At 37.4% G+C, this 106,201-nt stretch overlaps 10 protein-coding genes across 18 annotated transcripts; 4 read left to right on the top strand and 6 right to left on the bottom strand.

The window, feature by feature from the left end:
* The first annotated feature begins 7,092 nt into the window (after window positions 1-7,092).
* Window positions 7,093-12,703, top strand: LOC127795241 (uncharacterized protein YGR127W). Its single transcript, XM_052326799.1, has 5 exons — window positions 7,093-7,260; window positions 7,404-7,587; window positions 8,697-8,903; window positions 11,930-12,121; window positions 12,232-12,703. Exons 1-5 carry the CDS (start codon window positions 7,178-7,180, stop codon window positions 12,364-12,366), a joined length of 801 nt encoding a protein of 266 aa, XP_052182759.1. The 5' UTR covers window positions 7,093-7,177; the 3' UTR covers window positions 12,367-12,703.
* Window positions 12,704-13,739: 1,036 nt separating this feature from the next.
* LOC127791191 (uncharacterized) lies at window positions 13,740-21,357 on the top strand. 5 transcript variants are annotated; one of them, XM_052321039.1, is made up of 8 exons: window positions 13,740-13,908; window positions 14,056-14,194; window positions 14,759-15,010; window positions 15,402-15,545; window positions 17,316-18,065; window positions 19,644-19,875; window positions 19,999-20,086; window positions 20,849-21,352. In XM_052321039.1, the coding sequence occupies exons 2-6, from the start codon at window positions 14,078-14,080 to the stop codon at window positions 19,836-19,838; spliced, it is 1,458 nt and encodes a 485-aa protein (XP_052176999.1). In that variant the 5' UTR covers window positions 13,740-13,908; window positions 14,056-14,077; the 3' UTR covers window positions 19,839-19,875; window positions 19,999-20,086; window positions 20,849-21,352. The 5 variants fall into 5 exon arrangements, with proteins under 5 accessions (XP_052176999.1, XP_052177008.1, XP_052176990.1 ...); XM_052321048.1 differs by lacking the exon at window positions 19,999-20,086 and having other exon boundaries at window positions 20,849-21,351; XM_052321030.1 differs by having other exon boundaries at window positions 19,644-20,086; window positions 20,849-21,351.
* A 780-nt stretch (window positions 21,358-22,137) lies between these two features.
* Window positions 22,138-23,273, bottom strand: LOC127791219 (uncharacterized). The gene is made up of 2 exons (XM_052321075.1): window positions 22,951-23,273; window positions 22,138-22,791 (listed from the first exon to the last, which is right to left on the bottom strand). The coding sequence occupies exon 2, from the start codon at window positions 22,760-22,762 to the stop codon at window positions 22,301-22,303; it is 462 nt and encodes a 153-aa protein (XP_052177035.1). The 5' UTR covers window positions 22,763-22,791; window positions 22,951-23,273; the 3' UTR covers window positions 22,138-22,300.
* Window positions 23,274-24,916: 1,643 nt separating this feature from the next.
* Window positions 24,917-57,088, bottom strand: LOC127802787 (probable protein phosphatase 2C 60). 3 transcript variants are annotated; one of them, XM_052338822.1, is made up of 6 exons: window positions 56,796-57,088; window positions 56,481-56,653; window positions 55,864-56,279; window positions 55,083-55,450; window positions 26,039-26,275; window positions 24,917-25,437 (listed from the first exon to the last, which is right to left on the bottom strand). In XM_052338822.1, the coding sequence occupies exons 3-6, from the start codon at window positions 56,180-56,182 to the stop codon at window positions 25,183-25,185; spliced, it is 1,179 nt and encodes a 392-aa protein (XP_052194782.1). In that variant the 5' UTR covers window positions 56,183-56,279; window positions 56,481-56,653; window positions 56,796-57,088; the 3' UTR covers window positions 24,917-25,182. The 3 variants fall into 3 exon arrangements, with proteins under 3 accessions (XP_052194782.1, XP_052194775.1, XP_052194790.1); XM_052338815.1 differs by having other exon boundaries at window positions 56,481-56,649; XM_052338830.1 differs by lacking the exon at window positions 56,481-56,653.
* Window positions 57,089-59,765: 2,677 nt separating this feature from the next.
* LOC127795343 (aquaporin PIP2-7) lies at window positions 59,766-61,049 on the bottom strand. The gene is made up of 3 exons (XM_052326962.1): window positions 60,409-61,049; window positions 60,193-60,333; window positions 59,766-60,081 (listed from the first exon to the last, which is right to left on the bottom strand). Exons 1-3 carry the CDS (start codon window positions 60,991-60,993, stop codon window positions 59,962-59,964), a joined length of 846 nt encoding a protein of 281 aa, XP_052182922.1. The 5' UTR covers window positions 60,994-61,049; the 3' UTR covers window positions 59,766-59,961.
* A 1,652-nt stretch (window positions 61,050-62,701) lies between these two features.
* Window positions 62,702-66,338, bottom strand: LOC127794075 (glycerate dehydrogenase). The gene is made up of 13 exons (XM_052324969.1): window positions 66,028-66,338; window positions 65,844-65,927; window positions 65,619-65,759; window positions 65,050-65,171; window positions 64,856-64,937; window positions 64,447-64,519; window positions 64,286-64,377; window positions 64,111-64,185; window positions 63,904-64,011; window positions 63,729-63,806; window positions 63,560-63,604; window positions 62,989-63,103; window positions 62,702-62,897 (listed from the first exon to the last, which is right to left on the bottom strand). The coding sequence occupies exons 1-13, from the start codon at window positions 66,148-66,150 to the stop codon at window positions 62,875-62,877; spliced, it is 1,161 nt and encodes a 386-aa protein (XP_052180929.1). The 5' UTR covers window positions 66,151-66,338; the 3' UTR covers window positions 62,702-62,874.
* A 47-nt stretch (window positions 66,339-66,385) lies between these two features.
* On the top strand, window positions 66,386-72,847 carry LOC127793690 (chloroplast protein FOR GROWTH AND FERTILITY 2-like). The gene is made up of 4 exons (XM_052324392.1): window positions 66,386-66,419; window positions 67,981-68,239; window positions 68,644-68,698; window positions 71,736-72,847. The coding sequence occupies exons 1-4, from the start codon at window positions 66,386-66,388 to the stop codon at window positions 72,570-72,572; spliced, it is 1,185 nt and encodes a 394-aa protein (XP_052180352.1). The 3' UTR covers window positions 72,573-72,847.
* Window positions 72,848-86,258: 13,411 nt separating this feature from the next.
* Window positions 86,259-89,744, top strand: LOC127809307 (chloroplast protein FOR GROWTH AND FERTILITY 2-like). Its single transcript, XM_052348074.1, has 2 exons — window positions 86,259-86,754; window positions 88,639-89,744. The coding sequence occupies exons 1-2, from the start codon at window positions 86,455-86,457 to the stop codon at window positions 89,470-89,472; spliced, it is 1,134 nt and encodes a 377-aa protein (XP_052204034.1). The 5' UTR covers window positions 86,259-86,454; the 3' UTR covers window positions 89,473-89,744.
* Window positions 89,745-90,369: 625 nt separating this feature from the next.
* Window positions 90,370-96,420, bottom strand: LOC127789072 (CDP-diacylglycerol--inositol 3-phosphatidyltransferase 1-like). 3 transcript variants are annotated; one of them, XR_008020486.1, is made up of 12 exons: window positions 96,219-96,418; window positions 96,046-96,127; window positions 95,611-95,695; window positions 95,456-95,505; window positions 94,380-94,419; window positions 94,169-94,213; window positions 94,009-94,074; window positions 93,751-93,865; window positions 93,610-93,666; window positions 93,416-93,514; window positions 91,597-91,706; window positions 90,370-90,950 (listed from the first exon to the last, which is right to left on the bottom strand). XR_008020486.1 is itself a non-coding variant. In XM_052317835.1 (12 exons), the coding sequence occupies exons 2-11, from the start codon at window positions 96,098-96,100 to the stop codon at window positions 91,598-91,600; spliced, it is 705 nt and encodes a 234-aa protein (XP_052173795.1). In that variant the 5' UTR covers window positions 96,101-96,127; window positions 96,219-96,420; the 3' UTR covers window positions 90,370-90,950; window position 91,597. The 3 variants fall into 3 exon arrangements, 2 of the variants coding, with proteins under 2 accessions (XP_052173795.1, XP_052173803.1); XM_052317835.1 differs by having other exon boundaries at window positions 91,597-91,690; window positions 96,219-96,420; XM_052317843.1 differs by lacking the exon at window positions 91,597-91,706 and having other exon boundaries at window positions 96,219-96,405.
* A 2,825-nt stretch (window positions 96,421-99,245) lies between these two features.
* LOC127809996 (probable BOI-related E3 ubiquitin-protein ligase 2) lies at window positions 99,246-100,501 on the bottom strand. Its single transcript, XM_052349213.1, has 2 exons — window positions 100,074-100,501; window positions 99,246-99,970 (listed from the first exon to the last, which is right to left on the bottom strand). Exons 1-2 carry the CDS (start codon window positions 100,215-100,217, stop codon window positions 99,452-99,454), a joined length of 663 nt encoding a protein of 220 aa, XP_052205173.1. The 5' UTR covers window positions 100,218-100,501; the 3' UTR covers window positions 99,246-99,451.
* Window positions 100,502-106,201: the final 5,700 nt, after the last annotated feature.

The raw sequence follows: 106,201 nt of genomic DNA, 5'->3' as shown, positions 1-106,201 counted from the left end.
TACAGTAAAAATGAGACATGCAGTGTAAACATTAGAAAATTGCAATAAGAAACAACACCATTTTCTTACATGAGGAATGACTTTTTTTCAAGGTTTCAAATAGTGGGTCTTCTTCTAATTGTTTGATTGACAATGTAACTCTTGACTTTTCCCTGCAATTAGTTATCAATTTATGGTATTTAATTTTAAAATGGAGAAAACCCTCGTTACATTCCATAAAGAAAAGACTAAAGCTTAGAAGAGGTATTTGTTTGATCAATGCGAGCTACTTGTTCAGAGGTATACATACACATATGTTTGATCAAATCTTAGTTTAAAAGTTCAAAGTACTTTTAACTAATTAATGTTCCATCTTAATCAGTTATAAAGAAAGTATTGTATAGAAATATATACACAAAAATATAAAGCAAGCATTGTACAGAAATATATACAATGATAAGTCTTGCTGGCGTACATACATACATACACAGAAATATAAACATACACACACACAAAATACATTACATATATACCTTTGAGCTGGAGGCGGAGCTTTAGGTTGCGTTAGCGGGAGGCAGCGACGGTGGTCGGGTGGGGGCGACGACGATGGATAGTAAGGGCAATGACAGAGGGGGAGGATGGGATGGAGAGGGGTTGGCGGGGGGCGACAACAACGGGCGGCAGGGGCAGGGTTGTCTTTTCAAAAATCGTTCTGTTTTATTATATAGATTATTAACAGATATAATACGTTTATAATTTGTGGAATGCAAAATAATATACCAAAATACATTAATATTTTTGTAATTTATTTTAAAATTTTAAGAAAAAAAAGGATCGTTAATGTATGAATTCGATCTAATGAATTAGTTCAATTTAATTAAGGAATGTCAATTAAATAATGTTACATAAAATGATGGTATTTACTATTTATATATTAAAAATTTATATACTAAAATAGTTCAAATTGTAGAAATGAGCATATGTTTTAAAACACAATATGAAAATATGTATCGTAAATTGTGAGCATAGTTTTAGCTACTTCAAATTGTAAAATATATTTGTATTAATATTATTAACAAATATAATACGTTTGTATTAAATTAAAATTAAAACTAATTATATTTGTATTAACCCGTGCCTAAAGTCGCTTATATTACGTATTCTGTCCCATTAACATATTAAATTGGGGATTTCAATTCATTTCATGAGAAAGGCAATGTCTAATGCTAACAGGTTTAATTAAAATTAGAATCCTTAATTTTTTTTTAAAACTAATTCAACAATCAAGATTTGATGCTAAACATGAGTAAGCATATGTGGAATTACCCTAAAACGATGAACAACTTTATGTGGAATCACCCTAAAATAAAGGGTAATATAGGAAAGTAACTCGTTTAAAATGCCTAAAATAAAAACTTCCCTCAATTGGTCTTAATTGAAAACACAATTAGTACATGAATTGTTTATATATATGTATGTGTTTCATGAATTGTTTTTTTTTGCACAGCCACTTTCTCCCGCCCATTTTTTTTGCACAGCCATGTATACATGTATATACATACCCATATTCACACTAGAGCCATATATATATATATATATATAGATATATACACACACATATAGACATAAACACACACATATACATCTATATAATTATGCGCGCGCACACACAGTTAGTACATAAACACACACACACACAACATACACATATACATATATATACACACAACCTTATGAATATCCCAACTTGAAAGTTCAAGAACCTAGAAAAACACATGACAAAAATTTTGTTCATAGCAAAAATCAACAACCAAAAATAGAAAATACACAAAAAATCAGTTGAGAGCAACAAACCACAACAAAGATCATCAAATCATAGCATTACAAATTTCTATTTACAACAACTAGAAACAACAAAAGAAACAACAAATCCAATAACAAAAATACACAGTAAAATGCAGCAACAAAATACAGTGAGAGAGAGAAAGAGAGAGGGAAAGAGAGAGAGAAATGTGAGGGAAATACCTGGCTATAGCAATGGCAGTGGCTTTGGCTGCGGCTGGCCATCGTACCTCCGAGGCCACCACCGCAGCCTACTTCTCCGCCCAGCATCGCTGCAAAAATGGTAGCTGATGTAGCCGTCTCTTGCCTCCGTTTCAGCCGCAAACGGCCACCTTTGCTATGGCCATCATCAACCACGTCCAGCCACCGTCGACGTTCGAATTGCTGCCTTCCTCGTCACTGTCGTTCATCGCTTTCGACGGCCATCGCTCCAGGTTCGTTCTTCTTCTCCGTCAGGCCCTCCTGCAACTCTCCTGTTGGTTGCCACTCACCCGTTCTCGCCGTCGTTCTTCTCTTGCTTGCTATCGCTTCGCCATCGCCGACAGCCTACTCGACTTCCTCTCTGTTTTTCGCTGACTGTTGTTGCCAACGACCTCATCTAACCTAATCCTTCGCCGACTGAACGATTGCTTCCAGTGGTTGTTTTCATCTTTTGTCATTGAAGTAAGCTTCACAGCAAACCCAGATCTCAAATTGGGAGAGGCAATATGGCCAATAAAGGGTGACGACGATTGAGCGACTGCCGGTGGGGTGCGACAGGAGGGGCGGCGATGGCATGGGTGGGTGACTGTGAGAGAGAGAAAGAGAGAGGCAATGAGTGGGTGTGTTAACGGGTTGGGCGTGTGTGCGTGTGTTAGTGGGTTGGGTAGAATGTGTGCATGAGGTGAGGGGGGATGGGATGGTTTGGGGAGGGGGGGGGGAAAGAATTATTCTCAGGCATTCATCTCAACTATTCATTGATCTCAACCATCCAAAAAATGTCCCTCTCATATTTGTCTCTAAATTTTAAAAATCATTTTATTTTATTATATAGACTAGGGATAACCCGTGCCTAAAGGCACGGTGCAACTAAAACAAATCAAATATTGAATTTGAATGCGAAATAATCAAGCATTGAACTCAGATTCACACCCCTCCACCGCAGAGAGCACTGTCGTCTGTTGTTGCCCCCCTCACCCCACCACCATTGCTCTCGATTCGCACCCTTCCCACTAGTCGCCCCCACCCGTCGACCCCCCGCCTCCTGTCGCCCTCCACCGTCGCACCACCGGACCAAATTTGCCATCGCCCATGTCTCTTCATCTCCTCCACCATCCCCCATTATCTCTCTCTTTCTCTCTCTCTCTCTCTAAAACAACTCATCGCCCAAAGAGCACCATTCGTCGACCGTCGCTCACCTCGCCCTGCCATCGCTGCGAGCATCATCCGTCATCGACCCCCCGCCGCGAGCACTGGCCCGTCGCCCCTCCCTCTGTGCTCGCACCTCTCATCTTTCTAAGTTTCTCAGCCCACTGTTCCTCCCTTCTCACATTACTCTCTCTTCCTCTTGCCTATTTTTCCCCACTCCTTCCTTGCTCTCACGAACATCCCCCATTTATCTCATTAATTAAACATATATAATTAAGTTTGGGATAAAAACAAATGTTAAGTTTTCAGTTGGGAGTAAAAAAAATGTTGATGAAAACTTAAAATTTATTTTTTTCAAATATATAATTTGTTTGTTCTAAAATAATAAAATAAAACATAGCATCAAATGAAGATTGATCTATTCTTCAAAATATCTTTAGTTCGTTTTTTAAGGGCTTTCTTTAACAAAAAAGAGACATCCTTGTTTTTCAAATAAAAATGAGATTTTCACTCTAATTAAAATCAAAACTAATTATATTTGTATTAATATTATTACCAAATATAATGTCACTTTTTCTTTAGCATGTAATGTTTTCTACTTTTCTTTTTATTTTTCTTGTTATTTTTTTTAAGAATTTATAAAAAAATATAAATTAAAAAAATTGTATCATGTAGTTTCCTTTTCATCACATATTCGTTTTCTTCTCTTAAAATTTTATATCACATATTCGTTTTCTTCTCTTATATTTTTATATATTATTATACTATGCTGTAAATGCAACATGTGTTTTTCTCTTATTCTTTTTCTTCTCTTTTTAATGTTTACTTTAATGTGCTTCATATTAATGCTTACTTTAACATGTTTAAGAAAAATAAAATTCAGATTAATTATTTGAAAAAAAAAATTATTTTAAAAATATACATAAAAAAGAGTATATGACACTAAATTCTTAAAAGAAATTTTTAAAAATTGTTGAAAAATCATGCCACGGGATAGGCATTTTTTTATAGCCTTTTCTTTTTTCTTTGCCTTTGCCTATAATAATAAAAAATAAGTAGACTATATTTATAAAAATAAGTAAACCAATGTTGAAGTGAATTTTAAGCTTATCTCACGAATGCGAATAATATTAAGGTCATACTCATCGCGAATAATAACATTAACATTTATTTCTTAAAGAAATTAAATCTATATATGTAAACACTTTAGAGTGATAAATAAAACTTAATATACATAAATAAAAAAATTAGTAAACGGAGTCGATATTACGATTCGGTGTAAGTCTCCATCCACCTGTAAAGTATGAGGAAAAAAATATTTTATTAGAAGAAAATTAGCTATGATAAGTATTTTTTTAAAAAAATAAAATAGGCCTTACATTAAATTTATATGAAGAAAAAAAAAAACTTATTTGACCAAAAATAGTAATATTGTCCATAACTATTGCACTTCAACCTAAAAAACAAATTAGTTGCTATCAAATCAAATAATAAAATTTAATATTTTATTTAAATAAATAACTGACATGGATAGAATAGATGATGAGAAGACGAAAAAAAATATAAACCAAAATGATAAAAGGCCAACCCAATGTTTAGAATAGATGTATTTTAACTATCACATTAAAATGATAAAATTAAAATCGAAGTATAATTTTTCTAGTGAGACTTAAATAAGTTATAATTTTTCAATTTGAAAGGGAACCTATATAAACACATAAAATTAAGAAATAAAATTGTATAAACACAAAATTTTTACACATAAAATTTTGTAAGATTACATAAACACATATAATTGTATATAAACACATAATTTTATAAGAGTGGAAACTACATAAAAACATATGAAAAAAATAAAAAATAAAATTATAACTCATTTTTGTCCCATAAAATTTAAAAAAAATAAAATTGTATATTTGGGTCCAACTTAATTGTACCCAATGTTAGAAATTGAATAAAATTTTTAAGAAAATGTTTGAAACGGTGGGTCCAACTTATAATTTTTTTTTTCTTTTGTTATATTTTTTGGTACTTCCAATATTAAATGTAAAAAATCTATATACATACACACACATACACTGTTTGCAATGAATATATACATAAAATCGGTAAGACCAGTAACTTAGTGAAGGAATGAATCATTCACATCATATATACATATATTCACTGTAGAATATATTCATTACAAATACATATATTCATACACATGCACACACACTATTTCGAATACATATATTCACTGCAAATACTTCACATCATTACACACGCACGTACTGTGGGCTATCTCATTTTTACTGTGTGTATGTATCATTCATTGCTACAACTTCACTTAAGATCGGTAATGATGTGAAGTTGCAAACGTCTATTCTGATTACATAACTTCACTAGAAAACCCCATAGCAGAAACCCATATCAGAAAATTGGGCAAAATCGAAAGCGAGAAAGGATCCAAAAGTAGAGGTTTGAGACCATTTCACCATAAACACCCAATTTCACCAAAGAAAACCCCAACCAACTAAACCCACAACCTTGTTAAGCATTAAAAACAAAAACCCAGAAGCTCAAGGAGCTATATACTTGCTATCAGAACTGGAAAACAAAGCAAAATACATACACGCACAGATACATACATGCACGCACACTTCTGTCCCTATCTTCAACAAACAGATCATGGACACACACAAAATACATATAAAATGACTACAACACACACACAAAATACACACATATACATACACATGCTCACACACAAAATGTAGAAAATACAGTTACACGCATGCACACACATATACATACACACGCACACATATGGCGATGCAACTGGAGGCGGCGCGGCAGCGATGAGGCAACTATGGAGCTTGAGGGGATGGCAGTGATGAAGAGCTTCATGCAGGCCGACTGCGATGGAGAGTTGCCTGCTGCCTGATGGAGAATTGCCCGTGGGTGGGTGGGAAGGGAGAGAAAGGCAGTGAGTGAGAGATGGGTGAGTGGGAGAAAGAGATAGGGAGAGTGGAATAGAAAGAGAGAAACAAAGGGGAAGTGATTGGGCGAGAGAGGGAGAGAGAGGGGGAAGTGACTGGGCTGGAAAACAATTCATTTGAGTCATTCATCTGCCAAAAATCAATCTGAACCATTAAAATATATATATTTTCAAAAATCATTGAGTTTTATTATATAGATATTATCTAATTATAAAATAATATATTTATAAAATTATAAATAAATTTATTAATATATTTATAGACTATTTATAAATGAACATGTTTTCATGAACTAATCGCGAATTTTTGATTAGGCCTGTTTGTGAGCATCTAATTAAGTTAGCTTGTGAGTTAACGACTTGAGATTTATTGAGTTTAAACTTGACTCGTTTACAAATTAAATTTTAAAATTAGACACAAACTTGATTCATTTACCGTAACGAATGAAATCAAACGAGTTTTTATCATGTCAAATACCGAGCCACTCACAACCGACTTCACTCATTTGTGACCTTATAAATTTTATAATATATTCAAATAAATATAAATAAAAGTTATATCATACATGAATTATAATTTATTATTTAAAAATAAAAATAAATCATAATTTTAAAATAAGAAAGTAATCAAAGATAATATAATTTATAAATTATAATTCTCTTTTTCTTCCTAATAAATTGTATGCAATTTATATAAATTATTTATAAATTTCATCTTTGATCTCTTTATGGATCTAAATACATTTTTAAATAAAACGTGTTTTTAATATTTTTTTAATATTATAAAATAATTTAAAAATATTTTTATAATTATAAAAATGATTTAAAAATATTTTTTGAACATTTTAATAAAATATATATTTTAAAAACACCTCAAAACTAGCACCGCCGCCGCCGCCACAACAACAACAGTTGCGTGACAGGAAAACAAAAGTTACAGCGAGGCTGCACGCTCCGCAAAAGAGAGAGAGAAAGAAAGAAGAGAGGTGGTCTCTAATTACGTGACAGAACAGGAGGAAGAAGCTAACTATGTGCATAGCGGTGTTTATATGGAAAGCTCACCCACTGTACCCATTACTTTTGTTGCTCAATCGAGACGAATATCACAATCGGTGAGTTGATCGCGAATCCCCCCCCTTTTTTTTATTGAATAATAAAATCAGCATCTGCTTTGTGATCTAATCAATCTGAGATGGAATAATACGGATTTGAGATAGCTATTTGTTCTTTCTTATTCGTTTCTTCTCACTGAAAGGGCTACGAAGCCGTTGGCGTGGTGGGAAGGCGATCAAATTCTGGCCGGCAGAGATGAAGTCGCCGGAGGAACGTGGTTAGGTTGCACCCGAAGCGGAAGGGTCGCTTTCCTGACTAATGTTCGGGAGCTTCATTCACCCCCTCAGTCCATTAGCAGAGGCCGCCTGCCCCTTCGTTTTTTGGAGGTTAGTTTTGGGCCTCTCATACTTCATCTCATTAAGTTTTTTTTTTCCTCACTTTCACTCGCTAGAAAGGAAACAAGCTGATAACGTAATTGCAGCCCAAAAAATTTGTATGTTTGGAATATGTATGGGAAATTCTAACCTCAGGTCTCACAAACCACAAACCTGAATCATGCAGATCGTAATCTATGGAAGCCTTACAAGATGAACTTAAAAATGATATAAATTTCATGCTGATAAACTCGATATAGAAAGAGAATTAAATTACTAGAGTTTTAGCTTTGTAAATAAAGGCTGGTAATTTTATCTCTTGCTCACAAAAAAAAAAACAGAGAAAAAAATGATTGAGATGAAAATTGAAAATTCTCAGGAAAGTTCTATACGTTAAAGCTACATCCTTCTGAAAATTCAGGTTAATGAGAAGTTATATGGTTGATATGCCGTTAAGGCCCTGAAAATGATAATTTACAATATGTGTCAAAAGCTAAGGTCAATGGATATACAGCATGGAAACACAACCTCTAGAAGGATTATTACGAACAACCAACCCCCATAAATCTACAAGAAAAGAGCCAAGTTAGAATGCTGTCAGGTCATCTCAGCAGAATAGGAAAAGAGTCTTATTTGGAGAGATATTTTCCATTAATAAAATCTTTAGAGAATTGGGTTTATATAGACAAACCATCAATAGAGTGTCACTTTACTTCTGTTCACAGTTGGGATATTAGTATTCTAAAAATGGGTCATAAGTCATAAGTAAAAAATTGTTGGCATCTCTAACAGGTCATGCCTGATTCATATTCTAACATTTCTTAATTCAGATGTAACCTGCAAACATGAGGTGCATTGGCATCCTCCTGAGTAACTTGTCATTGTTTGCAGTTGCTACTCTACATGGAAATTAAACATGGTTTTCACTGTTTTAACTCAAGTTCTACTCCCTAAACATGTCAGTCAAGCAACATTTGTAATATTTTGTTATTCTAGGCATTAGATGAGATTATTTACCTTCAGATTTTGTTCATTGCTTTATTTGTCATGACTGGATAAGTTGGTTCCCAGATCCCAATATATGTAGCTCTATATGATTCTTGTTGTTCATGTGGTTGCAGAGCAATGAAAATCCTCACGATTTTGCTAAGGAACTTGTAAAAGAGGCAGATCAGTATAGCGGCTTTAACCTCATAATAGCTGATCTTCCTTCGACAACAATGGTTTACGTGACTAACAGACCAAAAGAAGATAACATTTCGATTATAGATGTGTCGCCTGGCATCCATGTTTTATCTAATGCAAGACTGGACTCACCTTGGCCTAAGGTAGGAAGGTCCACTACCTGTTGATCTAGCAATTGCAAGTGCAAGTAGTCAGTTTTCTGCTACCAAGTAAGTGTAGAATAAATGGCCAAAATGTTGTAAAACTATGTCAACTCACAAGGAAATATCATTCCTACTGGGTTATTGTTAAGTATATTTTGTTGTTTCGATCAGAGAAGTCCTTTATGAGGTTTTCTATTGCTTCATATCTTTTTAGTGTTGGCTACAGGTAGACGGATCCTAATGTTATAAACAAGAAGTGTTAAGAAGTTTATTAGAAGTGATTGGCTACAAGAAGTGTTGGCTACAATGTTTTATCATGTCTAACTAGTAGTGATCCATGTTAAGAACATCAGATGCCCTTCAAGTGGATTCATTTTGTAATAGTTGATTGTAGCATCAGAAGTTACCATAATTCATGTTCCTTGCCACCCTATGGCATGTCTGGTTGGATAATATAATAGTTGTGGCACTCCTGGGAATAGAATGTTGAATTAGGTGACTCTGAGATTTTGTGATATAGGCTAGTTAGGAGTCTTTTAGTTGAGCCCCACTATGAATTCATTTATGGCTTTCTGCAGCCCTGCCTGGAATCCAGCTTTCTGGGCTTTCCTAAAGCCAGATATAAGAGGTAGACAACGTAGACTAGTCCTCTAGTTGTCTGTTGCTCTACCCATGAATAATAATTTGGGTAATGGTGATCTCTGTTTCTGGTTCTGTGGTGTGGATTCTTGCATACTCACTTTAAAACTTTTGTAATACTTATGGCCCGAATCTATATGCATGTGCATTTCCAGCGATTTCTCATAGTTCACATGTTTTACATTTTTTTTCTTTTTATCTATTTTCTCCTACGAGAGTACAGGGCGAGCCTTGGTAGTATTAGTAAAATTGCTCCTTTGTGACTGAAATGGTCAAAGGTCCAAGTTGTGAAAACAGCCCCTTTGCAAGCAAAGGTAAGGCTGCTACAGAAATCCTCCCTGAACCCTCAAAGAATGAGGAGGCTTTTGCTCATGCATTTGGATGTCCTTTCTTCTGCAAGAGTTATTGACTTTATCTTTAAGCAATTATGATAAAGCTCTTCATGTGTTATGACTAAGACATGTTGTGTTGAAACTATATTTCTTTAGGACATATACTAATGCCATTATTTCTATTATGACATATACTAATGATGTTAGTTTCCAATAATCACAGGAAAGTGGGTTATCATCCAATGTGTTTGGTCGTGAAAAAATGACACTCAGCCAAGGCAAAAGCTAGAGTTACAAAAATTGACACTCAGCTAAGACAAAAGCTAGAAAGCTCTACGTCTATCTCTAAAACAACTCAATAACTTGCTAAAAAATACTATCAAGAAATTGCATGTTGTGTGATGAGCTTATCAAATAAAGGAGTCAAGTAGCAACTGGTGAAGTGTGTAAGGGGGTTGCAGGATAGAATGAAGGAGGCAAGAATATCTGATACAAAATTGAATATGCTTAGTATATATAAATATATAGTTTTATTTAGCCATGTTGGCATTTTTAATCTAAGATGGCAGTTAGCTAATCTAGCTTTGCATGCCATGTTAGCATTTAATGGTTTTTATTAACAAAAGAAAAAGGCTGTCCAAAATTGAAACAAAATTAAAGTTGGATGCTACTATTGATAAAATTAAAAGGTTGGTCTAAAATTAAACAAAACTAAATTGGATGCTACTGTTGATAAAATAAAAGTTGTGTTCTTTTTTTATGGTTTACCTTTTTGTTTGTCTTCCTCTCCCTATTTGTTATAAATTTCCTCCATTTCATCTATTCACCAAACAGGAGCTTCTAGGCTCAGGTTAGATCTGGAATATTGAAACTTTGACAAGAAAATCTATGTGATGAGTAGGAGAGGAATTTCAAAGTGCTTCCTTCCCTCTGGAGTTGTTGGGGCCTTGTGGTAAGAGAATAGAGGCTTGCCACAAGTGTGGTCTCCCACTCCTAAAGGACTCATCCACGACCAGTTTGAGAGAGAGGGTATCCATGTAAGAACCAGCTCTGTCACACAGCATTCAGGAACCTGCCTCTACCTGCAACTGAATTTCATAAGATGCCTCTGACTGTATCAAATTTTGTGGGATGACTTATCAGCCCGCTGCAGATTTCTTGGGGAGGTCGTTATGACCCCTCCATTAGCAATAAATAGGTAGATGGATCAACAGAGGGGTCACTTATCTTCTTTAACTAGTTGGCACTCTACTAGAACTCTATCTAACCTCCTCCATATTGCTTTAATCTCTCTCCGCCCCTTTAACCTTGGTGGCTCTGACCCACTGACCAGCGGTATCGCACTCTCCTATTCCAACTCTGTGAACTTACCCCAGTAGGCAATAGTCATCAATATTGACCTTTTTGAAAGAGAGGCGGAAAAAAGATGTCTTATGACTTCTAGCAAATGAGAATATTAGACTTCAACAAGGATCTCCACCAAACAACAGTTTATTGTCAAGAAGAGTGTGTGCCAAATGATAGGCTGATCATATTCCTATACTTGTTGTGTTGGCATTATTTTGGAAAGGGATCCAGTATTTTTCTAGTCATTTCTTACTTTGTTGTTTTCCTTAGGCTATTGATCCATTACTCAATTTAAAGAAATTACCACAAAGCTAAAAAAGAAGAATCACTTCTCATTCTCTAGGATGAAAAGAGATTCTTAATGATGAAAAGCTTCTTGTAATCCAAGGTTCAATAAAGTTAGTTTAATTCATTAGAAACCTGATTTGACAAATGTATGACTACCTTATTAACACTTCCTCACGTACTTCATAGTCCCTAGTTTCTTACTCCATTATATTTGTTATTTTTTTATTGTCATGGTCTTTTTATTTTTCCTTTATTGTTTTGTTGGTGGAGGAGGAATATCTCGAGGGCTGTTAGTTCATCATCATCATTGCATAAAAGATTTAGATCCATATGGCATCTTTTCTTATTATATACTAGTAACTAGTAAATTTCGATGTGATACTTGGCATTCAAATCATCCGTAATCCATTGTCTTTGCAGGCTGAAAGGTTGAGAGATAGCTTCAGGGACCTACTGGAGGTCTACGGTGAACGAGAAGCTCCTCCAGAAGAGATGGTTGAGACTCTAATGAGAAACGCAGTTAAAGATGATGAAAGCATGCTACCTCACCTTTATCCTGTTGAGAAGGAATACCATTTAAGCTCCATTTTTGTTGACTACGAGACTCCTTTGGTAAATCTGTGGACTCTACTTGGCACTTGCTCACTTCACTTGCATATTTCTGCCATTTGCTTGTTTTCCTACCCAAGTGAATATCATGAAGTTTTCCTCCTACTTCTTAGGGGCGTTATGGAACTAGAAGCACTTCCGTATTGCGTGTCAAAGCTTGCGGGGAGGTAAGCTTTCATGAACAATACCTCGAGAATGGATTCTGGAAAGAGCAAACTGTAACCTACCCCATCGAGGCGATGACATAAACATATACCGTTTTGACCATCGAACTTTGAGAAAAATGAGCATCCGGCCATCTCTGGTAGGTAATTCCACCTGTAATATTACAGCTCGAGATGGTTTCAATGTAGCTAAGTAAATGTCCACGTCGTCTCTGCTTGCATTGCAGACTCCAGTTATATAACCACGAAGAAACTAGCTTTGCTTCCTTCTGTGCTTGTTTTTTCATCTTTTTTGTTTGTGATACCTACAAACATCATAAACTTACCCAAAATAAACTAGTTCTGTTCTCTTGTATCACAATTGAACCGACTGCCCAAGAATAAAATGTAGTTGACATTGGCATGTAACCATTCATGCTCATATTGTCCATTATTATGTGATGGTGATTCTCTTTTTTATTCATGATATGCCAATTGGTTCTCTTGTAAATAGTTTTGTTATACAAGTGTATAGTGGCTAAAAAAATAAAAAATAAATAAGGTTGTTAGCTAAAATTGAAAATTATATTTTATTCATTTAGTTTAATGAGAAATTGAAAAAAAAAAAAGATTTTGTTTTGCTAATATTCGGGAAAATCATACCAAAAGTTACAAAATTTTTGTATTTTTTTTAATTTGGTCACTAAACTTCAATTCCTTGCAAAGTGATAACAAAACTTTAAAATGTTTTGTAATATGGTCGCTAAAGTAATTTTTGAATAATTTCTCACTAAAATTGTTGACGTGGCAATGGCCACATCATCGCCACGTCAACAATTTCAAGTAGAAATCATCAAAAAATCACTTTAGTGACTATATTGCAAAACATTTTAAAGTTTTGTTATTATTTTACAAGAAATTGAAGTTTAGTGACCAAATTGAGAAGAACACCAAAGTTTTGTGATCTTTGGTGTTATTTACCCGTTAATATTCTTTACATTTATTAACACGGATTGGCCAATAATGATAAATAAATAACTTGCAAAATCTATAATTTTTTACATATTGAAAAAATAATTTAGAACATAGAACAAGCAGTGTAAAATTAATCAAATATATATTGTATATTTCATATTTAATTTGTCATCTTTTATATATTTAGAATGAAAGGGCCGTGTTAGTGTTACATATGTTTTTGGAATTAAGTCAATTTTGAATTGTTAGATAAAAGGACTTTTTAGTCACTCTAAGTTTTAAAAATGAAAAACACAATAACAATGAAATTAATCAAAGCCCTTTTAACCTTGCTTTACAATAAAATGATTTATTAGTGTTGGGATAAATTAAGGGCGAGATTGATTGGGCTATGGGCTCCAAAATAATTTTAAAACTAAAAACTTTTAAGCAGATAAATCGAAAATAGAAGAAACGTATCAATTAAGACTTTTTAAACATTTTATATTTAAAAACCACCAGAAACTAGGAACGCAGAACCCACCCAGAAGGAACCAAACCAAACAAACGCCCTAGAGCGAGCGAGGAGGAAAGGGTGGACAAGAAGCAGATAAACGCTGGAGCCAGAAGCTCTCTCTCGTTGCTAAATGGCTGCTTCAGATGGCGATACCCCCAAGGCCAGGGAACGAGGAGGTATCCTCTTTCTCTCTCTCTCTCTCTCTCTATATATATATATATATATGTATGTATAATATATGAACAGCGCATATGAATGCGTGTAATTATTATTTGATTCAGGTCGTTCTTATTGTATGAATTGGTTGAATTAACAAATGTAAGGAGGAGCAGTGAAGTGTCGAGAATGACGATGAGGAGGGGGATTAAGAAGAGAGTGGACACGGCAGTTGTAAATGTTTGGGATCGAGAGGTCGGGGAGCTTTCCACCACAAGCTTCGCTTACCGTCTCCGCGCCTCTCAGGTCGCCTCTTTAATACGCTTTTTCTTTGTATTAATTCATCAACTGCTATAGCCAATTACATCCGCCGTAACTTTTTCTTTTTTCTTCTGAATTTTTTCTTTTCAAAGTGCTTTTATCTCTCCGCTGTTTGTTGATTTCGCTTTGGGACGATCGCTTGCTATCCCCTCCTTCTGTTCCCAATTTCAGGTTTTACTGATTTTTTTAATGGGATTTTGCATTCTGAAGTTTAGTCATGTATTAATAACAACATATCAAGCCTTATTCCCATTGGCTGGGGAAGTTTAGTGACTTTAGTCATGCATCGGGGGCTTCCCCTTATCAGTAATCTGAAGATGTCTTGAACTTTCTTTGATTTTTATTTTTTTTCTCACTCCTTAAAACGTCTTAGCCTTGATGCCTGTGTAACTTCCAGTTAATATTTGATACAAGGCAATTTACAAGGTTGATATCAGATGTGATGATTGAATAGAAGATATTGTCATAAATAGCCATGATGGGATGGCTAGCTAGAATTCAAAATTACATTCTTCAAAGATTTATGTGGGATTACTTTCAAAATTACAGGATCTTGTTCTCCGACTTGATATCTTTCGGAAGCTGAAGGAACACACGGGTTGTGTTAACACAATTAGCTTCAATGCAGATGGTGACATTATTGTCTCAGGCTCTGATGACAGGAGAATCATATTCTGGGATTGGGAAAGTGGATGTGTTAAACTCTCATTTGATTCAGGTCATAATAACAAAGTCTTGCAAGCAAAGATCATGCCTTACACTGAGGACCGAAGCATTGTTACATGTGCTGCTGATGGGCAGGTGATGCTTTTTTTTTTCCCTTAAAATGTTTACTTTGAACGGTACGACTTAGAGCAGCAGTTAGCTACTACCTGGTAATAGAATCTATATGGAAGATCTTTAAGGAGGGAAAGTGTATAGCAATTTAAAACAACAAATGCCTGGATTAGGTTTGTTGGCTATCCTATTTAAAGCGTGGAGGGGATAACCTACTATTATGAGTAAACACCTTTATGTTTTGAAGTAGATGGTATTCATTTTTTATGCATGTTTCTCACTGAATCACCTCCCTGTTCAATCACTCTTCTTGTTCAAGGAATCTTTAACTTGCTCTAAATTTAAAAGCAGGATATGGTCTATCTTTTCTTAACTTAAATGGTGTGTACTCTGATCTTATTACATTTCTGTATAGGTTAGACTTGCTGAGGTTCTAGAAAGTGGGCTAGTGGAAACTAAACTGCTGGGGAAGCACCATGGTCGAGCTTATAAGTTGGCCATTGAACCAGGAAGTACTCATATTTTTTACACCTGTGGTGAAGATGGATTGGTTCAGCATGTAAGTCATGATTCATCATGTTATTGTGTTTTTATCACTTATATATATATATATATATATTAAACTTTCTCCAGACTGTATTCTTTTAATATGTCAATTTAGCTTCTTCTTAATAGACTTAAACAACTGAATGTCTAGGAAGCACAAAAGTTCTGAAGAAAGTCTGACATGTCTGATATTTGTCTGACATAGATACGCATGCACACCAGGGTCGTATGTCAATATGCTGATAGGCACCAGAAGTTTTAATTATTTTGGACCTTTATTATTTTATTATTATTACGACTACTATTATTTTTGGCTGAGAAAAAAAAAACATCGGGTTTTAGTTACTACTTTGATCAAGATTCCTGGTTTAGTAAGTACTATGATGATATGGTTTTCTCTTAGTTTGATAGGAGCCGTGAATATGTTAAAACCTCACTAGAGTCGAGATTTGGTGCATTTAATTATTGAATATAAGATTTGGGCTCTTCTCACTTGTGTGTTCTTTCTTTCACCTTCCCAGTATGTTCTTCTCTTCCTCTTTTCTTCATTTTTTCTATTTCTTGTCTTCTTCTCTTTCTCTTTGTTGTTGTTTGTCAATTTGCAAACTGATGAAGAACTGCAAGTAGGAAAAGAGAAGAAAAGGAGACGATAAGAAGATAAAGGAAAAGAGGAGAAGAAGCAGAAATATCTGAGGAAAAAAAAAAAGAACCAGAGAATAAGAAGAAGAGAAGCAAATATGAATTCTCTGTATATTCAGTATTGACTATGAACAACTTCTACATTTATGAGGTTTTTGTATATTCACAATTCCTTAATAATCCTAACTAACTTAAGAATTTAAAAAAGGAAACAAAAACAAACATTCCTATATTTTCTAAGTTCGCAAATAACTAAAACCAATCACAACTAAAACTATAAAGTTCTAAAGTAATTACTACTCTTGATTTTCATCACATGCCATAAGGCTTTATGCAGTTTTCTTCCCCCCAGCTCCACAACGGAAAAAAAAAAAAAAAAAGAGCCTGGAAGGCTGGGACAAGGCATGTCCAAATCAGGCATAATTATAACATTGCAGGCTACCAAATATACTTTTTAAAAGTTGCAAGTTCAGGTAATTTTTAAAATCGAAACATTTTGGGAAAAAAATTATTATAACAAAACTAGATGAACAGTATCTCTTCCTTATCTGGCCTAACAAAGTGAGTTTGAAGGACAGAGAAGAGGATTGATAGTGATTTTGCTTTCATTAAACAACAACAATAATCAAATACTTATAATAATGATAGTGTGACTGACACCCTGTTTAAGATTTATTCAAAGAAAATGGTTATTCAACAGCCACATGTGCCAGTTTCCACCTTATCTGTGCATTAATTAAGGTGCATATCTGCAAGGCTTTTTTTTTTTTAAAAAAACAAATCTTTTTATAAGAAATGGAAACTATCTTTTGTTTATTAATTTTAATTAGCACAACCTTGCAAATATTTTAGTATGGTTCAATATTCATATGCATGACGTATGAAATACAATATTGAAAACATTCCTTGCCTCTTTATACTCTTCCAATTTCTAGAAATTGCTGTGTCACTGTCACCTTTTAATATGTATTTTATTTCCATATCCACACGTATAAGTGTGCATAGCAGAAGAATTTATGAGTATTATTTGGAAAATTGTGAGATAATGAATGACTTAAGCACATTGTTTTCTTGAATTGTTATTGTTTCCAAAAGACTTTCAAAATTAGAATAAAATTGTTTGACCTTCTGTTCATTATTACAGATTGATCTAAGAACTGGAGCTGCTACACGTCTTTTCACTTGCCAGCCCTTCCGTGACCGTGGTTTCATGCCAATTATTCTTCTAAATGCAATTGCAATAGATCCCAGAAATCCTAATCTGTTTGCAGTTGCAGGGTCTGATGAATTTACTCGACTTTATGATATCCGCAAATATAAGAGGGACGGGTCAACGGATTTTGGTCAGCCAATAGACTACTTTTGCCCTCCGCATTTGATTGGTGATGAGGATGTGGGAATAACAGGCTTGTCCTTTTCAGATCAGAGTGAGATTCTTGCCTCTTACAGTGATGAGTTTATCTATCTCTTTACAAGAGATATGGGATTGGGACCAGATCCTGCTCCAGTTTCTCCAGTGTCTATGAATAGTGATGCAGTTGAAATGGGAGCAGAGCACGAATCTGCAGTGTCTGCCTCGGACATGCATGCTGATGTTAATTTTGGTCCCCAAGTCTATAGGGGTCATAGGAACTGTGAGACAGTGAAGGGTGTGAACTTCTTTGGGCCTAAATGCGAGTATGTTGTGAGTGGGTCAGACTGTGGTCGGATTTTTATCTGGAAGAAGAAGGGTGGGGAGCTCATTCGTGTTATTGAAGCAGACAAACGTGTGGTGAACTGTATTGAGTCACCTACTCATACCACTGTTCTTGCCAGCTGTGGGATTGAAACTGATATAAAAGTATGGACTCCAAAAGCTCTCCACAGAGCTACTCTGCCTACAAACATTGAAAAGGTATAGGTTGATATTTTTAAGTAGATGTTTGGAGGGTCACAATTTTGGTTATTGTCTAAATTTATGACCTGAGATCAATTATGTTTGATGGGTATCACTTCATGGCCTGGACACGCCTCAAGTTGAGAGGAACAAGTTATCCTTTCTGTCTGGTCATGGTATGCTGAGAATATCTTTAGAACTGTTCCTTGTCGAATGATGTTTGATATGCATCAGTTCTTGGGTCAAATATGCATGAAATTGGGCTTCAAAGTTTGCAAAAACAAGATGCACTTTCTGCTGGGTCAGGAGCTGAGCGAATCTCTATAATGATCTCGTTCCCCCTGAAAAGAACAAAAGAGATGTCAAAAGAGAGGAATTTTGTACATTTGTTTCAATATCCGCATTTGTACATTAGGTCACCTACTTATACAACCCCCAACAGAATTTTGTTTCAGCTAATACAATTATCAAGATTATATACTTTAAATGTTATTTATGTTTATATTTTAATCACAAATTATAAATGCATGTGTCATTTGCATATGAAAAATAAGTGGTATGTGTTAATGTATAGTCATAGTTGAAAAATTGGGAGGATAACAATTTCATATTAGAACAAAAGCATATATATCACCCTCTAAGTCTAGTTCCTGGATCTACCATTGATTGTGCGTACACAATCCATCCCTAATTTGGATCCTTAATTTGATTCATTAAACACAATTTCATTCCATTATTTCCTTAAGTCTACTTGATTCTCTTGGTCAAAGCCCCTTATTATCTATTCCAGTCCAGCTTTATACGAGTAGAGTAAGGAACTTATTGGAATTTTTTGCTAGTCAAGAGGGTCTTATGATTTTACCTGGTTCCTTCACATTTATATCGTGTCCTCATATGATGGCGGTTGCTTTGGTTGCCCTAGTTTTTTGACATTAAGTGAAACTTGTGTAAAATTTTTATGCTTGTGCTGCAGTAACTGGTTATTCTCTTATTTAGTTCCTGTGGCAACCAATCCTTATATGTTTTTAGTGATGAGTGGTTTATTCTAATATCCCCTCATCCGTTAATCATTAATATCTGTGGTTCATCATTACAGAGCAAGATCAATGTTTTTATTTGTTATCTATATTTTTCTCTGTCTTTTTCCTTGGTGTTTTTCTTCCTCTTGCTGCATCTTCATAGTGTAGTTAACCTAGGTCAACTTTCCTAAGAATGGGCAGATTTGTTTATTAATATACGTACAGCATTATATGCTTGTTACAAATTATGTTAGCCCTATAAACATCAAATTTGTTTCTTCACATTGATGATATAAATGATAATTGTGGTAGCAATTGCAGTGGCGTTAATTACATATAACGTTCATGATGGTTCTTCTGATGTTTTCAATTATGATTGTGATAGTGTTTCTTATGTTGATGAGAAGTAGTAAGTTGATGATAATAGTTAAGATTAGACAATGGATCGATGATTTTGATAATTACAACGACAAATGTCACAGTTCAATAATTCTTCTCTATTTGGTAATTGTGATCTATATTTGATGCTAACCATGACACTAATGCTGATGATTTTAGTCGTGCACTCTGTTTCCAGCGGAGACCTAAGGCAAATTACTGTACGTACAGCCGCCTGGTTTCTACCCAACATCTGATGTTGCAGCTGTTACCACTGGCAAGACCAAGGGATAATCTAGAGAGCCATGGCGAGAATTCTGACCCACCGAAGCAACCACAACAACTTATTTCATCGTTTGATGCCAACAGCGAGGATTCTGCAGAAGGTGGCTAGAGAGGTGGCGATGACTCTGGTGCGGAAGAATTATAAAGTAATTCACGTTACATAAACTTTTGGGCCTAACTTAATGAGTGTTGTACATAATATAGGAAAGAAGTTTAATCCTTGCATGTGTTTTCTGGGTTTTATCTTTTGAGTAATTTTCACGATATAGGGGGCTGAGGCTGGACTATATACGCCACCAATGTACTACAGCTTCATCTCCAAATAAAAAGGTGGCAAACTGAACAGCTTCTAATGAGGTACAATCTGTGCTATGCCTATGCACTCAAATATATAACTTAAAAAGTAGGGGAGTTAAGGTTCATGAACTTATTTGGTACTTTAGGAGCGCATATTCTAAGAATTCAAATTAGAAAAGGAAACAAAAACATTTTTGGTACTTTAGGAGCATATATTTTAAGAATTCAAATTAGAAAAGGAAACAAAACAGGCATCCCTAAATCTTTAAGATATGCCTGTGGATATATCTTTTACCCCGAAGACATGAAATTACAGAGGACTGATTTCCTTTTTTAGGTGTTGAAGGTTAGCCTCAAGACACATCTTGGTTGGGCAGGCTGGGTAGATTGGACGGGTTGGGTTGGGTTTTGCAACAGTGCTATTAAAATCGGGTACTTCATTGACAATCTGTCCAAAAGAAGACCGAAAATGTGCATGAACAGGTTAAAATCGGCCAATTCTGTGTAGTTTAAATTTTTATCCAAAAAGTAAATTAATAGCCTATAATTTGTAAAGATATATCTTCTTTAATGAAGGAGCAAATTGATCTTTGTGAAAGACCGACTTAAAACAAAAACAAGCTCAAGCTCCCCAATCTATGTTATTTTAAACTCCTTGTTCAAATTTCTAATTTAAGTCTCTTATTAATTAGCTTTTCATGTTAAAAATTTAATTAGCGATTCATGCTTTTTTATTATTTAATAATTTTTGAACGTTAATTATTTACCAATCAAATAAGCGGAATGAGTACTGAGCTGACTTGATAATTGGTCTAATTTTAGTAACATTGCCAACACTATTGGATGAAGCTCCGACCTGTTCGAGATCGAGAGCTTCTCCACGCAGCTGTCGTCGTCGGTCGAACCCGCTGTTCTGGCGGCAAGACTCATTGGATGAAGCAGGCAGCAACCTTCAACCCCTGGAAGCTGGCGCCTGGCGGCCTTCGCCCTTAGCCAAGATAGCCTGGACGAGCTGGCGACCCCATCAGTGGGCGCGACGGAGTGTTACGAGCCTAGCAAGGCCACTGGAGCATCACCGCCACCGAAGGTTTCGATCGAGCCAGTAGCATTACCAACCTCTCTCACACGCTAAAACAACAGCAGCGACAACAACGGTGGTCATCGACGGGGAGCTGCGGGTTGTTGAGCGGTCCATTCTATTAGACTGCATGGATGTCACGATGTATTGTTTATACCACGTTGCTATGCATGTATTTTGTGCTTTCAAATTATTCTTAATCCGTGTTTAATATTTTTTTTTTTTTTATGAATAAAAGTATCTAATGGGATATTTGGAAAGTTTAAGATATCACACAACGTTTTTGATAAAATATATGGGTATTCTATATTTTTATGCTTTTTGTCAGAGAAAGTTGATGCTAAACTTTTATCAATTATTGGAATTATGCAAAAAAAAATCTTTAATATATATATATATATAAAATCTTTCCTATTACAAAGGTGATCTTCATAATAATTCCATGATATCCAAGCAGCATAATAATAATAATTCTAATAAAGGTAATCATCCCTAACTCTTGCAAATTATTGAAATTATAAAAGTCCAATATCTCAGGCCCACGAAATCAACTTTGAATTCGACTCTATTGAGTTGTGTTGATTCGCTAAAAATGTTAAAAACAGATTAATAAATTTGCGTCTCAATAAGCAATAATCATTCTAAATTAAACAGTATATTACTTAAGATGTAAAGTTGTACTACGCAGTAGTACGTACGTACTCTAGAACAAATCAAAATCAAACCATTTTGGTTTCAAAAGTTTCCTTTTTCACCCAATTAACTCACATCTCCCCTCCATTATTCTTGCTCTAGTTTTGGGTCAGGACTTCCTTCGATTAAGACATCTTGATATCTATATGTTTACACGATTGACTCACTCAAATATATAATAATAATAATGTTAATAATTACAAATTCTCATCGTTGAAAGATTATATATCTTTTGGTGCTTTCTAGGGTTTTGTTACATTAGCATCGTCATTCTTGAAGTAAATTGCTAGATTCACTCTAAAAGACAAAATCTATAATTAACAATAAAAAAAAAGCTCAAGTCATCATCGTCTATGCTATTTATCACGATAAGAAGAACATCCAAAACTGTAAAATATATGGTTAGTTACGTCAAAACCTAATAGAAAAAAGAAAAGCAAAATGGTCAAACCAATGTACAAATCCGCCGGTCAAAACCCAGTTTCTCACTGTTCGTCAGTCAATCAGTCAACTTTACGGTCTCCGTCCCCGTCGCCGTCGCCGTCGTCTACATCTACATTATTCCGGTTCTTAGAAAACACACTCTTGATAATGTTCCAAACGACGTCGTTGAGGAATCCTCGGACGCACCCGACACACACGTCCTTCGCACGGCAGGCGAAGCCAGGGTCGGCGGCTGCGGCGGCAGCCATCCCCGGCATGAGATACGCCGACGCGGCTCGCCGCAGGATTGGGTCCTTGAACGCCGGCGGCGTCATGAACGGTGGAGTCGGCGGCGGAAGATTCTTGAGGCTAACGTACTCGACAGGCTGCAAGTTCGACATCTTCTTGTCCGCGATTTGCTGGTTATCAGTGCCCATACGAATGGCGGCAGTGGTTACGAGAAAGCGCCGAGCATGGCGTTTTAAGGGGTAGTAGTAATCAGATTCCGCACCGGACTTCACTATCGTTAACTCCAATTCCATATTGGAATAGGGTTAAGGTTTATCGAGTCCTAATAAGATTGAAACTCGAAAGAGTTTGAATTCGTAAAATATTACATATTTATAAATTAATATTAATTCTTCAAGAATTTTATTGCAATGGTGGCTGTATATACATATATATATATATTTAGAGAAGAGAGAGAGAGAGAGAGGGAGAGAGAACTAACTTCATATATATCTCAAGTCCTTCACTTGATGCAGCCGTGCAGGTGGAGGCAGCCCTCTATCTATCTATCAATTCCAATTGGGGTATATTTTTTATTTATTAATTTTCCAAGAGGGGAACTTGAGTGAACAGTGACACACAATTGACTATTCAGATTCTATTATACGTTTGTTTCCAATATATGTATGTTTCCAATCAAGTTTGAATTGGATTTATCTCTAAGTTTGTTTACAAAAATTGAGTTCAACCCTTTTATTATACGTTATATTTATCTTCAACTTTTAAGTTTATCTTTATCTATTATACATATTTAGATTCTATCATTATCTCTAAAAGTTGTGATAAAGAGTGTCCCAAAATTTTGTTCTAAATAGGAGTCCAAAAATAATTCAAATCATATAATTAAAGAGTCAGTCTAAAAATTATTTAAACCACGTATCACCCATTTTTCTCATAACCCATTCAACCAAAAAAAAAAAAAAAAAGAAAAAGAAAAATGGGAGTCAGCCCTACCAATTTTCACAGTTCTGAATAGAACTAATTACAACTTTGGGTGCAAGGATTGCACAACTTCTTATTAGATTCACAAAATATGGTTGATCCAATTTCCATAATACTTTTGAACCTGTTCGTGGGTTGCTCTACTGTCTACTGTCTACTATAATAGCCCAGTAGAATGCTCCAAGGCCTTTCTTGTCTACTTCTGCAAAGATACGCGCAGGTAAATCGTAAAACTTTTATATTCTTTCCTTTGAACTGTTCTGTAAGGCCTAAATTAATAATCGTTAGTCTATTATTAGCTCTGGGTTCGGTAATTAATTCATAATAATTTTGACACAGTGGAAGTACATTAAGAAAAGAGTGAAAGAGAAATATTACTCATCGTCACTTGCCACTAGAAAACCCATTTGTTTGTTAGTTTATTATATGGAGTGTAGCATTAGACTTCTCACCTAAAAGTGAGATTACAAGTGGTATCGGGTCAATCTAGGATTATTACAAGTGGCATTGGGCTTCGTGTCTCTGGCACTGCCGCGGCCACAGAGGGTTCAACTTCGCCACAAATCGTTAAGATTTCATCAAGTTGTTCTTATCTAAAAGAAAGGGTTTAATATTAAATCAAGCTGTTCTTGTTTAAAAGAAAGGGTTGTGTTCGGTAATGAGCAATTCGTATATAACTCTCAACAAACTAAACTTAACTTTTGTTGTTTATCCGCAGGCACTTGTTATATAAATCAAAAACAGCTTTTGACGACAAAAGTTAATTATTCACGAAGTCTAGTCAAAACTCGTAACACGAAAATCTTCCCAGCAACATCACTGTCTCAATTAAGATCCAAATTCAGATTTCCACTGCCTTCCTGTTGAAACTTGGTAATGAACACTCCGGAGACTGTTCAGCTCAGCTGAGAGATCACTTCATTTTAGGCACAGCCAAAACCAAGCATGAAGACAAACATTATGACTCAAAAAATTAGCAGAATCACCATGGTCCGTGCTGACGACATATTCTCTTAGCATTCGGATATGCTAAAAATATGAAATAAAAATGAAACTGAGAAAAATGTCACTGTCATCTAAGAAAACTAAGTCACACCACAGCTATAAACCTTATTCGCATTATGTAAGGTCAACTATGTGAATTTTAATAGTCTCATTGTTCTAACCGAAAAACTGAACCAAAATAAAAGAGGGGGGAGGGGGGGGGGGGGGGAACCAAAATGATCAAACAGCAGAACCTTGCAATCAGTCGGCCTTCAAAAGTCAAAATTTTATTGCTAGATTAGATTATCTCCCAAAAATAAATGGCACAAAAGCTCGGTGCATGGAAGTAAAGTTCATCAATGTTAAACCAACCTGCTTCGTAACACTAATACTCAAATTTCCTAATCGTGAAAATAGTAATTGAAAAAAAAAAATATTTTTTTTTAGTATGCCAAGTCAACTATTTACAGGAAACAAAGAAGAAACGAAAGGAATAATAACTAACAATACAAGTAAAAAGAACTACACCAAGGACACAATTACACTTAAGTATTAGTTCTCATCTTCTCTGGGAGTCCTCTTTTCTTGGGTTCAGAAACTAAACTTAAGTATTAGTTCTCAGTTAAGGTTACAGTGTCCTTTAAAATTTTGATAGCGTGCTTTCCATATACTATAAAAGCTACCTGTTATGCACAGACGAGAATAGTACGTAGGAAACAAAGTGACATTAGAAGCATTTTTCTCAACATTATGTGGGCATGGTGCAGGGGGCAAGAATGTTAGACCGCAGGTTGACTCCGCCACCTTTCACAGATAAGTTGGAACTCCTGACAGAGCTTGCTCGGCTCACGAGATTTGAGTCAAGAAAGACAATCACCACTGTGATATCATCATGGAAATGCCGACGGACCCCTCGATCGATTTTCTTCAAGTCCGAATATCTCATTTCCCTTTTCTTTGCTGCTTCCTGCAGTGCAGCTTTCACCAACCTCCTAGCACTTCCCTGCATGAAGGTAACTAATGATAAAAATTTCCTCCTATTCTTTAGGACTACTAACAGAGAAGAATGCCTTGAAGTTTGATGTACTCTACTTCTATCTTGTTAAATTCAAAAGACAAAAATGATTCATAAGCCTGCTGCAAGGAGCACGCATCAGTAACTAATTTGCACATGGACAGCATTTATAGCAGTAGATATATGGAGGAAAGATAGAGATTTTCAGAAAAGAGATGGGGTCAGGACACACAATTGACTTGTCTTGAATCATGTATTTGCAATGCATTTTTACTAGTGGAATGTTATTATCAGCACGCGATGCAGGATGCAGAAAGCAGATTCTAGAGAATTAATAAATGGCCATAAAAATCCAAAAGTGGTGTTTCCCTCCATGTCTAGTTATTAATTATTAATGATTCTAAAATGCCTTTCACTGTCTTATGTTCAGGTAATATCAAAACCATAACCACCAAACTTAATCCAATATCCGTAAAAGAACATTATTGTCTGATAAGTATCATCAGGTTACAAGACACCAAACTTTGAAGTGGCCAAAAATCCCCCTCCCAATATATATATAGATATATATATGCTATATGTTTCTTACAGTGTGAGGATGATTCTGAATTATATCAACTGCTTCCTGGTTGCTTAGGTGCTCCCAGAGACCATCTGATGCAAATATAATGAATTGATCATGTGCCTGCAGATGGTGCACCGAAATTGATGGTTCTGAGCTCAATATTGGCCTCGTAAAAGGTTCTCGTAGCCGAAACTTGGAATATAATGGTTCCCTATTGTACTCTGCCTTTTTTAAATATACATCACCAATAGACCTTGAGACCTGCAAGAAAAACAACCTGACCATGAGGAACACAGACGTTAAAAAGTTCAAAATGATCTTCTCCAATGACCAATGGCAGAGCATGGATCTTGCTCTTGGTAAGGGATTGACTAATATAAACCAAAGTTCCCCTCCAACAAGAAGGTAAATTTACAAAGGAAAAGGAAAATAGCAAGGCAGAAGTAATAAAATGATGTTCAAGCATGTAAATTCAATTTAATAAAGCAAGCTTTTTCTACAAATTACTTGAGTCGGCTACATGCATCTGTGTCTCCCCTTGGGTCTCCACTTGAGGCCATATTCTCTACTAAAGTAGTTATGTAGCATTGTGAGTCTGTAAACAAACATAGCCAAGCTTGACGACTTCTGTTTGACACATTAAAACCTTGCTAGAGACTAATCAGCTATGTAAACAACTCAAGCTTGAATGTCTTTGACAAAGGTAATCAATTTTTTGAGCACACGTGAAAAACTTATATCATTTTAGGACTAATTGACAGAATAAGCCACTTAAGCTCGGCTTGCTTGAAACTTATTTGATATATCAACTAGAAAGATCAAGCAAGCATGAAAGATTTAGCAATCATCAGGGTTACAAACCAAGCTTGAAAACCCCATTGCTAAACTCAGTTAGAATTCACCGTAATCCATGTCCCCACTCTGCCATCCATGTAGATCAGATGCCACCTCCTTACCAGCACATTAATCGATCATGATGCAGATTAGATTATTGTACCATCTTAAACACCTTTCACTCATTTTGTCTTTGTGCCACATTGAACTTTTTCCTTAACACGCATACCACAAAGATGTAGAACAAATGGGCTATCTAGAGTATACACACTGTTGGAAGATAAAGAGGAGATGGGCTCTAGATAAGGGCTATCAACATCAATTATTTATCAAAACTAATCTGTAAATTAGTGTTTAAATATTGTAAAATCTATTCCTAGAAAATAGGAGATAAGTAGGAGTTGTTCTTAGAGATTATTTAGGAGATTTATTGTATATATATTTCCTTAGACTAGTGAAGCAATATACGGTGGAATCAATTATTGTTCCATACCAATTTCAACATGGTATTAGAGCTTGGTACCTGTGCCTTCGGAGCGCTGGAACTCTAGTTCATATTGGACGCTTCCAATCGCGACAAATCCATCAGCTAGCACAGCTTCGAATCTCTTTCCGGCCACGAGGACCACCCAAGTTCCAACCTACCCGATGGCAACTGAGAGTCACTTGCTTTAGATCACCCAACACAAAATTGGATGGAACCAACTTTAGAGAGTGGTTCCAATCCGTGTTGTTGGTCATCCGCAGAAGGGGATGCAAAGGCTACCTGACAAGGGATATTCCAAAGCCCAGCTCTGATGTAGCCAATTCTAGTGTGTGGGAGGCTGAGAATGCCATCATCATGGCATGACTGATTAATTCCATGGAGCCTAGCATCAGACGGACTTGTTTGTTCTACAAATCAGCAAGCGAGATATGACAGGCAGTTCAGGAGATTTACTCTGACTTAGAGAACACCACCCAAAGCTTCCAAATCCGATCAAATATTCGAACCACCAGGCAAGGATCTAATTCGGTTACAACATAGTTTAACATTATGACAACCTTATGGCAGGAGATGGATCTCTTTTATGAGATCAAGTGGAAATGTTCAGAGGATGGCAGGAAGTATAGCAAGATGGTGGAGAAAGAGCGAGTCTTCGATTTCCTTCATGGCTTGAATCCTAAATTGGATGAAGTAAGAGGAAGATTGCTCGGGACAAAGCCGTTTCCATCCCTGCGTGAGGCCTTTGCTGAAGTAAGGCGTGAAGAAAGCAGGAGAAGGGTTATGTTATTAGCTTCTGTTCACTCAAACTATGAGGTAAATACTCAAAATTCTGCCCTAAACACTTATCGGATGAAACCTACAACATCTAAGGGTGAACTTTAGAAAGATAGGCAGTGGTGTGACCACTGCAACAAGCCCTATCTTACTAGGGAAACCTGCTAGAAAATTCATGGTAAATCAGCAGGATGGAAGCCAAAGAATCAAAGGCGAGGAGGACCAGCTGCATATGCAACCGAGGCTGAAAAAGGGACTCCAACAAATATCTCCCTAACTGAAAACCAAATTGAAGCCTTGCAACACCTGCTCAGTCAAACAAAAATGCAGAAAGCAGAAAGTGAAAACCCCCCACCTGTTTCCCTAGCAAAAACAGGTAACACAAGCTATTCCCTATTATCTCAAACGTCCAATTCAACCAGTTGGATTGTAAATACTAGAGCAACAGACCATATGATAGGTTCTCTTAAACTTTTGTCTAATTTTGAACCAAGTGGTCAAGGAATAGCTGTAATTATGGCTGATGGTACAACTTCTATGGCTAAGGGAAGAGGGACTGCATACATATATGGATTACTGTTACAATCAGTTCTATATGTCCCAAATTTAACATATAACCTGCTGTTTGTGAGTAAGATAACAAGAGAAAGAGGATGCGCATTGATCTTTTCTCAATCTTCTTGTGTTTTTCAGGACCTATCATCGGGGAAGATGATTGGCAGTGCTGAGGAAAGCAGGGGGCTCTACCAGATTTCAAGTCCTGATCATTCTACTGGAACTAGGTCTTACTTTCAATCTTCTTTAGCTACTTTTTCAGATTCGGACATTGAGTTATGACATCAAAGATGAGGCCATCCTAGTTTTGAGTATCTTTGTTTTTTGTACCCATCAGTTTCCAGCAATAAAATTCAGCATTTTTAGTGTGAGAATTGTATCCTTGCAAAACACACTAAGAGTTCTCATCTGAATCACCTCTATAAACCCTCAAAACCATTTCATTTGATTCATAACAATGTGTGGGGGCCAGCTAGGATTCCTAATCTCACTAACACTAGATGGTTCATTACATTCATAGATGACCATACCAAGGTTAGCTGGGTATTTCTAATGAAGGACAAATCCAAAGCCTACTCTTTATTCAAAAGTTTTCACCAAATGGTCCAAAATGCCTTTCAATCAGCTATACACATATTGCGGACTGATAATGGCCGAGAATACTTTTCTAATGACTTCAATCAATACCTCCTCGAGCATGGTATTATTCACCAAAGCTCTTGTCCATAGAACCCTCAACAGAATGGGGTAGCAGAACGAAAGAACCGTCACCTCCTTGAGACAGCCAGGTCTTTGATGTTTACAAAATCAGTTCCCTATACTTATTGGGGAGAGGTGGTTCTCACTGCCACCTACCTCATTAACCGACTTCCTTCCAAAGTTCTAAAATTTCAAACACCCTTGAATGTTCTTCTTGAGAACTTTCCCCATCATACTAGAGTCTTGAACTCTCTTCCTCCTAAGATTTTTGGCTGCACTATCTTCGTACATCAAAATCCTCAACCTCAGTCAAAATTGGATCCTAAAGCCCTCAAGTGCATCTTTATTGGATACTTTCCAACACAACAAGGATATAAATGTTATCATCCTCCTACAAGAAAATTCATTGTCACCTATGATGTCTCATTTGTCGAGCATCAATCATATTTCCAAAATAACCCCAAAAAGGTTGACTATCATTGCAATCTAGTCAGTCTCATACCTGCTACTCCACCTAATCTTCTGCCTAATACAGTTGATGGTTCCGGGTCTAATATCTCTACCCTACACCATCAAGGGGGTGAGAAAGAAAGCACTATAGTTCTAGCAGCAGATCAACCACCATTAAAAGTATATTCACGCAAACCGCACGATCCTCAGCATACCAAACCATCTGAACCACCGGTAGTAAGTCCAGAAAACAAAAATTCAAGTGATGTTGAAGTCCCAAATAGAGTGGAGCGTGAAGAAAATAATCCAGGTGATCTTGAACTTCCAATTGCCCTAAGGAAATATGTGAGATCCTGCACACAACACCCCATCTCTAATTTTTTGGGGTATTCAAAGTTGTCTCCAAAATTCAAATTGTTCACTACTAACCTGGATAATATAGCTATTCCAAGGGATATATTTCCTGCCTTACAGGATGATAGGTGGAATGCAGCAATTCTGGAAGAAATGCGGGTTTTGGAAAAAAATGGAACATGGGAAGTTGTGGACTTACTAGATGGCAAAAATACAGTGAGCAGCAAATGGATATTTACTGTAAAATACAAAATTGATGGAAGTATTGACAGATTCAAGGCCAAACTTGTAGCTCAAAACTCAAGGATTGGACTATGAGGAAACGTTTGCACCTATGGCCAAGCTAAATACTATCTGGGTATTGCTATCCTTGGCAGCCAACCTCGACTGGAAATTACATCAACTGGATGTAAAAAATGCATTCTTAAATGGTGAGCTAGAAGAATAAATATACTTGAGAATACCCCCGAGCTTCGAAGAAAATTATGCTAAAGGCAAGGTATGCAAGTTGTAAAAATCATTGTATTGCCTCAAACAATCTCCTAGGGCTTGGTTCAAAAGATTCAGTGATACATTACATCAACTGGAATACCAGCAAGAACAAGCAGATCATATTCTCTTTACAAAGGTAGAAAGTGATGGCAGAAGAACGGTGTTGATAATGTATGTTGATGACATTATCATCACTAGTGATAACCACCATGAGATAGAGAAATTGAAGCAACAGCTAAGAGAAGCATTTGAAGTAAAACATTTGGGAGAATTGAGATATTTCTTGGGCTTGGAAGTGGCAAGAAGTAAGGAAGGTATATTTATAACTTAGAGAAAATACACCTTAGATCTTTTAAAGGAAACAGGCAAACTCAGGTGTAAACCTGCCAGCACTCCTCTAGAGCCAAATTGGAAGAATAAAGAAGGAAAGGAAGAGCATCCAGTTGATAAAGGAATGTACCAACGCTTAGTAGGGAAACTTATTTATTTATTTCATACAAGGCCAGGCATTGCCTATGCTGTGAGTATTATCAGCCAATATATGCATCTCCCTACTAAGAGACATCTGGCAGCAGCTTATCACATCCTCAGGTATCTCAAAGGAACACCTGGAAAAGGGCTATTTTTTAAGAAAAATCAAGATAGAAGTATTTGTGGTTTTGTTCATTCTGATTGGACATGATCTATTGAGGATAGTAGATCAACATCAGGGTATTATACCAAGCTATGGGGGAACCTAGTAACTTGGAGAAGCAAGAAACAACAGGTAGTTGGTCGAAGTAGTGTCGAGGCTGAATATGGTGCAATTGCTCAAAGTATTTGTGAGATAATATGAATAGAGCGATTAATGAAAGACCTATCTATGTCAGCATATCTTCTAAATTTCTTTATAGTGATAGCAGATCGGCCATCAGTATTGTGAATAATCCAGTGCAACACGATCGAATGAAGCATGTTAGGATCGATAGACACTTTGTCAAGCAAGAAATGGAACAAGGAGACATAAGACTCACATATGTACCAACAGAGAATCAAGAAGCTGATATATTGACCAAAGCCATGCAAAAACAGGGATTTGAAATACTCAAAGGCAAGCTGAAAATGATTGACATTTATCCACTAGCTTGAGGGGGAGTGTTGGAAGATAAAGAGTAGATGGGTTCTAGATAAGGGCTATCAACAACAATTATTTATCAAAACTAATCTGTAAATTAGTGTTTAAATATTGTAAAATCTATTCCTAGAAAATAAGAGATAAGTAGGAGTTGTTCTTGGAGATTATTTAGGAGATTTATTGTATATATATTTCCTTAGACTAGTGAAGCAATATATGGTGGAATCAACTATTGTTCCATACCAATTTCAGCGCGCGCACACACTTTCTACAGCATTTTTCACACTCAAAACACAGGCAAATGAACTTTGTGCAATCAACCCATATCCATAGGAAATGGTAGTACCAACAAAAGCTAAAATGCCTAGATTACAAGTACTGATGGACTGAGCAGCCACTCAATCTTAACAACTCAATGACCCTTTAATAATATCATGACTCTGGTTACTATAAACTCATGCATCAGGTTAAATTGTCTGACAACAAATTCTGCTTTTACCAAGCAATTGATTGTGCTTTGATTCCATTTCTCAACAGTTATTTTAAAATAAAACATCCAAACAAGAGGGTAACACCCCCCCCCCCCCCCCCGACTCCTTCCCTTTTTCATCTTTTACTGAGCCAATTGTTTAAGTGGATGGACTAAAACTTTTCATCTTTTAAAGAAAGACTGAAGAAATTTTGGTAGAAAATCTTAGGCACGATTTGGAATATAATGGCTTTTCATAATATATGGTCATAGGTAGAGACAATTGATGATCCAGAGTTCATGTAAATGACCCCATCTAGTGGGATTAAGAGTTGGCGGTGGTGTTGCTGACAAATTTGGTCAAACAAAATTTCAATAGAGGTATGTACATTTGATAGTAAACAGCGAGTAAAATTATAACAATGATGACAACAATGGTGATAATAAAAGAATATCAGAAAAATGGAAATGAAAAGACTCTCATGTCAGCACAAGCATACCACCTTCAGAAGCTATATTTCATAATTAAATCAAACCATTGCTAAAAACAGGTTTCAAAAGGTAGCAATCATTTTACACACCACTGGAGTGATACATGCAGAAAACAAGAAAAGTAGAACCACCTTGCAAAAGCAATGAAAATTCCATAAATTTTTTTTAGAGAAGGTGAGAAACCAACTTGCATAATGCAAACAGAAAAACTTTCAAAGAGTAATTGAAACAGGAAATTTTAGAAAATAAAAATATGTAAAATATAACAAGTAATGTGTTAAACTTGGTAAGGGAAAAAAGTTTTTGTCTGCTATGGTGCAGGATAGGTAAGAGCAAGAGGATTGGCAGCACAAGTAAATTTTAAACTGGTCATTTGCAGTATGTAACATCCAGTAAAGATTTCTTCTACTAACTTGATTGGACGGTTCTTATGTGTTACTAGTTTCTCTAATTTCAGTTTTGTGTGTTAGATTAGGTATTGTCAATGACTTTATTGTAGGTTTACTTATGAAAAATTTTCTTTCTTATTTCTAGTCAATCATTTCTAGTAAATGCACAAAATATCTTCAAACTTCTTGAAAATATGCATGAAATGATGTTTGGACTTCACAGTTGACTTAAAATTTTGAGTTTTCATAAATCAATTTAACAAGGATTAGTATATATTGAAAAGGTATCCAAGGGGAAGGTAGGCCATGTACACAAACACAGGATGTGAGAATGACATGACATCACACATACACACACCACGGTATTTTTCTGGAAAATTAGGACATGACACGACATGGACACAACACGTAGTTATCTTTCAGAAAAATTAGGAAACGACACGGCAAGGACAATATTTTACACATTTACATAAAAATAGCTCACGCTCGACATCATAGTTACAGGTTCACTCCTCCCCCTTGAAACGTGATCTGGGTAGCATATATTGCGGTTCTTTCGCAGCCCTAGATCGCGAGGAATGCAATCTGGATGCCCATTGTGTATGAACTCAATTAAAACAATTTTAAACTAGGGAAGATACTTAAAGTCAGAATATTTTTCAAATAAATTACAGAAAAGAAAGCTTGCCTACTTCAGTTTCTTGTATATTCTAAGTTAGGGTTTTATGGGAGAGGAAAAATGAAATACTAAGTTAGGGTTTTAGGCCATCTAGTTTTTATTATTTTATAAATGTAGTTTTTGTAACTTATGTTTGAACTAGTTCCTGTAAATAAAATATGAATTTCATCAAGTTTCTGACTATAGAATGCCAAATAAATGTTCAACGCATAAGTTGTCCAAGAACAGAGAAAAAAAAAATTCAAAACAAACATTTCAATGCATAAGTTGTAGAACATAGAAAAAAATTAAAACAAACAAGCTTCTATAGTACCCATCCAACTAATTCAAACCTAAGCACAAATATAAGACATACCATAACTTGAAATAATGAACAAATTAAGCCTACTCCCTCTATGCCTCAAATTAGCATACTCACGCACCATAAACCTGTTCCCATACCATGACCTAGAACGTATCACATTCCTGGTGGTAACTATGTTCTACATATAAAAATAAAATACAAACAAGATGTCTCAATTTATATTATAGATGTTTAAAATTTTAAGATTTTGAAAATTGACAATTTCATTTCAAGTGAATCAGTCAAATAAATATAAACTTTGATTATTTTTATGTCATGATTGATTTTTACCTTACACTTTTAAAATTACAAGTAGTTTTAATTTATTTCATTGATTGACACGCTACTCGTAATGGATGTTAGCATACCCCAAGAGTTCATAGTGTCCGATAGTGGAAAGCATAGTTGTCAAAGGCTCAAGGCACATTGAGGTGCAAAAGTGCTTAGAGCCTAGGCATGAGGCACAAGCCTTTTGGATGCAAGAAGCACATTTATTAAAAATCTTATAAAATATTTATATATTATTTTAAATATATACCTATAAAGAAGTAAACACAATATAAATTCATAAATAACAAATAACCAACATTACTATAATAACTATGTTATTTCAACCACTGGAACACGGTAATAACAACTAATATTAGATAGCTAACATGGTCTTTTTATTCTTTTTCCATATTTCTTTTTCCTGGTTATTATTGGTTAGATTTTAACAAGTCCAACAAAGAACAAAAAAAAAAAAAAATTGACATAGGCACTATCACGGCTCGTCCGTGAATTTATAACGCTCCTAGCTCGGAATGGATTAGGAAGTAGTTTCTACCGAAACAGAACAGAATAGAGCAAGGTAGGGAGAGAGTGAGGGTGAAGAAAGTGAGAGAAGAAGGAGAGAGGTAAGAGCAATAGAAGGAAGAATCGTTTCTGACATTCAATTCAATGATGATCTTTCCAACAAGCCTAGGAATATTTATACGACCAATAGGTGGAGGGCTGCTGCAACAGATCCCTTCTCCATGGAGTTATAATTGCCCTTTTGTCCTATTCTAGTCCCCTCTCTGCGTGGAGAATCTTCCAGCTTACTACTAATATTAATAGTGGAGTTGCAGCAGTAAAAAGAACAAAATTACAGCAATTGGTAAATGACATTAGTAAGGAAAAAAAAACAAACTAACTTCTAGCTACTTGGATCAATGGTTCTTAGGGGCCTTCCGTGACAATTCCCCCTCCCTTACACCTTTCTTGTCCTCAAGAAATGCTGAGGAGGCCGACAGCTCTTCGGAATCGTTTGAGTAAATCAGGCAGGTACTCTCAAGTATCACTTCTTGTTGCTCCATCCTGCCACTTCACCAGCACTTGGATGAGTGGAACCCCTTAGTTGTGAACTACCCTTCTATCCAAAATAGCTTCGGATTCCTCCATTTTACCCTTCTCCTCGGGAATGGTGGGCATTGCTGGGTTCACTTGCTCCAACCCAGCTGTTTCCTTTAGTAGGGAAACATGGAAAACCGGGTGGATGCGGGTCCCTTCCAGGAGCTATAGACGGTAAGCCACCTTTCCCACCCTCTCCAGTATGGGAAATGGACCAAAATATCTAGGAGCAAGCTTTGAAACTAGCCTTTGAGTGATAGCCTTCAAGTGGGGTTTCCTCAATCTCAAGTACACCTTCTCCCCTACCTCAAATTCTCTCTCACTTCTTTTCTTATCAATAGCTTGCTTCATTTTATTTCGAGCTATAGGCAATTCTTGTTTTAGTTGTTGCAATACCACCCTTCTCTGCTGCAAGTATTCTTCAACTGAGGCTGCGGTGGGATGTTCTCCTATAGTCGATAATAGAGGAGGCTTTTCGAAGAGAGCTTCAAAGGGAGACATTTTTAAGGAAGAGTGGTGGTTGGAGTTGTACCACCACTGGGCTAAGGATAGCCATATATGCCAACTCTTTGGCTACAAGATGTAGATAAATCTTAAATAATTTTCCAAGCCTTGGTTCACCCACTCAGTATTCCCATCTATTTGAGGATGATAGGCTGAAGACATGTTCAACTTAATGCCCAACACCCTCATAAGCTCCTTCCATAGAGTGCTTGTGAAGACCTTGTCACGATCGGAGATAATTGTCTTAGGAACCCCATGTAAGGCTGCCACCTGATACATGAAGATTCTAGCCACTTCTTGGGCTGTATAAGAGTGGGTTAATCCTATAAAATGAGCAAATTTGATGACTCAGTCTACCACAACCATTATACTGTCCTTTCCTTCTGACCAAGGCAGCCCTTCAACAAAATCCATAGAGACACTAGACCAGGCTTGCTCAAGCACTGGCAGGGGTTGTAAAAGTCCAGGGTAGGCCACATTCTCAGTTTTGCATCTCTTGCAAATGTCACAGCCCAACACAAATTTTCTTATCTCTACTCTCAACCCTGGCCAATGAAAGAGCTACTTCTCCGATAGGTAAGTGTTTTGGATCCCGAAGTGTCCCCCCAATGGAGATTCGTGTAGTGACTGTAGGATCTTCCTCTTGAGATCTTCATTATCTCCAATCACAATCCGGCCCTGATGCCTCAACATTCCATCCACCAATGTATACCCTTCGACCCCTTCAGGTTCCACGACCACCCTTTCTAGTAATTCCCTCACTTTTTCATCTCCTTCATAGCTTTCTATCACTTACTGGCACCATTCGGGAATGATTGTAGTTATGGCTGCTACACTCCCTTCCTCATGACACCTTGAAGGTGCATTTGCAAGCACATTTTCTTTTCCTTTCTTGTATTGTATCAAGTAGTCTAAACCCATCAATTTGGCCATGCATTTTCTTTGCAACTGTGTTTGTAGTTTCTGCTGTAACAGAAACTTCAAACTTTCGTGGTCCATTTTAATTATAAACCTTTCACTTCCAAGTAATGTCTCCATTTATCTACAACCATCAACACTGCGAGAAACTCCTTCTCATATATGCTAAGCCCCAAATGTTTTGGGCCCAAAGCTTGGCTTAAGAATGCCAATAACCTACCTACTTGAGCCAAAACCGCTCCTACACCACTCCCACATGCGTCTGTCTCTAGGACAAAAGGCTTTTACTAAAGTCGGGCAGCCCTAACACCGGCACTCCACTCATGGCTTCCTTTAACTTCTCAAAGGCCCCTTCAGCCTCAGGGCCCTAGCTGAAATTCCCCTTCTTCAATAATTTTGTTAGTGGTTTGCTAAGGATTCCATAGTTTCTTACGAATCGTCAGTAGTACCCAGTCAGTCCTAGGAATCCCCTCAAAAATCTCATTGAATTAGGCCTTGGCTAGGACACCATTGCCGCCACCTTCCTTGGATCAGTGCTAACCCCTCCCTTGGATATGATGTGCCCCAAATATTCCACTTGCCCTTGACCAAATACACACTTAGATTTTTTAATGAAAAACTAGTTAGATTTGAGGATGTCCAAGGTGGTCTTAAGATAAATTAGGTGCTAGCTAAGGGAAAAGTTGTAGACTAGTATGTCATCAAAGAACACGGATAAATTTTCAAAGGTAGGGTTGGAAATATTCGGTTCATTAAGGATTGGAAGGTGATCAGGGCATTGGTGAGCCCAAATGGCATCACCAAAAATTCGAAGTGTCCATGGTGGGTCCTAAAGGTTGTCTTGTGTATGTATTCCAGCCTCATCCTAATTTGGTGGTACCCCAAACGCAAATCAAGCTTTGAAAAGATTTGGGCTTGGTGAAGTTCATCTAGGAGGTCTTCCACCAAAAGTATAGGGAATTTGTCTTTGATGGTTATGGCATTAAGTTGACGATAATCCACACAAAATTGCCAAGATCCATCTTTCTTTTTGACTAATAGGACAGGAGAAACAAATGAGCTTTGGCTAAGTCTAATAAGGGATTGTTGGAGTATTTCCCTAACCATTTTCTCTATTTAATTCTTTTGAAGTGGAGGGTATTGATAAGACCTCACATTAATGGGTTTGATATTTGGCTTTAGGTGAATGGTGCGATCAAATGATTTGGTGGGAGGTAGGGATTTGGGTTCCATGCAAAGGTCCTCATATTCTACAAGCAATTCATTAATACAATCTAAGTGATTTACCTAGTCAGGGAGTTTCCCGGTTGAGCTGACAGTTAGGTAGGCCCTCTCGTGCCCTCTTGGGACTCCTCAGCTACTATAATAAAGAAGAGGTTGGCCAGCTGGCTCCATTTTCCCCTTAGTACCTTCTACAACCTCCTTCATGTTATCATCTTGCATGTTCCAGCCTCCTTATCTCTTGTCAATACCATCCTTCTTCCTTCCTTTTCAAATGACACCTCCATTCGATTAAAGTCAAAGCTAATTGGGCTTACTCCTTTCATCCAATCCACCCCCAATACTACATCACATCCCCCCAAATGTAACAATCTTAGGTTAGCTTCAAATTATTCGCCCTGCATCTCCCAGCAAAACTCGTTGCAAGCCGAGGTACTCATCACCCGTTGGCCATTGGCCACAGTCACACTCAAGGGTGGTGTGCCTGTGAGTTGACATTTCAACCTCTTGGTCGTGCCTTCATCTAGAAAACTGTGAGTACTCCCACTGTCAATTAAGACCATGCCTCTTCCTTGAATCTGCCCTTCCACCTTTATGATTTTGTTGTTGGTTACTCCTTTCAAGGAATGGATTGATATTTCTCCATTGTCCTCCTTGGCCCCTTCCTCATCTTCTTCTTCTTCTTCTATTACCACTTGGTTAGATTCCTCATCCCCTTCTAACAGTAGTATCTACCTCTTGCACTGATGTCCCACATGGTACTTCTCTCCACACCGGAAGCACAATCCCGCTAGTCTTCTCTGTTCCCTCAATTGTTCTCCAAAAGGAGTTGGGTTAGGGCCTACCACCCCTCTCACCCCGCTATTTACTTTTATCATATCCCGGTTGGGGTGTCTTCCAGCAGCATTAGAGGACCCTACTACCAATCCCCTCATTTGCTGTCTCTGTTTCCTCATTAGGGCTTCAACCAACTCTTGCAACCTAGCATTCTCTAAGGCTTGCTCCACCGACTGAGGCCTCAACACTTTTAGCATTGGCCTAAGCTAATCATTAAGACCACTTAGATAACTCGACACAAAGTAGGTCTCTGATAGGTGCGGATTATGTTGGATCATGAGATATCTCAACTCCTCAAAACGTTTTTGGTAGCTCTCTACACTACCGGTTTGCCTCAGTTTGTTGAATTCCTCTATAATGTCCACCATACTTCTCTCTCCAAAACTTTCACACAACCTTTCACAAAATTCCTCCCAAGTGTAAATCCTCCCCTGTCTAATGCTCCCTTGGTACCATGCGTCAACCACCTCATTGAAATAGGCTGTAGCCAATGCTCTGCCTCTCAAGAACACCATACCACTCAAACATCCTTTCACATTTCCTCAGCCACCATCGAGGATTGACTCCCTCAAAAGTGGGAATCTCCATCCGAGGCATTGGAAACCCTGGGTGCTGATGATTTACAGGGCCCTCCCGACCCCTGTCCATCAGTCCAACCATCTCCTCCTCCGGCTCCATCTCAATCTCCAAAGTTCCTGTCCCCTATTAGTCATATTCCTCTGTAGGACTGGTTCCATATGCTCTCTGTGTGGAAAATCAGGAGACAACCTTACCGGGTTCTGGCAAGCAAACATGACCATGAACTGTTGCATTTGAGCACCCAGTTCATCTCAAACCCTTGCGATGGACCCTTCCAACCTCTGCTCCAATCCATCCATGGTGCTCTCCACTCGGCGATCCAATGCCATGATCGCTTCATGGCTCTAGGTAGCTCCTAATTCCAACTGGTTGATCCGATTTTAACAATCAGTCATGGAGCTGCCCTGTTGCAGTTGGGATTCCAAATTCTTCATGCGGGTCCCCCCTGCCATCACCGTCTTCTTTCTTAACCGGCCGAGGAAAGGTGGCTCTGATACCAAAATATCACGGCTCGTCTGTGAATTTAGAACACTCCTAGCTCGGAATGGATTAGGAGGTAGTTTCTGTCCAGCCCATAAAATGGGCTGGAGTTGAATCGGAATTTCCGAGAAATTCCGTTAGAACAGATTTAGAAAGAGAGAAGAAAGAGATACAGAGAGACAAGAGAAGAGAGTTGTTATTCATTCCAAAAACTGCCTTTCTGTTGCATTCTTCCCCTATTTATTCATAGGTAGGTTAGTTAGTTCTAACCCCCTCTCCCGCCTTCCATTCTCCTCCTACTTATTACAAAAATACCCCTCAATCCTAACAATTCCCCCCCCGATGAAGTAATTCTTGTCCTCAAGAATTTAGAGCAAGCTGATAGCATGGGGAAATCTTGTTAATACGTCTGGCAGGTATTCCCAAGTCGGCTGGTCTAGTGGTAGATGAGACCATCGGACTAGCACCTGCATAATAGGGGCAGCTCCTCTATAGATCACCCTTTTGTCTACAATTGCTCGAGGTTCAATGGGCTCCTTTGATTCCTCTTCTATCCTTGGTAAAACAGCAATTGGGAATCCTTCAATGGGCTCTTTTGCTTCTTCTTCTATCCTTGGTAATACAGCAGTTGAGAATCCTTCCTCTAATGGTGGCAGTGAAACTTCACTAGCTGTTGTTCCTCCTCTAGACTTCTTTAATAACGATACGTGAAATACCGGATGAATTCTCACATTTTCGAGTAGCTGCAACCGATCGGCCACCTCTCCTATCTTTTCCATGACTGTATAAGGCCCAAAATATTTGGGGCTGAATTTGGAGACTGCACTTTTAGTAAAAACAGGCTGTAAAAATCGTTTGACCTTCAAAAACACTACATCCCCCACATTGAACTGCCTCTCACTTCTGTTTTTGTTTGCATAGTGTACCATCCTGCTCTTGGCTGTTGCTAATTCCCTTTTAAGCTCCAATAATACTTCTCTCCTTTTTTGGAAATATTGTTCCACATCCGCCATTGTAGTAGTGGAACTGGAAATGGCAGGGAGTAACGGTGGACAGTACCCAAACACAGCTTCAAAAGGGGTCTATTTAATGGCTGTATGATATGTAGAATTGTACCACCATTGAGCAAGTGATAGCCAACAGTGCCAACTTTTAGGCCTAGTAAAACACATATAGCGAAGGTAGGCCTCTAGACATTGATTTACTCTCTCTGTTTGTCCGTCCGTTTCTGGATGATAAGCTGTAGATAAGTGTAGACCCACCCCCAAATTCTTGAATAATTCCTGCCAAAATTTATTGGTGAAGATCTTGTCTCTATCGGACACAATAGTCTTGGGAATTCCATGAATTTTAAACACCGAATCCAACAATAATCTAGCCACCTCTGGAGCTGTAAATGGATGTGTCAAACTCATGAAATGAGCAAACTTAGTTAAGCGATCCACAATCACCAAAATTGTATCTTTGCCCTCCGATTTCGGTAAGCCTTCTATGAAATCCATTGAGACATCCTCCCATGCTTGATCTGGAATTGGTAGTGGCTGTAATAAACCTGGTAAAGCCACTGTTTCATGCTTGCATCTTCGACATATATCACATTCCAGCACATATTTCACCACTGTTTTCTTTAATCCTGGCCAATAGAAAAAATGCCTTACCCGATAATAAGTGGCTCTTATCCCTGAGTGTTCACCCACTGCTGATCCGTGCATGGCCCTCAGAATTTGTAATTTCAACTGGTCATCCTACCCTATAACAATGCGGCCCTTGAACCTAATGAGTCCCCCAACAAGAGTATAATCCTGTTGTGCATTAGGTGTTATTGCTAACTGCTGTAACAATGTTTGCAACCAAGGTGTCTAGTCGTAGCTTCTCACCATTTCTTTCACCCATTCGAGAATAATAGCTGATATAGCTTGGTAAATTCCTTTTTCCTCTCTTCTGGACAGCGCATCTGCCACCAAATTCTCCTTCCCTCTTCTATATTGAATTGTATAATCCAATCCCAAGAGTCTAGAAACTCCTTTCCGCTGTAAATGAGTGTGTAATCGCTGTTGGAGTAGAAATTGAAGGCTTTCGTGGTCCATTTTAATCACAAACTGATTATTCTCCAAGTAATGACGCCATTTCTCCACCGCTACCAATACTGCTATTAGTTCTTTATCATACACACTCAAGCCTAGATGTTTAGGAGCTAACCCTTGGCTTCTGTAAGCTAAAGGTTTCCCTTCTTGCATGAGAACTGCTCCCACCCCATTATCACAAGCATCTGTTTCAACCACAAATTGTTTTGAAAAATCCGGAAGAGCTAAAACAAGGGCTTGAGTCATGGCTTGTTTAAGAATTTCGAAGGCTGCTTCAACTTTAGGATTCCAATGAAAATTGTCCTTCTACAATAGCTCTGTTAAAGGCCGACTAATCACTCCATAATCTTTGACAAATTTCCGATAATATCCAGTCAAGCCTAAGAAGCCCCTTAACTCCTTCACATTCTTAAGCCTCGGCCAATTCACCATAGCCTCTATTTTTTTAGGATCTGTACTCACTCCTTTAGCTGAAATGACATGGCCTAAATACTCCACCTCTCCTTGAGCAAAGGTACACTTAGACATCTTGACATATAATTGATGAACTCACAGGATCTCAAAAGTGGTTCTGAGGTGGGATAGATGGGTTTGTAGGGTTGGGCTGTAAATAAGAATGTCGTCGAAGAAAACAAGTATAAATTTGCGAAGGTAGGGACTGAAAATCTGATTCATCAATGCTTGAAATGTGGCTGGCGCGTTGGTTAACCCGAAGGGCATGACAGTGAATTCATAAAGCCCTCGGTGTGTTCGGAAAGCCGTTTTAGGAATATCGATGGGTCTCATTCTAATTTGGTGATAACTAGCCCTTAGGTCTAGTTTAGAAAAAATGGCAGCAGCACCATTAAGCCATCTAATAAGTCCTCAATGATAGGAATACGAAATTTATTCTTTATGGTAAGGGAATTGAGCTGTCTATAGTCTATACAAAATCTCCAAGTGCCATCTTTTTTCTTGACAAGAAGGACTGGAGGAGCAAAGGGACTTTGGCTGGGTTGTATGATAGAATTGTTTAGCATGTCCTTTACTTGTTTTTCAATTTCAGTTTTCTGGGCAGGTTTATATTGATATGAACGAATATTTACAGGCTTTGTGTTGGGTTTAAGATGGATAGCGTGGTCTAAAGGCCTTTGGGGAGGTAGGGTAATCGATTCTTGGAAGAGATCCTGGAATTCATGCAATAATAAGTGCAAGGGATCATGAGTGTTTACCTTTTGCAGAAGTTGCAGTGTAGTTGTTGTTGTTCCCATGGACTATGGACTATCACCTTCTTCCTCCTCATACTCCATTGCATGAATAGAGTATAATTCTGCAATCTGCTCCCTTTTTCGATTCATTAACTTGTGTAACCTCCTTCCTGATATTATTTTGCATTCCCCTTGATCTAGGCTTCCCATCAGTGTCAGCTTTTGGCCTTCAACCTCCACTGTAACCTCCATCTTCTTAAAATCAAATGTTAGAGGACTTACATTTTTCATCCAGTCAACCCCCAACACGATATCACACCCCCCTAACTCCAAGACTCTTAAGTCTGCCACAAATTCTACTCCTTGCATTACCCACTTAAAATTCGAACATTTATGGTTGCTGTACATTCTGTCCCCATTGGCGACAGTTACTGATAGTGGGTTGGTTCTGGTCATTTCACACTTGAGATCTTGGGCTATTTTCTTGTTCACAAAACTATGGGTGCTTCCACTATCAATCAGCACTGATAATCTTCGTTTTCCCACCTGCTCTTTAACTTGTATGATCTTCCCTGTAGGCCCCCCTTTCAACGCATGAAAGGAGATTTGTCCTCCATCATCCTCTTGTTCTTCCTCAGCCTGGGGCTCTTCTTCTGCATCTTCTTCTACCTCTTCATCATCGGAGGCCTCTATCTTTAACATTAATCTCTTACATTGATGGTCAGGTCCATATTTTTCCCCACATTTGAAGCATAGGCCTAATTGGCGCTTCTACTCCAATGTCGTATTCTTGTTTGTTCCTATTCCATTTCCATCCTTAACGCCTCCTTGGTTTGTTCCTCCCATGCCTGGTTTGAAATTACTTCCCCCCGAAAGAAATTCCCCCTTTGTTGACGGTCGACCCTCCTTGCGGCCATGGCCTATTCTTCTTGAATACTGCCTCCCATGTTACTTCTTAGAGACGTGCTTTTTCTGCTACTTGTCTTTCTGACACTGGCCCCAACATCTTAACTACGGATCTTAAATCGTCTCTGAGTCCACTGATGAAACTCGAGACGAAGTATGACTTGGGCAAGCTCGGATGAGCTGCTCCTATCAACGCCTTTAGTTCTTTAAACTGCCTCAGATAATCTTCGACCGATCCTTGTTGTTTCAGTTTGTTAAATTCTTCCACTGTGTCCGCCAGATTCTGTTTGCCAAAATGACCCACACAGTTCGTTGGAAAATTTGGTCCACGACACCCATCCCCCTTCTGATTGCCTCCAACTTTGGTACCACACATCTGCAGTATCATCCAAGTAGGCCGCTACCATCGTCACCCTTTGTTCTTCCCCTATCCGATACAATTCAAAAAATCTTTCACATCATCGTACCCACCAACGTGATTTTGATCCATCGAAGATTGGAATTTCCAATCTTGGTGTTGGCGGGTGTCCCCCATCAAATCTTGACCCGAGATTCTTGCCATGGATTTCACGTTCCCATGCCATTCCTTTCCTCTGTTTCCCTCGAGCCTCCTGGTCTCGATAATATTCCATCGCCTCTTACGTCTGTCTCCATTCTTGGAACAGACTCTTCTTGCGATCGGAATTGTGGCCATGTCGACATGATTGCAAACATGTGATCTATCTTCTGCCCATAAAAGTCGGCCCGTTCTCAACCCTTTTCCAGCTCCCGTATACTGTCTTTGATGGCAGCTAAATCTTCCCTCTGGATCGCCATATCCTCCCTTTGGATTGCCATGTCTTCTCGTTGGGCCCTCACATCTTGCATCTGGCCCATTAATCCATCAAGATTCTCCAGGCGAAGCTCCAACTGTTTCAAACGTGTTCCTTCCGCCATGCCTTCGTGGTTGCTGAATCGAACCCTCCGTCACCTTCTAACTGCGCACCAGAAGCCGCCGAAGAAAGCTTAACTCTAATACCACTTGTCCAGCCCCTAAAATGGGCTGAAGTTGAATCGGAATTTCCGAGAAATTCTGTTAGAACGGATTTAGAAAGAGAGAAGAAAGAGATAGAGAGAGACGAGAGAAGAGACTTGAGAAAAAAGAGAGTTGTTATTCATTCTAAAAACTGCCTTTCTGTTGCATTCTTCCCCTATTTATTCATAGGTAGGTTAGTTAGTTCTAACCCCCTCTCCCGCCTTCCATTCTCCTTCTACTTATTACAAAAATACCCTTCAGTCCTAACAGTTTCTATCGAAACAAAACATAATAGAGCAAGGTAGGGAGAGAGTGAGGGTGAAGAAAGTGAGAGAAGGAGAGAGGTAAGAGCAATAGAAGGAAGAATCATTTCTAATATTCAATTCAATTATGATCTTTCCAGCAAGCCTAGGAATATTTATACAACCAATATGCGGAGGGCTGTCGCAACAGATCCCTTCTCCATGCGGTTATAACCACCCTTTTGTCCTATTCCAATCCCCCCTCCACGTGGAGAATCTTCCAGCTTACTACTAATATTAATAGTGGAGTTACAGTAGTAAAGAGAACAAAATTACAACAATAGGTAAATGACATTAGTAAGCAAAAAAATACAAACTAAGACTTCTAGCTACTCAGATCAGTGGTTCTTAGGGGCCTTCCGTGACAGGCACAAACGGCATGTGCCTTGCGTCTCAAGGTGAGGCACGTGCCTCATAGAGCAACATGCTCTTGGTTGAGCCTTAAGCCTAGGCACGCCCTAAGGTGCACCCTTTGACAACTATGGTCGAAAGATTAAAATAATTGGACATATATTTACGAGTATTTGGCCTTAAATATGGCACAAAGAAAAACCAAAGAAAACTTGGTGAGAAATCCTTAAACATGACATAGGAGATAATGATCTTATAGAGGGCAACCATGGTAAAGATGGTTGGAGGTATATAATTCTTGCAACTGACCCCACCAAGTGGAATTAAGGCTTATGCGGCATTGTTACATGAATTAAGTATTTAACACACATCTCAAAGCATTTAACAGGTACATGTACATGATACATCACCTTCATAGATTTGCTCTTCAGGGTATCGAAATAAAATCCTATTTCTTTCCATGTGCTTCTTTAAACGGCATACAAATGTCATGACCCTAAGGATCCCAAGGATAAATTAGTAAATATAAGTTTGCATGCATTATACAAAAATTGTAATTTCTTTTTTCTTTTTTTGTTATAGGGCTTTGACTTTTAACTAATAGGCAGTTAAGTTGTTTGTTACATTACACATGGGTGCATGTGGGACACTGTAGACTATATATAAGCCACAGCTACGGATGGGAAGAATTACGTTTGAATTGATAAATGAAATTCTGATTTCTCTCTCTAGATTTCTCTCAATCTCCTCATTTCTTTCTAATTTATTCCCTCGTTTCTGTCCTCCAATTTCCCCCTCCAATCGTTCTTTTCTTGATCACGAACCCCTTTAATTTCTCTCAATTTCCAATCTAACCCTAGGCTAAACCCTAGGTACATGACAACAAATTATTGCCCTGAATTAGTATCTTGTCCTCAAGTTCCAATTAGGCACAATAATACTTCATTAATGCATCTATTCTCAAATGATATAAGCAATAAGTTTTTCTAACGTTGATTTTTATCTAATGTTTGTTGCTAAGATCTCTAATAGATATCCAATTCAAATCTTGATTGTTTCCGCACTTCCTAATTCTCTTATAAATTCTAGGAACTATGCTCCAAACAAGCCTAGGAAATAGCAAGGATGCATGATGTCCTGCAAGGTAGAAAGAATTTAACAAAGCATAAGAAAATTGTTTCAAATTTTACTCTCCTTCACAACTACATCAAGGATTCAAGATATAAAATCTAATGAAGGAGCAAATTATTATCTATATTTTCTTTTTTTCTTGTTTCCTTTATAAGTAATACTTCAACCAATTAGATGACTAAAAAAGACTACAAAATCTTAAATTATAAAAAGCTAATAATGCTTGCAAATGGAACTTGTTGTAATAAAGGAACATTAAGATCAAAGAAGCTTGAGGCGTGATGGATGTCACCAGGCTTAAGGATAATTTTCATCCCTTGAATGGTGCAAAAGGCAAAGGTGGCTACCCTACCAGGATACAACATGCTCTTCCAAAAGCACGTGTACACTCACGGTTTTGGGAACAAAGAGAGCAGCAAGTAATAAACAAAAGAACCCAACAAACAGTAGCAGTAGGAACGGGTTGTATAGCTGAATGTTTCGTGTCTCACAAGTGCAGGGAGAGGCTATATTTATAGGCAAAGGATGGTAATGTTGGAGAAGAAATCGGTAGGAGGAAGATAGAGGAGAAGACTAATTCAAATGAAAGAATAAATGATAGGATAAGATAAGAACTGGAGAATAGTTCTTTCTCCAAGACCAAAGACTAATTCAGAACTAGTCATTTCATGTAAGACAAAGATAAGATAAATTTTGTACAAAAAATGCAAAAAGGTTGCAATGTGTGTAGTAGTTCGTGCACAAGAGAGCAAATTCTCCATTTTGCCTTGGGTTGGCCCAATCTCATGTGCACGAGACTAAGTCTGTTCACATCTTTCATAAGCCCATAAAGACATAATGAATATGAAAACAAATGGAAAGGTTTGTAACCTAACAATGTGGGATTGAAAGCATTGAAAAACCATTTGAAATATCACATAGTTTACAACAATCCCCCACATATTTCAAATGGATTGAACTTAGAGGAATGACTGCTACTAGGTTAAACACTATTGAGTGTAATACCTCAAACTGGTGTCTTTTGGACTATAAACCAAATCTAGAAAGAAATGAGATATAACTCACAGAGTTATTGGTGAAGCTTATAGTTTCTATGAACCAAGAAACATTCTTGTAAATTATGATTCTCACCAATCATATTGCACCCCCTCAATACTTGTTACTCATCGCGATTTTGCGCTAATAAGCCATGTGTTCACCTGGTTATTTCATGAGTGCTGCAGAGATTCCACCACAAATCTCATAAGAATGACCTCACTCCACACTCATATAGGTGATTACATCAAGTGTGTACTGCAATTTAATACATCACTCATACGGGATCTACAATTCATTAAGAGTTATTCTCATCCTCACTATATATGCAGTTTAAGCACTACTCACACATCATAGGTGGGAATTAAATTTCATTTAGTGTTATACAATATATACAAATGACTTGTTATCACCTATATGAACCTAATTCACGGGATCTCCAATCACATAGGTTGGGTTCAAATCATTGTCAACAAGTCAAGTTAACTTTAACCCCATTCCCCTTGATGTTTCTAATATTAATTACCTACCAAGAAGTTTAGTCAGAGGATCGGCCAAATTCACTTCTGAGTTCACATAATCTATGGAAATAATTCCATCAATTGTTTTATCATATCATGTCTCAATCGAATATGTCAATTTTTACCATTGAAAGTTTTGTTCTTTGCAATGGCTATTGTCGCTTGGCAATCACAATGTATTAACACTGAAAGTGTCGGTTTTATTCTTAATGAAATATCTACTAAGAAGTTTTTCAACCAATCAACCTCATTACCAACCAATTCCAAAGCTATAAACTCTGATTCCATGGTGGCAGTATTCTAAAAAGCACTAGGCGCTAGTCGGGCGGCAGACCTGCCTACCGCCTAGAATTTTTTTTTATTTTTTATTAATACATTAACAAATATTAAAATAAATGGATACATTTGGTTCTTTTGATTCTTGCTCAAGCCGAATTAAGTAATTGTCATTCTATAAGACTATAATGAAACACAATTAACCAAATGCAGCAAGCAGCAAGTCGCTGCTACTTTCTGCAGCTGCAACATGCAGCAACGCAAGCTTGCTGTTGCAGCAAGCAATGTTTTTTACTAAATAACCGGAGGAGGAGGAAGATGGATACATACCAGAGGAAGACGAGATCAGCGACGAGAAATGACAGCCAACAGATGAGATTGGCAGGCAACAAGAGAGAACGGCCAACAGGTGAGGTCGGCAGCGACAAGAGAGCACGACCAAAAGACGAGATCGATGGTGGTGGCAAACGACCAAGAGGAGATCGAAGGCGCGAGAGAGGACCCGCGATGAACGACCAAAGAGAGAAAGGGAAAGGGGAAATAGAAAAAGGGAAGGGGGAAATAGGTCGGCCAAGGATGCGCACGACCTAGGCGACCCAGGCGTCCGCCCAGGCGGTTAGGCGTCGCCTGGCCGCCTAGGCACCGCCGTGGCCCGATTAATCGGGCCCAGCACCTAGGGGTGCCGAGCAGCCCTTAATCGTCGCGGCCAGTGGCTGCCTAGGCCGAATTTTCGAACACTGCATAGTGGATCTAGCAATAATAGTTTGCTTAGTTGATTTCCAAGACACTACACCCCCACCAAATGTGAACACATAACCATTAGTGGATTTTGTCTCATCTAAATCTGACATCCAGTTAACATTACTGTATCCTTCTAATATAGCGGGAAATCCACTAAACAAAATACCATAATTTATAGTACCTTTCAAATATCTCATCATTCGAACTAATGCAGTCCAATTATCTTGATTGGGATTTTGTGTCTACCTGTTTAGTCTACACACAGCATGAGCTATATCAGGTTGAGAAAAATTCATTAAATGCATCAGACTCCCAATAATCTATGCATACTCAAACCGAGCAACTGGATCACCTCGATTTTTCTTCAAATGAGTATTAGCATCATAAGGAGTACACACTAGTGTCACATCAAAGTTTAACTAAGTGATATTTCAAATAATTCTTCAATGTTTTCAATCCCACATTGCCAAGTTACAAACCTTTCCACTTGTTTTTATATTCATTATATCTTTATGAGCTTATGAAAGATGTGAACAGACTTGGGCTCACACGAATGAGATTTGGCTAACCTAAGGCAAAATCGAGAATTTCCCCCCTACACGCGAACTACTACACACACTACAACATTTTGCATTTTTTCTATAAAATTTATATTATCCTTGTCTTACATGAGAGGACTAATTTTGAATTAGTCTTCGGTCTTAAAGAAATAATTGTTCTCCAATTCTTATCTTATCCTATCATTTATCCTTCCATTTGAATTAGTCTTCTCCTCCATCTTCCTCCTATTGATTTCTTCTCCAACGTTACCATCATTTGCCTGTAAATACAGCCTCTCCCTACACTTGTGAGACACCAAACATTTAGCTATACCAACTTGTTTCTACTGCTATTGTTTGTTGGGTTCTTCTATTCATTACTTGTTGCTCTCTTTGTTCCCAAAACAATGAGTGCACACGTACTTTTGGAAGAGCTTGTTGTATTCTGGGAGGATAGCCACCTTTGCCTTTTGCACCATTCGAGGGGTGGAAATTACTTTTAAGCTTGGTGATGTCCGACACGCCTCAAGCTTTTTTTTATTGTTTATTGTCTACCCTTGCCCTTATTACAACAATCTTAAGGATAATTATGGATGCCTCCCTTGACATCGTTGTTGTTAGTCATGCCGCCACTACTGCAGTAGATCATGCCACTCCCACTACTATTGTTATTGCAACCAATCATGTTGTTACCACTGCTGCTGCCAACCATGTCATCATTGCTGTTGTCAACCATGCTAGCGGATCGTCGTCATTTGCTACACCCATCAGTTATGAGCTTCCTTCGATCTCGCTCATGCAACATGCAAAGCCATTTCCTAATGTCTCCAAGATTGAGTTGTTTGATGGAAATAACTTTCAAAGAAGGCAAGAAATGGTTTATTCAATCCTTGATGTTCAAGGTGTGGCATATGCACTCACTGAACCCAAGCCTAATGAAGCAAGTGGTGATGCCAAGTTGTTGGACCATTGGACATATGCAAGTAAGGTATGTAGGCACACAATAATTAGAACATTATCTAATGAACAAATAGATGTCTACTATCCTTATAAAGAAGCAAAGAAAATTTGGAATTCCATGCATGCTAAGTACACAGCTGAAGATGTTGCGAAACAAAAGTTTGTGACTGGAAAGTTTTATCGATGGGAAATGATAGATGACAAGGAAATCAAGATACAAATCAACGAGTCCCACAAGCTTTTGGAAGACTTGAAAACTGAAAACATTGTGTTGCAAGAAGAATTTGTAGTCGGTTTGCTCATTGAAAAAATGCCTAAATCATGGAATGACTACAAGAACCAACTCAAGCACAAGCACAAACAACTATCACTTGAACATCTAGCTATACACATAATCATTGAACAAACAAATTGAAAAGAGCTACAATCTGCAAGGGCAAATGAGATGGCGTCCAAGGCTAACTTAGTACAAGATAAATCTTAAAATCCACATGAACACAAAAATAAATCTGATTATAAGCCTAAAGCAAATAACCCAATTTCAAGAAAAAGAAAGGTTCTTGCTTTGTTTGTGGAAAACTAGGGCATCATGCACCTCAATGTAGAAAGAGAGTGAGAAATGACAATCCTACTCAACCAAAAGCAAATTTGGTTGAAGTGGAAGATATTATTGTTGCAGTCATTTCTCAAGCAAATATTATGGCCAATGTGAAAGATTGGGTGGTAGACTCTGGGGCTACCAAGCACATACGTGCAAATAAAAGTGTCTTTTTCTCTTACATTCCAATAGGAAAAGGAGAAGAAACAATTTATCTTGGTGATTCAAGAACTACACCAGTTCTTGGGAAAGGGAAAATTCTTTGCAAACTCACATCTTGAAAAACTCTAGCTCTGATTGATGTACTTCATGTTCCAAATATTAGAGTTAACCTTGTTTCTCTATCTTTGTTAAGTAGGGTTGGGGTTAAGGTGTCATTTGAATCTAACAAGATTGTAATGACCAAAAATAATACTTTTGAGGGCAAAGGCCATAGTAATCAAGGTCTTTTTGTGTTTAATGTTTATAAGATAATGAAAATGTAACTTCTTATGTTTACATGCTTGATTCTATTGATATGTGGCATGCTAGATTAGGACATGTTGGTATTTCATATATTGAGAAAATGCAATCTCTTGGACTCAACTAAAATAAATAATTCTTGATTGAAAAAATGTGAAACATGTGCTGAGCCTAAATTAACTAAGAAAACATGTGTTTCTATTCAAAAAGAATCTAAACTCCTAAACTTAATTCATACTGATCTAAGGGATTTAAAACAAACTATGACTAGAGAAGGTAAGAAATATTATGATACATTTATAGATGATTGTTCTGGATATACAAAACTATATTTAATGAGAAATGAAGATGAGGTCTTTAGCATGTTTCTCTTATACAAAGCAGAAATAGAAAATCAATTGAATAAAAGGATAAAAAGAGTTAGGTCAGATAGAGGAGGTGAATATGTTTTATTCAATGATTTCTGTGAGAAAGAAGAAATAATTCATAAGATTACTCCCCCTTATTCTCCTGAATCAAATGGCAGAGCAGAAAGAAAAAATAGGACCTTAAAAAAATGATGAATTCAATGTTTGTTAGGGTGAAACAATTTTGTTTGCTTGTCATCTACAAAATAGGATTCCTTATAAGAAAACTGCTAAAGACATCTTATGAGTTATGGAAAGGTTATACTCCTAACTTGAAATATTCGAAAGTGTGGGGGTGTCTTGCAAAAGTTATGCTTCCTAATCCTAAGAAAAGAAAAATAGGGTAAAAAACACCGGATTGCATGTTTATTGGTTATGCTGAACATAGTGTTGCATATAGGTTTTTTGTATTGAAAAATGATATGCTTATTTTTGGTATTTGTAATGAGATAGTGCATAGTACTGAAAGTTTTTTAGCTTCTAAATTTGATATGAAAGACATTGGTGAAGCTAGTGTCATTTTGGGTGTCATGATCAAAAGGAGTAATGATGGTATTATGATGTCACAAGAACACTATATTGAGAAACTTTTTAAGAAGTTTAGAAACTTTGATGTGACACTAGTGAATACTCCTTATGATGCTAACACTCATCTGAAGAAAAATCAAAGTGATCTGGTTGCCTAGTCTGAGTATGCACAGATTATTGGGAGTTTGATGCATTTAATGAATTTTTTATTTTTCTCAACCAATTAGATGACTAAAAATGACTACAAAATCTTAAATTATAAAAAGCTAATAACGCTTGCAAGTGGAACTTGCAAAATCAAGAAAGAATAAGTAGGAAATTGGCCTAACACCCATCTACCCACCCTTTTAAAAGAAAAAAGAGACGACTATGGGAATTTTTTTTTTTGTTTGCAACTATTTTCTTCTTCCTTGAATCCAACAGCGAGCAGTCTGGTCAGATAAACCTTACAACCCTAAAAACATGCTCCTGACAAAATAATTATACATAAAAACTAGTATAATATGGAGCCAAGATGCTAGAATGCAGTTTTGAATTGACAGATATACCACCAAAAAAAATAGTATTTTTTTATTAATAATGTGAATGAACATAATAACCAAAAAGCATTGAAAATATTGAAAAGTATCACTAATCTAATAATAAAATACCATTTATTTTATAATAATGATAATATACAAACTTATTGAACAATTGCCACTACAAGATCAAGACAGCATTTACATCTATAATAATGATGTTATAAATATCAAAATTAGGCTCAATTTTTTTTTTCATTTTTTGACGCAGAGCTTATTATGTTTATAGATTTGATCCCAAAAAAGTTCTAAAAACTCTAATAATAATCCTATTATTTCTTTTGGGAGGTGAATCATGTGTCTACCCTATGAACGACAATGTTATCACCATTGTTAAAAACTCTAAATGCGTGTAAAATATAAAGTAATACCAAAATTAAGACTCACCATTTCTCATGTTCAACATGTATCCTAGAGTGTCCGACAAGTATCATTGTTCAATACATGTCAAACACAAGTGCAACACCCATATGAAAGTGTCCATGCTTCATAGACATGGAATCAAGGCTGAAGGATCCTCAAAATATGTCATGGACCATGGTGATAAAAAATTTCATATCAAAGAGAATCTTTAGTATTGTTTATATTTATTATCCAATATACTTACCAAATATATAGGGCATCCTCAATGCACAAGGCTACTGCTTTGTGAGGGTCGTTCTTGCACGTAGCTTTACTCTTATTTTGCAAAGAAACTATTTTTACAACTCAAAGCTGTGACCTTGGAGTCACAAAGGAACTTAGAGGCAAAATTATATATATATATATATATTTAGTTCCAAAATCAGTGGAAAGATTGAGAGAAAAGAACGATAACTTCTTAAAATATAAATGGAAAAATTATAGAAATTTCCATTAGTTGGATTAAAAACTAATTTAGTCATATGAAAAGAATACTAAAAGAAAAAACTTAGAGGCACGTTTTGAAATTTGTAGGCAGAGAGGGAGAGGAAGACCAAAGAGAACTTGGTAAAAAAAACCCTTAGGACAGGAAATAGGATATAATGATCTTATAGATGAAATGGCCATGAATAGAAATGATTAAAGTTCTAGAATTCATGTAACAGAGCCTACCTAATGGGGTTCAGACTTTCTGTTATTGGCTTGAAAATTAATAAAGATACCTTAGCACTAGCAGTCATAACGGAAAATAACACTGCTCATAATCACCCTCACAACATAAATAGAACTCTATTCCTTCATCTCTAAGTGACTTGGTAAATAGAAAAAAAAATGTTAAAAGCACCTTTTAATTGCAAGATACAACTCAAGTATATTAGTAGCAACACTGGAACTTGCCAGTTAACAGATGGCAAATGGATAATAGGGTGCCAAAGCAAATTTATAAAAATGATTGCAGAATCTAGATTACACCCTATTCTTTGTCTACTTGCAAAGAATACTACCTGTATGAGGCCCTTCACACGCCATACGTTATGCTTTAAAACTACGATCTGTGAGTCATCTGGGTGCAAAGAACGCAGCTCCTGTCTCACAGACTCTATTGCTACATTGTGCTCTGCTGAGAGCTGAATGGCCAGAACTTCCCCTGTTGCCTTAACAAGTCTCCCCAAAACAGCACGGGAATCACCAAGGTTAGCAATGTAAAGGGTTCCACTGCAGATAACACCGACCAGGCAGCAAGATCCAACAGCTGCAATTTGTGGCTTCATTGGCCATTGTTTGGCAACAAGAGAGAAAAATCCCTCTTCTGTTGCTTGGAATGCTTTTCTTATTACCTCCACTGACATAGATTGTTGCTCATAAGTAAACCCTACAAGATTAAGAAATAGTATTAGAACTCCAGCCCCATAAACATCCAGATCCCATTTGAAATCTAATCCCATAAATTAGTATAATTAGGTAATCTGAAAACTCATTGCCTTTAATGCTTTGTCTGATCACTAAGAAAACAGGAGGAACGAAGCACATACAATTTTAAATCTTTGGATAGTTCACAATTCAGTTTTCAGTACAATGGAAATCTCCACTTGATCATGCTAACACAAGTGTACAACTCTAAGGGTTGTCAAGAAGAGGTTTGATGAAATACAAAAAACATGCACTACAAGAAAATTATAACTACTTGCTCTTATCTTATTCTCTTTTTTTCTCTATGATCAAGGAGCAGTGACAACTAATAAACACTAAATGAGTTCCAAATCCCTCCAAATTCAAGTGACTTACTCTTGAGATGCTGGAAGAGGTGATCATTTATGTACCGTGAAGTCTCAGGGCCCCCATGCCCATCATATACTCCAATAAAGGTTCCATATGGCCCCGACTCATGTGTGCTCAGGCAGCCTGACTCAATTTGGCTCTGATCCTCGAGTAAATTGTTAGCTTGAACTACAGCCATTGAGAACTCACCATTTACATGTTGTCCTGTATCTTTGTACCACAGAAGCCCCTCTTGGCGACCACCAGAATCTGAACCCGCATGAACATATTGATCCAATCTTGGCCGAAAACAGGCCCTCAGAAAGTTCATCAACCCAGATAACATACCTCATTTCACCAAATCACCCTCCAAAGTCTCCACATCGGGTAAAGGCCCATAACAAACAAATAAACCTAAACTGTGAACAGATTCCCGTCGCCCGCTGCACGACAGAGTATATATGAACATATGATTAACAAATCTTGAAAAAAAAAATACATAAGAAAAGAAAAATGAAAACTAGAAGTTGCAACAATCACAACCTAACACAACGAAGGGCCACAAATCGAAACACCTTCTTGTTGTGCAATTCAGCTAAGAATTATAAGAAAACCAAGTGTAGTCGCAGCAATCAGAGGCTTACATGTGAAATCCCTCTCTGTTTCCTCTTAAAACAGAAGAGGCACGACCAATACAGCTGATAATACCCAACTCCGAAGAGGGGTGGTCAATTCACCTCTTCTTCTAGAAACCTCTGATCAGCCAATTCAAATCCAATACGTCCAACTCTCAACAGAGAAAAATCAGAAACCCTAGCTTAGTAAAATTCCAGAACTCCACGGTCAGAACAATCATCACTTCGTTGAAAGCAAAGCGGCGGCCGTGTCCACGGCCGTATAAGCGTATTCACAACATAGATCACTGGAAAAAAAAAAATGGAGAAGGAAAAGGATCTTACCTCTTAGTCGAAGAATAGGAGGATCTGAAAGTGAAAGTGTTCGGATCTATTGATACATCAAATCAACGGGAAATTGAGGCGGATTTTGACTGTGCTTCTTGTCAATCCAATTCCGAGTGGAGAGGGAGAGAGAGAGAGCATGTGGATAATTGGGGCAACTGGGAACTCAAGACAAACTCCATTAAAGACCACAGCGGAGAACTTGAATCCAGCAAAGCAGAGGACCAGCTTGGGCTCCACACCTGTTCTTCGGCCTAGAGAGAGAAATAAGTAAATAAAGAGAGAGAGAGAGAGAGAGAGAGAGAGAGAGAGAGAAGAGAGAGAGTCAATTAAGGTGTGGGGAAAATGATAATGTGCTTGGTAATTCCATGGGTTTTCCATGAGGTGAAGCGGAGATGAGGACACGTGTGACTCAGATGAGCAAAATTAACCTACTTTTTTTTGCTTTTGCTCATCTGCATGGATCGTGATTGGAAGGTTGAGCCAGCACATCATTGTTTGATCATTTGGGTCCTACACGCGGCATGATTTTACACTATCACCGCGTTGCATTACTCAGCCGTGTTCTGTTCGACTTTGAAATTAAATGTTTTAGGAAATTGAATTTTTCTTTTTCTTTTTGCAATTCTGTATTATTGATATAATATGATGAGGCATATTATTTCAAATAAAATGTTTATATACAAAATATCAGCTAAATTGCTAAAAATAAATTTTTTTATTTTTTTATTTTAAATTAAAATTAAAATTTTAATATACTTAATAATAATATCAATTTTTAATTTTATTTCAATTTTAGACCATTATTATTTAATACTTAATAGAAATCGTTAAGTGTTAATGTAATGTCACTAGTTTTTTTTCATGTCACTTAAATTTTTTTATAAATTAAATATAAAATAAAAATATGAATATAAATTTGAAATACATATATATATATCTTTATAGTGACAATTATCATGATTTGTCACCTCTTATTACAAGTTACTCGTAAATTAAGTATTTTTAATTAATTTTTTGATTACCCTTGCTCTCTTTTTACCCACCAACAAACAACTCTCATTGTCTTTAAGGTTAAAAATGATTCATCTTAATATGTTAAGCCTAGATGAAGAATCTCTACCAAGCTTGTTCAATTTTTTTTTTGTTACTTCTTGCAATAATCTATCAAGCAAATGATAGATTGTGTAACTGGAGTGAATCTGTGTCCTAGTTGAATGGCTTAGTGACATCATAGACTTTTGAAACCTAACCCACCCTTTAATTGTCATCAACAATTGTGTCGATTGAAGTTAAGATGAAATAAGAATGAAATTTACTTTCAATGAATCTTAACAAAGAGTTGAGCTGTGCGTTTATTCTTAATTAAAAATAATAGGGATTTGGGCTTGGAAAAGAGATGATAAATTTTGTTCGGGGTAAGGTTTGATAACGAAGAACATTAAGAGATAATCAAGTCTAGAGATAAAAAGACAATAAGGATGACTTTTAAATTCATCATAAATACTTAATAACGTGAATCAAGATTCTGAAACTCCATCACCGATTGAGATTATAGGTAGCGGCCATGTCAACTATTTTAATTGATCACATCACTCTTACTAATAGTTGAGCAACAATTCTCCAAAATTAAAATGTAATACTACTATTGAAAAAAAATCAAAAGTAAAATTAAATTACAAAGATAAAGTTTATACTAACTAGTATTGTTTTGTATACAAGTTTTATTTATATAAATTATCAATAAACGAATACATAATTACAAACAAAATGTCAGATACATTGATTGTCAGTGGTCTTAATAAGGCACTTGTTTAGTAGATAACAAATTTATCAAATATGTATATCGATATATAGATATATAATGATTTACAATTTGTGGATATTATATTTTTAATATAAACAAAGAAAAAGGTGCGGGGCATGGACACGCATTTAATTAGGTACGCCCACTTTTGATTATTTTGGTACAATTCTGCGGAGGCAGTAAGTATTATTCATAAAATTCGAGAAAGTTTATGCACTTCCAATTTATGGCACGCTTTATTAGCCACGTCTTACATTAATACTGTTTATAATTATAAGTAACCTTAATTGTTATTTTTATTCTTAATTAGTGTATTTTCATAACGATGAGTTATATTGCTGTGTAGAAACATTTTTAGGCAATTTGTATTACTTACATCCACCATGGATTGAGGAGTTATGGGCTATTATTAAAAAATATATATATATCACATCAATCTATATACAATTGCAGCTGTTAGAGATAATTAATGCAGGGCCATTTAATTTGAGAAAATGCTATTAGTACATTTATTTTGTATATTTTAGACTACATAAGGCGATATTATGATAAAAAAATTTCTCATAAAACATAAAAAAGCGTGTGAGACATAAAATATTTTGATCATGATACATCTTTATATAATTTAAGATGTACAAAATGAATTATGACTCTTTAATTTGACACTTGCATCTAAGAAACTCCTGCTGGGTGAAGTTTTCCAAGGGATGAACATGCATGCTCTTTGGCGTTATGATGTGGGGGTCGTGGGCCGTTCATTATTTTATTAAAAAGTTATTTATGCTTTAGAAACATCACATCAACAGAAAAATTGGTATCTCGATTCAATAATTATTATTAGCTTACCAACAAATTATTATTGATGGTTACCGCTTAATTACTGGGCAAAGTATGCGCAATATATATTAATCTAATCCAGCAATGTCTAGACCTCTTTCTTTCTCTCTCGCGTGCTTTGCGAATGCTTTGGTTAATTAATTAGATCCTCAAAGGAAAAGAAAAAGACTAAAAACAAGAAAGTTGGGAGCTTTAGTTTGCTTAAAAGACGAGAGAATGGGGGGCCTACTTGGCCTGATTTCAGCGATCCCTTCGTCTCTCTTTCTCACGAACATACCAGAATATTAAAGCTACACAACATTAATGATCTACTAACAATTAATATATAGTTATCAGAAACTAAAACCCACAAACTATAATTAAGTTCATCGCAAGAAAAACAAAGTTACAGAAGAAGAAGAAGAAGAAGAGGAAGAGGAAGATCGAAGAAGAAGAAGAAGAAAGGAGGAGAAGAAGAGCTGATCAGCATCAAATTAACACACAATTCACACACACACACACACACATATATATATATTCAGTTTAGTTGGAGGGGTTGCTGCGGAAAGATCCCAGAGCTTTAATGGCGGCGGCTCTCAAAATGTACTGATGGTACGCTGCGGCTGCCAAAGCTCCCACAAACGGTCCAACCCAGAAAATCCACTGTCCACACAAAACCAACGAACATATCAGTAGAAGAAACAGCAAAACACATGGAACCTTAATTTAATTATTATTTGTTTCAAACTGAAATTACTGTGGCAATCAACTTACGTGGTCGTCCCACACTTTATCATTGTTGTAGATGACGGCAGCGCCAAAGCTCCTCGCCGGGTTTATTCCGGTGCCGGTGATGGGGATGGTGGCCAAGTGAACCATGAACACTGCAAACCCAATTGGCAGAGGTGCCAAAACCTGCATAAAAGCACGGGTCAAACTCTTCCATACGCTTATAAATAAATAGCCTACAAACCATTAGAAGCTACTTACAGGAACGTGAGAGTCACGAGCGTTCCGCTTGGGATCGGTGGCAGAGAAGACGGTATAGACGAGGACAAAGGTACCGATGATCTCGGCGCCGAGAGCAGTGCCGTTGTTGTAGCCATGAGCGACGGCGTTAGCGCCGCCACCGAGGGAATTGTAGTGGTGCTTCATGAAAGCCTTCACCAGCCCAACGCCACAAATGGCGCCGAGGCACTGGGCTATCATGTACCCCAGAGCTCGGATCAACGAGACCTTTCTGGCCAAGAAGAGGCCGAAAGTCACAGCCGGGTTGATGTGACCGCCGGAGATGCCCGCGGTGCAGTAGACGAGGATGAAGATCATGCCGCCGAAGGCCCAGGCGATTCCAAGGAGGCCGACGCCGTCGCAGGGGCCGGCCTGCTTCTTGTGACCGATGACGGTGGCGACGGTGACGTAGAGGAAGAGGAGGGTGGCGACGAACTCGGCGATGAGGGCTCGGTAGAAGGACCAGAGCTTGAGCTCGGCGGTGTCGAGGAGAGGCGCTGGCGGCGGGTCGATGTAATCCTTGCCATGGTGGTGGGTTTGGCCCTCTTCGCTCACTTCTTTGGACATCTCTTCTCTGTCTGTCTCTCTCTGTCTCTCTGAATGGCTCAGTAAAATGTAAAGGAAAGCGAAGCAATATTTATTCGAGGGGAAGAAGGCGAGGGCTTTCTTGGGAATTTGGAATTCGTAACGTTTGTGTGGTTGGAAGTGGGGGCCACAGAGACAGCGAAACCATGTGATTGGCTAAAACCGTCGCCTTTTGTGTGTTTTTGCTTGCCTGTGTGGGGCCCAAATCCAACCCCTGTAATTTTGTCCTTGTTCTCCTCACAATGTATACGTTTTCGTCCCCAAAATTTTTGTTAAACCCATACTTTTTATTTTTTTTATGATTATTTATTTTTTTATTATTTCAATTATATTGGTATATCTATCTTTTTAAATTAATTTAATATTTATATTTTTAACTTTTTTATGACATTAATTTTTTATTATTTCAATAATATCTTTATATATGTATTTTTTACTTTAGCTTGAAAAAAAGAATTAAATTGTTTCATATTACTTTATCTTTTTTTATACATTAAAGTACATAAATTAAATTGAATAAAAAATATAAATATAAAAATATAATCAAAACAACAAAAAATTAGAGTTATTATGTAAAAAAAAGATAAAATTTAAATGTTAAATTAACTAAAAAATATAAGTTAAAAGAATATAATTAAAATAATAAAAAATATAATATATATAAATATACATAAACAAAAATATGAACTTGGCCCCTCTTTTACAAACTCCTCTTTCAGAAGCAAGCTACCATATTGAGTTTTGGATTAAAAAACACGTTGCAATATTTGGTGGTTTCACTATAATTGGTAATGATAGGGTTACACAGTATGCAGCACCAGCAAAACTCTACCAAAATATAATAAGATTAGGTTTTGTTAACTCTACTGACTTGCTAAGAATGGGATGAAATTAGATTTTTTTTTAAAATAAAGATCAAAATCTCTCAAAATCAAACAAAAATATAATACCTTTTTAAAATTTTAAAAGATTGAAATTAATGCATGATAATAAACACAATATTAAACACTCAATTATTTCATTACGTATAACTATTCAACTCACTCTAGTTATTTTTATTTTTTATTTATTTTTTTAAAGTACATCTTATTATTGACATCTTCAACCACTTCGTTTCTAAAACTATATTAAAGAGATAAATCGAGAGATGTGCCCCAGTGATCAGAATGATAGATTTTGATACCACTAATGTCACTTTCAATATCCTTTTTCAGAAAGAAACATTCTGTTTCTCCCAAAAATCAAACTCACATTAAGAACTTTCAAATAAATTTTCAATCTACCCCTTTTCCACTCGACAATGTCACTGGGGCAACTCACTCTAGTTATTTCATTAGAATTGATGTTGCCTACACTAGATGTATTTTATGCCAACATTTCTTGCAATTTTTAATTACCAGTGGGTTTCGCTTTTCTGTATAAGAACTTCCTTTATTGAGAATAATATTTGACAGGACGGCCTTTCAATCTGGCGTCAACTCATTTGTTCCGTCCTTATCCATTATGACATGCTACTTTTTTGTTACAAAATAATGCACGATGCTTCGCTTATGGGGCACATGGACAACCACTGGGGGGAGTGGGGAGGTTAAGGACTTTATCCTTCAAAATTAGAAACAAGGAATCCAGTGCGCTGGAAGTTCGGAAATTGGAACGCTCTTTTATCAGCACTAAACCGGGAAAATATAAATTCTTTTCAAAGTACCATCCAATTAATAGCTGGTTTGAGATGCAAATAATTTGTGATTAAACATTCAATCCAAACTTTAAATATACATAGAACGGAACCTATAAACCACCGTAATACATCTGATCCTTCTGCACCAAACCCCCATTCATCAATAGGGAGGACCTCCTCCGTGCTCACAGTTTTGAAACAGGTAAGCCTGCAATGCAACAATAACAGAAGTTCAATATAAGAGATTCCCTTGTAATTAACTTGACTTGAGAATATATATATATATATATATGTACTACCTAAGGCTTTTGCATTGACAATGCTTGGGCATGCAGCAGGCGGCCGAGCATTCTCATTCAAGAATGGTTGTACCTGATTGGGATCGGACCAAATTGGGTATCCTTTTATCTTTCCCTGTAGATGCATAGACAAGGGGGTAAACAAATAGTTTCTCGTGATAATGCTAACATCACTGAAACACAAGCAAGCCAAGGCACAAGAGTAAAATTGTCATGAGTGATGGTGATGCTACACAAACAGAATTTTTGTAAAGACAAATTACATTCTTACAGAATTTTATAACAGAAAACGCAACCAGCTCGAATGCTGAGCCATTGTCATTTTGTAATTATGCAGCATATTTCTTTCCTATCTATGGATGAGTTATGTCGCTCTATATCACTACCCTTTGTCGTATATAATTCTCATGCAAAATGATAAGCCAAATGAAAAAAATTCTCTAAATTATATAATAGTTGCAGACATTCATCCCATTTTGGTGCAATTTTATGCTAGTGTGATATCTTCAGTTGTTATACTTGAGAATCAAGCTCCAAGCTAAGGACTATTCAGCTCTAGATTCTTGCTTACCAGGACATTCAGAGCAGCCAGCGTTGCCATTCCTTCACGAGTCCACTGCACGAACCATTTGGAAATGTAAATACATTCATGACTAACAATGCAAGAAGCAGATTAATTTGGTAAATGGAAAAATAATAGGCTTTTGCTCAGAGAAAGATGTTCTTTGCACAAAGACTACCTTGGAAGCAGAGGCAATGTGAGGTACCACTATGGCGTTTTTCATGTCAGCAAGTCCAGGTTTCATGTAAGGCTCATCCTAATTCAAAATCATCATCAATAATGGATTATATATATATATATATTGGAGGCAATTTATTGAAATTGGAATAAGGAAAATAATTGGTTTCATATACCTCAAAGACATCAAGTCCAACCCGGAACATAGGATTCTCTTTCAGATGCTCCACGAGAGCTACTTCATCAACCACAGGCCCCCTGCTGCAGTTTATAAGGATTGCTTCCTACAAATGTAAGTTGCATATTTTAACTTGGGCGTGTTTGTATCTATTTTCTTAATTAAGTTAATCATCAAAAACAATAAGTGTCCATTCAAGATTTACCTTCTTCATCTTTGAGAGCCTTTCTTTATTTACCAGATGATAAGTCGTTTTGTCAAGGATTGGGTGAAGACTTATCTAGGATGGAGCAAGGGGAAAGGGTTATATAAGCTAAAGATTACAGCATAGCATATACATTCACACACACACACATATACACCCACAGCAAGAGTTTTACCACATCAGCCTCTTGTAGAACCTCTTCCATGGTCGATGCTCTTTTCCAAGTAACAGGTTGTTCGCCACTGGCTTTTAGGAACTGACCGTAAGCTGCAACAAAAAAGTGAATTAGTACCACTATTAAGTTGAGAAGCAGGATATCACAAGATCCAGACATGCCTGTGACAAACTTCTCAAGGCGTGTGGCTTGGTACAAATCATAATAAATTAAGTTCATTTTGAATCCTTCAACCTGTTAAAAAGCACGACAAAAACATTCAGCTCATAATATGCGCACTAAAATATCTTTTCAAGCCAAATGATGGCATTTAGAATGATCTGAAAAGTCAGAAAAGTTTACTTAATACACAAATTGGCTATAATTACCAGATAAGGCATACTAATGGTTGCCTAGCAACAAAAATTAATAAGAAAATGCATAACTCCAGGGCCAAATGGCTTAAATAGTGGAATCATATCTATATCATCGTTGAATTGTATTTATAATAGTTTTTGTACTATTTGATTGGGTGGATCAGGGACAGATGGACCTGGTTAAGTTTTGAGATACTCAACGTTGAGAAATTACCATCATTCTAGCATAAGCTGAACCAATTCGACCAGCTCCTATCACACCAACAGTCTGTCCTTTGAGCAAGTTACCCACAAATCTATCAAACAATTGAAGCAAAATCATGTAATTATTCTTGTGAGGGGACCATGAAACTACAATTTCTTATCACAAATATGAGAAACAGAGATGATGTGTATTGGTGGTCATACAGATGTGGCAGCCATCCATCATATAGGCCCGCCCTCATGAACTCATCTGCTTCAACAATTCTTCTAGCTGCTGATAAAGAAAGAGAAGCTGCTAACTCAGCCGTCGTTTCCGTCAGTACTCCCTAACCACACAACCATAACCATGCACTGATGTCAGTTGGCAAATATATTAGTATTACTATATTGAACCATTGACATCAGTGCAATATTTGAAACATATATATGACTTATTATGTTCTTCCCAAGGCAGCTCACGGCCTAATGGACATTTCATCGAGCATGACAAGCACAATCTATACCAAAACACAAAAATATGAATGTACGCTTGCTTATAACTACCACCCACCACTAATTGTTAAGATTAGAACCACATTAAATTTGAACTAGAATTATCTCTGTTCCAGATATTTTGAGTTCAACGATCTTGATTATAATTTAGGTTTTTCACCCATATAACTACATGTAAATAAACAATCATATACTTCATCCAAAGCAACACAAAATCCATTGTTTTGGGTCCCATGCTTCATCAAACAAACACAAAGTTAAATAAAGGGGTATTGGCCTACCGGTGTGTTGCCAACAGCAACACCATGCTTGGTGGCGGCGTTGACATCCACATTGTTGTATCCAACGGCCATGTTACTGAAAGCCGTTCCTCCTGCTCGGCTCAATGCAGAGAACAACGTTTCTCCCCAGTCTTCAGTCAACTGAAACCACCACCCAAATCACAAACCAAGCTCAACCAAAACCCACAAAAACCCAATTCAAGAATGAATGAATGTATAGCATACTTGTCCAATCACTCCATCGCACTTGTCGCCGATCAGAGCAATGATGTCGTCAACTGACAAGATGGTTTTCTTCTGAGTACATATCTGAACAAGAAACAAGACGATTCGAGGTCAATTAAGTTAATGGAGTCGAGAAGAGAAGGGCATGGAAAACAGAGCACCAATATGGACGGAAGGAGATTACTTCGACGCGACAATCTTGCTCGATTAGGAGATTGATCCACCTGGTTCCCGGCATGGACTTGGTGCTCACAACTCTGTATTTCCCATTTGGGTTCCACACCTCGATGGACACTGGCTTCGCCATCCAAGTTCTCGGCTTCAACCCGTCCTCCTCCTATGCGTCTGAAGAAGAAGTAGTAGCAGTACCGAAACAGTGTATTTTTCAACTATATTACGTCGCTGCGTCTCCCTTAATGCCACGTATATGTTTGTGATAAGGCGGACTCTGCTATTAAATAGAATTAAGAATATGATGTCTCCCACTTTTTTTCATTACAAGTGTAATTGATCACGGAGATTGGTTTGATTTTGCTAAGGTGATGGTGGTGCAGGTTAGTAGGGTGGATGGTGCAGGTTAGCGCTTAAAACCTTTTTGTGGCGGGTTGGCTTCCAAGTGTTTGGGCCTCTCGTTTGGCGCAAGATAACAAGGATATGGCTGCATGGCTGAACGACACGTGGGGGATAGAGATATCGCTAAAAAATTAAATCAGGAAAGGCTGCAATGCAATGCAATGCACCAGCCATGGGCCGGCCCTTTGGGCCACCCCGGCCAGTTTGACACACTCTCTCTAAATACTGGGTTCCAACCCGATACAAGACAAGTAATGGATCCAGTTTAGGCTGGGTACTAATATTCGATCTATTAATATAAAAAATTAAAAAAAAATTATCATTCCCTAAATTATTATTTTAAATGATCTCTAAAATTGTTTTATATATTCATAATTATGTTTGCTCTCACTATATTAATGCTCTGTGTTTTAAATTATTGTTAAAATTTTGAAAATAAAATAATACAAATTGACAAAAAAAAAATCTAAATATAAAAAGAAAAGCTTTCAAAATAAAATTAAAAAAACAAAATAGCAGCATGTGTGATATTGTTCATATAATAATTTTACAGATAATAATTTGTTTGCTACATTACTATTATATGAAAATTGATATTGCGAATAATTGAGATTGATAATAATCTAATGCCAATACAATATTCATAACAAATTCCTAAGGCTATGTTTGGAAACTTGCTCTGTGGGGAAGAGATTTAAGAAGAAAAGAGAAGGGATAAAGTAGGGGACCCAACCTGCCTCTTCCCCCAAAATTTCGAAACATAACCTAATATTTGGGTACTAATCATACTTGTTGATGAAATTGTGTATATAATCTTTAAATATTTAATAAATACTATACAATATTTTTGTTTTTAGTGTTTTGATTACTTGTTATCAATAATAATACTATTTTTCTATTTATAGTAATGATATTAATGTTAATATTATAAGTCTACTAGAGTCAAGTCAATTTGAATATGATATAAATCGAAAAATAAAAAATAAAATTATTGTAAAATTATCGTTTTTATGTAATTTTTTTTTTTCGTGTTCTTGATTTTGATAAAGTAAGTAAATGGTAAGTGAAGACTTTGCCTTACTATATAAGACAAGGAGTCAAACACAAGATGTATTAATACGAGTCTCAACTTATCATAATTTAATCAATTAATCTGTACTCTTTAAATTTTAAAAACGAGATTATCTCGATAACATTGTCATTGCGGTTGTGATTGATAATTATTCTTTTTAATTTTATGTTCTGAATACAAATTTAGATATTTTGGTGACCTTGGGATTCGGAATAATAAGCCTGGCTTACTTTCAACAAACCTATCAATTAATTAATTAATGGACTCAAAGGCCAAAAGCTCACAAACACGTAACGCTAGTCCACGACACAATTAAATCCACACTCCACCACCTCTGTCCCCATTTCCTCTCTCCCCCCCCCCCCCCCCACTCATTCTCTCTCTCTCTCTCTCTCTGCTGAAAATCTTTACAAGGCCGGAAACCAGAGAGGGGGGCACAGAGAGAGAGAATATGGAGAGGCTTATCTGCAATTCTAAACGCATTCCCTCCAGGCTACTACCACCAAGCCTTTCTTCCCATCGTCTCTATCCAATCCACCGGCTCCAAGCGCCAAAACAAGGCCTTCCGCCGTTGCCCCGCCGCTTCTTCGCCCTTCTCCGCCATCCCGATCGCCACCACTCTTCTCCGGCAGCCAACCACTCTCTTTTTCCCCATAAGGACTTCATCCTTGAACCTTCTTCTTCAGATGGGTCGAAGCCCACACCCCATGTTCTCGCACAACTCACCCAAACCTCCTCCGCCCCAAGAAAGGTATGAAACCCTCTCTCTCTCCTTCTTTCTTTCTTTCTTCTTTTTGTAAATATCATTCCTATCTATAAGCTAAAGCTGTTCTTCCCAACATTGGGAATCGCGATTATTTTGATCTGTGCTTTCGCCTGCGATTGAATTGTATTAATTATGCCTTCTTCAATATCGAATCGTGCTGATTTGGTTCACGGAGATTGTCACTTCATGGTTGGATCTGAACCAATTAAAAAAACTCTGTTCTTGGTCCATGCAAAGTGATGCGCTATTGCGATTTTTAGTCACTACCTTTTGGTCAACTTCGTTTGTAGTATAGTTTTTGGTGACCTTCTTGATTGTGATTAGCGGTTCCCTTTTCTTCTCAAACATTCAATTGGGACTGAATATTCCCATTTGCTGCACAAATGTAGGCAAATTATTCAAGAAGCTGATAGAATCAGGGGAATTGTTAACATCTCTACAGAAGTATGTCCAGAATATTCTGTACATTCTTTTTGATTTACCCATTTCATGTCATCGTGTGTATTTCCTTTTTCTGTTTATTTCCAATTCAAGTGCCCACAGCAATTGTATGAAGTGTACACGTTCAAGATAGGCAACATATTATTTTCATTATTTTACATTATTCGCAACTTGGTATCAGAGCCTTTGGTCTGATAACTTGCTGCCTTTCCCTCAGTTTGCACCGTTATCTTCAATTTGGTTACGATCTCTATTCGTTGACATCACCTTACTAGGCTATTGGATCCAGTTCTTCTTTAGTTGATCCTTGAAACAAAGAGCAATCTCTGTTGGACGATTTCAAACTAATTGGCTTACAATGAACCAATCTTTGTTGCCAATTTTTGAAGATCCATCTGTGTTGCTGATTGATTTTTCCATTTCAGCAATAGGAGGCTTCATCTAGAGGAACGGCTGGTTCCCCCTAATGATGGGATTATGATGCATCCATTTGAGAACCGTAACCCATTGCATAGTTCTGAACAAGCCCTGGATCTATAGACATGTAACTCTCTGAATATTTGTCATTTTACAAACCCAATTGCATGAGTTTCTCAAGCCCATGCTGTCTGCAGCGTACTGACTGGCTGATATTTCACTTACCCAGCACTCAATTACTCTGCAGCAGATATTTTAGGCACTGTTGCTTTCAGATAAATTAAGAATGGTAGATTATCTCAATAAAATGAAGTTAATAGGAATGTGCTAGTCCCTTTCTTTCTGATAAATGGTGAAATTTATTGATTAACATGAACATCTCCAAAAGAACACCCCCACTGAAACATGTCCAAGAAAACCCAAACAAAAAAAGAAACCCACTCAAACAAGCACATCAAGCTGCGTAGAAACTGGGGCAGAATCAGACTGCGATAAAGAACATCTGTTGGACTGCAATAAGAAATCTGCTAGTCCTTGTATGACTGTTGGGAATAGCCGTGTATCTCGTACATGTAATGCAGTGGAAAAATAAAGTTTTAAAATAACTATCCCCACTCGTTGGATCTTCAATTGTTATATTCATTGTGTAATTTAAAAACTAAGAATGTAAGGAATTAAGGTAGCTTTTCGTTGATCCCTGATCTTGTCAAATCGAGCTACACAAACACCCAACCTCTAACAGTGATCCATACGAAAACAACCAGAGATCTCCTTACATGAACCCTTCAATCTCAAAGTGGGTCTTCAATCTTGAAGAATGCTAGTTCTTTGCTTGAGATTGAAGACGTAGGAAATTTTGGGAACTTTTCACAATGTCACAAATATCCATCCTAGTGGGCATAATTGGGTATTTATAAGCTTTAGGTCTAGGGTTAGGTTAAGCTTATTTAACCTTTAACCGTTGAACTTAATGCTAATTGCTTAAACACCCCGTTTAGTGTAAAAATTACACTTTTAACCCATTCACATATTTAAATAATTTTCTTCTTAAATATCACATATTTAAATATATTCATTAAGTCTCCACTTAATATCTGAATTAATTTGTCACTTAATTTCCTTTTGTGTGTGACCTATTAGGTTCTTACCAAGTGGGCAATAATTATAAATATAATCTTTAACTAAAGTTAGGATTAGATAAATTAAACACTTTAATTTATCATTAATTCTCCAATTAATCAATTTATACTTATAAATCATGATTGATATCTAGCAATGTGTCATGACCACCCAATTAATAAGAAAATCAATTGATTTGGCAGACCTTTCCATAAATGGTTATCTTCATCAAACTATAACCCCATTAAGAATAGAATATGGAATTAGGTGTCAACTTTATATTTGCTTAATGATATGTCAGGACCCTACGGTAGTTAAGGGTAGTTAGAGGGGTTAAACAATGTATGGGAGGTTGTAACAAGTAGAGGATGGTTGTAACAGGAAGCTGTTAACTACAGTTGGATGGTTGTAACAAAATAACAGTAGGAGCACAGTTGGATGGTTGTAACAAAATAACAGTAGGAGCTGGGGGGAGTACGGTTGAGGGCAATAGGCAGTTGTAACAATTGAACCTGCCAATGAGGATGAGCCTATAAAAGGGGTTTTCCCTCTCAATAAAGGATATCAATGCATATTGTGATAAACTTCCAGTTCTCTCTATCTCTCAATTTCTCTCTGTTCATCCTCCCCCTCTCGTTTTTCCCTCTCTCGTTCTCTCTCAAACCCAACTCCAATTCCCCTCACATGAGGAGAATTATCCTTGTCAAGCCGAGACCCTGACATGATAGTTTGTCCTTGATACTGAATTGATCAACTTAGATGAACAGTGAAATTTGAAACTTTTCCACCTTGTCCAGGGAATTTTCAAGTTATCAATTCATCAAGAAGTCGTGGGATATCCTCTCTATAGTTCAGAGTGATGAATCCTATATTGACCACTGACCTACATTCTTATGCTTCATGCTATACCTACGTGCTACCTTATGTGCGACCATTGGCTAAGGCAACAGAAAATAGCGTCAAAGTGGAACAATCCACATACAAGATACTATGGTGATCTCAAATCTAAGGATCACTTGTACCACTGTTATGAGAGATGTTCCATAGACACGCAATGGATCGCACTGGAGGTTAAAGTGAGAAGGGTTGTTCAAACATAACATGATTCCAGAATTTTGTTGATAATTTGGAGCTTACACTTTCTGTGTCTGAAATATTTGATGGCTTTGGGTTGAAGAAACTTAAATAAGCCTGAAAATTTTAGCGATGGTAAAACCATTGTCGATGGCCTTCTAGAAAGGGCAGATAAAAGCCTAAGAGGGGAAAATTTTCTCTATGCTAGTATATCTTTTGCATCTTCTTCTCTGTGACTTTTTCCTTCTTGAGAAATCTATCCATCCTACCATTAACATGACTTTTCTCTTCAATTTGAGGATAGCGTGCATACACTTGAACACTTCAGTCGTGTATAATTTCACTAAGTATTTTATGTTTCCTATGTGTTCCAGGCGAATGGGGCATCATATATTCTCGCTAAGTATTTTCCATTTCCTAAATGTTTCAGGCTGTTGCTACTGGAACAGTTGTACTACTTTCAGCCCTCATTGTTATATTAATTCATCCGGTAATTGTGTCACCGGCTTTTGCTACATTTCAAAGTGCGGCTACAGCTGGCGCTGCAGCTGCAGCAGGAAGAGGACTCTTCCGTTCCGAATTACTAACTAGTGCCTGGACCGGTTTCTTTGCCGGTTGCCTACACACGCTATCAGGGCCCGACCACCTTGCTGCTTTGGCTCCACTCTCTATTGGGCGCAGTAGATTGGAGAGTGCCATAGTAGGAGCTCTGTGGGGCTGCGGTCATGATGCCGGACAAGTCATTTTTGGATTGCTGTTCCTCCTCCTGAAAGATCGCCTCCACATTGAAATTATCAGAACATGGGGCACGAGAGTCGTGGGCTTCACCCTGCTCATTATCGGTGCCATGGGAATCAGGGAAGCTTCTGAGGTCCCTTCTCCATGCGTTGCCCTGGAAAATGGTGAATGCGATGTTAGCGTCTACGAAACTCTTGAAAACCCGACAATTGGGAAGAAAAAAGAGATCGGATTTGCAACCTTCGCCACAGGTATTGTACACGGGCTGCAGCCGGACGCACTGATGATGGTCTTGCCCGCGCTGGCGTTGCCTTCTCGCGTGGCTGGGGCTGCATTTCTCGGCATGTTCTTGCTTGGAACAGTAGTTGCAATGGGAACTTACACTGTATTTATAGGGTCCTGTAGTGAGGCATTAAAAGAGAGGGTACCTCGAATAACTGAGAAGCTCACATGGGCTTCTTCTCTTGTAGCAATTGGCCTTGGATTTGCTATCATCATTAGCCAGTTTTTCGGGTTCAGCCTGTACTAATTTAAGCTTGGCATTTCACTAGTTTCACCAGCCTTGAAGAGATTCTGAAAAGGACCCATGGATGGCAGCAGCAAATTGTAGTGGGTTATTGTTGCAGCTGCTTCTGATCATGTGGATGAGAATCGTCTTTTTCTTGCTTATTACATATGCACGCCTTGGACATTTGTAATTTTATTCAGGGATGTAGGGTGTTTGTAATCTTAGGCTGCCATGGAATGCCTGCTGGTTTGGAAATACTAGCGGCTCGCATAAACCGGATTGAAAGTTTTCACAAATGTATTTCTTGCATCTGCTTGACCCAATAATGGCATAATTAATCGATTCGGTTTTAACCCATTTAGAAGCAACTAGTACACTAAAGACACTTGCAAAAAGTTGCAGTTCTTGTGAGGGAATGAATCCTACAGATTCACACGCAACACCAACGTTATAATCAGAAAGCATCTTCATGAATTTAACACCAAAAAAAAGAAAAGAAAAAAGGAAAACATCTTCATCCTGCTTATATGGAACAAATTACACTGGCACTTGTACTTATCCAATCAGTCGGCTTAATGGCAGCAACAAGTCCACACCCTGAATGCGATGAAAAATAAAGAAGAACCCATAAAAGAGTTGTTAATTCTTTTCCTGTTTCTAAGTAAGTCGACACTATCTAGTCAGGATGATGGATCAAAGATGTTTTCATTGTTTAACAAATGATGAACTCAATGCCTCCCAGGAAGATAAAAGTTCTGCTACAGGGACACATCTCATTGACATTGACAAATCCTATGCAGCCAACATTTTTCATTCAATTGGACTTCTGATGCATTGCAAGCGACTCACCCTTCTGTGTTGTTTTTTACATAAATTTTAATTCCTCAATCATTTTAACTTGTATTATTTATTAATTTTTAACACTCACTATTGTCTATCCTCCATTTGAAGTCCAAGTTTTTTAAGTACATATGAAGTAGCTACCTTCTAATTCAAAGGATAATACAAAGATAAGTAAGTCATTAAAATTCAAATGCATTGTGAATTTAAATTGATAAACTATGTGAAGTTGAAAATTTTTAACATTAACATTGTCAATTAGAAAGGTAACATCAACACTAACATTCTTATAGCGCTTTTCCCCCAAATCAATGATATCAAAATCCATTAAAAGAAGAATAGATTCAATTGTGCAGAGCATGAGGCAGGTGTGGAACTCCATTCTCTAATATAGAGCTATTTAGATGGTCATGTACAGACCCTATATACATTTGCCAACAAAGCTGGTAGAATCAAGGTAATAGTCTGCTTCAAACCGACATTACGAACCAACAGCACTACTCATAGATTCATAGCCCAACAAGAGACGTTTTAACACGAGCTGTACATGAGTGTTGGACCGTACTAACCCAATTTTGACCCGTGGCCTATAGCCTAATCTCAGCTCTCAACCTTGGCCCAACCCTGGCTCTGCGTCAATCTGTAGCAACATCATTACAATCGTATGTTGGATACTCCTGCGCCTGCCTAAAATTTCATCCTCATTAATGGCAAAATCTCAACCTTATTAATGTGGATAAGATTTGTTATTAATGAGGGTCTCGTCGACACCATGTCACTATCAGGGAGCCATGTTGGTGCCGAATATGCAGTCCTATCACCCTACAAACACACGATGCATGTATGCATGAAGACCTCTCATTCTTTTATATAAGTTAACTCTTCCTAGAGTCGAGGTATGTTCTTCTCTAGTCTATTGATACTCTGTTATTTTACCTTCTTACTTACTTGAGCATTGGAGCCCTTGCAAGTGCTAGCCACCCCTCGGAGTTCATTTTTTGTCGTTGTGAGCTCACATCCGACCACTTCCTTTTTGAGCCGGAAGGAACATTTATGTCCGCCGTGGGGTTCGGTAAAACTTATCTATCCCATAATCTCACCAGAGCCTTTCAATCCAATCCCATCACATTCCAATGGTACAAACCAGAAGTGCTCCTAACTAAGAACAAGATGCCACCAACCACATCCCAGAAAACCCAACCATTGTGGAGGTCTTCCTCTAGACCGTCCAACAACTTCAAACACAAATTGTTGAGTTAACCCGAAATCAACAACGTGACCAACGTAGCGAACGGGTTGATTGCAACATAAAGGGTAGCCGCCGGCCCGCCACTAACACCATCAAGCTACCCATAACCCTACTCACCCACCTTTTGCATCCCTGTACTCTTCTAGCCATTACTTCTTCGAGTTTATTATGGTCGTGCCTCTATCAGATGGCTTTCGCCTTCCCAGTACCTTAGAGCCGTATGACAGCACTACCAACCCTCAGGAGCACCTTACCATGTCCAACGCTACGATGCTACTAAGTGGAGGTACGGATCCAATAATGTGCTGATTCTTTCCCAGCATGTTGAAGAAGTTAGCCATGTTGTGGTTCTCTTTCCTAGAGCCAAACTATATCTATGACTTTTCAGAATTAGCCACTCGCTTCCTCACCTATTTCTCCACAAGTCAGGCTCATCGCAAGACGTCAGTCAGCCTTATTAACTTGAAGCAGGGTGAGCACGAGCCGCTCCGAACCACGTCGACCTAAACCACCTCAGGGTGCGGGCGACAGGCTACATAAACATGGATGAAGCGCCGGTCGCCAGGCATAGAAACATTCGACGACAAGCTCGGCCACAACCAACTAGAGTTGGAAAATGGGTTGACTGGCCTGACCCGACTCGCCTCCCACTTGGCCCACCCATTTAGTGGGCTAGGCTAAATTTAGCCTCCGAGGAAGGCGGGTCGAGCCATGCAATGGGAAATGGGGGTTCGGCACGACCCTATAGCCCTTAATAAACTGGCCAAGGCGGGTCAGGTTGGGCCATGGGCTTGCAATAAGGAGGATATTTGTCAGGTCGGGCCTGTCCATTTTAGTGAGCTGGGCCACGGGCCACAAAGCACTAGCCTGACACTACTCGCATTCTTGGGATCGGGCCGGGTTGGGAGGTGGGCTCATGGGTCGTTCGACCCATTTGGCAACTCTACAGCCAACCCACCAGCCAAGGCCCCCTATTAAACAATAGCGCAATCCCTAGAGAGACTACAACTGAAGACATGAAAACAAAGATTGTAACAGGGGACGAAGGGAGCTAGCCTAGCTCCTCATACCACCACGATTGGCTATGACACCTACACTCCCCTCACGACCAAATGAGATCGAATTCTCCAGGAGATTTACAACTCGAGGATAATCCCACTCCCAGACACCTCGGACCAACAACCTCCCCGTGACAACACCGATACCAGTAAGCGGTGTGATTACCACCGTATGTTCAGGCACATAACAGAGGAATATGCCGCCCTAAAAGACCAGATCGAATGCCTGGTCAGAAAAGGCCATCTCAGCCATTACACTTATAGAACAGACTGGATACGATTCCCGTAGGTCCATCTAGATAGGCGAACGAGTCGCAGCCCTCAGAGGTGACCACGGGTGGATGAAAGGCAGAATGTTGGATTGCCCCTAAACAATTAGATAGCCGGGATCATTGACACCATTTCTGAAGGGTTCGCATGCGGGCTCGGCAAGAAAACGACACCTCCGAGTGGTAATGTCGGTAAACAATGTCGAGAGGAAGCCAAAAGAATGGCTTGACACCCCATGATCTCCTTCACTGACAGGGACTTCGAGGGGATTGATCAGAACCTTGATGACCCTATGGTAGTCTCGGTCACAGCCACCAATTTCCTGGTAAAGAAAGTCCTCGTCGATTAAGAAAGCTCGCCGACTTGCTATATCTGTCAACTCTAAAAAGAATGGGTTGAAACCATTCCATAGGAATCTAATCGGCTTTTTCGGGGAACAAGTAGGCGTTAAGGGTATGTTGATCTACTGACTTTATTTGGAACGACCCATCTCCTTAAGACAATTAGTATCCGATACTTGGTTGTTGACTACCAAACACCATACAATGCACTCCTTGGCCACTCATCTCTCAACGCCTTGGGTGCAGTTGTATTAACTCCCCACCTGACTATGAAATTTTCAATGTCAGCTACCGAGGTTGAAGTCGTTCACGCCAACCAAAAGGAAGCTCGGCAGTGTCATCACAATAGCCTCAAGGCTCGAGGCCTTGAACCCAGCAGACATGGCGAGGGAAATCGAGCTTTTGGCAGCGGCAACCAAGCCACAAGTACTAATAACCAAGATCTACACCACAATGTACATACAACTGAATTGAACCCATGAAGTGAACTCTCAGACAATCATCCTCAACCCACAGAGAAGCTTCATCCTGTGAGCCTAGGTCCTCGCCCAAAACAGATCGCCCACATTGGTTCCACATTGCCAGATGAGCTGAGAGAAAGATTGATCGACCTACTCTAACAGAACACCTGTAAGCACCCCCGCCCAGATATCCCCAACCACCCGGACTATCTGAACGGGAGCGCCTACGGGAGGAGAAAGAATGAAACACGAGACAAAGACCACCCCAGCATGCATACACGAAAATAAGAACAGCGGAAGCAAAACTCAAGACATGCATGCACTATGGGTACCCCGCTAACACAGCGGTCACAAGATAAATAAAAGAATACGAACTCCTGTGCCGACATACACAAGACTCGAGAAAACACCTGGCACAGTACGAAATAATAGAGCAAATTCAGTAAATTAAGTAACTAAATTTAATTTCAGTAAATTTAGTTTACAGTTTTATTATTTATTTATTTATTTGGGATATTACAACACCGACCTCTTCGCTTAGACACCTGCTGATATGCCCAGAATTGATCCATCTTTCATTTGCCATAGGCTGGCGTTGGATCCAAATGCAAAATTGGTCACCCAGAGGAAGAGAAAGCTGGGAGAAGAAAGGTAGTGCGCGGTGGTCGAGGAAACAACAAAACTCCCTAAAGCCAGATTCATTAGAGAAGTGTCGTACACCATATGGTTGGCTAACGTAGTCACGGTAAAGAAATTCCCGGGCAAATGGAGAATGTGTATTGACTTCACCAACCTGAACAAAGTATGCTCGAAGGATTCATATCCGTTGCCCAACATCGACGTTTCGTAGATGCAACCTCGGGCTATAGATTCTTAAGCTTCATGGACGCCTATTCAGGGTACAACCAGATTCGAATGCACCCTCGACGATGAGGAAAAAATGACATTCATCACAAAGAATGCCAACTTTTGCTACCGGATTATGCCATTTGGATTGAAGAATGCGAGTGCAACATATCAACGGTTGATGAACAAGGTGTTCGTCAAGCAGATTGGCCAAAACATCGAAGTCTATATAGGCGACATGGTGGCTAAGACGTCAAAAAGCCAGGACCATTGCTCGAACTTATTCGAGATTTTCAGCCAGCTTCGACAGCACAACATGAGGCTCAATCCTGACAAGTGCGTGTTTGGAGTTCAAGCCGACAAATTCCTCGATTTCATGCTGACCAGTCAGGAAATTGAGGCCAACCTCAACAAATGCAAAGCCATCCTCAAGATGCACAGCCCTGCCAACGTGAAGGAGGTTCAACGACTAACAGATTGGATAATAGCTCTATCCCCCTTTCTCTCAAGATAGATAGATCAGGAAAGGCCATTCTTCTAGTGCCTAAAGAAGCCAACAGAATTCCAGTAGACAGAATAGTGTGAAGCTGCTTTCTAGGAACTTAAGGGCCTCTGAGCAGCGCCCCCCATCCTTTTAAGGCCAAACCTCGGGGAAGAACTCTCACTCTACCTCTCCGTCATTGATAGTGCCCTCAGCGTAATACTGATAAAAAAAGAAGACAAGTCACAATGGCTGGTATATTTTGTTAGTAGAACTTTACAAGGTCCCAAGCTACATACCAGAAGATAAAAAAACTAGCACTGGCATTGGTAACCGTAGCTCGAAAGCTCAGGCCATACTTTTAAAGTCATTAGATCACGGTCCAAACCAATCAACCAATCCGGAAAGTACTTAGGAAGTCGGAACTCTCAAGAATGATGATCTCATGGTCAGTCGTACTCTTTGAATTTGGTATACAATACCAACCCCGTAAGCACATCAAATCTCAAGTACTGTCCTATTTTTGCGCTGAGTTGTCTTTTTCTAATCTGAGCCTAGAATCTAATTCTTGGATACTATTTGTTGACAGAGCTTCTAACATCAATGGGAGTGAAGACGGAATTATCTTGGAGGGACCTAGTGGGCCAATGCTCAAATAGTCCCTCCGCTTCAACTTCAAGGCAACCAACAACCAAGCAGAATATGAGGCCCTCATAGCCGAGCTGAATCTAGCAAGAGAAATGGGAACAGCCCGAGTGGTCGCTAGGAGCGATTCCCAATTGGAGACCAATCAAGTCAAGGGTGAATTCCAAACAAAAGAGCCGCAGCTCGACAGATACCTCAACAAGGTCAGAACCCTAACTGAGTTTTTTGAATCCTTTGAAATTGAATATATTCCAAGGGAACAAAACTTGCGGGTAGACTTGCTCTCAAAGCTGGCCAGCACCAAAAAGCCTAGAAACAACCAGTTTGTTATAAAATAAGCCTTGGACTTACCCACTGTTGACCTGGCCGACGTTCAAGCTGTGGATATGGCACCAGAATTCTGGGGGTCTCCCATCATTTGATTCATACAAGATGGGACGTTTCTTGCTGATGCTGAGAAAGTCAGGAAACTCAAAAAGTCATGCTTTTTTTACCTTGCTTAGGGATCAGCTATATAGACGAGGCTCTTCCATACCACTCCTCAAATGTGTCGACATTGGCCAGTCCACGTACATCATGGCCAAGGTGCCCGAAGAAGTATGCGAAAGCCACCTCGGATGACGATCTCTACTTGGGAACGTGTTGAGAGCGGGGTACTACTGACTAATAATGAGAAACGATTGCTTGGCCTACGTGAAGTGTTGCAACAAATGCTAGAGGTTTGTAAGCTCACATCATTCCCCACCAGAAAAGCTCCACAACCTCAGCAATGCTTGGTCATTTCACAAATAGGGAATTGACATCCTCGGATCTTTCCCGATCACCTCGAGACAACTCAAGTTCATAGTGGTGTTAGTCGACTATTTCACCAAATGGATCGAAGCCGAGCCCCTTGCCACGATTACTGCCAAAAAGATAAGGAAATTCATCTAGAAAAACGTCGTTTGTCGATACGACTCACCTAAAGTACTCACTTCAAATAACGGTACTTAGTTTACGAACATCAAACTCTGGGAATTTTGCAAAGAGCTTGATATCCATCAGGTCTTCACCTTAGTCAAGCACCTGTAGACCATCGACCAAGCTGAAGTCGCCAACAAAATCATCTTGGTCGAATTGAAAAAACGACTCGACCACGCTAAGGGCACATGGCTAGAAAAACTCCCCATGGTGTTGTGGTCATACCACACTACAACACAAACTTCAACCATGGAAACACATTTTCGACTCACCTATGGGTCTAAAGCCATGATCTCGATAGAAGTCGGCGAGCCCAATGTAATACCTGGTATTACATGGTATTAAAAATAAATAAATTTTGATTATTTTAGCAAGACCACAGGTGGTCCGGGAAGCCCAATGGTCAATCTCGAGAAATTAATTAATAAAATTATCGAATTGGCGGCTGGGAGTGCCTCGGGACTTGGATGTCTAGGGAAGAGGGCAAGGGATTGGTGAGTGTCTCAAGATGAGGATAATGACGTTGGTGTCGGTCCGACCGGAAATAATTTTTGAAATAAATTCTGTATAAGCCCGAGTGGGTGCCAATACCGAATGGTTGTAGGGGACTTCCTGGAAGTTGAAGGGACCTTAGGGGTGGTTCGATTTTCTGAGTAAGGCAACCTTTAAGTATTTTCGGGTCGAATAAAGGTTCCGTGCGGGCCTAGGGATGAAATCGATATTATCGAGTAAGCGTCGATAATTAATTACGGAGAAATCAAGATTTAGTGCGGCTTGATATATATTAATTAAGGCATGGAGGGTCAAAGTGCAATTATCTACATTTCTAGTTACAATTAATAAATCCTTCAAGTGTAATTTAAGGAGAAATTAGAGAATTAATGTGATATATATATATATATTTATACGCGCACGTGTGTGTGAGAAGCTTCCAGGAAGCTTCGTGCGCCTCTGCCATTTGAAATGGCCGAACCAGAGAGCGGGGAAGTGAGAGCTCGCGAGAGATTGTGAGGGAGAGAGCATTGCCGAGAGAGGGAGCCGGGCCAAGAGATTGCGGGAAAGAGAGAGAGATCGAGAGAGAAATGGCCGAACTCGCCATGGCCGAGGCATCCTCGAGCTGCTGTTGCAGTGGCTGAGTGAAGCGAGCAGGCGAGGCAGCAAGCGCGCGGCGAAGGCGAGCATCAGTGGCCGGTTGAAGGCGGCCTGAAGTGACCGCGGTGGCCGCTTGGAGCAGCGGCCTTGGCTGACGCACCAGCAGCAACAACACGGAGGCAACGTGCACGCGGGGAACTAGCGACGGCGGAAGCGGCTTATGGCGACGGTGGTGGAGAGTTCAGGGCGGCCGGTGGTGATGAGTGGCAGCGACCGCCATGGCCGGTGGAGGCCGAGCGGCGGTGGCAGGCGCACGGGCTAGGTGGAGAAGGAGGAGGAACATGAGAGAACGCGCGAGGAAGAAGAAAGTAGGGGAAAAAGAAAAAAAAAAAGAAAAGTAAAAGGAAAAAAGGAAATGAAAAAGAAAATGAGGAAAATATGGGAAAAATAGCTAGAAAATTCTAAAAAAAAATTGGAAAAAATTATGGAAATTATTTTGGGGCTTGAGGAACTTGTCGGAAACCCGAAAATGGGGTTTTGGGCGCAAGTGACAGCTCGGGAGCCAACGCCGGTGTGGGCGTCTGATCGGTTTTCTCCTCTAAATTGTTGAGGTAAATTAATTTAATTATTTTCTAATTATTGGCATTGTGTGAGACGTTGTAGAGTAATTATTTGTTGGATTAAACCCTGGGTCGGGATTGTTTGGAAATTATTGACGGCTGGTGTACGCCGTGGTTAGTGTTGTTTGGAGACATTGTTGATGGGTGATTTTGTGGTGTAAGCAAAAGCGAATGCGTTGGTTAATGTTTGATATTGTGGGGTTTTGCCTGTTTGCCTTTAGGTTCGACCGAGAAGGCAGTGTTTCTAGATGAACTTGAGATTCAGGCTGGAATTCGTGCCGAGGCAAAGATGAAGCTTCGAGCCAGGTAAGGGACGATCCCATGTGGAGGTGGCCTTGCAAGTTGGTAAATGTGTTTGATAATGTTTTTATGTTCCATTTATATGTAGTGGTTAACACTTGCGTGATGCAAGATCTAGTGGACTTGTGGCCATAAGGAGGACTAGTGTTGCAAGGGCTGATAGGTTAATGCCTTAAACCTTGGAGGGTTGTGAGGATGAGTGGGCCTAGCCTCATTTGCATGCATTTGACATACATAAACATGATTATATTCACATTTACATGCATTGCACCCTTACCGAGTCTTATGACTCATGAGGTTTTTCCTCGTGTTGTAGATGATGCAAACCCAAATGCAAGCAGGGATGGTGCCGAGAGACTGTTGTGGCAACTAGCGTCGTTGGCCGAGATGTGTGGATATGTATTTTCTTATATGTATTCGTGTGTTCGAATGTAAATGTTATTGTGCACTAGTGGTATTTAATTATTATAATTATCATAGTGTGATAGATGATTGTGAGATTGCTTGTTGTATGTGGCGTAGTTGGTAAAGCCAAGTTTCGGACCGAGTAAAGATCAGCTAAGTATGTTCTCATAAATCCCCAATACTCAGCGAAATGTTTGTTATGCTAGTTTTGTGCCTGGGTCACCTCTGACTTGCTTGGGGCGAGCTGAAGAGAGGTGAAACTCACTCAGGTTTTGGGTCTCGGTCCGCTGAGTTTTTCTTGTTTGAGTCGGGATCGATTCCTGAGTGGAGCAAAGGGAAGAACGAAGCCTAGTTCTGATCTAGGGCGTTTCCTGTTGAAACATAGTCCAACCCTTCAGTCGTGGTTCGTCAGGTGAGTAATCCGATCGATTATTTACCGGTGGCGCCTGTAAGTGGGAACGGGTCGTTACACCTAATCCCAGGCAATAACATTTCCAAGACAATATCAATAGTGAGGAGCAAAGAGCCAACCTTGACCTCATCTAGGAGATTCGAGATTAAGCTCACATTGGTGAGCCCATTAAACAAAAAACAGCTCGAAAATACAATAAAAATGTCAGACCTCAAAGATTCCAAGAAGGAGACATGGTCTTGAGAAAGATTGAAGGCCCAAGGCAACAACCAAGACAAGGGAAGCTCGACACCAACTGGAAAGGTCTTTACCTAGTCATTAATAATCGCGACAACGGAGCCTACCACCTATCCAAACTCTCAGGACAACCCTTGCCAAACTCATGAAATACAACCAGCCTACGAAGATATTATAGCTAAGTTGCTATCCAAATTATTTGTACCATCCAATTGAATAAACTCTGCTTAGTCAAGACAATTTCATTCATTTATTATTTATCATGTCCTTACACGGGTTCAATCCCATATTTTATCTTATGTCTTTCCAGCATTTGGTATTTATTAGGTATTCGCCTATATAAGCACTCGATTACTCATCAATAAAATCGATCGTTCAAATCGGGACATTTTTTTTATCTTGAAAACTATCTTATATCTTGAAGGCTATTTACTGTCTTAAAGACTATCCTCGAAGATTATCTTTCATCTTGAAAAAACACCTTTTATATGGGAAATTATTCACATGCCGGACCTCGAGTCATCTCGGTCCAAACCGTGCTACGTGTATCAAACCGACGCGGTCAGTCAGCTTCCAAGCACCCGAGTCTATCCCGGCAAGTAGACATCGAGGCCTTGCCTCGTCCAAGCAATGCCTTGTATCAAATAGGTGCCGACAGACCTTGAGTCTTCCTAGTCTTGCCCCAACCATGCCTTGCATCAAGCAAGCACCAACAAACCTTGAGTCATCTCAGTCCAAACCATGTTACGTGTATCAAACCGACGCGATCAGTTCTCCCCCAAGCGCCAGAGTCTATCCCGGTGGACGGGTCTCGAGGCCTTGCCTCGTCCAAATGATGCCTTGTATCAAACAAGGGCTGGCAGACCTCGAGTCTTCTTAGTCTCGCCCCAACTATGCCTTACATCAAACAGGCACTAACAAATTTCGAGTCATCTTAGTTCAAACTGTGTTGCGTGTATCAAATTGATGCGATTAGTCCGCTTCCAAGCGCTTGGGTCTATCCCAGCGGGCAGACCTTGAGGCCTTACCTCGTTCAAGCGATGCCTTGTATCAAACAAGCGATAGCAGACCTCGAGTCATCTCAGTTTCGCTCGAACCTTGAGTCACCTCGGTCCTAACCGTGCTCTGTTCAACTCAGTCTTACTCCAATCAAGCCTTGTATCAGACAAGCACAAACAGACCTCGAGTTACCTCGATCTCGTTCAAAATCAGCCTTCTAACAAGCACCGGCTAACCTCGAGGGACCTTGGTTCCACCCAACACACTCCAAACCACGCCTTATATCAAACAAGCATTGACATTAACAGACCTCGAGTTACACCTTGTATCAAATAGGCACCTACAGATCTAGAGTTATCTTGGTCTCATCCGAACTCACGCTCTATTTGATACAAGTGTTACCAGATCTCGAGCTACCTCGGTCTCGCCGAGCCATGCCTCAAATTGGAAAGGTCTAGCGACCTCGGCTCACCTGACACTTACACTAACTAAGACATTCGAACAAATGCTATAAAGTAAAGAAAGAACAAAAGTTACAAGGTACTCGGAGAATTCCTCATTTCATTATTTCATTTCGTTACAAAGTTTACATCTTTATAATCAACCTACAACACTACAAAGATACAACCGAGTAAGATAGCCATTATCACTACAAAACTAGTCTTCTACCTTATGACAATCAACCTACAACACAACAAATCCATCCAGCTTCTTTTCTAGCTTGGATGCTCGTTTCGCGACCAATTGACCTAGGGGGTTGTGGACCGTACCGATCCAATCTCGACCCTCGACCTTGGCCCAACCCTGGCCACGTGCTAGCTTGCAGCAACATCATTGCAACCGCATATTGGATATTTCTACGCCCGCTCAAGATCTCATCCTCATTAATGATAGATCTCATTCTTATTAATGGCGGATATTATTCATATTAATGAGAGTCTCATCGGCACCATGCCACTATCAGGGAGCCTCGTCGGCGTTGGATATCCAGTCCTATCACCCTGCAAACGCATGATATATGCATGTAGGAGGACCTCTCATCCTTCTATATAAACCAGCTCTTCTCATAATTAAAGTATGTTCTTATTTAGTCTACTGATATTTTGTCATTTTATCCTTTTACTTACTTGAGTGTCGAAACATTTGCAGGTGCCATCTATCTTCCAGAGTCTATTTCTTACCGTTGTGAACTCATATCCCACCGCCTTTTTTTTGGACAAGAAGTAACAAGTGCATATTAGTTAAACTTCCTGAAAAAGCACTAGTAAATATTCGGGACAGAGAGCCTATGAATGACGATATATTCTACCCAAAGGGTTTGATCCCTTATTGTCTAAAATCAATTAGCAGGTACTAAAGCTGCCATCTGGGATCTTAACTAGAGTCCCAGTTTTAATTGAGAAATGCATCCGATCCATATTCCAGAAAGATCTGGAGGATTGACCAGAAATTCTAACAGCATAAGTACAAATATGGACAGCCCACCATACGGCCACTTTTCAGAAAAAAGTAGGGGCCAGGACCTGTCAAGTGACAATACCCTTAATTTTCATTTCATCATCCGTTACAGAGACTTTAAAGGAAAATAAAATTTGTGTAGGTTATTTTATAAGGATGGAATTAGCTTTTGAAAATTCAACTATAAGAATTTGGTGGCGTTAAATATAAACCTAACTCAACTCACTTTGACTATTTTTTAATTTATTAAATACTAGTAAATTAAAATATTTAAATCTCAAGTCAATTGAGGTAAACTCAAAATCAAATACCTAATTGACAATCATGAACACGCCAATCAAACCCATACCCAGTTTTTCTAACCCAACAGCTATCCAGCAAAACCTAACAATATCCTCTTTGAAACCTTCGGGCCTCATCTTTGTTACCATATTCCAACAAAAGAAAAAGGAAAAACATATACTATCACTGTTCCTCTTACTTTTCCCATTTAGAGTGAGTTTGATGGGTATTGATTAGAATATATAAGTATTTATTAATGATTATCGACTTGTAATTAGGATTATGGCCCTATCTTTTCCAAAAGAAAAAATGAGAAGAATATTTTAGATCCAAACAAGTGACTGAAGTGAGAGTTCAATTCTTTATTTGATAAAATTATAAAAACTCTACAAATTAGATTAGAAAGCATGTCAGAAAATGTTAATATGACCATGAGGCTTGGCTTCTGTCTAATAAACCTTAATTTAGGATTTAGCAGCTTAATTAACAGTAACGATCTAGAAAAATGTACAGAATTATCAAGATGTAATGTAAGGTACGTGTGTGTATATATTAAGAAATTGTATGGTTATAACACTAATTTTGGGTTATATTTTTGGGATTAAGGGATATTCTAGTTACGTTTGGAAATAAAATTTTCAAAACCCAACTTCAATTTATTTTGGAGAGAGTGTATTCAATTTCAACCTCAGGGTTAGGGCAGACACAAGTGAAGCCAAAAATTAATGCGTGTTTAATGTAAACGCAACTCAGCCCACCGCCCAAACTCAGGGCCGAATGCCCCCATTGGCCATCAGTAGCCCACAACTGAATCCACACTCCTCACAGCTAATTGTCTCCATCCTCTCGATTGCCTCTCTCCCTCTCTGTCTCTCTCTGCTGAAAATCTTTACAAGGGAGGAAACCAGAGGGAGGGGAGGAGAGGGAAAGAGAGAGAGTGAGAGAATATGGAGAGGCTTATCTGCAATTCTAAACCCATTCCCTCCAAGCTACTCCCACCAAGCCCTTCTTCCCATCGTCTATATCCACTCCGCCAACTCCAAGCCCCAAAACAAGGCCTTCCGCCTTCCCCCCGCCGCTTCACCGCCCATCTCCGCCTTCCCCCCCACCACCACTCTTCTTCGGCAATCAACCACTCTCTTTTTCCCCATAACCACTCCATCGTTGAACCTTCTTCTTCAGATGGGTCGAAACCCACACCCCATGTTCTCGCACGACTCACCCAAACCTCCTCCGCCCCAAGAAAGGTATGGAACTCTCTCTCTTTTTTTCTTTCTTCTTTCGCTAATATCATTCCTATATATAAACTAAAGCTATTATTTGCAACGTCTTGTCACTGTTAGTTTTTGCAACTCTTGGGAATCGTGATTACTTCGATCTGTGGTTTTGCCTGCGATTGAATTGCATCAATTACACCTTCTTCAATATATCAAATCGTGCTGATTTGCTTCACGGAGATTGCTACTTCATAGTTGGATCTGAACCAATTAAAAAAAACGCTGTTTTTGTTCTATTCAATGTTATGGACAAATGCGATTTTTAGTCACTACTTTTTGGTCAACTACTTTTGTAGTGAAGTTTTTGGTGACCCACTTGATTGTGATTAGCGGTTCCCTTTTTTCCTCAAACAGTCAATTGGGACAGCAGCATAATCCCATTTGCTGCACAAAAGTAGGCAAATTATTCAAGAAGCTGATAGAATCAGCGGAATTGTTAATATCTCTACAGAAATATATCCAGAATATTATGTATCCTTCTGTGCATTCTTTGTGACTTTTCCATTTCATGTCATCATGTGTATTTCCTTTTTCCATTTGTTTCCAACCAAGTGCCTACACCAATTGTATGAAGTCCCTTGTACGTGTTCAAGATAGGCAATATACTATTTTCATTATTTTACATTCTTCGCAACTTGGTTTCAGAGCCTTTGGTCTGATAACTTGCTGCCTCTCCTTCTGTTGGACGATTTCAAACTAATTGGCTCATCATGAACCAATCTTTGTTGCCAATTTTTGAAGACCCATCTGTGTTGCTGTTTGATTTTGCCATTTCAGCAATAGGAGGCTTCATCTAGAGGAACGGCTGGTTCCCTTTAATGATGGGATTTTGATGTATCCATTCGAGAACTGTAACCCATTGCACGGTTCTGAACGAACCCTGGATCTATAGACTAGTGCAACTCTCTGAATATTTGTCATCTCTCAAACCCAATTGCAAGAGTTTTTCAAGTTCGTGCTCACTTACCCAGCACTCAATTACTCCGCAGCAGATATTTAGGTTAACTGTCACTTTCAGATAAATTAAGATGGTAGATTATATCAACAAAATATTAATAGGAATATGCTAGTCCCTTTCTTTCTGATAAATGTTGAAATTTATTGATTAAGATGAACAGCACCAAAAGAACGCCCCACTGAAACACGGCCAAAAACCCAAGCACAAAAAGAAACTCACACCAACAAGCACAGGAAGCCGCGTAGAAACTGGAGCAGAATCAGGCTGCGATAAAGAACATTTGTCAGACCGCAATTAGGAATATGCTAGTCCTTGTATGACTACTGTTCTTGTTCTTTGCTTGATGTAAAGGGCATTATCTCTGTTCACGGTGCTTTATCCAACTACCAGCAGTTCTAATCAAACATATGCACATCAAAATGCCTGCAAATTTTTAAGCAGTTGCTTTATTGCACCGTAGGTTAAAGTGAGAAGGGTTGTTCAAACATAACATGATTCCAGAATTTTGTTGATAATTTGGAGCTTACACTCTCTCTGTGTCTGAAATATTTGATGGCTTTGGGTAGAAAAAACTTAAATAAGCCTGGAAATTTTAGTGAAGGTAAAACCATTGTCGATGGCCCTCTAGAAAGGGCAGATAAATCCTAAGAGGGGCAAATTTTCTCTATGCCTAGTATAGCTTTTGCATCTTCTTCTCTGTAACTTTTTCCTTCTTGAGAACTCTATCCATCCTACCATTAACATGACTCTTCTATTCAATTTGAGGATAGCATGCATACACTTGAACACTTCAGTCGTGTATAATTTCACTAAGTATTTTATGTTTCCTATGTGTTCCAGGCGAATGGGGCATCATATATTCTCGCTAAGTATTTTCCATTTCCTAAATGTTTCAGGCTGTTGCTGCTGGAACAGTTGTACTACTTTCAGCCCTCATTGTTATATTAATTCATCCGGTAATTGTATCACCGGCTTTTGCTACATTTCAAAGTGCGGCTACAGCTGGCGCTGCAGCTGCAGCAGGAAGAGGACTCTTCCGTTCCGAATTACTAACTAGTGCCTGGACCGGTTTCTTTGCCGGTTGCCTACACACGCTATCAGGACCCGACCACCTTGCTGCTTTGGCTCCACTCTCTATTGGGCGCAGTCGAATGGAGAGTGCCATGGTAGGAGCTCTGTGGGGCTGCGGTCATGATGCCGGACAAGTCATTTTTGGATTGCTTTTCCTCGTTCTGAAAGATCGCCTCCACATTGAAATTATCAGAACATGGGGCACGAGAGTCGTGGGCTTCACCCTGCTCGTTATCGGTGCCATGGGAATCAGGGAAGCTTCTGAGGTCCATTCTCCATGTGTTGTCCTGGAAAGTGGTGAATGTGATGTTAGCGTATACGGAACTCTTGAAAACCCAATTGGGAAGAAAAAAGAGATCGGGTTTGCAACCTTCGCCACAGGTATTGTACACGGTCTGCAGCCGGACGCACTGATGATGGTCTTGCCCGCCCTGGCGTTGCCTTCTCGCGTGGCTGGGGCTGCATTTCTTGGCATGTTCTTGCTTGGAACAGTAGTTGCAATGGGAACTTACACTGTATTTATAGGGTCCTGTAGTGAGGCATTAAAAGAGAGGGTACCTAGAATAACTGAGAAGCTCACATGGGCTTCTTCTCTTGTAGCAATTGGCCTTGGATTTGCCATCATCCTTAGCCAGTTCTTCGGGTTCAGCCTGTACTAATTTAAGCTTGGCATTTCACTAGTTTCATCAGCCTTGAAGAGATTCTGAAAAGGATTCATGGATGGTAGCAGCAAATAGTAGTGGTTTTTGTTACAGCTGATTCTGATCATGTAGATGAGAATCGTCGTTTTCTTGCTTATTACATATGCACGCTTGGACATTTGTAATTTTATTCAGGGATGTAGCTGTTTGTAATCTTGGGCTGCCATGGAATGCATGCTGATTTGGAAATACTAGCGGCTCGCATAAACCGGATTGGAAGTTTTCACAAATGTATTGTTTGCATCTGCTCTCTTTGGCATGTGCATAGTTATCTTTCGGGTGGAATTTGGATCTAGTTATAGCTCTCTTTGGGATGTGCATAGCTAGCTGGACTTGGTCTTGAAGCTGCTCCAAGCTGTGGAAGATCAGTCTGAGCTGGTCCTGTTTGCCAATATAAGGTCCAAGCCGAAGGGAAAAATGAAAAATGAAGACCAAAACCTTTGGTAACAACAGAGCTTAAAAGTCATGCCCCTACTGTCAATCCGGTCTAGTTCTGGTGCTTCATTTAGTATAAGTGAACATTTAGCTTTTACTATGGTATTTTAAAGTAGTTTGGCGTTCAAACTGAATTAACGTAATTTAATTTACCAAACTAAAATTTTAAAAATTAATTTAACTAAAATAACTTGAATGAGGGCATTCATCAAAATAATTAAACCTTAATTACACAACCAAATTTAAGACATTCTAATAAACAGTGCTATTATTATAGACATTAACTCTTTTAAGTTTGTTTTATTGGCAATTCCATAAATAACTTCAAACCTATTTGACAACTTTTTAGAAAAATGGTCGCGCATTTCAATTAGTTTAATTTATTCCGTTAAAACAGAAAATATAACGTTAAGACCAATCTGAAAATCAAATTCTTTTTACATCAAAATTGAGCCAAACTGAGTCTAATAAACAACAAACCGAAAATTAAGCATACTCGATCGGTTTGGTTTTAACCTATTTAGAAACTACTACTACTACACTAAGGGCTCTTGCAAAAGCTGCAGTTCCTGTGAGGCAATGAATCATACAGGTTCACAAGCTTAGAAAGCATCTTCAACAATTTAGCACCCAAAAAAAAAAAAAAGGGAAAGCATCTTCATCCTGTCTATATGGAACAATGTACAACTGCACTTGTACTTTGCTACCAGTCAGGCTAGGACCAACAAAAGGAGCAACAAATCCACACTCTAAATATAGAAGAACCCATAAGCGTTGTTAAATCCTTTCCCGTTTCTAAGTCAGTCAACATTATCTAGTCAGGATGATGCACCAAAGATGTGAAAGCTGCTTCAACGATGTTCATTGTTTAACAAATAATGAACTCAATGCCGCCCAGGAAGATAGAAGTTCGGCTACAGGGGCACATTTCTGTATCAGTATCATGGCTTCTGTTTTTTGTTGATGTCGTAATCCACACATGCATCTGCAGCAGTCTTCACCTGAGACCACGAAATGAGGTTTCAAATTAACCACCACCCAAGATATGTTTTAAAATAATAAATATATTCACACTGAAAAATCCTATGCAGCTAATATTTATCATTCAATTGGGATTTCTGGTGCATTGCAAGCAAGTGACTCGCCCCTTTGTGTTTCATTTTGCATTACAATCACATGGCAAACTTTTATCCCTTTTTGTAGGGTTGGTTACATAAATCTTAACTCGTCAGTCATTTCAATCTTTAGCCTTAATCTGCTCATTGTGCATTAATTCCTAACTTCCACTATTGTCTATCCTTGATTTGAACACCAAGTTTTCTAAATACTCTACTAGTTCACATCTAATAATTAGCTACAATCTAATCCAAATGGTGATGGAAAAATAAATAAAGACATTAAAAGTCAAATGCATTGTGAACTTAAATGGATAAACTATGTGAGGGAGAAAATTTTAACATTGTTTATTAGAAAGGGAGGGGGGGAAAAAACTTTTTAACATCATCAGAATTCTGACACTGATTTTCCCCCAAATCAATGACATCAAAATCCATTAAAAAAGAAGAATAGATTCAATTGTGCATAGCATCAGGCAGGTGTGCAACTCCATTCTCTAATATAAAGCCATTTAGAAGATCATGTACAGACCCTATATATTTGCTGACAAAGCTGGTATAATCAAGGTAGCAGTCTGCTTCAAACCAACCTTACCAACCAAAAGCACAGCTGATAGATACACAGCCTGACAAAAAGACGTTCTAAGACAAGTTGTACATAAGTGTATATTAGTCAAACTTCCTGAAAAAGCACCAAAAATATTAAGGACAGAGAGCCTACTAATAGCAATATATTCTCTGCAAGGGTTTGATCCTTTATTGCCTAAATCAATTAGCAGGTACTGAAGAAACCGTCTGGAATCTTCACTATAGTGAAGGAAGAAATTGAGAAACACATCCATATTCCAGAAAGATCAGGATGATTAACTGGAAATTCTAACAGGATAAGTACAATTATGGACAGCTCACCACATGGCCATTTTTCAGAAAAAAAATAGGGGCAGGACATGGCAAATAACAAGAAGTACCCTTAATTTTAATCAGTTACAGAGACCTCCCTTAAGTCGATTTTTTCTTTTTAATAAAAGACCCACAATAAAAGACTGCTAGTCAACCAAAGAAATTTCTTGGTTGAAGTCCAGTTTTATTTTATTTCCCAATCTACCCTTATTTTTTTTTATCAACCTTTAATTTACATCCTCATTGAACAAATTAACTAAAAAGGCTAATTGGCAATCATTGTGAACAGGCCAATCAACCCAGTTCGTTGAACCCAGAAGCTATCCAGCAAAACCCAACAACCTCCTCTTTAAACCCCTATTAATCATTAGAAGAATACTTTTATATATCAAAATGGCATATTTGTTGAAATTGCTTTTTGATTCTAATATCCTCAATCGTCTATATGTCAAAATGTTTAAGTTGGACATTCAGTACTGGGTTAATAAATTTTGTATTGTAGGTGAATTGATGAGATTATCAATGTTTCAAAGGTGAAAGAGAATTTTCCAAAGTTATAGGGTGAATACCGAAGTACTACAAGTTTTAGTTCCATGCCTCACACCAAAACGCTGAAGGAATGAAGATTCAGGGAGAACAATGGAATCAACATTATGCTGAAGATGGGATCAATACAATTAAGTGAATAGCTCAGAAATTTTGGGCTGATGACTACTAGGCCAAAACCTTGGCTTATTGGGTCTCACTTCTTGTTAGAGATTTTGAAACTCCATTACAAACATGGAAATATCAATGGATCTTTATGCATGTGATGAGGATAAATAAGTATATTCACCTTTCCAACCTATAAAGGAGCAAACACCATCACTGAAAACAACATTGAAGCATTACTTGAAAAGAATCCAAAATTCATAGTCCCAACTCTTGTTCGTAGATTTTTAATTCCCACGACCTTTATTAGCTTTATACAACTCCTTAAAGTTTGTTCTTTGATTAGTGTGGTTTACTATTCCTTCAATCTCTTGTACTTCCAGATATGAGAATACTATTGGTCAGTCAGAGTTGGATCAAAACTTTTGTGGAATAAGAGAGTTCTCTTGCAAAAAAAACCCAAAAAACAGTCTTGCTTTGGGTGGAGCATATTTCTGAGTTCTTTAGGTGAACCCTTGGCATAAAGTATATTGTGTAAGTGTATTTACTACCATTTCCTTAGTACTAACAAATTGCAACAGCTATTAACAAATTTTACCGGAAAGTTGATTTTCTTACCAAAAAAACAAATTTGTGAGAATAACAAGGGTAATCATGAGAAAATGAGAAAAATGAGTAAATAGAACATGGAAAAATGAAGCTCTGAACAACCAGCTGTACGAAAAATAAATGATTTATGTAAACTTAAACTCGGGGATACCTAACAGTCTGCTAATTTATGGAAGGGTGACGAATTTTACCTGTATAACATTTACTGCTTGCTTGATTGCCCATCCGACCAAAAGCAAAATAATAAGAACCAAAAGAACTGAGCTTTGATATGCGGCATCGGCTATAACCTAAAGCATCAGCATAGAAGCAAATAACCAGGGTAAATACTCACTAATCACATAATTAAGGCAGAAAATTGACCATCAATCAAGTGAAAGCTCACATTAGTCAGATTCTCATTCTGGTTCTTTGCAAGAAGAAATAGGATTATGTAAAGAACCTGCAGAAGATGGCTTGTCTTAAAAATGGTAAAAGACATTAAAGAATTGTCTTAATAAGATAATTAGTACAGGCAGACATGCACCTCACAAGCAACACAACAGTAACCCATAAACATCCGATTGCCGTAGTATGCCTTGAATAGCCAATTATTGCTGTCTTTTACATCTTTATGACTAACTTTGCCTACCAAGAAGGTACTGCAACGAACAAGTGGAATATAGAGAAACAAATCAAAGATCTATCAGAAGTCTTCTTAAAGTAGTTATTCAGCCCTACAGTAGAAATGCTGCTTAGCTTTACTCAGACATCAGACATCCCATGAAAATATATATTGAGATACCTGTACATCTGCAACCAATGGCTGGCAATATCCAGAGCAAACAATGACAAGAAAACTAAGCCAGGCCTGAAAAATATTGCATAGGAACATCAAAGACATAATATCAATAAGGTGAAAATAAAAGAAATTAACAGTTAATTAGCTCCTTTGCAATTTCTACCTATATATTTGAGAGAGAATCACCAGTAGACAAGCAGTGCTAATCCTGAGAGATAAAATATTAGAATGACCAAGTAAGAAAATCGAATAAAAGTTTATATTCATACAAAAAAGCTGCAAAAAATGACAGAGGAAGAACATAATTGCTTTCTTTCTTTTTTTTTTTTCCCCCTCTTTTTTGCCCTTTCAGGAGGCTGAGGTTGACAGAGCACCTATCTGTGACCATGTCCAGAACAGCTCCAAAAGTTGAAACTGAAAATAAGATGGGAGAAAATTGAATCAATCACCCATCAATGATTATAAAAATTGCATAAGATCCATAATAATAACAGTTTGCAATTGTACATAACCTTAATGTCACAGGAAGTAAAGTACAACTTAAGATCTAGCAATAACATTTTCAAATTATCTAGAATGATAAAGGATTCTGTCAAATTACTATAATTTAGAGAGAAGCCACCCATTCCTCGAGCTCTGGGGCTTATCTTCCCACCAAAACTCAAGCATAACCCTAGCTCAAGCAGAGATTCCTTCCCTCAGATCCATGAATGGTAGACACTCCTCAAGCTCCAAGAATGCCACCAATGTTCGGGTCTTGACGAGGGACTTGATACTTACGGAACCTCACAGGGATGTGGACTAGAAAGCCACACAAATGTTCAGTCAAGTGGGCTCTTACCTCAACCTTGTTAACCAGGAGAGAGAGGGCACATCCAGTAGGTACCACCTCAAAATAATACGTCTGACATACCTCATGATCTGTTGGCATATATTCTTGACACATTAGGGCACCTTGAATGACAAGTATGATGGGTTGTCTTCCCCTTTCCCCATTACCCAATAATAGAAGCATGTAAAGGGTTCTTAACTGAAGAGGGATATAAAAGACTCCACCACTCCCTCCCCCTCCCCCTCCCTCTGTTTTAGTGAACTGAAGTTTCCCTGCTTCCACCAAACCACTGTCTAAGTAAATACGGGTGACCCTCAAAATAACCCTCACACATTTTTGTTACTTGCTGAGAACATTAGGCATTGAATTGGAGGAGGGAAAAGACAGTAGAGAAAATTATTGTACTCTAGAATGTTAAGAGTCAACAAAGACAATGAATAGCCACATTTTTCCATATTTAGAGTATCTTAGCATTCTGGTTCTGCTTCAATTTCATATGATGCAAATAAAGAAGCCCTACAACGAGAAACCGTAATGTCAGGAAGTTAATCCTGCCCAGATGAACTAGTTACTGAAGTAATTTGTAGTTGACCCTAATTGAACTCCACCAATTCATACCTTGATTGAATTTCCGAGCAAACCACCCATCCAAGGCATCACAGACAAAGCTGAGATCACACACTAGATCAATAAATCTAGGCACAAACAGGAATATAAAACTCATTGTAAACAAAAAGTAAAAAACACGCAAATTAATAAATATGAAGTCCAACCTTATAAAATAGAGAACTGAGAAAAGCTTTTTGTCTGAATAGCTAATGTAGAAGGCAACGCAGTTCAGAAGAATTCTTGCATATCCTGCGTGCATAATCACAGATGAACAAAGAAATTCAATGAGCCTCAAGGAACAATATCAAATATATGAGCTACCATGGGTAATATATCTTGCATCCCCGTATAAGCATTAATAACTTGAGACGGGCATGATAAGAAGACGTACACAGAACATCTTTTTTTTGTGATTTTTTATATCATTAACCCTAAATACCCCATGAGCTCACACATTAACCAGACTAGATAGAATATAGACCTGTAAGGAATACAAACTATGAAAAAAAAAAAACATAGGAGTAGATTGGTTTTGTTGCAGAACCCATTTGAAATCTAGAACAACAAACTGAAATAAGGGCGAATAAGTAGAAACCCACCAATGATATTGGGAATATAAAGATATACAGATACTCTGGACTTCTGGTTGGCCATTGTGCAAGTCCTTCTTACCAATGAAAACTGCATAGAACGCAAAAATCCCGTCAAATTTCAGTCAGTCCCTCTTGGCTCTCATACTCGCTTAAACTATGAAATCTCCAAATGAATTCACCTCCTATAATACATATATGTATGTATATCCGTATGGAGAGACAGAGGCCGTCGACCAAATGCCTCACCGACGGGCAGATCCCTTTCTTTGGAACTCTGCTTCCTCGACTTTTCTTGGTAAACGAGGGTTTAACTCACGGAATAAAATAAAATACTGTATTATAATGAAAAGCCATCAAACTTCAAGAAGAATTATTCTTTTCATTATTTGAGAGGAGGATCGGAAATAAATCAATTTAAATCCGCAAAATGTTTGGGAAACCGGACGAAAACCGGATACCATCCACGGAACCGATCCGGTGCAAAGAAAAAAGCGGCCCAATGCCGGTTGAACAGAGAACCGGCTCTATAAGAAAACTTCGGCCTGGCTTCCCTCTTCACTTTTCAGTGCAAAAGGCAACACGACGCCTAAATCAAATCAAAACGGGGACGTAGGGGGGTTGAGTTGAATCTGAACGAATCTGCGAAATCGAAGAAAGACGACGACCATGGTGATCTCACCAATTAGCACCCCCGAAACGCCTCTCAAACCCTTGCTGAAGGCTCTCGAAGGTTCAAAATATCATCTCATAATAGAAAACTCGTGATGTTATTATAAACTTATAAAATATGTACAAGTGTTTTGGGAAAATGTTTATCAAAATTCTATATATTTAGCATTGTTTTTTTAAGATAATATATTTATTAATTAAGATATAAATTATAAAAAAATTAGATACACAAATATTTCAGATAAAAATATTTTTATTATATTTATTAAATTTATTTAATGATATTTAAAAAAAAGTTACATGAGTTTTTATGTGAATTTTTCTAAATAAATTTATTTTTTCTCTTTTAGATAAATTTATCTTAATCATTCTATATAAAAAAAAATGATGTTTGTGTGTCAATTTTATCTTAACCATTTCATATCTCAGTTAAAAAAATATTCAAATATTATCTTTATATAATCTTATTTTACTCATTTTAACAAATATTATATGAATTTATAGATTGACTCTAATTATTAAAAAAATATTTGTATCGTTTACTCATTAAAAAGTAATAGATCTAGTGATTACTCGCATGTAATTGTAATAGTATTTATTTTCGTTTAATTTAAAGAAATTGCAAGAATTCCTCAAATATGCCAACAATGGAGAGGAAAATCAGGTCTAATCTAGTCCCACTAGAAAGGTGTTCGGAGTTAATTCGAGTTTTATAGGTCATTTAATTATAATGGTATATTATAGTATATATTTAATTCAAAATAATAAAAAAAGAACAACTCCATTTTATTTTATTTGTATTTAAAATGTACTATTAAAAAATGAAATTATAATATTCAAATACCATCTCTAATAGTGAGTTTTTACTTAAAAAAGATTTATTATCTTACTTACACGCGAGAGTAACATTTACTTACTGCCACTATATTAGATTGTGTGGGTAGGTTTCCTTATTTGCTCACAATTGCCCTCTCTATGTCTCTCATTTGGTAAGTGTTTCTTTTCCCCGCAAGCCCCATTTTATGTTCTGGTATTGGTTGTTGGATACTTGGATTCATTTGATCTGCTACTACTACTACCTATTGTGTTGCATATACTGCTCTCGCCTTTCTATGATGCAATTGCTACTAAACTTTTGTATTGCCATTGCCATGGATTTGCTTGTTCCACCGTCCCGTACTCCTCGATTGATTGTGAGTAAATGGCCAAAGGGGGGTATATATTGATTTTGTTTTAGCTGAGTGCCTCTCTAACTGTACGTTTTTATGCTTTTTAGTTGTCGTTGCAGCTATTTCTTCTATTTGATAAATCTAATTAAAAAGGAGTGGAGGATTGGGTAGTTTTCAGTTAAGGAAATTGTTATTTTACCTTAACGCATAATCGCGACAATGATCGAATGTAATATTTTGACAATTAAATTATAAAAATACTTCTCACTGTTGTCTAACGGCGACGCAAGACAAAGCAGCAAGAGGCAATCATGGAAAAGAGAGAAGATGTGGCCAAGGGTAATGGGTATTTTCGTCATTATATGTGTGTATGTGAAGCTCTCCAGCAATGTAGTAAAGTCTTTCAGTTAAATTTTAGTGTGAAACATGATTATTTTATGTTAAATCTAAAAAAAAATTAAATATACATGTTAATTTTTAATTACCTATAATGTTGACGAGATTATCGATGACTAGGAGTGGGATGATTTGGTTTAGGCGATTTAAGAGGTATTTAATACGTGCGATTTGGCGTTAGTGCTTCCACTACTATTTCATTTGGTGCTTTATCTATTGTCTTTTGAATTTTTAATTAAAATAATAAAATTTATGTATAAAATCATAATTTTTTTATTCTTATAATATTTTAAAGTTCAACAATAAAATAGCTTATAATCTAATAAAAAATTCAAACTTAATTCAAAACCTACAGTATAATCACATTTCCATAACATAAAAATTCACAACATAATTCATGGTCAAGTAAACATATATTTTTAATTTTTAAGTTTTTATATATTTTTAATTTTTTCATTAATACACTAGCTTCCCCCCAAAAAAATTGCACGATGCGGCGTGGGTGGTTTCCACAATTTGCCCTTTTTTTGCCTACCCCGATCAAGACCATTATCTTAAAAAAAATTATTTGTTAATAAGCTGTTAAAATTATTTAAATAAAAAATTTAGTCTAATAAAAATAATTTAAACGTTTAACCTGAATTATTTTTATTTAACTATTTATTTGAATTAATTATCCTATTTATTTGTTTGTTGCATACTTTAAAAGTGTTATTGAATGAATAAAAATATTTTTATTTCTTAAATAGTATTTAGTTAAAATGTAAAAAAAAATGTTTCAGTAAAAGACTAGAAATACTTTTGATAAATAATTTGGCTCGCAAGGCTGACCAGTGACCAGCGCCCCAAACAGGAAGCCTCCCTCAATCAGTCACTGACATTGCTTTCAAGAGACAATCGCCAGTGTTTCCTGCAACGTCTTGATCTGATTCTGAGATGTGTAATCAAATCAATATACGGGCAAAGAATTCAGAGTGGGAAAGAAGTCGTTCAAATATATAAATCAAATATGAACAGAGAGAAAGGAATATGTATATAATGAGTGTATGACGGACAGGGGGGAAAAGGAAAAATGAAACTGCACGAGCAAAGTGGGTCGCCTGTTCTGTTCATTCACCCAACAATTTCCTTCCCCTTTCCCGGAAAATACACGACTTTCCCAGAAAAACCAACCCAAATCAAATCATAGCCTCTACGCTAGCTGTCTTCACCATCCCGCAGATGGGGCAAGAGTCCAAACAGGCTTGGCAAGCTTTGCATGAACAAAGGTGCCCACAGGGCAGGAAAACAACGCACGAATTCCGAGAATCGCAGCTTTTGCAGACCATCTTTCTCGTTATCCGTTCTTGTTCGTTTTCTCGGCGACGATGTCTGGAAATCGTCGCCGTATCGCAGCACGATTCTTCGTCTTCAACCCCATTGCCCAAAAAATCGGCATTATTGTCTCTGAGTTGCTGGATCGCGTTGCTCAGAGTCGCGGCCATGGCTTCGTTCTCCTTGGCCACTCTCTGCCACGCGTGCTTCTCCATCTCCATTCTTCTCATCAGTTCTTCGAGCTCCATCGTTCTGCTCATGGCTTTCGCTATTTCTTCGTCTTTCTGTCTCAGCAAAACCGCCGATTCCGATTCATATTTCCTCAAAATCAAAGCGATTTGCCGCTTGCTCTGCTCTTGCAAAGCCCATCTCAAGCTCTCGCTCTATACAAAATCAGATTCGTTTATCAAAACACTAACGCAAAAATTTGTACCAAAATAGCAACACTAACACTAACGCCCACTTGAGAATGGTTTGTTGCCTGACCTGTAAACCGATGACCCGATCAATCTCCACGCTCCGAGAAAAATCCACCGATTGATTGATCCCACAACCATTTTCCATCCAAATCTGCGACCCGCCGAAATGAAACCCAAAATTTTCCGAATGCGGCTGCGTTTGAATAGCCATCACATATATATATGTATATAATATGTGTGTTGTAGACTGAAAGCAAGAAGAGAACAGAAGAAATGGGTTTGGTTCAAAGCAGGAGAAGAGCCTGATTTGGGTGGGAATTGATTAAGGAAGTGTTGAGGGGGTGGTGGATTGAATTTAAAGAAACTGAAAGGGAGAGAGCGTGAGGGTGGAGGTGGGGGGCCTAGGATTGTCGCTCTATTTTCTGTGTCTATATTGTTGCGAGTCTGATGCATTGAATGGTGGGGTAGCGAAGAACGACGTATAAATGCAGATTCGGTGACTATAAAATCGGGTCAGACTCAACAGAGGTTTCAGAAGCAGCAGCAGCTGCTGCAGCTGCAGCAGGCGTTGTTGAACGAGGAAATTCATTTTCAATGCGCCACTCTGTCCCTATCGAGTTTTGTCGTCAATTGAAATCTCGTATCCTTTTCTTTTCATTTCATTTACCCGTTTACGCCAAGCTAAGCTAAGACTTTCACTTTTGCATTCATATTTCAATTTCGTATAACATTATCGCCAATTTTAAAAATTCTAAAATCCTATTACCATTAGAAAGATGTGAAACATAATTCTGTTATTTGATTTTATTACGGTTCAACATTAATTATAATATTAGAATACTAAGAAGTGTTCATTGTCGTGCTATCAAGATAGTTAAAATCGAGATTTTAAATAAAATAAAAAAATAATTTATATAATCGAATCGTAAAATTTATAAAATTTTAGAGATAATTAAAAATATTTTTAATTTTTATAAATATATGTTTATAATAATATAATTTTATAAAAAAATAAATTAATATTATTTAATAACTTAATTATTCCTTATTATAAATAAAATACATGTACCTATTTTAAAATTATTTTATCTATTAATTTTAAAAAATTTAAATAATTTAAATTTTTTAAATATTAAATTCATTATTTATCATCATTAATCCATCCATAATAAAAATATGATTAAAGTTATCACAAATCAATTGTTATTTTGCATCAAAACATGGTGTTTAAAATTTAAAGCATAAATAAATTTTTGATTTTATGTGACTTTACCCATGTGATTTTACAATTTTACCCATAAAATCTCAATTTTATGTAATTTTACTCTAATTCCGATTTTGCATGTGATTCAAATCGTTTGGTGGTCTTCGATGCATAAAATCATAAAATTGTACGCATTGAATCAGAATTTTAACAACAATAAATGGTATCACTATAAAAATTCTACTATTAACATAATTATTTTCATATACGGATAGCTTACTATAAAAATATATATTTAAGGAACAAACACTTTTAATATTGCCACTTATGCTTGATTAATGATTGAAAAATAAATTTGACAATAAAAATGTAATGCTTTGTAATTTTTAAATATTAATTTTGTAAAAAATTAATGTTATTTTTTACTTCTATTTTTACCTCACAATGAAAGCTCAAAAAAATTGTTTTTTGCTATAGTAAAAATGCTTTTTAATTTTGACAAAACATCACAAAAAGAAATAACTAAATTATTACAATGTCAAAATTGCACTCTAGAGGGTGCGTGCACATAACAAGAAGCATATAACGAGTGCATAAACGTAATTTTCTTCGGTGCTACGAGATTGGCCACGTCAAAATTGCAATTGGTATCACAATGCCAAAAAAAACCAAAAAAAAAAAAGAAAAAGTGGCATCGCAATCATATGTTAGAAAATGTCCTTTAATTTGGGTTTACTTATCCAAGATGAGAGCGGGAGATAGCTTTGTTCTTGTGACGCGACTGTGACTTGTCATTGCATATACATACTCCAATAATTAAATTATTATCGAGGCTCTGCCAAACCCTAATCATGAATATAAACAAAATTCACAAACAAAAGTAATTCTTCTAAACAATTTGCAAATAGTTTATCAGGCAAAAATGGTGCAAAAAGGATCCCATAATGGAACCAAATGGCAGTTGTAACTGCGAGCCATCTGTTTGGTCCCATCCCATTGAAGGGTTTTAATCAATTTCTTGCGAGGATTTGATGGTCGATATTTAAATTTGGTGGTTGTCCCTTGAAGGGTTGGTTTGGTCGTAAGTGAATTTTAATAAATATGATACTAAGTAAATTAATAGGGGGGGCTGTATATTGAAAAGGAACATATAAAGTAAAATAAGTTATAATCACGTAAATAATGTTTACGAAATTATTCTAGTACCATTCCATTATTATTCATGAACAAAAAACTTAGTACTAATTGCATTTAAACCCCGTGGGGATTTCACACAAATTTCACAAGCACCCCATCTTGTTGAAAGAACTTTTGTTTCTAACCGTTAAATGTGACTCGGTGAACCCTTTTTTTTTTTTTTTTCTTCCCCCGCCTCCACCTTGGGAATTTGGAATTTAATTCTTATCTAGGACTAGGATGGTGGGTGGGTCGCGTGGCGATGGGTGGTGGAGTCTCTTTAATTGAGTGACCCACCAATTTGGACGATAGCAACATAAACCATTCAGAAGACTTTGAATCCGTGGCCGAACATCCAGAAGAAGTCTTCGGAAATCCTCGTTCCTGTTCCCAATGTCTTTTCATCTTCTGCATGCAGCTTTGCACGCATTATTAGACGTGTAAAATACGGTGCAGAAATCAACATAATGGCAAGGAAACGGGAAGCACCATACGGCCACCCACGGCGGTCCCTCAGCCGCCGCATCACGTCCAGCTGATGTAATGCCAAGCTTATCTTTTTGTATTCTATTAATTAATAATATATGTTGGGTAGACTTAGACCAAAAAGCCTGGCTGGGTCAATACAATAGCCATCTTCGTCGTATTTGTTCGCGTCTTTTGTCACAAATTACAGGTGAAAGATAAGCATGAACGGACAGTTCGGGGCATGCGTCCACAACCCGTCACTCACCGCGTATCATATATATATATATATATTCGACGAAAGTCCAAACCGAAATTAAGATTTCAAACGCCGTACTCTCTTCTTAATTAAGTTTTCAATGTTTTGGCGAGAGTGAGACGGCATGCTCCTTTCCTTAACCCGGCCGGCTTAACTATTTCTCTATCTATTCCCCATCGTGTCGTGGCCAAGATTAATTGCCGATGAAAATGAAACATTTAATTATTAATTGCAAATATGTATAGTCTAATGTGTTAAAGTCCTTAAGTACGTTGTTTCGTCGCGATCCATCATCCATGGTTCATGAACGTGCGTGAGGCCTTCGATTTTTTTGGCATCCAGTGGGTCAGAAATTTAATTATTAATAATTCCCTAAGCTGACAAACTTTTATTATACCCACATACATACATACATATATATAGTCTAATGGGTGGAATGTTATCCAATTAGGAACACTTTAAATTAAATCTGGGAATGACAATAGCATTCATTAATGAGATTTGACAAACACCCACTGCTAGAAGGCGGCTGGCCAAGTCCATTGAAGATGAGGAGGGCTACATAATTCATAATTCTACTTAATTTCTCACCATTTCTCCAACATTTATATAAATTTCTTTGTGTTGGTTTGTTTTTTTAATATTTAAATCATTTTATTTATTAATTAAATAATTCAAAATATAATATATTTATTATTGGATAATCAAATTATTTAAATCTTAAAACAAGTATATCTTATCTTAAAATAAGGTACGTTTATTTTTTATTTTTTGACTGTCATTTGTCAAAATTTTATAGATAGAAGGACAAAATATCATTTGACTTGTGTTTTTATATAGTTTGTTAATAATTTTTTTATTAATAGTTATTAAAATAACTATATCATTTTAAAACAATGGTGAAAATGTAACAATTGGATCTTATTTTTAGATAATATTTATTTACTAAATATTATTTTAACTACAAAATACTCTTATTAATAAAATATTTAAAAAGTGATAAAATATTTATTTTTAATTAATATTTTAATTACATTTTTTATTTACTATTAAATGTAGCAAAACATGACATATTATTAATTTGCGAACGTATTTTTTTATTTTGTATTTCAATATATATATATATATATATATACTTATTTTAGAGTAATGCTAAGTGTTACTATTATGATAATGATTAAAAAATAATAAATATATCTAAATAATTTAAATGGCTAATGATAAATACAAATACATTAATAGAATTATTTAAATATTTAAAATAAAAAAAATAATTGTATCTTATTTGAAACAAGATATATTTATTGTCGTAATGCCCCATTTTTTTTAACACATTATCATTTTAAAAATATTTAAGAATTTTATTTTAAAATTTAATCATGTATCCAGTGAGTTTTCTCTTTTAATCCTTCAATTATAACTAAAATAAATAATTAAAATTCTCCACAAAATGTGATTTAAATCAAACCTTGTTGAGATTAATATCAAAATTTTAAATCTTAAATTAATAACCCAAGTACATCTCTGATTTCAATATTTAAATAAATCAGTGAAACTAAACTTTAAATAGGAAGAATATTTTAACTATAAAATTAAAAAGAGAAAACTATTTTTTATAGTTCATATTTTTTTTTTCTTTTGAAACTCTTAAATTAATTGTTGATACATTTAAATATGTTTAATTAAGTGATAACACCCAGTAATACCTTAAAAATTATTTTTTTTTCTATATATAATTTAACAAGCAACATACATTCATTACCTATTATAATTATGATAAATATGTGATAATTATTATTTATTATTTATCAAATAAATACGGTACTTGATTTAAGACAAAATGTCAAATCACTCCCTTATAACATAATTTGTCTTTTTTTTTTATTTATCAATTTATAATGGTGATATATTATCCGACATAAGCGCCCACCACCCAGTTCTCCCCCATCCTAAATTTCACCCACTTCTTCCCCTACAAGCACAATCCCCTTCCAAATTTCACCCACTCCCATTATCCCCACATACATATATACATGAAAATAATTTTAAATTTTTTAAATATTATTATAAATTATCATTTAAATAAATTGTTAGTTCTATCTTCCCATTAAAATTACATTTATTTTAATAATTATAATTAATAATTTATTTTTTGTAATTATAATAGAATTTATATTTATTTATATTTTTTTAATCATATATGTCAGATAAGGGTGTAACTGAATTGATTAAATTACTCAGAATGATTGATTTAATTGGGGTGACGAAATGGTAGTTTAATTGGTGAGGGATTTAAATCTATTATTGTTTAAGTTATGTCATGTTAGGTAATATAAACGGTTCGATATTTTTAATTTATTTGATTTTTCAATTTGTTCGATTTGAACATTTATTTGATTGAGTTGGTTCTGTTTTAAAAAAAAAAAAATCGATCTATTTAGTTTGAATAATTTAATTAATTCGATTACATCCAATTGTTTATATTGCCCGATACTAATGTAACCTAAACAGTAACAAACTTAAAACCCCTCATTTAATTAAATCTCCTATTTCACGCTCCTCCTAATTAAATCATGTTAGGTCTTTCTAAGTAATTTGATCGATTTAGTTACATCCCTATTTAATAAATATTACTAAAAAATGTAAAATAAATATAAATTTTATTATAATTAAAAAAATAAAAAATAAATAAGTATGGTTATAGTTATAATTATTAAAATAATTATAATTTTAATTTAACAGACTATAATTAACAATTTATTTAAATAACAATTTATAATAATATTTAAAAAATATATAAGGGGGGAGGGCTGGGCAACATATCAGTTCTCCACAACTATATGTATATATATCGTAAAAAAACGAATTAAGTGTAATAAGCATAAATTTCATATCAGTGTAATTTATGCCAAATAAATAATCTCATAAGCAATAAATACAAATTGCAAGGTTATTTCATATCAGTGTAATTTATGCCAAATAAATAGTCTCATAAGCAATAAATACAAATTGCAAGGTTCTTATGCAATTTGAGCACAATAGAGGTCATATGCAGTAAACTGAAAATATCAGGTCTAAGTAAAATAACTCA

The sequence above is a fragment of the Diospyros lotus genome, chromosome 1 (assembly GCF_014633365.1).
Source record: "Diospyros lotus cultivar Yz01 chromosome 1, ASM1463336v1, whole genome shotgun sequence".
In the NCBI taxonomy this organism is placed as follows: domain Eukaryota; kingdom Viridiplantae; phylum Streptophyta; class Magnoliopsida; order Ericales; family Ebenaceae; genus Diospyros; species Diospyros lotus.
This window is presented reverse-complemented; position numbering and strand designations above follow the sequence as displayed.

Bases quoted from the DNA above. Each gene is read 5' to 3' on its own strand.
- LOC127795241 (XM_052326799.1), top strand. From the start codon at position 7,178: ATGTGCATAGCGGTGTTTATATGGAAAGCTCACCCACTGTACCCATTA. The intron at 7,261-7,403 runs GTGAGTTGATCG...TCTCACTGAAAG, and splicing joins CGAGACGAATATCACAATCG to GGCTACGAAGCCGTTGGCGT. The intron at 8,904-11,929 runs GTAGGAAGGTCC...TTGTCTTTGCAG, and splicing joins TGGACTCACCTTGGCCTAAG to GCTGAAAGGTTGAGAGATAG.
- LOC127791191 (XM_052321064.1), top strand. From the start codon at position 14,078: ATGACGATGAGGAGGGGGATTAAGAAGAGAGTGGACACGGCAGTTGTA. The intron at 14,195-14,758 runs GTCGCCTCTTTA...TCAAAATTACAG, and splicing joins ACCGTCTCCGCGCCTCTCAG to GATCTTGTTCTCCGACTTGA. The intron at 18,066-19,643 runs GTATAGGTTGAT...CTCTGTTTCCAG, and splicing joins TGCCTACAAACATTGAAAAG to CGGAGACCTAAGGCAAATTA.
- LOC127791219 (XM_052321075.1), bottom strand. From the start codon at position 22,762: ATGGAATTGGAGTTAACGATAGTGAAGTCCGGTGCGGAATCTGATTAC.
- LOC127802787 (XM_052338822.1), bottom strand. From the start codon at position 56,182: ATGTTATCTGGGTTGATGAACTTTCTGAGGGCCTGTTTTCGGCCAAGA. The intron at 55,451-55,863 runs GTAAGTCACTTG...TTAATCTTGTAG, and splicing joins CCTCTTCCAGCATCTCAAGA to GGTTTACTTATGAGCAACAA. The intron at 26,276-55,082 runs GTAGTATTCTTT...TTTTTCTTGCAG, and splicing joins GTGTGAAGGGCCTCATACAG to GTCTCAAGGTCTATTGGTGA.
- LOC127795343 (XM_052326962.1), bottom strand. From the start codon at position 60,993: ATGTCCAAAGAAGTGAGCGAAGAGGGCCAAACCCACCACCATGGCAAG. The intron at 60,334-60,408 runs GTAAGTAGCTTC...GCTTTTATGCAG, and splicing joins CTCGTGACTCTCACGTTCCT to GTTTTGGCACCTCTGCCAAT. The intron at 60,082-60,192 runs GTAAGTTGATTG...TTGTGTGGACAG, and splicing joins ATAAAGTGTGGGACGACCAC to TGGATTTTCTGGGTTGGACC.
- LOC127794075 (XM_052324969.1), bottom strand. From the start codon at position 66,150: ATGGCGAAGCCAGTGTCCATCGAGGTGTGGAACCCAAATGGGAAATAC. The intron at 64,520-64,855 runs GTAATTTCTCAA...GCTTTTTAACAG, and splicing joins CAGCTTATGCTAGAATGATG to GTTGAAGGATTCAAAATGAA. The intron at 62,898-62,988 runs GTAGTACATATA...GTTGCATTGCAG, and splicing joins TGTCAATGCAAAAGCCTTAG to GCTTACCTGTTTCAAAACTG.
- LOC127793690 (XM_052324392.1), top strand. From the start codon at position 66,386: ATGGTGGTGCAGGTTAGTAGGGTGGATGGTGCAG. The intron at 66,420-67,980 runs GTTAGCGCTTAA...CATTCCCTCCAG, and splicing joins TAGTAGGGTGGATGGTGCAG to GCTACTACCACCAAGCCTTT. The intron at 68,240-68,643 runs GTATGAAACCCT...GCACAAATGTAG, and splicing joins CCTCCTCCGCCCCAAGAAAG to GCAAATTATTCAAGAAGCTG.
- LOC127809307 (XM_052348074.1), top strand. From the start codon at position 86,455: ATGGAGAGGCTTATCTGCAATTCTAAACCCATTCCCTCCAAGCTACTC. The intron at 86,755-88,638 runs GTATGGAACTCT...TAAATGTTTCAG, and splicing joins CCTCCTCCGCCCCAAGAAAG to GCTGTTGCTGCTGGAACAGT.
- LOC127789072 (XM_052317835.1), bottom strand. From the start codon at position 96,100: ATGGCCAACCAGAAGTCCAGAGTATCTGTATATCTTTATATTCCCAAT. The intron at 94,420-95,455 runs GTATGAATTGGT...TCTTATTTTCAG, and splicing joins TGCTCGGAAATTCAATCAAG to TTTCAACTTTTGGAGCTGTT. The intron at 93,515-93,609 runs GTGAGCTTTCAC...CTGATGCTTTAG, and splicing joins AGAATGAGAATCTGACTAAT to GTTATAGCCGATGCCGCATA.
- LOC127809996 (XM_052349213.1), bottom strand. From the start codon at position 100,217: ATGGCTATTCAAACGCAGCCGCATTCGGAAAATTTTGGGTTTCATTTC. The intron at 99,971-100,073 runs GTCAGGCAACAA...GATTTTGTATAG, and splicing joins ATCGGGTCATCGGTTTACAG to AGCGAGAGCTTGAGATGGGC.